Source organism: Mugil cephalus, chromosome 5 (genome assembly GCF_022458985.1).
Source record: "Mugil cephalus isolate CIBA_MC_2020 chromosome 5, CIBA_Mcephalus_1.1, whole genome shotgun sequence".
Classification (NCBI taxonomy): domain Eukaryota; kingdom Metazoa; phylum Chordata; class Actinopteri; order Mugiliformes; family Mugilidae; genus Mugil; species Mugil cephalus.
Window position 1 is genome coordinate 27,509,260 of NC_061774.1, and position 144,179 is coordinate 27,653,438.

At 39.3% G+C, this 144,179-nt stretch overlaps 5 protein-coding genes and 2 non-coding genes across 9 annotated transcripts; 2 read left to right on the forward strand and 5 right to left on the reverse strand.

Annotated features, from left to right (window-relative positions):
* Positions 1–5,169: 5,169 nt before the first annotated feature.
* trnat-cgu lies at positions 5,170–5,241 on the reverse strand. The gene has a single exon. It is a non-coding gene; the product is annotated as a tRNA-Thr (tRNA).
* A 3,078-nt stretch (positions 5,242–8,319) lies between these two features.
* Positions 8,320–8,391, reverse strand: trnat-cgu. The gene has a single exon. It is a non-coding gene; the product is annotated as a tRNA-Thr (tRNA).
* Positions 8,392–12,770: 4,379 nt separating this feature from the next.
* Positions 12,771–26,056, forward strand: slc25a48 (solute carrier family 25 member 48). Of its 3 annotated transcripts, XM_047585968.1 has the most exons (7): positions 12,780–12,943; positions 14,710–14,753; positions 15,528–15,599; positions 18,528–18,780; positions 20,459–20,749; positions 22,901–23,034; positions 25,108–26,056. In XM_047585968.1, exons 1-7 carry the CDS (start codon positions 12,889–12,891, stop codon positions 25,210–25,212), a joined length of 954 nt encoding a protein of 317 aa, XP_047441924.1. In that variant the 5' UTR covers positions 12,780–12,888; the 3' UTR covers positions 25,213–26,056. The 3 variants fall into 3 exon arrangements, with proteins under 3 accessions (XP_047441925.1, XP_047441924.1, XP_047441926.1); XM_047585969.1 differs by lacking the exon at positions 14,710–14,753 and having other exon boundaries at positions 12,771–12,943; XM_047585970.1 differs by lacking the exons at positions 12,780–12,943; positions 14,710–14,753; positions 15,528–15,599 and adding an exon at positions 16,200–16,363.
* A 9,233-nt stretch (positions 26,057–35,289) lies between these two features.
* On the reverse strand, positions 35,290–78,383 carry LOC125007687 (complexin-2). Its single transcript, XM_047584425.1, has 4 exons — positions 78,247–78,383; positions 53,794–53,939; positions 37,792–37,967; positions 35,290–36,683 (listed from the first exon to the last, which is right to left on the reverse strand). Exons 2-4 carry the CDS (start codon positions 53,822–53,824, stop codon positions 36,486–36,488), a joined length of 405 nt encoding a protein of 134 aa, XP_047440381.1. The 5' UTR covers positions 53,825–53,939; positions 78,247–78,383; the 3' UTR covers positions 35,290–36,485.
* Positions 78,384–91,072: 12,689 nt separating this feature from the next.
* thoc3 (THO complex 3) lies at positions 91,073–94,525 on the reverse strand. The gene is made up of 6 exons (XM_047585242.1): positions 94,305–94,525; positions 93,589–93,745; positions 93,258–93,462; positions 92,907–93,068; positions 92,684–92,784; positions 91,073–91,459 (listed from the first exon to the last, which is right to left on the reverse strand). The coding sequence occupies exons 1-6, from the start codon at positions 94,482–94,484 to the stop codon at positions 91,296–91,298; spliced, it is 969 nt and encodes a 322-aa protein (XP_047441198.1). The 5' UTR covers positions 94,485–94,525; the 3' UTR covers positions 91,073–91,295.
* A 794-nt stretch (positions 94,526–95,319) lies between these two features.
* Positions 95,320–108,156, reverse strand: shtn3 (shootin 3; the record flags this gene model as incomplete). The annotated part of the gene is made up of 14 exons (XM_047585888.1): positions 95,320–98,646; positions 99,021–99,288; positions 100,262–100,391; positions 100,500–100,565; positions 100,731–100,745; positions 101,058–101,161; positions 102,257–102,327; positions 102,418–102,595; positions 104,038–104,191; positions 105,073–105,219; positions 106,614–106,708; positions 107,534–107,615; positions 107,736–107,833; positions 107,937–108,156. Coding segments are annotated over 14 exons (1,764 nt in total), but the record flags the coding sequence as incomplete, so codon positions are not given.
* Positions 108,157–132,144: 23,988 nt separating this feature from the next.
* On the forward strand, positions 132,145–136,381 carry gm2a (GM2 ganglioside activator). The gene is made up of 4 exons (XM_047585243.1): positions 132,145–132,376; positions 133,011–133,163; positions 134,612–134,794; positions 134,880–136,381. Exons 1-4 carry the CDS (start codon positions 132,269–132,271, stop codon positions 135,033–135,035), a joined length of 600 nt encoding a protein of 199 aa, XP_047441199.1. The 5' UTR covers positions 132,145–132,268; the 3' UTR covers positions 135,036–136,381.
* Positions 136,382–144,179: the final 7,798 nt, after the last annotated feature.

Consider the following 144,179-nt stretch of genomic DNA (forward strand, 5'->3'; position numbering starts at 1 on the left):
GCAGTTTTTCCACAGTTCCTGAATTTTTGTCTATATGCCTCTGGTACCAATTCATAGGCTCTAAGGACAGTGGCTTTCACTGAGTCATAATTGAGGCTGTCTTCAATAGACAAAGAGTTGCACACTTCCTGTGCTTTCCCAACTAGCTTACACTGAAGTAGCAGAGGCCACACACTCTTTGGCCAATGTAGTGTAGCAGCGATGCGTTCAAATGCACTAAAATATGAATCGACTTCAGATTCCCTGAATGGAGGAACTAGTGCAATGTGCCTGCTCACATCAAAGCTGTCATGGGGACTAGGCGTGGTTGTCTGCGTGGGTACAGGGCTGGCAGTTACAGCAGTTCCCCGCTCTAACTCCAGAGCCCTTACTCTCAGGTGCATAGTCTCCACCTCCAGCTCCCGCTGTCTCAACTCAACCTCCTTTATACGCAGGGTGAGCCTCAGCTCCTCTGCATTCATGCCAGCTTGGGCCTGGGCGGTTGGGAGTGGGGCAGAAACACCTGCAAGATCACCTGGCTCAGCTCCGACCATGGGAGCTGGCCCGCCGATTAATCCCCTCTCACTCAGCTTCACATAGAGTAGATCATGTATCTCCTCTTTCTTTGCACCAGTTGGCACATGCACCTCAAACGAACTGGCAATAAGGCCCAAATCAGCCTTTTTACACCTTCTTAAAACCTCTGCGGTTGGATTAGCCACAAACTCCTCCAATTTGAACTCCATTCCACTTACACATCTGCCCCCACCACAAAAGAAAACTGCCAAACAGACAAGCAGAGACCACGAGAGAGAAAAGGTCAATTCACTTTACACAACGAAACAGAGAAAGAACGACGAGCCCCCATTCATGTTACGTCCGACCTAGGGGAACCGAATGTAACATGGAAAGGATGCCCCCCTCTCTCTCCCACTCCCAAGGAAGACCATACAACAGAGCTGCAGACCAACAAATAATTATTTATTTAATCAACAATGGTAGTGATAGGCTTCAGGGTGAGCATGGCCCAAAACAACAAACAAAAAAACACTGTGCCCCCAAGCTGACTTACCTAATCAAAAATAAAGGAAATCAAAATACAGGTTTCTAACCTGACTCCCTATAAAAATAAACAGGAGAAAAAGGTCCCAACAAAAAGAGCTACTCACCCTTACCACTACCTGGTCTGCTAACAAATACAAATTGCCAAATCACACACAAATGCCTGGTTCAGTTGGGAGGAGGGTCAAGAGGAGAGGAAGAACTCCAAAATGACGGCCATTTTATAGGGTTTCCTCCCGCCCATTCACCAATTGCCAGCCAGCACCTGGAGACCAACAGAGGTGGCACCACCCTCAGGCAGGGAGGAACAGCACATGGAAAAGGAAAAAAAAAAAAAAACAGCACAGACAAGTCATACATCCAAAAACAAATATTACACAATGACCCTGGGTCATAACAGCCTCAAATAAAAAATTTACTCTGTCGCTGTGGGACTCGGGCTCATTAAACCGTATTTCTATCCTTGTCATTAAAGGGGCCTCGGGTCCTGGTCTGCAGAGAGACAGGAAGGAGACGGCCGGTGCACGAAAGAGGCCACGCTGAAGTTCATTAGCATCAAAGAGGAGTTTAAAAAAAACAGAAAGCTGAAATTGGTCAAATTATTAACTCCAGGAGACGTGAAATGTTCCGTTTTTAGAGTTTAGCAAAGGGAACAATTAATTTGAGAGGAAGCTACCAGAATAATAGCCAGAGCATCTCTGTAGGAGCCACATGGAGGTCAAAAACAGGCAGAAGACATTAGGAAGAGACGTTTTTCTTGTAAGATTTTTTTTAAAAAATGAATTTGTCTTCCTTGTCTCCTCCTCTGTCTGTGCAAATAATCTTCCAGTCAGAGTTAATGCAGTGTGGAGAGAGGAGCTCGTACCTTGAGTTCTCTACTCCAGAAATGTTCCGATCCTCCAACGCTGCCATAAACTCCTGGAAACTGGAAGATTAGTCTCCAGTGTCCATATCTGGCATTAAAAACAAATGTGTCTCCACGTGTTTGCAAATAAAAGTCATTTAAAGCGCAATAGAACAGGAGCCTTCAACGTTTTTCAGACCAAGGACCCTCAAACTGATGAAGATATTAAGTAGGGACCCCCCATATGGGAATTTCCTGCAAGTTGTCTCCTAGACTGGATCGGTCGCCAGTATTTCATGAGCTGGAGGGTGTCACTCCTCTGTTTGTGTTCATTTATTTTGGCCTCGGTAGTTGTCTGATGGGAGCTAGCTGCACCGTTAGCTTCTCCTCTGCTAATATTGCAGCGAGCGTCTGAGATTTTGGGAACTGAAGAGGCTCTCGGCTAATTACAGGGAACCAGACAGAGTCAGAGAGTGTAATATGCAGCCTCGTGATTGGCCAGTCAGTGATAGGGGCGGGGCCTACTGTGTACAGGAGGTCCACCTACTGTTGGTTCAGAACCATGAACAGCTGGTTGTTGTGTGTGGGTCATGACTTGGGGACGTGATACATATTTTGAAACAAGCCGAAAATGCTAGTTATCAGAATCAGAATCAGAATCAGAATCAGCATCAGAATCAGAATCAGAATCAGCATCAGAATCAGAATCAGAATCAGAATCAGAATACTTCATTGATTCTTACAGGAAATTGTTTCGTTGCTGTTACTCTCATAAAGTTAAAGTTCGATGGTGACAGAGTCAAATACAAAAAGGATAATCTATCTATCTATCTATCTATCTATCTATCTATCTATCTATCTATCTATCTATCTATCTATCTATCTATCTATCTATCTATCTAAAATATGAAGAATAAAAAATAAGATGTAAGATGCCTTAAAACCATTTGTTGTTGATCTCTGAAAACTTCCACGTACACTGTTATTTATTTCACTGCTTTCCTGTTTGAAGTGACAGAAGAAAAAAAAATGGGACTGGGACTGAATCATGGTCCAGAAAAGATATTAGAGTTTCTGTGGAGAAAGAAAAAAAAAAAACAAGCAGTTGTTGAAAAGATGAACCAAAGCTGGAATCCATGAGGACAGAAACAATGGAGACACCTTGGTTCATCTTCTTTTACTCGAGACACCAGGACTGAAGATGAAGAACATTTCTTTCTCCTCCTCTTCTTCTTCTTCTTCTTCTTCTTCTTCTAGTCTTTTTGTTGTTGGTGGTATTGAATGATCTCCTATTAGCACTTCACCAAACATCCACATTAGTCACATGATGTCGGTTCCTCTTGGGTTTTTAGCTTCAGGGATGTGGTTTTGGTTCGTATCAGACCTTAAACTGAGGAAAAGCTGAGACTTGGCTGAAGTGTAGTTGGATCTGATAAAGCTTAAAACTGATCTCCTGTTACCAGACACTAATAAAACCTCATAAAAAGCAGAAATTAGACATTTTTATTTGCTTCTATATGTTAAAAAAGCAGCAAATTATCAGAGACATGAACACTGGTATCGTCTTCTACCCATAATCCCTGTGTTTTGATGGGACATTTTATTTTATTCAGGACGATCAGTTTATATGAAATACAAAAACCTTTTCTGCAGGTTTCTGTCTGTGAACAACATTAGAGGATGATTTTTGAATCTGCTCTTATTCTCCGGCCTCTGTGATATTTATTTATTTATTTATTTTTAAATCCGTGCTAAGGTCACGTTTATTTACTGGGCTGCTTTTCGGAATTCAGTCCGAATGGCGCGTTCCGTGACAGGAATGGAGCCACGCGAGGCGAAAAGGTCGCTCGTAATTGAAAGTGTGACATTGAAAGGGCAGGACGGAGGTATAATTAATGGCCCCCGCTGCTTGATCAAACATGAGCTTATTCTGCCCCCTAGTGGCGGCGGCCGGGTCGTGCTCTGAGCTTTTTTTTTTGAGCCGGTCTCGTCTTCTCCTGGTTTCTGGAGGAATTTCCCGGTGTCGGTTAAAGTTTTATTATAAATTAGAAGAGAGAGTTTTATGACCCGCTGGAGGTTTTAGTGTGTGAGGTCACGACCCTCGTGGCTCTGCAGCCTCTGAGTGGATTCAGGTTCTCGCTCCTCTCAGCTCCATGTCACCTTCTAATGGATTAAATTTACAGAGAACGACCTCTGCTCTAATTTATTTAACAGTCTGAGGGCAGGGGGTTTGTTTAAGTTCACATGTATCCAGCAGCTACATATATGCAAAGAGAAACGGATTCAACCTTAATAATATATGATTACTTTTTTTTTTTTTTTTTAACTATTAATTAATTATTTGCGACTTTTATATTCGCATTTTAACCTTCTCGATGTCCTGAGGGAGACGTTCCCAGATTATCATGTTTTTAATTTAATTATTTTTATTTTATTTTATTTATTTTTTTCTGGAATATTTCAGTTTTGGACAAATTTGACCTTAAATTTGATTTATTTGGAATCAAAGTGAATAAAATCCAGTTGTATAACATCTCACATGTTATTAATGTTAATGCATATTATTGCACCTTATTAATCTGTCCTCTGGATACAATATTCACTCCTGTCTCTATTTCTTATACATTTGTTCATACGCAATTTTTTAAAGTTTCTTGCTTATGCTGTTTTACTTTATTCTACTACATTTTTAATTATAATGTAGGTTTCTATTATTTTATTAGATTTTTACTTATATTTCATGTTTATTTTATTTAACTAGATTTTTACTTATATTTTAGGTTAATTTTACGACAATTTTTTATTTATATTTCAGGTTTATTTTATTAAATTTTTATTTATATTTTAGGTTTATTTTCTTATTATTTTTGTTATTATTCTATTTTATTTTTTATCTTATATTTAGTTCTCAGGACTGATTTTTCTGCAACTAAGCTACTGTGACCAAGCAATTTCCCTTTTGGGTGAATAAAGTCTAAGTCTAAAATGGAGGTTGTGATATCTGGACCCAGTGGTTCCTGCAAGTTTCCTTATCTCCATTAAAAAAGTTCAGAAAAGTTTTATAAGTTAAATTTCCTGCAGCGGAACTTGAATCAGGACTGATTGTGATCATTGGACCTAGAGGAGCTGACGTTTGACAGAAGAATCAGGCTAAAGCTTCACCTTTAATAATAATAGTTTAAGACATGATGCAGTTTTATTGTCATTTTTTCAGGAGGAAGTTTTTCTCCAAATGTAGCAGCATCATTAACATTTAAGATGCAAACTTAAAGGTTCCAGGTTGAAGGCGTGGATGGGGATCGAACCCATGCTCTTTGGTTTACGAGACCAACGCCTTCCCACTTGGCCACCACGCCCTTAGACACCTGTCCCTCTGTCCTCTGAGACTCCGTCTCAACATCTATCGATCTAATATCTGAATGTGTCTCCCTCTGTCGGTGTCTCTCTGTCCTTCTCTTTCTGTCCATTGATCTAATATATAGATCATGTGTCTCTCTGTCTGTCTCTGTCTCTCTTTAAATGAAGAGTCAGACTCGGTATCAGCTGTCCCTCAGACTCCTGAAGTTGGGACACAGTCCACGTCTGTCCACGTTGTCCCTGCTGCAGACAGGTCAGTAATCTTTACACCGGACGCAAACAAACCGCTCGACTCCGTGGCAAAAGTTTCTGAGAAATGTCCCCTCCTCTTCGTCCTCTTCGTCCTCTTCGTCCTCCTCGTCCTCCTTCCAGCTGTCACAAGACTCTTAGTGTCTCCATCAGAATAGCACGATATAAAATGTTAATGTTGATAAAAAGGAAGAGGTCAGATGCATCGTTGTGGGAGTTTACGCTGTTGTAATACATCACTGGGGTCAGGATACGAGTTGTGAAACGTTCCCACGAAGCTCAGTGTCACAGCAGCGTGTTTGTGTTTGTCCTAAAGAAATGACTCAGAGAGACACTCTGAGCTGAAGATAAAAACCTTTTCTGAACTCCAGACTCTCCCTAGATTTACCACATTCCTCCCCACTCCTCCTTCCCTCCTTCCCTCCTTCCCTCCTTCCCTCTGACTCTTCTTTCCACAAACCATTTGGTTTGATTTGTTTATTTGCACGTTGAAGAAATTAAAAATGATCAGTTGTTGTTGTGCAGGAGAAAAAACACATCTACCAATGTAAAGTGAAATGAAATGATTTGCCGTCATTCATCTTTCCTCTGCTTCATGGGTGTGAAGGTCTCAGTCATCTGGGTCATGATGGATCTAAAAAGTCTTTGTCTGTGTCTCTATTTGTTGTCGTTTGCCTGTTTTTCCTCTTTTGTATGTTTTTGTTCAGTTATTGTCATTATTTCATTTTGCACCTTCTCGTATTTACATGTAAACGTTCATTAATACGAACTGTCTCATTTTACAAATCAATCAGTCAAAAGCAGCAAAAAATAAAATAATTAAAAAAATGTTACTTTTTTATGTAACGTGTAAAGTCCCAAAGCTAAAATGTCTCTGAAGGTTCATTTATTTTGTCTCCATGTCTCAACTTTTAATCCACAGTTTAACCTCCTGAGACCTGAGCATATATTTGTAATTTATCTTAATTTCTTTAAAATGACATTAAGATCTTTAGGTATTTGGGATTTTACGGAACCTAAGAAATATAAGAAACAAGCATCACCTTCGAACTGGAAGTAATTGTTGAAATAAATTGTGTGGACACTGGGATTATTTCACTGTATGTTACAGTTTAAATATAAAACTGTTTATTTTAATGCAAAAGCAGAACTGGAAATGATGAGATCCCAACGTCCTCAAACAAGTACTTGTGAATTTGTTAAATTTTCATGTTAAATCAAACTAGAAAAATTAATAAGAATAAATAAGCAAGTCTATTGACCCTTCGCTACCAGGACTTGGGAGATAAAAGTGTCCCCTTATGAGGACAACAGGTCTAAATGAAGCAGAATAAGATGCAACAAACCTGAAACATAACGTCCCCGTACGAGGACACCGGGTCTCAGGAGGTTAAAAGTTGGAGCTTTTTATTTATTGTTATTTATTTTTCTTGTGTGTGTGTGTGTGTGTGTGTGTGTGTGTGTGTGTGTGTGTGTGTGTGTGTGTGTGTAATCTGAGGTTTATTTAACTCTGTTTGTGTCGTGTCCTCCTCAAACTCCCGTCTGTCAAACACACCTGCAGCCGTCGACCAATCGGCAGCCGGAATCAAGACACACACACAAAAACACACACTTTCATGAGTGAGGTTCAAGGAGAACATGTGCGTTTGTTGTGTGTCACGGTTCGACCTGTTGACGTGTGTCTCATGTTCATATGATCGTGTGTGGACTTTGAACATAAACATAAACAATCACTGTTGTGTTTGTCAGAGCTGTGTTCTCTTCTCATTGTTTGTCAAAGAATAATCAATAAGATATTACTGAAAAAAACAATGTGACAGAATTTCATTTAAATTTCAATAAATACTCTTTAAATCCTGTCTGCACTTGATGATTCAGCTATTTGTTATTATTTTTTTCCTGATAAATCTGAGATTATTTCAAGAATATTATATATTATCCTGCAAATTATGTTTAAAGCTCATTTAGAAACATTTGAAAAAAGCAAAACAAGTGTAACTTAAAAAGAACAAATAAAACTAAACTTCTGGAGCGTTGTTTTCTGTGTGAACTGAAATCAAAATTTACATTTAAAAGATCAATTAAAGCTTCTGTTTTATTTGAATTGTGTCCTGTATTTTATTATTGTCATTATTTGTGTTGTTGTTTCTTTTTATAAATTGGGGCAAATTATATCAGATTATTCTTTTTTCTGTTGCCTTTCATTCACACTTGTTTGTGTTTGTATTTTACTGTTTTATTTTAATCAATGAATGAAATAAAAGTGACTCTGTCTGTTTCTCGTTTCGTGCTCTGGTTTTATTCTTTAGATAAACTTTGCTGTTGGAGTCTTGACCTTTCTACACATTTATTTCCTCCTCCACCACAAATAAAACGTCTCGACACCTTCTAGGATGGAGATCTAAACGAGAATGAGATGGAAGAAGAGAAGGAGAAGGAGAAACTAAGATGATGAAGCAATGGAAGAAGGTGAATAAGGAGTAGAAGAAGAAGGAAGTGGAGGAGGAAGAAAGACAAGAATATAAGGGAGACGAATGACAAAGAAGAGAATGTGGGAGGATGTGGAGGAGGAAATGAAGAACAAATGGGAGACAAAGAAGGAGTGGAAGGAGGAGAAGCAGGAGGAGAAGCAGGAGGATGAAAAAAGAAGATGATGAAATTGAAAAACAGAAAAACAGTAGAAGGAGGTGGAGGAGGACGAGAGTCCTGAGTTGCTGGAGAGGAAGAAGATGGGGGAGTGGTTGTTAGATTATCAAAGATTTTCCCGCCAATTTAATCACACAGGACAAACCCAAGATACTATAATATAAAGTGACGTTAGAGCTTGAAGGCGTGGATGGGGATCGAACCCATGATCTTTGGTTTACGAGACCAACGCCTTACCACTTGGCCACCACGCCCCAGAACACATGACGAAGAAAAGAAAAAAAAGAGGAATAGAGGCGAATAGGAAGCAAAATTTAAAACAAATTATCACCTTAATCCAACTTTAACTGGACAACTTAAGTGCATGTAAACACGTTACTCCGACTAAAGTCAGAGTTCTTATCTGATTAAGAACAAAAAAGAAAGGCAGGAGCAGAAGAAGAAGGTAAACAGAGTCGGTAGAAGAACCACCTGAGGGATAGCACCATCTATCTGCGCACACATTAAAAACATGAACTATTATCCACCTGGTTGTTGTGTGAAATGCAGGTCTGACACATGAGCGACTCTAGTTTATTATAGGTAAGAGGTTGTAACAGGTCAACAGGAAAGGGGGCTGTAATAACCAGCTGACAAGACACATGTCGCCACCTAGTTCGGAGGAGGAGAACATGTTCCCGTCAGTTATTAGATTTTCTCTGTTGCATGTAAACTGGGACAAGGACCTGATTCAGAAAGTAGAATTTTGAGCAAAGCACCAATAAGATGTGCACGTAAACACACCGAGCGTCTTTTTTGCCAGTCGGGTTAATTTTTGTTTCTACTTCCTGCTTCACTTTGAGCGACTGAAACTTTGACCTTTCTCCCCCTCAGTTAAACCTTACCCCCCACGTGTTCCATCTTTATTTATCCAAAACAATCAATTGGAAAATTGTGGAGATGGAGAAGCAGCTGGAAAAAATGAGGCGGAAACAAGCTACTACCCAGTGGACCGATGACAACTGTTGTGGTTGGAGTCGCCACAACGTATAGTTACATTTCATTATGTTCGGGCATAAGAGGCATGAACCACCTGTTAGACTTTATTCATCCACACGGGGAATTTCTTGGTCTCAGTTGCACAAACACTTTTGACAAACACTAGTGTAAAAATAGAAATAAAATGAAACAAAATGGTAAAAATAATAATGAAATAAATAGAGTAAATATAGGAAAATACCAAAAGATAAAAAACGGAGTAGTAAATATAGACTCTATACGTGGGGAGGTGAAGTAATATGGAAGGAGAAATGAGAAACTGAGACACTTAATCAGACGTATGTATTTAAGATTCACCCTGAGTCACTGAAATGTGATACAGGAACACATGAGACACACACACACACACACACACACACACACACACACACACACACACTGTCTATGTATAGAAACCATCTGGAAACGATCACATCAACATGTTTGAGACACAGAAAGAAAAAAAACCCAGAAAGGATGAAGCTGAAAGCTGCCTCCTCTAACTCTGGGACACTTCCTGGATTACAACGACACTTTGTTGAGTAGTTTAAGTAGCTTTGTTGTTTTTTTTTGTGTGACAGCAGCTGTGATGTGATCGGCTGCACGGTCGGATCCTGGAAACCTGACAGCTCTAAGTTTAGCGCGTGGTGTGCGTTGCGTTTCTATAGGACAAGGAAACCCCACTAAACACGGAGTTTAGGATTTCAGCAGCGAGTATATTTTTATTTCCACTCCGGTCTCGTTACAGCAGCTTAGATTTTACCCTCTGACTCCCACCACCGACCTGCAGACCCCCACACACATCTTTAAAAACCTGTCTGAGACTCTGATCTGCTGTTTCTGGACAACTTCCTAAAGATACAATACAATTCTCATGGTCGTTATTTTAATTTCTCTGTCTATAGACACATGCAAAAGGTATAAGATAAGACAAGAGTTAAATTAAAATAAAGCTAAAGTAATAACCTGGAAATTACCTTAAATTAGCTTCTTTCTTTGTTTTTGTACTTTTGAACATAATGTTTATTTTATTTTCCATTTCCACAGAATATTATCCTCCAAATTTACTCAACAACAGAAGATACGATACACTTCATAAACGTATAAACACACGTTCAACACATATAAATAAATAAATAAATAACCATCCCAAATCAGATAAACAAACAAAACCTATTAACATTTTCAAGCAAAAATCTCAAACATAATCTGTGATTCATTGATAAAATTAATAAATAATAAGAATCAGCTGCTTGGATGATGTTCAGTGTTTACTGTTAAATAAATAATTAAAATTCTGAGATAATGTAAAATTATGCAAAGTCTGCAAAGGTGACGGTGAAACGGGACGTTTCATACAAGCAGCTTCTTTACATTTAAATAAACTTCGGATTAATGTTCAAATTTATCTGTTTGCACAAGAAAAAAAAAATGGTTATGTTGTGTTTCTTTCTGCAGCTCAGACTCGTAGCTCACTGTTGTTTTCTGGTAATTTTCCACAGTGTGTTAAGAAGTTGTGTGTTTCTGTTATCAGCGCCTCATGTCTGGGTGGAGCTGGAGGAGGGAGATTTTGTGCACGTCACAAAATACCTTAAATATAAAAAGGCACCGTTTTTGGACAAAGTTTGTGTGTTTTCATTCTTTAAACACTGGCACCATTTCAACAGAACCAGCTGTAGGTGCCAGAAATCTGCTCAGGGAGATGACGTCATTATAGAATTGGTTGGACAACAGAAAGAAGCAGAACAGACGTTGGCGGTTAGCAGTTAGCGGTTGTCATCGTGGCACCTGTATCGATGTTTATCAAAACTTTTATAAAACAAATCTCTTCAATTAGATGTGAATAGCTATGGACGTTGAGTAGTTTAAGTAGCTTTGTTGTTTTTTTTTGTGTGACATCAGCTGTGATGTGATCGGCTGCACGGTCGGATCCTGGAAACCTGACAGCTCTAAGTTTAGCGCGTGGTGTGCGTTGCGTTTCTATAGGACAAGGAAACCCCACTAAACACGGAGGGAGACTTCCCATGATGCACCTTTCATTTCACTCTCCATTTACATCCTTCTGCTCTGAAGCTACGTGGAAAATAACCCAGTTTTGCAGCCAGGCCTCTCAGTTCAAAAAGACTTCAACGTGTTTCAAAGTGAAGTTAAAGATTTCTTATTATTACGGCCTCTGGGGGAAATATTCCTCCGCTGTCGACCTTTTATTAACCAAGAGGAATCAGCTCCTTGTGCAAGGTCACCGCCTACAGCGCCTGAACCTTGGCGAAGACAAACAAACAGTGTCATAAAGCACGTGGCCCAGATTAGGACTCAGACTCTGTGATGAGCAGCTGAGCGGCAGACGACCGAGGAATTAACACAAACATAGGAAAACACAATGAAGTCAACTACAAGACGTCTTAACAAAGACGTCTGGACATTATTTGAGTTAAGTATTAAGTCTTACTCGAGTCCTCTTGACCCTAATAAGACGCCCTGAGCATTAAAGACATGAGAGGACTCTCCTGGCCACTTTATTAGGTACACTATGTCTGGGCAGCTCAACCTCTAGTCACCCCCCACTCAGACCGATCAATAAGTTAATATTTTGCTGCTGCAAAACAACCACACAAATGAAAACAAATACTCAGCTGCCACTTTATTAGGAACATGCATGAGCGAAAGCCTTCTGACTTGGATTGTGTTTAACTTATTTAGACCCAGGGTTATTTGAAACTAATGCTAAACACCAGAAACCTCCATGGAGATTAAGATTTAGTGCAGGACTCTTTATATCAGCATGTATTTACTGGTGTTCCTAATGAACTGGCACGCACAGTGTGTTCAAAGGGGAAAAATGAACAATTATGAATAAACCTGTTGCAGTTATGAAGCCGGATATTAAATAAGAAGTTGACAGAGGTAGAAAATGTCTGTTAATATCTGTTAAATGAAAACTGAAGCTTAACAATTCATCCCTTATAATAGATTATTCATGCAAATCAACAGTTCTTGTACATTGTTCACAGACTCATGGCCGCCTTAACTTATTTAATACCTGAAGAATCTATAATATAAAATATTCTGGTTAGTTTTTTGTTTATTTCTTCATACTTTTGATATCTTCAGTGTAAATCCACAATGTAGAAAAAATTAAAAATATTCATTTATATATATATGAATATTTAAAAGACGTCCACCATGAAACTGCATTTGTTCCAGTAAAACAAGGACATTAAAGATTAAAAGAGATTAAAAGTAGAGCACAAAGTAGAGCATGTGTATTAATAAACTAATCATAATGATATATTTATATACTTTATTGTTTCTGTTTATGGCTGCGGTTTAAATGCGGCTTTATTTTGTTGCGCACTCTCGCTTTGAGCGACAATAAAACTAAAGTCCTGATAAGATAAGATGAGACGATCCTCCTCTTAAACATCCAGTTACCGTCCAGAGTTTCTCTCTCAGGGCAGGTTCCAGGTTAAAGTTTCCTCCTCCATAGGCTGCACCGCTTTTAAGAGCTCGCAGCTGATTGGTCGCCTGCTCCGCCCCAAGCCTCGCTCTGATTGGCTGCCCGAGACAACCTGCTGCGCTCTGCTTTCTTATCAATGCCCACACTCTTCAAAATCTTTTTCTCTCCCCCTTCCCTTTCTGTGACCTCCTCCTTATCAATAAAAGCCCCCTCCCCGCTGCGCTGCTCCTCAGAGCATTTCACTGATGGTAGGAAGCGGGTTTTAGCAGTTTTAAAGATGCAGACCTCCAAGAGTTTTCGTTTGGATGATTTCATCGCGGGATGGATCGGCGGTGAGTGACTCCTCTAACTTTTACTTTGGAAGCCTGGATGGATTTTCCCTCTTTGCTGTTTGTTTGTTTGTTTGGGTTAAATCTGCAGGAATGTGTGGTTTTTAAAAGCAAACACGCGCTTATTTTAGGTTATTTTCCTACAGTATTTTTCCACAATGAAAAGCGTTTTGTAGAAATAAAAACGTCCTTCAGCCCGGCGTGCATCCACATCCAGAATAAACAATAGAGGGTCTGCAGAGGAAGCAACAATCCTCCTCTGTTCTCCCGCACTGATAAACAAACACTCTCACATCCAGTCTCTTCACACACTGCGGCCAGTGGTTTTAAATGACTTCCTAGACGCGCTTTCACCGGCTCAATCTGCGCATTTGATTGTGTAAAAAAATGTTATTTCTAAAGAGTTTTTCAAAAAAAAAGTGGAATGCGTGCACTAGCGGTATTTGGCCACTAGGGGCGCTGCTGCAACATCAAGTTGCATAAACAAACTGCAGGCCTCATATGATCTGAATCAAGAGATGCTCTTTGTTAAACACAGCGGAAATATGCATTTATTTGCACTGCGCGTCCACAACCTTTTATTAGTCCAAGTATTGCATATTAAAAACAAACAACATATAAAGCAGAAAATTAGGCACCAGAAGAAGAAGAATCCACCAATTATGAGCTGATGAAAGAACAAATTATACATTTTGCATTGCATTTTTCCAGATTTGAGCTTTTATTGGTTCCAAATTCACCTCAAAGACAAAAATCTATGTTCATTGTTGTTCAAAAAAGAAACTTTAAAACTGCTGTTAGAATAAAATAATTGTCGAGTTTATTTCAAACCCAAAGGCTTTTGGTTGACAAGTGGAAAAGAGAGAAAAACACAAGACGTGAGACTGAAGATGCACTAAAATCCAAACCCTTTAAAGCAGAAGAATCCACCGTTTAACCACAGACATAAAACCAAAGGCTAAATTCTACCTTGTTGTTTGTCGCCATCGTACAGATTTAAACCTTTTAGTGGTTCTGTTTTCACCACAAAGACAAAAGTTTAAGCTGCATTAATTAGAAAGTGGTTGTGGAAGATGAGAATGAGAAATCAGAAACATCAGGATATAATAATAAATTAAAAAAAAAAACATCTGAATGGTGAGTTCTGAGTTCCCTCTGGGAAGATCATCTTCTGAGCCCCTTTTGTTGTGTGGTCAGAACAACATGTTCCCGCTGTGTTAGAACATGTCTGTGTGTGTCTGTGTTTGTGTGTGTGTGAGCTGCATTTTAAATAAAGAAATAAAGAAAGAATGAAAGAGGCCTCACTTTTATCTTTTTTCTTCCCGGCCAAAGAAACAAACTGGTGAATTAGGAAACGTTTGCATTTCCTACTACGGTGCATATGTTGGAACACATCTGCATTCAGTGAGTTACTGACGTCCCACAGATGCACATGGACCTGGTTGTTGTCCATGTTCCTGGGTGATGACCTGGTTGTTGTCCATGTTCCTGGGTGATGACCTGGTTGCCATGTGCAGTGAAGGGCTTGTGAAGGGTGGAAGCCAGTGAGGCACACAAACTCTTAATAGGAGCACAATAGGTCGCGCTTTGCCCCCGGGGGCCTCATGATGTGAGTTTGCCCCGTTTGCAAAGATAGATCGGAGTGTGTTTGGCCCCCGCAACAAAGAGGAAATGAAACTGGATTAAAACTTTATTTTTCTACTTCACGTGACAGTCGAGGGCTGACACTATCCTTGCATTTCATTTTAACGTCTGTCTTTTCACTGCAGGAGCGTCCAGTGTGGTGGTGGGTCATCCTCTGGACACGGTCAAGGTATCACTCCTCTGTTTTATTGCTGATTGTGGTTATAATGTCACATAAAAGACAGAAAAACCTGCGATTCATCAAGTCTTGTTGTTTTGCTGCACATCCCGTGCGCTTTACAGGAGCAATTAAGACTCATTAGACACGCTGAACACATTTTCTTGGTGCTCGTTGTGGGAAGGGCGTCGTTAAATGTGCAGATGCATAACTGCACAGACATACTTCCAGATTTCCATTTGTTGCAGACACACATTAAAGTTGTGAAAAATGGGAGAGAGAAAAAGCCAGAGGAGATGTGTGCAGAGATACAGAGGAAGCTAAGCTGACTATGAAACATCAGAATATAGTAAATAAAAGTTCCTGTAAAAGCGTTTACTCCCTTTAGGACTTGTTGATCTTCTTCTTTATGCTTGTGCCACATTCTACTTAGTTGCTTGATTTCACTGTTGCCATTGTACAGATTTGACAAAAATCTGTGTTTCCCGTCATGAAGAAAGTTTCTTTTAGACTAAAACAGCAGTCGTGGTGGAGTTTGTCTCATAACCAAAGACTTTTGGGTTCAAGCTGCTTAAACTGGAAGCATCAAACGGAAAATGATGTCAGGCTTTGGAGAGAAAACCACGTTAGAAGCCAGATTAAAGATGCACAAATCCAAGATTATCTGGGGCAGAGGGTGACCGGGGTTATCTGTGATTGGTAGTTTGATAGTTTGTTTACGTTGCATATGGAGAATAAATATAATGCAGAATATAGAATTTTCTTTTATTTATTTTTTGCCTCCAGACGCGGCTGCAGGCGGGAAAAGGCTACAAGAACACGCTCCACTGTGTCCTCACCATCTACAGGAAGGAGACGGTAAACATCCATGCTTCTTCGAAATGCTGCATGAATGATTTAAAGACACTTTCCATGTTTAATTGAACTTTTATACGTTGTGCAGTAAAAACGCACCTAGAAGCGATGACGCAATCTAAAGTTTTTATTACTTAACCTTTGAACTGGAACCCAAATTCCAAGAAATACCACTGAGGATGACCTTTATAATAAAATTATGTAGGATAGTAGGATTATCTGCTTTTTTACACAGCCGTTCTTAGATTCTAAGGATTTTGCTGTGGAGACACTTCTAGAGTGGAATAGAGAAATGAACTACAGCACTTAAGTTGTATATTGTCATTATTTTATTTTTGATATTTTACATATATATATATATATATATATATATATATATATATATATTATTATATATATATATACTATAATATATATATATATATATATAATTTAAAAAGTCTATTTGTCATAAATTAAAACATCCTCAGTATATGTGGACGTTTCGGTGAATTGTGGTTGGTGGCGGTAATGCATCACTAAGCTGCTTTTTCAAACTACCATTTAAAAACAAGAGAAGAAGACTCATTGACAATTGCTGTCTGTGCGCATGCGTAGTTGTCACGGGGGCGGGGCTACAGTCTATGGGGCGGAAGAGGCAAAATGGCGGCAAATAAGATACGAGTAAATATATTTAGGTGAAGAAATCGCCATTAAAATATCGCCAGAGAACCAAAAAATATGAGTGAAAGGAGGCATTAAATGTTAACATCACTAATTATATGCCGGTAACAAGTTTTGCTTTTAATACCTGTATGATGTGTCGCTCGTTTTTACAGCTAACATTAGCAAACACAGTTTGTTTTAATGGCAAGCTAACATTTCGTGTTAGCTTGTTTTACCCAAAAATGTTTGTTGTTATAAGTTGTAGTTTTAAAAACGAAATAATTTATAGATTTTTATTACACACTGCAAGAAAACGAACGTGGTTCGTGTTTTTATTGTGCTGCTGTAGGTGTCTTAACATCAGAGACAAGCTAGTTCGTTAGCCTTCGTGTATTCCCCAATATTGAATTAAATGTGTTTTTCATTTATTCTCATACAGTGAATTAGTATTTAAAGCCCACTTAGAGCTTTGTGAGACTTGGACATACATAGAATAAATCTGAAATGTGTGCTCGAAATAATCTTTTTTAAATTCTCCACATGAAAGTTTTATTATCTTTATTTGACCTAGTTTTATCTGGGTGGAGAAAATAACGTGGATTTAGGTCTAATTGGTGTTTTCAGTAACAGTTTAACAGCCACTCAAAGGTGACTTCACTTCACCTTTTTAAACAAATCCAATTCTGCTTGTTATATCTGTAAAGTCTCCTCAGACGGTTGCTTCAACATCTTGTAGGTGGTTGAAGCAGATCGTGTTTTGATCTCTGTGGGTTGATCTTGTGTTTCGGCTCTGTGGGTTCCCTCCATCTGTTTTTAGGATTCTTTGTTCTTCTTGTGGTTGAAAGACGGCGGGTGTTTGGGCTCCTGCCACAGAGACACTTATGTGACAATTAGAAGTGTTTTGCTTGGTTTAAAAACAAGAATGACAGTAAAAACTGGATGGGATTCCAATTTAACATGGGGATTGAATTTGTTTAGAAACAACATCTCGTTTCTCATCGCTCATGTGGCTTTTGTTCAGCTTTTGTCGTACTCTTGTTGTACTTTAAAAATCCAAACCAGCTTTCAGTTCTGATGGTTTGTGAGAGTTGGAGCTTTGGTCTAAATCATGAGATTTCCAACGAGAGGATGTAGGAAATGGGAAACTTCCACAGAGTATTTTATGGATCGATATACGATCTCTCAAATAGGGTTTGTAGTTGTTTTTCATGTAGCTTGTTTTCCGTCTTTTTGTCCAGATGAATTATGTGACTCTTAATCCATACATTGCACTTGAACTATTCTTACTTTGTAATTGTTGGTTGCTGGTTTTTCTTCTTCTCCCCTTTGGTTCATCTTTGTTTTGTTGCTTCAGTGAAGCAGCTCCTCAGCCCGAGTGTTTAAAGCTCAGTGAGTTTAGGCAGAATTTAATTTAAATAATATGAACCGTTGCCACAAGGAAAAATAAAACAGAGCTTTATTGAATTGAGCAACAGGCCTGATTTAATGTAGTTGGTGAAAACTTAAGAAAAAAAGTTTGGAACTCGACAAAAGTTTGTTCAGTTTTAAATAGCTTTTGTTGGTTGTTGTTGTTGTTGTTGTTGTTGTTGCTGTTGTTCCAGATGTGAGGACAGAGGATTCAGTCAGACAATGTACAGCTGGGATTTATCTTAAACATACGTCTCCCTTAAACTCGCTGCTCAGCGAGAAAGTTTCCACGTGAGAAAAAAAGGCCCAAAATATTTGGCAGCGGTTTTGTCTCATTTTACATTCTGTGCATTGTTGGCACTGAGCTGTGGTTTTAGTTTAAAGCTTAGAACCTCTTCTCTCCAGGCCTTAGTCTTTCCTCAAACCTTTTCAGCCTGTTATGAAAAAAAAAACAAAAAACTATTTAGGACAAATCCAAAATAAACTGAATTTGCTGTTTTGGAGCTCGTTCATGGTCTCGGTCTCTTTTCAAATCCAAAACTAGCACAAAAGTCAGAATCACTTTAAGGGATAATGTTCTGGAGGAATCACAGTTAAAAACTAAGAAGTCACTGGGTTCACTGAACGGTTTTGTTTTGAAAACCTGTGTTGGTTGAATCCTTTAAAGACTTTTATCAATGAATTCAAAGGAAATAACATATTGCATCATGCAGGATTAATCAAACACAACTTGTTTACAGAGGCCTGACTGGTTCAGACAGATACTGCTGCCCCATAAACCACCAGGGGAATGTTAGAGGATTAACTCCTTCATGTGCTTGTGTTTGTTTCTGGATAATTGATAATTAAAAGAAGTTGTAATAAATGTGTGTCCCTCAGGTGGCAGGTTTCTTTAAAGGCATGTCGTTCCCGCTGGCCAGCATCACGCTCTACAACTCGGCCGTGTTCGGCTTCTTCAGTAACACGCAGAGACTCATAAGCAAACATCGCTATGGCGACGGGCGCCATCCCTGCAGCATGCTGGACCTGACCGTGGCCAGCATGCTGACCGGCCTGATGTCCGTGGGCCTGGGAGCGCCGGTCGATCTGGTCAAGATCAGACTGCAGATGCAGACGCAGATGGTTCTAGCAGGTAAATGTGGGTTTGTTGTTGTTGTTGTTTTTTTGTTTTTCTCGCCTCAACCCGGAAAATAAAAAACAAAGCTAAACCGTTAGCGTCTGGGATTCTGCCACGTAGCCGTCGCCGTTCCAGATAAACAGCGGCTTCGTTAACATGGCAACGTCTTTGTCCTCAGATGTGTTGTTTTGATCCGTCTTTTAGAAGCTTAAATAAAGGCGGCGTTTTTTTTTTTTTTTTTTTTGGAAGTCAGGTCTCTGACTCCTCTTCGTCATCGTCACCATCACTTTACGTGATCTAGGTCACGACAGGCGAATAACTGGACGTCATTAGGAAACAACAACCTTGTGCTGAAAAGAGTTGAGACCAGTGAGGATTTGGAAATGTTTCCTCTTATGAAACAGAACGTTCTCGTCTTGACCCAGATGCTTTATTTAATATTTAACTTGAGCAAATTGTTGCAGAGTTAGAGCAGGACTGACACCTGAACAAAAACAAATTACAACAAATTACGTCTCTGTCGTTATTATGTATCAAAGAGCGTTTAAAAAGGCAACTGGACTTTTAGAGTCTTAAAAAGACGTTTCATCTGAGTAACTTGTTCAGTTCCAGTCAAGGAACCAATGTGAAGTTTGAAGTTTCCCTTTTAAGCATAAATCCAACCAGTTGCTTAGAACTGAAGAAACTACTTGGATGCAAAACGTCATCTCAAAACTTTACTTAACTTATGTCTACTTGTCTTTTTAAACGCGTTTTTGGATCTGGAAAATTTCAACAATTTACAAAAAGTACAACAAATTACAGAAAATTTGAAAAATATAACCAACAAATTACAAAAAAATGCAAATTAATTACAAAAATATTACAACAAATTTTTAAAAAAGTACAGATTAATTACAAATAATACAAAATTAAGAATTAATTACAAATATTGACCAAAATATTACCAACAAATAACAAAAAATCCCTGGTGTGAATGGGGCAAACTGTTAAAGGTCATATAATCTTAGGAACTTGGTGTTTTATAGATGTAAATGCTGCTGGAAGTAAAATAAAAGCGTCCTGTGAAACGTCAGAAGAGTTGGAGCATCTGGAGTTTAAAGTCTTAGAATCTGTGCAGAGCAAAAATTAGTAAAATATGTGTAGAAGTAAAAGTCAATACTCAAAAGTGACGACTAGTATTTGAGTTTCCATGTTGATGATTTGAACAGGAGTATTTCTTTAAAGGACATGGTTACGTATCTTATTGTAGAGATCCACCTTTTCATTGATTTTATATTGTCACGTTTTAAATCGTCTTTCTTGCTTTGGATAATTTGTACTTTCTAGGGAGTTTTCTCCGTAAACTTGCTGATGTTGCATAGAGCGTTTATCTCCGTCTATCTGTCTCATGTCCTTATTTTATGGGCTCTGTCTTTCTCTTCAATCGTAAATCAGTAAAGCTGAGGTTGAATCAGGTCGTCTTGAAATGAAAATGACACATGAAACATTCATAGCTTTTTATTTGTTTACAGCGTCTGTCTTGCGTTCGTTTCCTCACAGACTGACCTTGGATAGATGTGAAGCTTTTTTTTTTTTTATGACGGCGCAAAGTGCATGAAACTTTAGACCGGAAACCTGTCGACTGTCAACTCAGCGATTAATATGTCCGACCGTCTGATACCAGTAATTAAAATATAACATATTTCCACAGAGAACCTGCACCTCGCTGGTAACGTATCGAGCGGCACTAACATCCCTCTGCGCTCGGTCGACCTCCCGGGACAGAGGGTTTACCGGGGCCCCATCCACTGCATCAGCAGCATCCTGCAGGCCGAGGGCCTCCAGGGCCTGTACAGAGGAGCCGGGGCCATGATCCTCAGGGACGTCCCCGGCTACACGCTCTACTTCATCCCTTACACCATCTTCTGTGACCTGCTGAAGCCCGACGCCGCCGCCTCAAGCCTCCATCCTTGTTCCATCTGGCTCGCGGGAGGATTGGCAGGTACAGAGTTTAGTCTTTTAAGAAGTGACAGTTATGTTTTTATGTAGACATACAAATTAGGAAAGAAGATGGAGCTAGTAAAAAACACAGACTTTAAGCATAATCTTACTGTAGATCTGTAAACAGTGTGATATGTTTTGGGGGCGGGGCTTAGCTGGAGGCAAAACATCTTAAACACCTGAAGGCACATAAATCGTTGGACGCGTAACGTAACGTTAAGCGTAACGTAGCAAATACAAATATTAAATAACGAGACCCCGGCTCAAAGGCACAACAATGAATAAACAAGCAGAGGAAATGGAAATATTGTAACAATCTACATGAAGTATGAACATATTTAAAGGGTAAACAGAGAAAAAGATGAGGATGAGTAATAATCACAAGGCCACAGAAAAGTGAGTGGACACAAAGGAACGTTCAGATCATGAGACCGATGGTACAAAATGAACTGGAGCAACACATTGTATAATATGTGAGTCAAGATTAGGTAATAAACATAAAAGTATCATTACAGCTGGTGTGAACCGAGGTTAAACGCAGCGTTGTGACACGATTTTATCGTTTACTCCCTGAATCAGAACAAAGTGAAGCTGTTGCACAAACTGTGAGTGGAATATTTTTATCTGGTTTTTGTTGGTTTTCTCTTCATGGTTCTTGGTGTCGTATTAAAGCATCATCTATACCAGAGTTACTCAAATACAAATCTGAAATAAAAGGAGTTTTTTCAATGAATCAAAGATTCATTTATTGAGGTCGGCCATAATATCATATAATATTTAAAACAATGTGTCCTTTTTATTCAAAACAACAACAAAAATGCAATTTCCAATTTGAAATAAATTCAAATAAATACTTGAATAAAACAAAATAAGACCCCAGTTATGAATCCAGACAATGTATCAGGAGGTTAAAGAACTTTAGTTTTTTAAATAAACACAAAGAACCACAAGAAAGAAGGAAAAATGTATCTATATTCTAACGTGAATTTTAAAACTAACATACATGGATGTTAAAATCAAACACTGTTAAACACTTTCATATATAAAATATATCAAGATCTCAGGAAACAAAGTGCAGTGACATTCAAAATGAACTAATGAACATTAGTTAATGAGAGAAACGGTGGAAACCCGATGAGAATTTACCATCTCATGATGAATGAAAGTTGATGATGTTCTCGACGTCCTCGCAGTTGTAATTCACGCTTAAACAAAGCTCCTGATCAATAATATGGAACATGGTTCAGATATCACAAGGTGGAGGTGGAACAAACGTGTCCCATATGCAAGGTTTGCAAAAAAAATAAAAGCCAATGACACCGTGTTGAGTTGGAGCTGATTTTGTGTGACACACACAGAGAAAAATGCAACATTAATGTCAGGTTGTTGGTTTGGATCTGAAGTGGTTGACGACACAAAATCTGGTGACGCGCGAAGTTCTAGGTGCACGTAAATGGTAACTGCAGATTATAATTTTAATTAAATTAAGACCTTTTTTTAATACGTGTCCTGAGAAAATGGAAAGATATATGTAATTAAATATCTTTTAAACCATATTTTTAACCATTATAGGTTGTAAAATAATGATTCTGCATAAATTCCGTACAGAAGAAAACTAGAAAACTATTCTTTAAAATACATTTTCAGATTAAATCAAGTGAATTTAAACATCCTGAAACACTAACTTTATCCTGCTGCCTTTTCATTGACCTGTTAATGTAAATCTCTCTTAGTTTAATGGTAGTTTTGTAGCAGAAGGCAGCACATGTAAGGATTGTATGTAAGGATTGTATAAGTGGGTCCTCTATGTAAACCAGACGTCTGAGCCCAGTGAACGTGAGCCGCGTGCTCCCGTGGATAAACATCCTGGAGGCCAGCGGGAGGTTTGTTCACGTGCATTTATTTCCAGATGTATGTTCAGCAGCCGTGACTCAACACGTGACACCAGAGTCAGAACCGAGTGGTTTCTCAGATCCTCCTGCACGACGTAAATCAGAGAGGCCCCAAACCGAGTCTGCCTTTTCTAACGTTCACGAGGAACACCTGAACGCATCATTTTAAAAGTTAGAAGTTAGATGAGCAGCGTTTGGTCGTATTTAAGAGGAAAAAGACCAGATGTTCTCGTATCTGACTGTGTCGTCCTCGTCCTCAGGCTCCATCTCCTGGGTCACGGCGACGCCGGCCGATGTGGTGAAGAGTCGGATGCAGGCGGACGCTCAGCTGCAGAGGAAGTACAGGGGGATCCTACACTGCATCGTCCACAGCTACAAGACAGAGGGAGCTCAGGTGAGATCAGTATTAAAACAAGACGCTGCAGGTGAACAGAAACAGGGTGAAAACGCCGTGATCACTGGTAACTGGCTCATTCTGTTATAAACTAATTCAAATCATTGTATTTATTAGCTCTTCTGATTGGTTTTTGTCGCATTAAATCAGACGTACAGACAGTTTTTTTCCACATACATGTGTTGAAATGCTGTTAAAAGTGTAATTTAAGTTTTTTATGTGTTATATAAGAACTAACAACGGCTAAAAACAACAACCTGGTAAAACCAAAACAAAGACAAACATTGTGGCAAAGTGGGATTTATACTAACTTTAAATTAAACAAATAAAACTTATAAATATTTTTATAAATTTCTGCCTCGTGGGGTTTCGTAGATTTAATCACTGTAAATAATTCTAGTAAAAGACTCATGAGTTGGTTCAAGTTACTGTTCCATTTACGATCTGTGTAACTTAAATAGACTAAATTTAGTTTAACATTATAGTAAAAATATTAGTTCATATCAGTTTCACTCAAAAAAAAAAAAACAGTAGTTGTCAAACACCAGGTTGTATTTGAAGGCGTGAGTTTTCATGGACGCGGTCGTCTGGTTTTCTGACTTCCTGTAACTGGAACGTCGATAACTCAGACGTGACGTCATCTCCAGCGCCAGTGACTTCCGCCCTCGGGGGTAAATAAAAGTAAAATAAACACCACGTCTGCTGCCGAGCGTCCGGGCGTCTGGGTTCACGCCGTTCGTGACGCCCTCACAGGTTTCAACACACAAACCGTCCCGACGTCCAAAGTGGAAAAGGCTCCAGCCAACGAGGTGGACGTGGTCAATAGCTGCAGATCGTTAGCGTTGGGAGAAAGTTCATGTGACCGCGAGGATCAATGAGTCGGGTTATTACAGGGCAACAGAGACACTGTCCTGGTTTTAGTCCCTCTGTAAGTTACACAACTTAAATAAAGCCTTTAATAAAAGAAGGCGAGTGAATGAAACAAGTCCAAAGTTCAGAGTTTTATGTTTGATTTTATGATTTTTTTTTTTATTATTTTTTAACTGGGATATGATGAAACCATGGACTGTATATAAATATGGACAATGTGTCTCCACTTCGTCCCAAACTGACGCTGGGGACAGTTTGTCTCCGTCCTCTTTCAGTCAAAAGACTTGAGACTGGAGCGTCTTTCTTTCTTGTTAGGATCCATTCATGGGGAGGAGGACGGGGCCTATATTTTAGTGTTTTAGTCCCGCCCACTGACATGGAGGAGGTGGAGCTTATGACCGATGCTGCAGCCTCCAGCCACCAGGGGGAGCTCTGCTTTTTTTATGGAAGAAGCCAATTAACTGTGACTTCCTGGAGACTTGATCAGCGGAGCCCGAGGAAAAGCACTCGACCAACCAAACGTTTTAATTTGAAATCTCACGTCCTGTCCTCACGCTACGTGCTACGCTAACCACTTCCTGTTTGAGCTCATTAGCAGGTTCTGGACATTTAGGGCCTGATTTACTAAAAGAGCTGCAAACATGGACACATGTGCAAACTGATGACGAAGCAACGAGGGTTGAACTAACGCACACAGTCCATTTAACATGTTTAGCTCAATAATTATGCAGATAATTGAAAATATTAGGTGGAGAAGATGCAAATAGATCATTTAGTGCCTTATTGTTGTGAGGAGGAGGCAACGAAAGGAAACAGAGAGAATAACCAATATTTCTGCTCAACATTTCTGGAACGAAAGAAGCAAAAATAAATGAGAAAAATCTTCTCTTCAGCTGTTTTGGAGCCACTTGTTTTATTTGCTGAGGTTTTATCAGGAGCCATTTTTTTCATTAATCTTCTAATTTATGTCATATGTAGCATATTTCATTTAATTTCATTCAGTTTCTCCTGGTTATGTTAATTATTGCTGCACAATTCATCAGATTTTAATTGTGACTCATGTGATTAAATGAACCTGATGGTGTGAATCAGTAAATCAGACATTTAACAGGTGAAGCTTTTTGGTTCTCAAATCTGGCACAAATCTGCAACTTTAATAGTGAAACTGAAACATTTCTTTCTTTCTTTTGTTTTTCCCTGCAGGTGTTTTTCCGCGGAGCGTCCGTTAACGCCATCCGTGGTTTCCCCATGAGCGCCACCATGTTCCTGACCTACGAGCTCTCGCTGCAGTTCTTCAGGAGCCTTTAGGACGAAGGAAACGAAGGAAACGAAGGAAACGAAGGAATCACACCGAGTTATTTGGTGAACGAGCTCAGCTGACGAATCTGAGCTGGTTTTAAAGAGGAGTTGAGACGCAGACTTGATTCTGACTTTTTAAGCAGATGGATTTTAAATGAATTAAGATGATTTTAGCGTCAGAAATTTTACCAAAGAACTCGGTGTGAAGTTCCTTTCGAGCCCTGAGACTCAGTTCGCTTTTAAAAAACTCCACAATTCAAAGAGGGAAAAAGAAGTTTAGTTAAACTTTCATCACAAATCGTTTTAAACCAATGAGTCTTTACGGAGTCGCACTTTAATCTCAGCACGAAGAAGAAGAAGAAACAACCTGAGGTCACAAAACAGAGCTTTTATATAAACGATGTGACATTTTCAACACGATTCGTTTTTCTTTTACAAGCTGATCAAAAAAAAAAGAATTAATTAAATATAATCTGCTTTCGTCTCTAACGTTAATGCAAAGTGTTGGAAATGACACGTCTTTCATTCGTAAAACGTTTGTTTCTTATATTAAGAAAAGAGAGAACAGTTACATTATTATTCCTCCTTTTTATTTTTATTTCTGCAGCGAACGTGTTTAATCATTAACAGTTAGCATTCACAGCTAATGATGCACAAATTTTATTTTAAAATCACTTATTTTAAGAGACTAAACGAGCAACAAATTAGATATTTCTCATTTTAGAGTGAATATCTGTGGCTGTTTTTAATAGTTTTCATGTCTCGTTGTAAATACCTGTAAATATATTGATGCTTTTAGCAGCGTCTGACTGTACATAAACAAATAAATGAATAAATGAAGCATTTAAACACATCCGCCTCCTTCTCTGAATCCTCTCTTCTCAGAATAAAGTGGGACTCATGTGACCACTCGTCACGTGGCGGTTTGTTCCTTCAGATAATCGCCGACGTCCAGATAAACCGAAGGAGTTGATTTTCTGTCGTGTTGAAGCTTCTCTGCAGACGCCTGATAAGAGGCTGAAGCTCTCGCTCTGTTTTCTCCACTGTTTACATTCACCTACTGTTGTGTTACCTGTGATGACGTCAGTGTCCACTAGAGGGCAGCACCACACAACACAAACACACACGGACACTGCTCATGTTTGAAACGACCGGAAATCCTCCAGAGCAGCAGAGAAATTAAATAAATTTCATCCTAATAAACCAAATAAGTGGCACCGGGGGAAACATTCAGTCTAATCTGATATCGAGTCAAACAGACCAGCAACACAACAGCGTAACAACCTGTAACTCCAGTTTGTTCCCCAATTGTTTTAGTGCAAAGAAGAGCAAATAAATTAGGAGAATGTTTGTATTTAATGAAATATCCTTCAAAACAAATTAAATTCCTGACGGAAAAATAAGTTCAGTCCTAACTCTCAGTGTTTTTTTCTGTCCATGTCTCTGAATAAAACAGTTTATATAAAAGTTACTGTCATTGAAAAATGAACATCTTCTATGTAAGTTTTACACTTTGCAAATTCATGCTATTCGTGGAACTGGTATTAATTAATTTATTTTAAAAGCAGTTATGTTTAATTGGGGGAAAACACACAACAAATTTCATTTTGTGTCATAAAGTTGCTTCTCTGTCCAGTTCCTGTTTCCTTTGTTTCAGCTTCAGCAACTTTACAGGACGAAGAGCAAAGAGTTGCTCTGGTTGGTTGGACGTCTTTCAAATATATATATTCCTCCTCTGTACTGTTTAAAACAAGCCTCAGTAATTAAAGCCAAACTGTTCCCAGACACTGAGCAGGAGTTAAGTCATTTATCAAACTCTACCGCCTCCTTGTGGACAAATGTGGAAAATACACATTGACGTTAAAATAGTTTTTTCATAGATAATAAACATTTTAAAGTGGCAACATAGAGGACAATGCAAATAAAGATAATTTATTTATTTTTTTCTGCAAAATATTTTAAATGCACTGAAAAAACAAGATTTTTTTTTTTAAATGAGATTTTACTTAAAATGATCCGAAAGAGGAAAACGTGACTTGTTAAAAGGAAGTAAATTTCTCCACACTAGTGTTTTTATACCCAAAGGTGTAAATTTATATTGATTCAAGGGAAAATGAACAGAACAGTTTGATCAGTAGTAACAGTTTATCAGTGTGTTAATAAAACAACCGACTGCTTTTGGTCGTCATCTGTTTTTTTTTTTTTTTTTATATGTTAAGAGATAAAATGAGAAGATTCTTCTCTGTGTTCATCTAAAACCATTTTAACCATCAGTTTACTACAAGTTATAATCACTTATAAGAGAATATAGAAACAAAACAACTTAAAGCAACTCGACTAGAAACAAGCATTTAGTTAAAACATTTATTTATTCAGATATTTTAAATATTAATCAATAAATCAAGCTCAAAATGCCTGAATCTTTAGTAGTTTGATTTTTATTGTTCACTCTTATCATAATAACTCTAGCAGCCATTCATAGTTTATTTTAGTTTATTTTTTAGTTCATTTTATCCCATTTAACTCTATTGTGAACTGTAATTAATCTACAGTCAGACTTTATTTGTTTTTACCTGATAATTTGCACAATTGCAAACGTGTAATGTCTCAAATTCAACATTTGTTTATTGTCAGTTTCCCGATATGTTCACGACATAAATGTTTCTCTCTCACACACATGAGAAAATACAGATTAAAAATGTAAATGAACAAAATGCAAAGAAAGGAAACAGACATTTTAGAAAGAATCTAGTAAAAAGATAAAATGAGTCCAGCTCTAATGAAGACGTTTGTTTCCTGAGTGAATTTACGTCCCTGAAAGTAAATCACACGTTCAGTGAGTTCAGTGATAACACACAGTATTTAAATAACACACATGGAGGAGGCTAACAGCTGTAGCTCCATGTGTCTCCTCATGTGTCTCCTCATGTGTCTCCTCATGTGTCTCCTCTGTCATCAGTCCGTCTCCGTCCTCAGTCCTGCACCGTTATTTATCTCCTCCCTCTCCTGCTTCCTGCCTTCGTTTTCCGTCTAAATGTCTGTGATTTTCCCTCCTGGCTCTGAACCAGAGCAGCTGAGACTCAAACCCGTCATCTGCTCACGGCCTGTAAACCTCTTTTACTTTCTGAAGTCATGAGGCTAAAGGTTTAGCAGGTTAACAATGTTACACAGTTAAGAATGTCCTGTTTCCCTCAGATCAAGATAAACTATAATATATTAGCTTAGCATCATTTAGCCTCTATAGCAACCAGGAACCACTGAACTGGTTTATTAGGAACCATGAAGAAGAACAAGTGTCTGAATCAGCTCTGATGTTCTAATGTACGGGAGCTCGATGCATTTAACACATATTATTTATGTGTTAATTTTGTCTGTTTTCTCGACGTCTTGTTAAATTTAATTAGAGAGTTCTGCTTTACTTGAGCTGCCATGACGACTGATGGACGCCCTTAACACTAAAGTAAGTAATAATCTTGAGATAATGAGATAAATAACTCGAGATCTCGAGAAAAGAGAGGAAATGAACTCGTTATCAGGGGGAAAACAAGCGTGAACCTCCAGGTCTGAACCATGAACAAAAACCTGCAGTTCATCGAGTGGCCGCTAGAGGCGCTAATCCCCATAGACCTCCATGTTAAAAAGACCTGCGTCCAAATCACATGACCAATTTAAACACGACGTAGCAGCAAGACGCAGCGTCATTGAATCTTCGTTTCAACTTTTGTAGAAAGTGCAAACTTCAGACTATATACTAGTTTTCAAACTGTGTTGATAGGCCGAGTAAAACTAGACTTATTAAAAATAATTTACCGCACACGGTGTACGGAGAAACGGTGAAATGCAAAGCGCTAGCGGAGATCACTAGCTAGCTTCAAATGCTCGAAAGCAAAAAAAAACCCAAAACAAATCAAAACACAACTCCAACCAACCCCTCCATGACACCTCCTTTCCTATTGGAAGAAAAATGCATCCGATTGACCGATCAGTAAATGAAGAGAAAAAAGCCAGAGATTTGGAACTTTTAGATATTATTACTTATTGTTACACCTGATGGTTTTGTCAATCGTAAATAGTTGTACAAAAATGCGTGATGCATGACCTTCATTTAAATGGAAATAGTTATAAATACATTAGTTGTTTGCTAAATTTGTACATAAGCTTTTGATATTTACGCTCTAGATTTACATTCTAAGTTATAAAAGAGGTTCGTTAAATAAGTTTGTGGTTTTCGCAGTGAAAAACCTAAACATTTTCCTACTCGGATTTTTATGGTTTTAGTCTGGTTTTAGCTCCAGTGTGTTAATACAGTTTGTCAAAATGAAAATATAATTGTAAAATGACACAGGTGAGGTTGTGCTGAAAAGAATGATACCAAAAAAGGTTAAGATGAAATATAATAATAATCTTTGTTCATCTTCATGTAGTGAAACAAAACGTAAAAGCTGAAAATCATTAGAAAAAGAAACTTTTTGGCTTTTGGTTTTAAATGTCAGTCATTTAAAAATCTGTAGTATTTTGATCCTGCTCTGTTAAAGTGACGTAATAAAGTTTAATTTCATGTTTCTTTTTCAGTAAATATTGTATTTGGAGCTGAGACTTTCCCTTCATTTCTTTCAGTTCACTTTGCAAAACTAAAAATGGAAAAACGAAGAATATGTGGAAAGAACAGACGCGATAATAAAACGTCTGTTCTTGACATTTCCAGACGTTTTCTCTGTTAAATGTGAGTCGCTCTTTATTTTCCCTCAGTCTCTGTGAAAATGCCTCATGTTTCCCTCAGACTTTTCTGCCCTTTAATGACAACGGTTTTCTGCCTCTGAGGAAATTACAAACAACACAAACACACACACGTTAATGTGTCTTAGAGTCTTTCATCCAGGATTAACGAGGACGTAAAAGAGCAAATCACTGCTGCTAGAAAACAGGGAGGAGGAGAAACGAGGGATGAGTGGACGAATAAATAAAAACAGAGACGTGAAGGTTGTTTCTCCTGAGAGTTAAATACTCAGAGAATCTATAGAGACATTAAAACGAGCTGTAATTTAATTTATTAATTAATTAATTTACTGTTTATTAATGAAAAATACTGAAGCAGGAGAAATTTAGGCTCAAATACTAAAGATATGAAGAAACATCGATTTTATACTAAAACTTTACTTTTATTACTATATTTTATAAACTTAAGAATAGAAATATTATTGGCTTCTACTGAAAAGTATAAAGAAAAGTTTAAGACCAAGTACATTAATACTCAGACTTACACTTTAATACTAGAGCTTAATTAGCTTAGTTTAGTTTTAGACTTTTTATTTATTTCTGCCACAAAGTAAAAATACTTAGTTCATCTTAATCCAAGTAAAGAATCATGTTCTCGTGCTTCATTTAATTTAGCCTGTTATAACCTTCCATGTTCAAGATCATATAGAGTAGTAGTAGTAGTAGTAGTAGTAACAGGTACTTGTAAACACACTGTCTGGTTTACTTACAGTACTTCAATTAATTAAAATGTGGACTAGAATTATGTAACTAGTAGAAATACTTGTGGTTTACTTTAAGTTTACTTCAGTACACTAAAATGTGGACTAGAAGTAACTTATACCTAATAAACTAGTACAAATAGTAGATAATTGTACTTGAAAGTGTAGTTTTATAAATTTAAAACAACCTTCTAAAATATACTTAAAGTATACGTTTATAAAAAGCATTAAATTAAAATACCTTCTAGTGCACTACAAACGCTATAAATTTAAATTTAAATGCGATTTTATTTTAATGACACATGAAAAGCAGCTGATAAAATAAATGAAATATTTATAAAAGTTGAAGAGTTAATCACATCGGATACAGGCAAATAAAAGGACACGTAGCTTTTTTTTATAAATATTTTTATTATCATTATTATCAGTGTTTAATTTCCAAAAAGAAAGTTTCAGTTCCATTGATAAGACAGTTTACAGTGATTGGGCTCCACACAGAGTATATGACATGCAATTAAGGAGAAAATAGTGTGAGAACTCATAATTTACATTCTTAACCTCTGCACCCTTAAAGAGTTTTCACCCTGAATTTAATCAATAAACGAAAAGAAAGACAAACTTAAATATATCTTCTGTTCGTTTCCACCAGCGTCAGTGAGCTGGGTTTAAATAAAGGGTTTTGCTGCTGCCAGGTAAACGCTCACCTGTCCAGAGAGATGTCAGAACAGTTACCGGTGGAACATTTCAACGTGCTCGTGTGCAAACGCCCAAAAAAGACTGGAATGTATTTAGATGAGTTCACCGACAACCTCAGCTCAACCACGAATAAAACAAAATAAAATGAAATAAAATAAGATAAAAAGACGCGGTTAAACTCTGACGTTTCTAAAGTCAGTGGCAGGATTCAGCAGGAAACGTTCACATGCTTGTGCAAAAAAAACAAGAAAAGAAAAATGTTACGCACAAGACAAAAGTCGTGACGTCTTTCCTTTAGAGTTAGAGGAAAGGTTTTGTCTTGATGTTTTATTTTATTTTACAGTCGTGAGAGGTTTCACTAACGAGGGGGGAGAGAAAAGGGGGGAGAAAGGGGGGAGGAAGTTGTTTTCAGTGGCAGTTTCCAGCTTGTTTCTGATCATTTGTGGGCTCCTGACAACAGAAGATGCTTTGATAATCCAGTTTTTCCCTAATAAATAAATAAATAAATAGAATAAAATAAAATAAAATAAACCACCACATGGCAGCGTTTCAGAGGATTCCTTCATTCATACAGTTTAAATCCCTACTCTCTATATTCACTTTTTACCGTCCATCTAAACGGACACACAGAAGAACCTCATGCAGCCGGAACGAATCAGGACGAGCACAGGAGACAGGTGAGTTACCACGGACCTCACGTACAGGTGACATGGTTTTAGCCCTTTTCAGAGGCGCTTCACACGCGGCGACGCCTCGACACGAGTCTCCGACGGAGACGACCTCACGCACACACAGACGACGTATGGCTGTAGTTTCCATGAAGGGCCCAGGAAATAAGCCGAGTCCGGGATCTGATCTCCCGCCGGGGAAAACAGCTCTCGATTAAACTTATTCCACTCGACCTCAAGTACAAGACAATAAATCGAGCTGATTCTCCTAAAAGTCACAAATAAAAAGCGCTAAACGTATAATCTCTGCACGCGTCCTCCAACAGGAGTGATTCAAATGAATCTCTCTGCAGGTTGCATGAAATATTTCACACTGAAACTACTCATCTGTTCACTTTTAATTGCACGTCTCTCGTTTTTTTCCACGTATTCTCAAATTAACCTCAACGGTTGGTTTTAGTTTTTAAGGCCGAGATCACAGAGGACGGATTTAGTTCTGCAGTTTAACCTCCTGAGACCCTGCGTCCTCATACGGGGACGTGAAGTTTTAGGTTTTAATCTGCTTCATTTAAACCTGTCGTCCTCATTAGTGGACGTTTTAGTCTGCCCTCTAGTGGTAGCAAAGGTTAATACTTATTTATTTATGCTTCTTAACGTTTCTAGTTTCATATGATGTGCAAATTTAACAAATTAGCAAGTGTCTCTGTTCAGGTATTAAAATAAACAGTTTTCTTCACAACATAAATAATGAAATACTTGGAGAAATAAAAGCTCAGGTCTCAGGAGGTTAAAACAGTACAAATGGTGTCAACTTTCTGACAATAAACCGTTTTTCGTAAACAGATCTTGCTCCTTAATTAAAGCCCTTAATGATTTAGTTTTAATTTAGAGTCTCATTAACCCACGTCGGTACCAGGGGTCTGGAAAGAGCTCGTCTGAATGGAAGTTGACCAGTGTTTCTGTTTTCTACTCAACCAAAATCACAAAACTGTTTGCATGGATGTCGAAGGTCTGTGCATTTATTTCTGGTATTTCAAGTCTGATTTTAAAACCAGAATTTAAAAAATGCTTAATTTTTTTAAGGATGTCATTTTAGATGATGAACGATAACGTGTCATGTTTTTGGTTTTATGTATTTTAGTTCGTTATTTGACACTACAGAAACAGGATGTGACATAATAACGACCACTAGTTACCATGCCAACAGCTCCGTAAAGGTGAGAGTTGTAAAGACAAATGTTAAAAGTTAAGTAGAGTGTATAATCCAACATTTCCTTTTAAGTGGTGGAAACGTGAGTGAGTCTGGAGGAAGTGGAGGCGGGGCTTCGACACCATGGCTCCGCCCTCAGACCACCCACATAGCCTCAGTTTGGCCAATGAGAGGAAGTGGTTCCATATTTATATACAGTCTATGCTCTGGACTAACAGAAGATTTTAAATCACTGACTCATGGAAACAACTTCTTCTTCTGGTTTTATACGAATCAAATAACCTTTGTTTTCTCCTTTAGTTTCCTTCCTGGTTTCTTTTTTAGGTAAATTTACTTGTTATGTGGTTCTGAAGCGTCTAAATCCAAACCTGAAATGGCAGAAAATACACAAACCTTCGTAGCCTCGATCTAAACCCTGACTCAGTCCTGGGAATGTTCGACAGACTAAAGTGATCTCGGCCTCCACTCACACGACATCCAACAAAAATCTTTCTGGATCCAATGCACTCGTTCTGTTGCCTGGAGACTCCCACAGAAACAGGAAATTGTCTTTTTTTTTAATTTTTTTTTTTTTAATCTTTTGGCATTTGGTGTCTTCTCTCTCCTACCAAAACATTTTGCATGCTCAACATTTGAAAGGAATGTGTTAAGTATTTTTTTTTGTTTTGTTTTAATATATATATTTTTCTTTCTTGTCGACATGGCACCAGTGGGAGGCCGCCTCAGCGTCCGCCTGTGCAGGAAATGGTTCAAGGACACGTTTAAAGAGTATAAACCCTATAAACTACATGAGCCGGCGACGTGGTCTCACAGCACAGACACGTAGAAAGACACACACACACACATAGAAACACACACGGTAACACATGTAGCACACGGAAACACTTAGAACAATGGCTTCTTCTTCTTCTTCTTCTTCTTTTTGTTTCTACATGTTTAAAGATACAAGAATGGTGAGGATCTACAAACAAGTATATTTTTCTTGTCTTTTCTATTTTTTTTTCTTTTTCCAGATAAAACAAACGATGAGACGATTAACGACGCTGAAATATTCTCTTTTTTTTCTCTTTTAAATAATTTTAATTATTGCAATCTAAACGATATGGCTTTGTCTAGTGGAAAGTCCTATCTGAGCTAGAAAATAAAAATGAAAATAAAAAAACAAACAAGAGGAAAATGTGTTTTCTTTCTTTTTTTTTTTTTAGTTTTTATATATTTATATAATCCCTACTGTTATTCTAAATCACAGACTCGAGGAACAAATGTGTTAATCGGAGATCGTTGCATAACTAGCCACTGAAAAGCCACCGGTTCATTTAGAGAAGTGACCAACATGCTCATGTTTTTAAATCTAGAAACGTTTACGTATTAATTCACTACGTAGAGATCCATTTACAGCACGTCTAGTTAAACGCTAGAGGACAAATCACGTGACGGTTTCGTGGGATTATATACATATATATGTATATATATTCAGCCCACAACCATTTTCCTCAGTTATCTAGACTTTGTTTTTTTTTCTTTTTTGTTGTTTTTTTAACCTTCCTGAGACCCTGCGTCCTCATATGGGGACGTTTTAGGTTTTATTGCAGCTTATTCTGCTTCATTTAAACCCTTCGTCCTCATTAGTGGACGCTTTAGTCTGCCATCTAGTGGTAGCAAAGGTTAAAACTTCTTTATTTATGCTTATTAATGTTTCTAATTTGATATAATGAGCAAATTTAACACATTTTATCAATAGCAACGAGCTACAACGTCACTAATTAGCATGTACTCGTTTAAGGACGTTAATTGTTCGTAATTCTGTGTTTGCTTCAGGTATTAAACTTCTTTCTAATATAAATAATGAAATAATACCAGTGTCCACTTATGAGGACATGTTTTTTTTTTTTGATGCTTTGCAAATAAAAGCTCGGGTCTCAGGAGGGTAAATTCTTCTTCGGTGGTTTTTGGGATGCATGCACACGCTGATCGGTTCTGCTGCATGTTTTTGTTTTGGGGCCTTGGACAAAAAGAAATGTCACGTTCTCACCAGTGTTTCTTTGGTCTTGATGAGTTTCCGTCGAGGTGCGACGTTGAGAGGTGAAGGGGGATGAAGACAGCTGGAATAAATTAAAACGAGGCACCAAGACGCTGCCTGGATTTTGCATTCGAAAGAAAAAAGAGACGATGTGGAATCTAGCTTTAACCTTTAACCATAGACGACGTAGGTGACGTGTGATGGCATCATGTACGGCAGCGTTTAGCCCCAGTTTCCCAGCGGTTGATGCGTTGATTGTCGATGAGGATCACGAAAAATAAAAAAATCAGAAAAGACGCGATTTGACCTGAACGTGGAGCTAAGTGTCCGTCTGAAGTGATTTCATCCTGTAAATAAGGTACAAATAAAAGCTATTCATGCAATCCGTGTGTCTGTGAAGGTTCTTCAGGTCAAAAAACTAACAGCGTGAAGACGTTTCATCCAAGAAGCTTTTTCGGTTCTAAATAAAGAAAAAAAAACTGAACCGATAAAAGCTGCTTGGATTGTGTTTTTAAATCTTTTACCACCTTCCTCCCACACGTCCTAATATCAAACATATTCTTCCAAAAGTGTCCAGTCTTGTATCTTTGAACCACAACCGACCACCTGTTTGACTCTAAATGAAACCCTCATTTACAATTCCTCTGTCCAGAGGAGATGACATGAAGGCACATGTTCTAAAAACTCAAATGTTTAGACTTTTTTCTTGTTTTTTTTGTTTTTTTCAGATATATAAAGACCAACACCAGGTTCAAAAAAGTAGAAAACACCCATTGGAATGAAGAAAACATGCTCCATCTACTGGAAACACGGTGGCAGTGGCGTCTCAAAAAACCAAAACAAAAAAAAAGACATTAAGGGGACAAGCGTCCACTGTCCGTCCTTTAAGGGAAAACCGTTGTCAAAATGTCCGTGTAAGAAATGTGCTAAGTGGCAGTGGAAAGGTTGGACAACGATCGTGGCAAATAAAAAGAATCATCGAGGAGTAGAAAAGAAGAAAGATTTCTAGAAAGGCAGTGTGTAGCCTCTAACAGTTTGACAAGGACCCCCCTCCCAAATCTATTTGTCTCCCTGCAACACAACCCGTCTCGTCTCACCCCAAACGTCCCCCCGCGTCCCCCCGCATCCCTCCGCCCTGCAGCCCGGCCCAGGCCCGACGCCGGACCCCGACGTTAGGGTTCGCTTGACGTCGCGTCGGACGCTCTCTTTTTTTACTTCTTGAGCATGTCCTGGAGCGGCCCGGGCAGGAACTTGAGGACGGTGTCGAAGATGCTCTCCTCGTCCTCCTCGTCGTCGTCCCCGCAGCCTCGCGGGATGGCCTTCTTCGGACGGGTCAGGGACCCCTCGCAGGCCTGCTCCATGGCCGCCTTCTCCTCCGCCTCCTTCTCCTCCTTCTTCTTCAACCCGTACTGGACCCAGAGGAGACAGAGACGAGACAGAGATGAGACAGAGATGAGACAGAGACGAGACAGAGAGGAGACAGAGAGGAGACAGAGAGGAGACAGAGATGAGACAGAGATGAGACAGATGAGACAGAGATGAGACTCAGAGGAGACAGAGAGGAGACAGAGATGAGACAGAGATGAGACAACCGAGAGCACCAGGACATTATCAGCCTCTCATCATTCCAGCATATTTAGGACAAATTAAACTGAATCCTGTTAATAAACATGTTGCAGCTCATTCATGGTCTTTGTCTCTTTTTAAAGACAAAACTCTGAAGTTTCTATCACAAAAGTCAGAATCTCTCTAAGTGGTTTAGTTCTGGAGGAATCAAAGATGACACACGGCTAAAAAAAATAAGAAGCTGACGTATCACTTTCTTTGGCCAAAACGTCAAAACAGCTGTTTGTGTAATTTTTATGGGACTAAAAGTAGTTTTTGGATTGAAAATACAGCTGAAATGGACAGTTTGATTGTAGATACCAGCTCTTTATTTACTCGGTATCAGATCGATACCAAACTTCCCAGTATTGCTCAGAGCTGCTGGACTGTTTGTTTGTACAGTTTGTGCTGCTCCACCCTTGTTTTTTTTGTGTGTGTTGTTTTTTTGGCTGAGGTTTCTATCAGAAACAGCGCCACACATGGGTCTGGGATAAGTACTACAGCCTTTCTACAACTAGATGCGGTTTTTCAACAGATTGACATTTACAGACTTTTACATTTGTGAGTCAGGACTTTGCAGCTGCGTGATTCACGCTTCAAATTAGATTTACACTTCTCAGTCAAAGAGCGCTGACGGGAACTGAGCTAATAAACGTTTAACAGCAGATACTTTTACTGAAATCCCTCCAACAGAAGAAGAAGAAGACAGAGGAGTAGATGGTGAGTAGGAGGCAATTCCAAAAATTGGTTTCGTTGCAATAAAGCTCTAAGTTGCACAACGTTTAATTAAATGAACAGTGTCTGAACCCAGAGCTGTAACAAACTAATGAATCTCAGCTCTGCAGCAGAAACAACAGGACACGTGATCGTCCACAGATCCGTCCGTCCGTCCGTCCTGAGGGGACGTCTCACCTTGTCCCTGATGGTCTGCCGTACTTTTTCCCTCTCCGCCTCCATGCGGGCGTGTTTGGCCTTCCTCTCCTCCTCCTGCTGCCTCAGCGCCTCCTGTCGCTCCTCCTCCTTCTTGGCTGCGTCCGGGTCCTTCTCCTCCTCCCCCCCCAGCATCTTCCCCATGTCTTTGGTGGCTCCTGGACAGAGGACGGAAAAAACAGAGCAGGAGGTTTTTCATTGGCCAAAGAAACAAGACGCGGTCAAGATCTGGGTTTGGATCCAGCTGAGTCAGTTCCCAACGAAGAGATCATCAGATTTACTGCCCCCTGCTGGACTGGAGGGGAGCAGGGTGTTCAGAAGATTAATTTGTCTAAACTGTTTTTTATTTCCATGAAAAACTTTCCTTCCATCTCTTGATGATGAACGTTTTTAAAAAGTACAATGTTCGTGTTTTTGTTCAACTGGTTATCGTTAACGTTCCATGAATCCATTACTGTGAATATAATAATATGTAAAATAAATATATATTTTGTATTTTTATTTTCAGACTACAGACAGAAATTAGCTTCCTGCTAAATCTTATGCACACGTCTATTGATGTCTTTGACACTGATTAATGCATGTGCACATAAAACTATTTAAAAAAAGAAATTCTGAATTAGTTTCTTTTAGAAAATTTTGGTTTTTTTGACCAACAGAAATTTTTGAAAGCATCTTGAGAAAGAAAAAATGTGCTGATCCAGAATCTAAACTACTGATTGGACCAGAAGCTATTTGCAGGAACTGAATCAACTTTGCACTAAAAACTATATTGTAGTTGGTGAAACTGGCTCCAAGGCCAAGAAGCTGCATTAATAAGAAAACACAGAACGAGCTTCCTGCTCCCGCTGATATTATTCAGAGGAAACTGTGTGCGTTTGCAGTCCTGAGGATTATGTGGCGACACTCGGGGTCCTCGAGAAAGAAGAAGATGAACAGCCAGCTGGAAACATGACAAAGAACCACGGAGACGGAGGAAGACGTGTTCTTCGGCCACATGTCAGCACAGACATGCAGGAGACACGCTTCACTTTGTATAGGAGAAAATTTTGAAGATTTACAGTGTTTATGTCATTATTGATTGTTAGATAAGATAAGATGGATAATGGATAAGATTTACAGAGAAAAGCATTTTTAGACATTACACAAACTCTCAGAACTTCATTTCAGACTTGTTTTTTTAAATTATCTCAAGCTTCTCAGACACTTTTGTCCCATTAATCACTGGGGTAATAAATTCAAACCAACATTTTCCACTGACTCTTAATCTTTCTCCTACTGTGGCTGTTATATCCTTCAACGTCGTCCTCTGCAGTTTGTATTTATTTGGGATGTGCAACAAAAAGGCCGAAAGCTCGGAGACGGAGGCGCCTCTGCAGCGGTTCAATCTCCTCTTTCAGCAAAAACAATCTCACCCCTTGATCTGTCACTGGAGCCGCTTTGCAGACGTGAAAGGAAACTCCCTCAGGCTTATCAATCCTGCTGTTGTTACCAGCGTCTGATCGATAGTAAATACAGGGACCGCCTGAGAGAGTATGAATTATGGATTCCTGCAGCGGAGAGAAAACTTCATCTGAGTATTGATCTTGTGCTCTGGAGAAGCCTTCGGGCTCCGGCTTCACCAGCTCGTACGTTTCTTTCACCAGAACCAAACTAGAGGAAATAAACAGCTGTGTGTTTCCTGCATTAAATTTAAATGAGACCTGGAAACACTGGAAACCTGCAGACGTTAGAGCTGCACACAAAGACGGGTCATGATGCATCCAAACAACTGGACTTCTCTGGTTTCTGACGTTTCTTTTAAGTCTTCAGTTCTAAAAAAGTGTTGATGTTTTAATATGAACATCTGGGTTTCGTCTATTTTTTGATTCCTGGACGACAGAGAACAAGTTATTTATCTGATAGCGGTTGTGTTGAGTGCACAATCCTGCCCAGTCTGTAGAATTCACACTTTACTTCTGCTCTTCTCGGTTAATACTTCGCCCTCATCAAAGAAATGTACTTATTTATTTTAAAGCAAGTATCATTATGGATTCAGACTTTGTAAATGCTATTTACTGATCCGTCCACCAACAGAGCTAAAGTTGTGTGTTAGCAAGCTGATTAATTACATTAATTCATTTAAATTCTCACAAAGTAAAAGTTTACTGCAAAAGGTCTTTGAGTTCGGTTTGCACTAATGATGCAACTAACGATTATTCTTTTGATTAATCAATGAATCGATTCATTATTCAAAAATAAAATAAAAATTGAGGTTGGTTTATTTCTAACATTCAAAAAATAAAGAAAGAAATACATCAAATGCAAAAGAAACAGATAAAAACAGAAAAATAAGTAACTTAAATTACTGGTGATGTTCAAAAATGTGTCATTATTCAGTGTTTTCTTCCTCCTCTGCTAAAAATTTAACAGCAAAAATTTGCAGGTTGCTGCTTAAATAACTTGTTAAAATAACATAAATAAAAATAAAATATTTTTTAAATAAATGCTTCAATAACTGACAATAAATTCACACAAAAATGTTTTTCCAGCTTTCGTCAATAACAACTGTCAATCATCATGATGTCACATCCTGTTTTAACAGCCTCACATAATAAAATGTCGGACTGACAACTATACTAACAACATGAAAAGACAGAAAACATTCTTGAAATAAATTCATTTTAGTGTTTTAGTCCCAAGTCCCGCCTACAAACACGGAGGAGGTGGAGCTTATGATTTATACTGCAGCCTCCAGCCACCAGGTGGAGCTCTACTTCTCTCCATCTTTATTGATGCAAAGCAGTTTGAACATTGCAGAGATGGAGAAGCAGGACATAGTAAAGCGTTAGTGTCTGGACTTTTAGCTAAAGCTCCTGTTGTTTCAGGAACATGTGAGAAAATAAAACCCAAATCAGCTTCATGAGTTTGAATCTGTTTCCACATTTTTTCCTCCCAAACCGGCCGTTAGCTTCGAGTGTAGAAATGAAGCCTCTATAATCTGCACACTGAAGCTTCTGAGAGATGATTTTTAGTTGTTGTTTTTTCCTGCTTCCTGCTGCGTTAACAGACCGGCCTCGTTCTAGTGAACCCTGGGGTTCTTTTAATTAATTACACGTATAAGAAATAAATAAAAAAACACCAAGGACACGTTACTAACTCAGCTGATCACACACAGCTCCTGAGCATATGTTGTGTGTTTGAGTGTGTTAACACAGCGAAGGGTCCACAGCGGACAGTCTGACCTTAACCCGACTCCCCAGTGAGTCCCGGGGAACATTTCTAAGCCTCCACCCACCCCCCCCACCCACCGCCCACCCACCACTCCACCAGCTGAGTGCTAATTTGTCAACCTCAGGTTTGCTGCCACCGTGCAGCGCCGCAGGGCAATTAGAGGCGCTGCATGAGTGCACGGCTGCAGAGCGTCGGCCCCCGGGTCGACAAACCTCAGAGAGGAACCACAGCGTCGCTGCAGCCACATTTATTCTCCTCTAGTGTTTAAAGAGGTAGTAATTCACCTCTTTACAGCCACACTGCAATAAATAACCGCAATATGCAGCATATCTGGAAGGAGGAGAAAAGAGTCGGTGATTGATAATGATGGAGGAATCAATATTTAATGACCCACGTGGCTTTAAAAGGAATCTACAGCCGGTCGGGCCCAGAACAAGAAATGACTCAGTAATGAGTCAATTACAATTTGAGCAACTTGGAAACCAATCGACTATGTGTCATACGCCACCTAGTGTCTACAGAGTGACTAACATGTTTAATGCTCCTATATTAGCAGCTTGGAAACTGGATAGAAGAAGAACATGTCTGTGGTTCTTTGAGGCATTTCCTGGACGCATTAAAGATCTTCAGCGTCGCCAGATAATCCACTAAATTATTAACTATTGAGGCTAAAACAGCTGGAGATTCACTGCCCGACTACACTTAACTATGTTTAAAGTTAAAACGTGAATCTGTCAACATATAGGTTTGTTTATGTCAGGTATGTTTACGACAGTTCCACGGCCACACGACTGTTACACATGTTTGACATAATAATAATATAAAAATGCAAAATGATAATAATCACAATCAATCAATCAATCAAATCAATCACATCATATTATCAGGATTTGTGCAAAGACAGCGGGAAATTATTTAAATTTTCTCTTTGAGTTACAGAAACTAGTGGTGTCCAAATGGATCCAAATAGCAATAATATCGATACTAACATAATGAGATCGATACTTTAGTTTGGGTTTGCCTTTGGTGCGACTGCAGCTGTTTCATTAAAAAGGCAACTTGACTTTAATTACACTTTGAAAGAAATAAAGGCAGAGATTTAGCTTTACAAAAGCCTTACCATGATGATAATGTGTTTTATATTTATAATTCTGAACTGGATTAATAAGCCAAATAATCCAAAAGGAAAATCACAAAAATACTTAAAGGTCATGAAAATTCATTAGGATTGGGATCCACCTTAATTATTAAAAATGGATGAAAATCTGACATGGAAGTCACATGAATTTCTTTATTTTTGAACAAAGTCAAGTATGTTTTAGATAAAAGACAATGAGACTGTTGCACTGTTCACTTTTCAATATTCATCGAAAATGTAAAAAAAATGTATAAATGCAAAAAACAATTGTCAATATGCACTAGAAACTTGTACTAACTGTATGTTCATGATTAATTAATTAAAGTACAGATACATTAATACACAGGACGAGATGTTACGATGCCTTGTGCCATGAACTAAGGCAAAACTCCTTTAGATTTTTCTGCAGTTATGTACAAATTATGTTGTCCACTTTTATGTACGGAAGGAATAAATAAATTAATAAATAAATAAAAAGTATGGGTATCAGCGATACTGGCCCTGTATTTACTTGGTATCGGATCGATATCAAATCCAGCAGTATCACACGCCACTAAAGGAAAGAGATCCAGTAAAGATCAGCTGCATTAATCTAATCTCTGCAAAGTTCAGATAAATCAGGCAGTTGAATCATCCAGTTTCATGATTTAAATTTCCTCACCAGGTAGTTCATGAATTCTCCCCCAGGATCAATTTACTCTCATCATGTTTTATTTAAATTCCAAACCAAAATCTACGAAGTAACGTGGCTAAAAAAGAAACAGAGTCAGTGAATTTAAAGTAAACTACAGAGGAGGAGGAGGATTCGCTGCACGTGTTTGATATAATGGGATCATAATTATAACTCTTCTCTGGAGACATGAAGCACTTTGCTCTGACCCTTCAGCGTCTTTACCCTTCACATGTTCCTCTCTACACATTCATCCATTCATCCTTTCATCCATTCATCCTCCGTCCTTCTGTTTGTCCTCTGCTGTTCCTCCCTCCCTCCCCCTGTTTCTGGTTCCTTCTCTTAAAGGACGGATTTGATCGTCTACAGACAGTTTACAGCCTATTTTTAATCTTTCTAACTGTGTGTTTGATTCTTCTGTCCCATAAATAAAACCTCCTCCTGTTTCTCTGCTCATAGAGCTGATGGTTAAGTGCTCAAACAGCCTCAGTCCTCACGTTATGTGCATTCAGTCGATTCATTCATTCAGTTTTTCCCCCGAACCTCAAACTCTGAACCGCCGGCGTTTTCATGCACAAACATGAAGGAGATACAAGAAACAGTTAAACAGCAGCAGAGAGACTCATTAAAGATCAGCTGCAGCAGTGAAACTCATTTTAAATTTAGATTATTTTACTTATTTCTTTTTTTAAGTGCTTGAAATAGCATTTGCGTATATTTTGTATGTATTAGTTTAAATGAGTTTAAAATAAATAAATTACTCTGATGTCTTGTATTCTTTATGAAGCTAAAAAAAATCACTTATTTTAAGTTTACCAGACACATCAGGGTGTATTTACACAAAGTATCATTATCGGATCAGTATCGCAGATACCAGCCTGAATTTTACTCGGTATCGGCTCAGAAAGAAAACCTGTGGTATCGAACATCACGAACTGAAGCTTCTTCCAAACAGCAGATCTTTTTGTTCTGGTTGTTCTTCTGGTTTGAGGTTTGGCAGCTTTGACTCAAGTCAACACGGTGAAATCTCAAGGATGTTTAGGTCTAAAAGGCTTAAAGCAGCAGGAGTCGTCTTCTGCTGCCGTTAATAGTTTGACCTTATTTCTGTGTCAATATCTTTAATCGATTCGTGCGTCAGATCGTTGCAGGAACGTGATCAGTTCCCGACAGAGAGACTCAGATTCACCTGGTTTCAAGGCTCGAAGGTTGAAAACAATTTATCACAGTATGAAAGAAAAAAAATAGAAAATATTAATATTGTACCTGCTGAATATGGAGCCTTTGTAAGTATCATTTATAAAGCGCATCATTATATTTAGAACGTATGTTTTCAGCAGCGGTTTATGTCTATGTTCATGCCAGTTGCACGTCCACTTTACTGTGCACATGTTAGAAATAAAAACATAATATCTGTACCTGTGTATTACTTGAACAGCTTAATAAAACTGGATGAGATGATAATAATAATGTGTATTTATAGCACTGGGCAGAGTTTAATATAGAAGGTTTCTCTCAGCAGTAAGATCAGAAGATCAGATCAGATAAAGCAGGATATGAAAATACTAAAAACGATCCAAAAATGATACGATCGATTCACTATTTGAAGAAAATGTCAATTCATTCTGTCACTATATCAGATTTTCACTTAATAACATCAAAATCCAGGAAATGCATCTTTAACTTTATGTTGTTTTCTCTGTTTTCGGAGAAAAATGACACTAAAAAGAAATAAAAATGAGAGCAGATATAAAACACACTGTGTTCAAGTGGCACTGGATCATCTACATGATATTATATATATATTATACAGTAGATTATACTGAGACAGTCCTAATGTCAGTGTGAAATAAGGTGGAATTTAATGAAATAACTCTTTATCTTTGTTGTTTGCAGACAGAGAGACGACGATGAAGCTGGAACCGGGTGAGAAAAGGTTAAATAACCGATATCATCTCGACCTGAGTCGTATAATATTTATCTTCTAACATAATCTGTGGCTCTGAGGACGATCTCTGCTGAACGGAGAGAGAAATTTAAAACGGAGACCGAGAGGATGAAAGAGAAAAACTGTCAGAAATTATAGGTTCTGATGAAAAACTGCGACGAACTACAGCGAGAAGCAAAAATCCATCGGGGACAGGATTTCTTTGTTTGTCTGACAGATACATTGTGTTATTCAACAGTGACATTAATCTGTTGCACACAGTCTGTACAAAAGGCTTCGATTTGTTTCTGATGCATCACATTCTGAAAAAACAAAAAAACATTTTATTCTAATTAATTCCTGGACAAAATCTGTAAAACAATGACTTTACTTGAGCTTTTGAAAAATAATGAACGGGGCTGAGTTTTTAGAAAAAAAAGATTTTCAGATTCAAATCAATTTTTTTTTTAAATCATTTCCTGCATCTTCTGGTTAGTTATTTAGCTCCGACTGGTCTTAAAGTTCATCCACGAACATGGAAAACATGACGTAGTAAAACAATATACAACGAGATGCTTTGTCTTTGTCTGTCTATTCGATCAGTAAACACAAACAAAAGGCAGCGCGCATCCTGTCAATAGAAGTCAATAGACCACAAGAAAGGTCAATAAATTAGTGTAATAATTAAATAAAATATGGTATTTAAGACACAGAAGAGCTGCACAAAAAGCAAACGTTAAAACAAGAATGTTTTAACCTTTTTTGAAAGGGAAGATTGTTCCAAAACTAAAATATCTCAGGGGATTAGTAGCGAAACTCAGCCAACAAACAATAAAATATTCACCATTACCAGAGCATAGGTGATACAGGTGCCGTATATTAGAGAGAGTCTGATCTGTCCCTCTATGCTGATTGGTTCTGAGCTGGTCACATGGTTCATGGGCGCCATGTTAGATCCATCTAACCAATATTCACCCATAGAGACGAAGTGGCAATAACAGAGAATAAAGTTGGATTAAAAGGTAAAATATGCCACAGGATCAGTAAAACACGGAGGAAACTCCACCGTTTCCCCAGTGAACAAAAACAGAGAAAGTTATGGAGCAGAAGATTAAAAGGAAGAACTGGACGTCAGCTGGTTTCTCTCTATTATATGATGATGTAAATGTCAATGTCTCTCTTTGACGTTTGTTAAGATTTTATATAGAAAAATAAAGTCAAACCATCATTAATGTGAACCTTGATCTCAAAAAACCCCAACACCGCTTTACACATGAATGAGGTTAGCCTAGCCTTATGCTAGCCTCATGCTAGCCTTATGCTAGCTAGTTATCTAGACTAAAGGCTTAGAAAAATAGCAGCTAGCGTCATATATACCGTGAAACGCTGAGTAATTTCCACCTTTTAACGGTGAAGGATAAACACGGAGACTGAGGAGAAGGTAAACACAGCTCCATGACCGATGAGGTGATTGGACTACAAAGCATTTTACAGCTCATTTAAGATATTTTCAAGCTAAATAATAATTCAATGAGCAATTTCTCCATTTAGTTCAATTTCAACAAAAACTCGTACACTGTATAATGACAATAAAGGGCAATCTATTCTAATTATAGATCATATTCTAACTAAGGCTGAGATGATGCGTTCACTAAAAGAACTCCGATACCTTGCGTCACAGGTTACATGCACAGCGCCTGGAAACTTTAAGCCCTGCACATTGTACATGTAGTGAGAGACACATAATACTGGTTGAAAACAGGTGAGAACTGAGCTCAGATCAGACGAGTTTAAGGCTCATCCCCTGTGATCTCTGCTGATCTCAGTAACCAGGCTGAGACGTGCGTCCACAAATGTTTACGAGCGTCCTAACGAGGCCGAGATCGAGTTCATCTTGTAAATCCTCCCTGGGACAAACTGTAAACGGGTTCAGAAGAAAAACGAGAGGAGGGAGGAGACAGGAAGCAGAGGAGCGATGCAGAAAGTGAGAACGATTAGTTGAGTTGAACAGGAGATGAAATCAGCAAGATGAGCCATGCACCATTGACTCCTCCTCCTCCTCCTCCTCCAGCCAGATGGATGGTGGAGCTGCAGAACAACATGTCAGGGTTGGAGGGGTTTGAAAAATGGAGCTCATTTAAATAACGGATCACCTCCTTCGCCAAATTACGCCTCATAAACCCCGTGAGTCTGGACCTCCAGAGGAACCTGCTGCATCCATGCGATTATTTATTTTTTCCGATCAACCTGTGGCTTCGAGTTATTGCAGCATCCTCGCCTCCTCATCTCCATCGCGGCGCCACAGGAAATGAAACGGCCGCCCAGATTTTATCTCTTTTATCTGATGGAGCTTCTTTATGAGACCCTGAGAAGCAGGAAGTTCATTCTGGGAACAAACTTCTCAGAAGAGAAGATCACATCTTATCACCACAGTTAATGACAAATTTCAAATATCCTCAAATATTCACCTTGAAAATCTTTTTTTTTTTTCCATTCGAAGCGTCTTTGACATGTTGGACACTTTGGAAAAGAAATCTGCTGCTTATCTCCCAGAAAATACAAATATACTGACTCCAAATACACAAACAGCAGAACTGATGTTCTTTTTAATTGTTCTTTCTACTCTTGCACTTGTTTTCTGGTCTGTTTTTAATTGTTGTGTGACCCCCTTTGGTTTAACTGTGTGTTGATGTAAAGTGTTACATGAATAAAATACATTTACATTGACAATGACCAATGAGATATCGCCTATATATGTAGCTAGCTAGACGTAGCGTAACAAAACAAAATGGTAAAACTTAAATTTGTAGCCTAATAATAATCTTCTGTCTTAATGATGAGAAAATGCAAACAGCATTAGTTGGAAATTTTGATGATAGCAAGAGTTGAACTGGCTAAACTGCAGCTGTTACTATATTCCACTTCACATTAATGTGTTTAAATAAAGCGTAATTGGCCTTTAAGGTTAAATTATTAGCTCGCTAAATGTTTCATTAAAATACATTTGTAGATTTTATTAGCATAGTGTCCCTGGACTGAAGCATTAGAGAGAATGAACATCTGTACAAACACTTGATTGTTGTTTCGATGGTTTAACGTCTCCATCGCTGAAGCTACACGTTTGTAGAGAATAACCTGCTGCATCAGTCGGAGTCGATCAGCTCTGATTAATCTAACACAACGTGGAGAATCCGATTAATCTGGTTTCTAATTAAACAACCGGCAAATAGGAACTGAGGCCTGAGGCTGAAATCTATAGCTCAGTCTGAACCAATGAGGCGTCCACAAGGATCCAGGGTCTAATCAGTGTGTGTTGTTTTTATGAAGTTATTGGGATAAAAACATTTTGGGTCCGTTTCCTCTTTTTTTTTTTTTTTTTTTTTTTGAAGGTTAGAACTTGTTAAAACGTGGGTTTTAGAATAAAGGTTAAAATAAGATCTGGGGTTAAAGTAAAGTCTGAGCGCAGATAAATAACAGTTTAATTAAAAGGTCAGAGCAGCAGCCTCCAGTTTGTCTGTGTCTGGATGGAAAAGCTGCATCACAAAGAAGATTAGAAACCTAATTTCTATTCATCTATACAACAAAATACATCTCCAAATACATCTAAAGTCGGGTCGAAGTCCATCTACACCTAAAGGACAAAGGGACTTTAACCCATGAGCTGGTTTGTGATGAACTGGAAGAACTTTCAGAAAAATATTTTATTTCTATTTTAGAAAGAAACAAAGTCACAAGTGTGTTCACATGTTAAATCAGACACAGATGATGAGTCTGAACTTTAGAACAGATTTTGGGTTATATATTGATTCAGATTTTTTTTAACTTATTTATTTGGTCTATGCTTTCATTTCAGTGTAAAATTAGACATTTTGTTCTAAAACTTTTGGCCGGTGGTGTATATATATATATTTATCCTGTTTTTTAAATCTTGTTGGTGTTAGAAAAATACAGCAGTTAAACTGTTACACAAGATCTTCTCTCTTCACCAAATAGTAGGAGGAAGGTCCCACAGATCATCCAACCTACAGCTCCTCTGTTCTGGTTTTCTAGGATCTACTGTATAAAAGTAAACGCAGCATCACTGTCCTCAGTCTTTTTTCTACGTCCTGTAGTTCGTGTTATCGGCTCCAGTGACTCTGTCATGTTTGCACAGTTTTTTGTATAGTTGCTGCACCGTAGCCTTCGAGGAAGGTAACTTCAATCCTGTACATGTGTCAGAACTGAGTTGACTTTGACTTTTATCCTTATTTTTTAGATGGTTGACTGAGAATATTCACGGTTTCTCTGGTTCTTTGCGTTTATTTGCAATGAAAGTTATTCAAGGTTTTCGTTTGGATAAATAAAATTGAAGCTAACTTCCCTCTGGTTTGGTGTCTGATCATTTAAATGTTCATTTATCAGGAGTGTTCATTAACGTCACTTCAGTTCAATCTGCAGCTTGTCTGGTGTTTGTCAGAGAATAATTTTGGGGCTGATGAAGCTGCTCACGTGATCTCGTCTTTTCTTGTTTGTTTTTTTCTCGAGGGAAATCGAGACTTTTTTTTCTCCCTCATTCATTAAAACAAAGAGCTGCAAAGAACAAATGCATAAAATCTCTCAGGGCGTCTGAAAATCAATCCGGTTGCGTCGTCAAAGTCGTTTCTATTCATGAGAAACACCGCGGGCTTGTTGTTAGATGGATGATCCTGACACGCCCACGTTAACAGCAGCGACCGACCGGCCGGCCGCGCTGCAACTTCATCTCCAAATGATCTGGATGCCCCTCGGGACTGAACCCACGACCCAAACCTCATCTGGGGGGGGTTTATCCTCAGTGTCGATTCCTGCACCTTGTATATATTCATGGGCGTCCAGCTGTGGCCCAATAAAATAAACGGCGGCTTCGGTCCCAGAGAAAAGGTCAGTGCACTGACAGCACCTCTACAGGAGGTAAATTACACTAAGCTATAGCTCAGGATGGATGGATGGATGGAGCGGGAGGAGAAGGAACGAAGATCAAGGAATGGGGCAGCTATAGGAAGAAAGAAAAACCTGGACATAAGTAATAGAGAAAAGGAAGGAGGGATGGATGGAGGTAAATTATTAATAAGTAAATTGGAGAAGAGAGCTGGGATCTCAGAGGAAGATGGATGAAGAGATGGAGTCGGTCCGAGTGGATTTTCACCTCATTTTATTTTAAATTTGGCTTATTGGGTGAACACTAATAATACTCGATTTTTAAACCGTTTCCACTCCAGTGATTTGTTTTGTTCATGAGGTCCTGACCTGGACGACACGGAGGTGGAAATAAGAGGTCGACCTCCTCCTGGGACCACATGCCATCAGCTGCATCAACCAGAAATTCATGGATCAATTTAAGCCGAACAGCGACAAAACAATCTATCTATCTATCTATCTATCTATCTATCTATCTATCTATCTATCTATCTAATTTAAATCTTTATTTATGTCATTTTCTCTCTTTTGGGAAATGAATTCCACTTAAAATAACAGTAGACAAAGTGGCACTGGATCATTTACACCAGATTCTTCCCATGGAAGAACCAAGATTGAATCTGGGGGGAGGGTAAATTTTGCAGTACATTGAGTTAAATGTGGGTACATATATAACGTGCATGTATAAAATGAACACTGCTTCACGTTTATGTTAAAAAAAATGAAGATTAATCTGACTTATTTAAATGAGAAAAAATATTTGTAGGTTTTCCAATAAATATGGAAATGTGGCTGACGCGTGTTTCAAAAAGATGCGTCCACTCAAATGTTTGTCTTCTCAGTCTCACTGAGCAAAAGTACAAAAGAATATACATGTTTACGTAAAAGAATCCAGTTTTCTGCTTAAAAGGATCTAAACACGGTCAGAAAAAAGTTCTTTCTATCCCTCAACGAAAACATCTTCGCAAATTCTTAAAGAAAAAAAAAGCTAAATTTTTTTATTTTGTTTCAGCATTTAAACATGAAATAACTTAAATACTATGACTGTGTAAATAATATTGCAAACATTAGTTAAATTATAATCATGTAAGACGTTAATATTTTTTAAATACAATTAAATAATGAAATTACTGATCACTAATTAAAGCCGGAACTGAAACTGCCACCAATTACACAACTTCCTCATTTAGCACCTATAATATTATTTATATCTTTAGGCTTTGGACCTATATCAATAAATACTCGATCTATATCTTCAAATACAAAGACGTTTAGACGTTTAGGACCAAACATGCCCCCATTAATCATACAGACTTCAATCATACCACACACACTGCAGTGGAATCGACCTCGGTAAAAAGATAATCCTTTTTTTATTTACTAATTTTTAATTTTCTCTGTGTGCTGCTGTCTAACCTAACACGCTCCGTCTGCATCCTCTCACCCGCTGCTGCTCTTCTTCTTCACCTCACAGGATTTGAACTGGCAGGAGCTCAACAGCGCCCCCCACCATCAATGTACCACAACGGTATTATGTGGTCAGGAGTGGAACTGCACCAATAAATAGTATTTAATGAGAGGAAGAGCAGCGGGCGCTGACGATGTGGGGAACCAAATTATACAATATAATTGGAGACCCACATTTGGCAGCCAGGCTCGAGACCAACTTTTTGTGGGACGCTGGTCTGGATTCTAGGCTAAAGAAGAAAAACTTATTTATAGATTTGGTGTAATTGGTGAATGAGAAATGACTGGAGCCTTTGGACCCTTTAAATCTTTCTGTAATAACAACAGTGAACTCTCATCTCATCGTGTAACACCAACAACTAAAATCTGGTCTGAAACGTGAGAAACTGAATCAATAAAAGTGAATTCTGGAAAGGAAATTTAAAAGGAGTCAGATTCAGATGTATCAAGAGAAAAGACCAATCTATGTCTGAATACATGAGACGAAGAGAAGAAGAAGGAGAAACGAGGAGGAATAAAGGAGCGAGGGAAGGCTGAGCTGTAAAGGAAGAAATCTCGTTTCATTCTGGCTGCTGGTCACTGAGCTGATGAAACTAGATGAGAGGGCTGATTTAAGGAGGCAGGACCTTCGGGCCCCCGGGGGCCCCTCACTTACAAGAACATCCAGAGAGGCTTTTTTTTATTATTTTATGTTGCTCTCATTGAATGAGTCCATAAAGTCAGAGTGGTAGAAATGTGAGGGAGGGAGGAGGTTTGATTATAGAAGAAATGCAACTGTTAGAATAAAACATCCATTTTCCTTAATGTCATGTGAGTTAATTTTTTATTTTTATAAAGAAAAAAGCAGAGGTCACGTTAACATTATAACACCTAAGCCTCAAAATGTCCCCCTGGATTTATTTATTTTTTTATTGTTTTTGTTGCTTATACAGAGGCACAAGTGAAATTACTATAAACTGTTACCATAATTTTAAATGTATTTAATTTATTTTTTAATATATTTATTACCCACACTGCCTCTGCAACAGCATGTAAATACAGAGTTCATCCAATTCCTGTTTACATTTGCACACTATTCACTTTACTCTTGTTGTATGATGTAAATACAACTTCATGGCTACATCCTCCATGGACAGTTAATACATTTATGGCATCCTACATAAAACAAACCCTGTAATAAAATCCAGGTGGTGCATGATACCAGACTCCTATTCTAATAAGAACTGAGTCTCTCTACAACAGGCTCGATGGAAAGTTCATTGTATAAGTAGAAATATATACATGTTTGGCTGCAGGGTGAATGTAGGGTTGAAGAAAAGTGAAAGAACATTGCTCGTCCTCCCTCATTGACTCTAGAAAAGCCCTTAAGGCTGATTCATGCTTCATTTTACACGATTCCAACGGTTCAAACTATTTATTTATTTATTTTTCTTTTGTGCATTGCATGCATATTGTGCATGTTTGGTTCTATATTCTTGTTAAATAGTCCGGCACAACAAACAAAGAGGCTCTTCTTGTTGTTTTCAGTCAGTACGTTTACATCTATGTGAAAAACAAAAACAAATGACTGCCTTAATCCAACTTTAACTGGACAACTTAAGTGCATGTAAACATGTTACTCTGACTGAAATCAGAACCTTAGTCAGACTTTAACTAGACGTGTGACAACTTTAACTCCACAACCGCTGCGCTGGCGTATGACCCCAGAACAAAAACATCCGAGAAAGCTGGGTGCACAAGAAGAAGAAGGTAAACAGAGGCAGTAGAAGAACCACCTGAGAGACAGCGCCATCTATCTGCACCACACGTAGCACACACATTACGTACAGGATTAAAAAGCTGAACTATAATCAGTAGCATAAGTGACTCCAGTTGTTTATTACATGACATAATGGGTCAAAAGGAAAGGGGGTCGTATTAACCTGCTGAAAAGACACATATCGCCACCTAGTGTGGAGGAGGAGGAGCACATGGTCCCATCAGTTATTCAATTTTTCTCTGTTACATGTAAACTGGGACAATGACCTCATTCAGGAAATCGAATTTCAAGCATAGCTGTAAATGCACTGAGTGTCTATAGTACGTATAGGGGTATGAGCTGGACCAAACAACAACACAGTGTTATGTACAGACCACACCACTGCTGTGTTTCCATTCCCCCCTAAAAATGCGCAAAATCCAAATATTGCAATAAAAACTGGTAACGGAAACCTACATTTTGAAAAAAAAACCCTCAAATATCTAGAGCTGAAACACTGAGGTGTTTTTTTCAGACGAATCAATATGAAAGTTTATCTCTAAAGTGCAATGGAAACACTTTTTTTGGCGTTTTCCCGTCACTAGTGACTAGTTAACTTTAAGTCCTCAAAGTAAAGTCTCTCTGGTGTGATGAGAGTTTAAGAGATTTACCAGATGAGACTTTACTTCATGAGTTAAAGCTTATTCGCAGAACATTTGTACGTGTTTCAATGGAAACACGTACAAAGCACTTTATCAACATTTCAGAAATGCTGCTTTTATTTTGAGAGTAAAAGTGTAATGGAAACGCAGCTCATGTCATTTCCAGTGCAACAGTGACGTGGGTGTGAGTTTTAATGTGTCCGTGCATGAAGAACGTTCTTACAACCGAGCACTTACCACCTAAAGCTTGCTTCATTACAAAATCCATGTTTCCTGCCGATTAGTTCTGTTGTTCCTCTTAAAGCCAAAGACAGCTGAGCATGTAGCCACCGAGCCTGGGATCCTTCTCACTTCTTCTCGTCGTGATGCCTTCAAGCGACTCTCTGCAGGACACGAGAAAGACGGGAAAAGATGAGACAAACACATATTAAGATATTTTCACTCCCTCCTGTGCAGAGACCGTGCAATTTTATCTCCTGTGCATCAATAGAGACACTAAATACAGCGATAGATCTCCGATATGTCCAGCGTCGGACAGCGCGAGACAGCGAATCGGGCTCATGTTAAAACAACAGATAATGGGATCTTCTTAACAGTCTTTACCCCTGTGACAGGAATCCCATTCTGGGAGGAGTGCGGATCAATAGCGAGGCCTTTTCACTCCGACTCACTTATCTGTCTGTAACTCAATACCAACGGATCAGTCATCTGCTGCCGCTGCTAACTGCTCATAAATATTTCATGGCAAATGAAACGATGCGGTTGTTTTCTGTTTAGATCCGTGTACAGATGACACACTTTCTTAATGTATGAGGGAATCAGCTTATAGCTTCCAATGCTGCTGCATGTGGGCAGAAGAAGGAGTCACTTTAAAGAGCCGCCAACAGATGCTTGTAGTTGTGAGTGTGTGCACTTTAAAAAGTTAGTCCATATTTAATTATAAAAGGGGACAAACACAATGACTTTAAGCTTCTTTTACTATTTTAACACAGCAAACACCAACAATATTTTGCTTGACAGCCTCAAAATGTTTGTTTTTTAGCCTTCTATAAAAAAAAAATGGAGGAAACCATTTTTCACATTTCAACAACTACTTTTCAAGCACATTATTAGTGGGTGAAAATAAAATCAGGCTGATGATTCAATAAAAACCTGAGTTGCTCTCGCCTCATGTGTGGATAAACCAGGTGACAGGAACAGAAACATGGACGTAGCAAACGAACACATTTGAAAGTGAAATCTTCTCTGCAACAACAATAAAAAAATCCATATTTCCTCATTAATATTTCATAAATAAAGACAATCCCAGTGTCTCACTTTCAGGAGGCTCTTCCCGTATCTCCGGCCGCACTCTTCACATCGTACTCTGTTGAGTGGATTTGAATTTTATTTACTGTTCAGTGTCCTCGGGTTTATAAAAGGCATTAGAAAACCACCGATATGCAAGAATGACGAGATTCAACTTCAGAAACTCACTATCCATCAGTCTGCGAGCTTAGTTGAATTCTATTTATTCTGCTTGCAATTTGTATTATTTGTTCAGTGACTCAAAGAAAAAAACACATGGATTGTGCTGTACAGTTTTTACCTTTGATGTGGACGTGACAGAGTTGGTAAAAAATATATTTCCTTTGAGCCAGATGTGTCTGGATGGACACTAGTGTTCCTCTAATAATAAATAAATAAATAAAAACGCCTCAGTCAGAACAAACTGGCCTGATCCGAAGGAAGGAGTGGTGTAAACCTTTAAAAATCTGTTCAATAGATTGTGTAGAATAGTGACTGATCCAAAAAGAGGGAGAAATGACCAATTTTATATGAATTACGCTCCAAATACAAGTAGAATACAAGTAATTTTCAACATAATAATGACACAAAAATACTGGTTTTGGCCAAACTCAAGAATTCAAACACTATTAACTGTTAAGTTACATATGAATGTTCAATAAAATGTCATAAACATCGTGACATTTTATATCCAAAATTTTTCACTCACTTCTTTTGAGCTGTTGAAATGCACGCTACACCACCTTTACTATGACGTAGACAACAGTGTGTGTGTTTCTTTTAACATGTCCAGCTAGTATTTACTATATTTAATTTAATTGTCTCTTTTACATATGAATAGACACTATAAAAAACCTAAAAGATTACAGGGTAAAATCCTCCGTTTACTTGAGATGAAAGGTAAAATCAGAGCTGTATAGTAACTGTACTTAAGTACTGAAATACTGTATCTGTGTCTCTACTGGAGTATTTTATTTTTTCTTCTACTTCCACGTTTGCTTCATCACATATTGTCGATGAGTTTAATAGACAATATGTCTCCTGTGGAGCCTTAAAGTGGATCAAACAGTGTGAAAGGACCCAAGATAAAACGACTACACACGTCTGCTCCGAGGTAAGGCTAGAACGGGCTAAAGCTATAGCGATAGCTAGCTAGCTAACGTCCAGCTAGCAAGGCTATATTAGCAAGGGCCACGCCCCCTCAGTGGTACAAACATGGTGAAACGTGTCAGTAAACACAGTGAGACCGGAAAAAATGTGGATTATCAGATCAAATTAAGGCTATTTGAACTCGACAGTGATCCACACGAACTAGTATGGATTTGGAAAAGTGGATTAGCCTCATTTTCACTTAGTTTTAGTTCATTTCTGTAGCTAAATAAAAGATGCTAACGCTAAGAGCTTTACTGAGAAGTAGCGTTAGCCAAGCAATACTGTAGCGTTAAAAGGATGACGAGGAGTGATCACAAATATTCTGTTTATTGCTTTATTGTTGTTTATTGTTGGAACTGAAATAGTTACTGTCGACAAAACAGCAACATAAACAAACTTATGTGACAGCCCTCCAGACCGCAAATTTAAGGTCTGACTGAGCATAAATCAACATTACCTGACACTAAATGAACCATAACACCAGTTTTCGGTGCCTGGATTCCAGTTGTTTCTTCTAATGCTAATGATCCATTTACTTCTCTGTTCTTTGGCAGATATCTGTAAAAATATAAAAATATATCTCTGACTGCCACTCTGGGGCGTAACCATGGAGACCTCCGCTTGCTGTGACGTCACGTGCATTGGTGAATATTAGAATCTGTAACTAGCGTTAGTAAACTTAATGTGCACGTTAGCTAGCTAACTTTAGTTGTTGTGTTTTGTCTCGACGCTGGGAGCTTTCTCTAACGTTATGTCCTGTCAGTTTACATCAAAGTGGAACACAGCAGGTAATTTAAAATAGTTTTGTTTTCATCTTTCGTGTAGTATTTTGTGAATGGACAGCCTGCTCCTGAGGCTAGTACCTGAACATGTACCTGTACATGTACATGTACTCTATCTTGTACATTCGTGTCTTTGTTCTGCTGCTACAGCCAAAGGAATCGTGAGTTTCCTTTACGCTTAACATTTGAAATAATATAAACAATGATATTCAAACTTTTTACCACTTTCTTTAACAACTACATAACACAATACTTGTACTTTTACTTTCAGTATTCGAGTAGTAAATATTAAAATAAACTAAACAAAAAATGTTGAATACTTCCACTTAAGTGTGGTGTTTAAAGAACTCAAATCACCTTTTGAGTTCTAGTAATTTTATTTAAATCTGGGTCTCTAGTACTTTATACGTGTCTGGGTAAAACAATGTGTGTTCGGAGAGGAGAAAAAAAAACTGGCATTGATTTATGGTGGTAAAGACCTGCTGCCTTCCTGACAACAGCCACTAACCTGTATCCAGCTCATCGACCTGTGTAAAATATGTTGTCTGTATACACTCACTGTTGCCCCTGTGTCTATTCGATTAACTGCACCAGCGTCGCCCGAGATGAAATCCTCCACATTTATTGCACCCGGTGAACCAGAACAGCATTTCCATTCTGGAGCAGATCCCTCCTGCTCTTCTCTTCTCCCCCGTCGAGCGCCCGGTGTCATTTCGCCGCGCCGATATTTGCCCCGGAGCTGAACGGAGTTGGGATGAAATGGGACGGGACGGCAGATTGAGCCGCACAGCTTTATTCTGGGAGGCGACGGGGGAGACGACGGAGGCCGAGTGGGAACCGCAATCCATTTGCAAGTGTGACCGAGCGCTTCAGGGGCCGGAGCGCCTCATTTCCATGGACACACATACAGGCAAAAATTACAAAATGAGTGGTACACCCACTCTCAGGGTTTGATTCAAAGGACTGAATGAATGAATGCGGATCCAAAATAAGAAATATGAGACGCTTAACTGTGTTATGGAAATATGTGCATAAAGAAATGTGTGGGTCCTTAATCTTTATGTCAAGCTGAGAAGAAGAATTAATCATTTTAAACCGATGTATGTGTGTGTGTGCGCGCATGGGATTGTTCATGTTTAATCTGCATGTAATTCCAAAAGGAGGCAGTTTAAGGAAAGATTGAACATTTAGGTTCTTTCATTGACTGATCATGTTGAGTAAAATGTGAAACGTGGCCTAAAGATGAACCAGGTGATGTGACAAGTTTCCAGGACACGTTTTTAGGAGGGAAAGTAAACATAGGTGATAAATAGAAAATGTTTACATGCCCCCACATCATGCAACACTATGGTTTTTAATGCCATGGAGTCAAATCTGTTTGTAGAAGAAGAGAAAAGTGTCTCTACGTCTGCAACATCGCTGCACACAGATTCCAGCTTTGTTTCAAACACTTGTTTCAACCCTAACCTCCACATTTCTGCCTTCAATTCAAAAATAATCTCAAAATTTCCCCCAAAAAATCGTCTCATCTTTGGCTGAGGAGGAAAAGTTGCTCAATCGATGAAATCTACAAAGCTCTAAGCTTCCACGCGTTCATACATATTAGTTCCTCTGTTTTCCCGTCATAACAAGTTAATTTCCTCGAGATCTCAAGCTAATTATCCGTTATCTCCGGAAAACAAGCTCCGTTTTCTCAAGATAACAAGATATTTATCTGGTTATAAACGGAGCGTAAACAAAGCTTTGTTTTCTCAAGATCTCCAGAAACTTAATCATTATCTAGCGAACATTAAAGCACGAAACAAAGCTCATAGTAGACTTATTACATTAGGCCATTATTTTACTACGTTACAGTGTTAAGGGCGTCCATCAGTCGACATGATGAACTCTCAAAGTAAGTATATTGAGATAAGGAGATCTCACTATATAAATAAGTTGTTATCCTGAGAAAACGGAGCTCATTTTCCTGAGACAACGAGTTAATTTCCTCTGTTTTTCAGAGATAATGAGATAAATAACTCGAGATCTCAAGATAACAGAGGAAATAAACTTGTTATCACGGGAAACAAATCAAACAAACAAAACTAAATATGTGAACGCACGGCTGCATAAAGCTTCTGTAAAAACTGCATGTTTTAACTTAAAAATATTATTCACTGCTTTCATATATGCTTGTATGAATATAAAATACTAGTATAAGCGAATACAAACCGAATGGGGGATGTTTAGATACATGGAGTCTGTTTGTTGTGTGGCCTGTGAAGAATCTTTCTCTTATCGTTAGAGAAACAGACTCAAGGACACTAATGGCATAAAAGAAAGATGCTGCCCTCTGACAAGGACATCTAGAAGAAAGAGACACACAAAAACACATGCAGTATATATATATATATATACATACACCATGTGTGTATATGTATGTACTGAGGCCATTCACCTCCCGACCTTGGCAGAAATAATCCGTGACAGTCAACGTTCGATTCTGTGTTTGTTCCTGCAGCGATAAAGCTCGTATTGTTCTGCCTTTAGTTTCTAGTTTCCATAGAAGAAGAACTGCACGGCAACGGCCTTCAACATCTGGATTTAATATTAGAAAATACAGAAGACGTCACTCGTTCCTACATCTTCATGGCGACCGAGTGGATTGTATTTTATCAGCGGTATCATTTTTTTTTCTCCCAACAATCTCTCTACAAACTCCGATACCGATCATTGCTTTGATCTGCTCATATCTATTGGGACATCCCTACAAAACTAAAACTCCAAAATAAACCAGCTGTTTTTTGGCTTGTAATGAGACTTCACTGACTTTATGAAGGAACACAAACAGCCTCTGCTGCTAATCTCCCTGCTTCTTCAACACAACAGAAAATTCTTCACGTGAGAACAAGTCATGGCGGCGTTATCACGTGTCACTGAGGAGCATCACTCTACCTGCCACCATTTACATCCTCCTCAGACACCAGAGACCTGAGCGGCAGCTCCTTATGTAAGCGCTTATCAGTGGGCGGTTGGACTGGAAGCCGAAGCTGGAGCCGCTCTCTGAACGTCTCCGCTATGGTTGATAGTGGAGGAGCTTTAAAAACCTTACATAACCCTCCCTTTCACAAAAGACCAAATATACCATTCAATCACCGACGACGGCACCCAAGGGCAACCCCTCGCTTCATCTCCCACGCCAGCACCCGACCATTTCCCCCCCGCATCCTCCACCACCCTTTCTTCTCTTCCTCCACCTCCTCCTCCTTTTAATTTCATAATCCAGGCGCTGGCAGCGGTGCGTGACGCGGGATAATGTTATCAGGGCCGAGCAGGACGGCTCGCTGATCCTATCCAGTTAATTGGAAGTTGTTTCCGAGTTTCATGGGCGGAGACGGGGATGGGAGCGGCTCGGGAAACGCAGAAACATGTTTGTGACAGGCGACGGAAATGTGTTTTAAGACAAGGAGCAAAACGGAGAGAAAAGGCTTTAAGTGTGTGTGTGTTTTCAGTCCAAAGATGACACTCAAAAACAACATATTGTTGTTATGCAGAAACAAATGACTCCAGATCTGATGAGTTCCATTTTCATTGGTCTGAGTCTAAATAAACTACAGGGTTCATTACGGCTCACTGATGTGTTTTTGATTACATGTGCACAACAATGTGTCTCAAAGGGCTTTTTAACAGAACAGAGATTCGGTTTTGATCCAAACAGCAGCAACAACCCTCCGGCTAAAACGGGCCTTCAAAGAGTCCTGGATTTCAAACTTCTGCTGAAATGCAGCTTTGTCCACACTGACATTAGAAGTCGAGTTTCTACAGCTACACATCTCAGCTTATCTAGTTTATTGATGTGATTTCATGCATTTAGTTCTGGAAAGAGGAGTTCAGATTCTGAATCAGCACGTTTTTCCTTTCTCAAAATGCTCTCAAAATTTTCTGTTGGTCAAAAAATCCAATTTGTGGAACTGATTTGTGTTTTCTTTGTTTCTAATATGAACTTATTCATAAATCATATTCACAGTAATGGATTCATGGACAGTTATCGATAAGGTGTTGAATGAAAACATGAACATTGCACTTTTTAAAAATGCTCAACATGAAGAGAGTGGAAGGAAAGAAAAAAAAAGATTTGTTGAGCGTTGATTGTTTCCATCGTGTGGTTAAGGCATGTTAGTCTTAAAACAACCTGCTGCCCTCCAGTCCAGTAGGGGGCAGTAAATCAGAAGGTTGGAAGCCAGTTCACCTTTGGGGATTTTTAGGAAAGTTGGTCTAGAGTCTCTCCGTTGGGAACTGATGATGCTCCTGTAAAGATCTGCAGGGTCGATCTAATTAATGTGGTGATAGATATAAGAGATGTGGATTTGAAAATGTTTGCAAAAAAAAAACTTTCTGATTCGTTGTAGGGGTGGGAAACAATATCGATATGGTAATATATCATGATACTTTTTCTTCCAATACAATATCAGTTTTGAATGTCTTAACATCGATTTTAAAAGAAAAACCATTTTTCCATACAAATACAATAAATTGGAAATTAATAATTTTGATTAATATTGTTTTTTGACTCAATGACTGTCTTCTGATGTACATATGTACAACATGTATTTTTAGCTGGATTTAAAATGTCTCATTGAACTATGTAGAATATTGCAGTAATGTATCGTATCGTGACTCAAGTATCGTGATAGAAGTTCCACCCCTAATTGGTTATAGGACTGTCCTATAGCATGCAAAAGTATATTATTACATTTTTTATTTATTTTTTTTGTATTGAAACACACCAATGAAATCCAAATGCTGTGCTACCAAACTGTGCTAAGAATCTGGCTACGACAACGTACTCCAATAATGTGAAGAGCCCAGATTTGTATCTAAGATGCTAAAATCTGACAACATGGATAAAGTTCTCCATCGACTGTTCGACCATAAATCTGTTCTGTGGTCACGACCGACCCACATCCTGCATCTGAGCTGCATTAGTGGTGTTCTCATTATTGTTTAACCACCTTATCTATACTTCATGCATCCACATCCACATCCACTCTGCTCCTTTCAGCTTCCGCAAACGTCAAACCTCTGCAGAAGGTCCTCATCTGGACGATCAGTTAGTTACCGAAGATAAATCTCAGATGAACTGGTCCTGTCCCCTTTAACCAAAAAAAAAAAGAAAAAAGCTCGTATACACATCTGCCCCCAGCTTCCCTTTCACCCTGTGCTTGATGAGCTGACCCCGGGGACACTCAGCCGGACCCAAAATGGAAAATCAATATTGGCAGCTAGACAAATGGACCAAGATGGATTCCTGACAGGATTTTCTTCTCTTTTTTTTCCAGCCGGTTAGCATGACTCCACCACAACACTCCGTCATCATCTGTCAAGGAACTCAGAGCTATGGGGATGACGAAAATATAATATCCTGTCAGCTGGATTGAAATGAATCAGCTGCTCTTAATGAGACTGGGCCGACATTTTAGGTATTTTAGGTTTTGGCTGCAGCATTTGTTGGACTTTGTTTCTGTTGCATTCAGATTTTTATACGAACAGAGTGAATAATATCAGCTTGGTGTGTGGCTGCTATTCACATCCTCTGATCGAGAGTTTGGATTCAGTGGCAGTCGGTCTGGTCTGTTCAAAGAGATTGGTTGTAACTCTCTGATGCACAAAGCTCAGTGAAGCTAACTTACTTTACAGATTCAGAGGAAAAACTGGAGATGATTGTCAGAGGCATAGGAACAAAACATGCTACAGAGGATGAAAATCCACCAGTGGATGAACCTTTTTCATCATCAGGTTAAGACTTCTCTTAGTTTATCACCAACCTACAAATTCAATGACAGGGTCCCCAAATACTAAGCGACAATAACAACACTTAATCATGGACCTTCTTTTGTTTTGTTTTTTTGTTGTTGTTGAAAGGACTAAACCAAATACACCAACCAGGAGTAGTGAATAACATGGATCATCTTTATGACAATTCAGTGTTCTGCTGGGAAACTTTTGGACCTGACAATCATTCATGTGGACGTTACTTAGACATGTAGCCTCCACCTAGACCAGACCAGACCAGGCATCACCAGCAGGATGCAGCCAAAAAACATTTAGGAACAACTCAAAAAAACATGAAGAACAGCATAAGGTGTTGACCTGGCCTCCAGATTCACTAGATCCCAAACTGATCCAGTATCTGTGGGATGATCCACAGATGATCCTCCCCTCAAAGGCCCCCATTAACAACAGGACACAATCTGAAAGCTCATTCTCTGACAAATTATAAAAAACTGAAAAAATGTCTAATCAACCAAAGAGTTTGCGACCCCCCTGCAGTACCTCTGTGGAGGTCGCAAACCTCCTGTTCTAGACTCATGAACTAAAAAGTGAGAGAAAGTTGAATTTCTTAGTTCTGGTTAAAAGAAACTTCTGAACTCAGCTACATAACATTTTTTTCCTTTAGGCCATTGAACGAAGCCTCAACCTCAGAGAGAGAACAAACATTTTTTCATTCTGTTTACCCTGAATAAAATATTGCCATTCAAAATACTACAGTCCTGATGTAAAAGTCACCAAAGACAGAAAATAAATGTTGCAGACGTGGGTAAATGAATAAATGATGAGCTGCTAACGCCGAGCCGCCGCTCTCAGACCTGCCAGGCAGCGAATTCAGCGCTCGACAACGTTATTTATTCATGCAGCGCCTTTGTGACAAATTGTTCCCTCCGCATGGACTGGAAGGAGGAAGCCTGCATGACTACATTTCATTTTTCTTCCTTAAAAGTCACAGACCCACCTCAGAACTTAAAAAAAAGATTCAGTTTAAACCAGGCTGCACTGTGGAGGCTAATTTTAACTTGCATATATTATATTTTAAAAAAAAGCTATGGTAGCTTATTATAGAACCGGTGAGAGATGATAGATTAAATACAATTCTGTTCCTTCACATACTATTTCCAGATCTGTGATTAAATATTTAATGCATGCCAGCTCCTTCAATCCGTTGGAAGTTGAGAATTTTTCATCCTTGATTTATTTCATGCTCGCTGACAACCTATTTTTCATATTTCAAAACAAGAAGGACAAATTAGCTACTGCTTTAATGCAGTGGCCTGTAGCGTCTGCAGCTATTGGTCAATGCTAATGCTAGGTGAGCAGCCGTTTTTTCCAGAACTCTTTAGTCCCAGGAACTTTTTCCAAGAAACTAAAAGATTCCCTGAGAGTAATCCAAAAAGGCAACTGCACTTGTAGAACTTTTTCAACGTATTTTTGGACAAACCATGACCTGGATGACTGAGAACCTTCACAGACATTTCCCTCAGAGTAATGATCAGACAACAACCTTCTCCCCTCCGATCCACTAGGTGGCAGTAAATAGACGGACAGTCATAGATCCAAGCTGCGATTTGTGTTGTGAAGTTGTTCTGAACTGATTCTGCTCCTCAAATTACTTGACGTATTGTAAATTTTGGGGGTTTGAATTATAATCTGAGTGTTGTGCAGGTTTTTAGACCAGAGATAAATAAAGAGACTTTACAGCTTGTTCCAAAATATATATATCAACTCCCCAAGTCATGACGCAGCAGGTCAGCTGCAGGTTTGATCTTCATTTCCGCTCATTTAAAGCAAACGAAAGGAGAATTATTGCGTTTGTTCACACGCTCTGTTACTTATTCGTCTCTCCATCTGTTTTCATCCTACATAGTTTTTGCTCCTGTCGTCTTTTCCTTTCTCTCAGTTGGAAATTTAACTTGGTGTTGAGACAGTTTCTCGGCCACCAAACATCTGCTCTGTCTTTTTTTTTATTTTTCTTAAATAACACGACTTTCTTTGTAGGAATAATTTAACCCTCTGATTATTTATTGTTGGGGTCAGTTTGACCCTGTTCAGTTTAACAGATTAACATATTTTTTTGGACTTTTCCTAATTGAATTGGGACATTGGTCATAATGTTCATTACAGGCCAAGAGTCTGGAAGCAACTTCAAGTGTCTGTTCACGATGTCTTTCTTAAAAACCAGCATGAGTTCTTTGTATTCTGGGATGTATTTACTGCATGATCACACTTTGCTTTTATTGATATGAACCATTTTCCTCAGTTTACCTTCAGCTGTACATTAGTGTTGCCAGACCATTGGTGAATAAATGTCAGCAAAAGCACAGTTTGTTTTTTTACTTTCTGAGAGTCTGCTTATAAATATCCCTCATATATTTCATGCTGCTGTTAAAAACCGAGAAAGAAAAACTCAAATACCTGATAATTATAGTAAGAACATCTTCTGATAAGTTACTCTTTATATAATAATCATGTTTATTTTGTTGCAAAGTAAACCAATGAAACTATTTATGTACAAATCTGATCTTGCTTCCAAACATTTGACCTGTCGTGGATGTTGTTATTCCTGATAATAGTACTGATTTACCAAATGTTATAGAGACCATGAAAATGTACTTAGAAATGATATAAAGTCACTTAAATACACCTAGTGGTTTTACAGGTATTATGGATTTTATTTAAAGAGCTATTTAGGTCAAAAAACAAAGTACCTGACACATAAACTCTTATTATTTTTTTAATTCCACTAATATTTTGAAGGTTTAATTGTTGGGATCAAATTGATGGTAAACTGAAGGTAATAAGAGGGTTAAACACAGTTGATTATTTTCTTCTTTCTCACTACATTGTTGTAATTAACCACTAACAGAGATGAGAGCAGGATTATCAGAGAGAGAGAACCTGAGTCAGACGTCACAGAGAAAACTTTCAGTGTGTTGATTATTATGTCACGTGTCGCGTGGTGCTGCAGATTTATCCAGAGGCACATCTCACAGCTGGACAAGCTGGTGGTGAGGAAGACTGGAGTCCTCTAAACAAACTGAGACATGAAGGATAAACCACGTCCATCATTCTCTGCACAGACAGACAGACAAGCTGCTGACTCCATGGACAGATCGTCCCTTTGAGACAGAACCAGACGCAATTTAATTTTGCATGTGACAGTTCAATCAGGTCAATTATATTTTATTTAAAGAGCAACTGCAACAATTTAAACTGGATCCAGAGTTTTTTTTTTATTTGTTCTATGTTCTTGTACTTCCAAACACTTTGGATTTAATTATGAGACAAATATTGAAAAAATATCTCCCAACCACTTAGAGCAACTTCATTATAAATAAATTCAACTCCACTAAACTCAGATGACATGTGCGACTACTTTTAGTCGTCTGTCCATCACCACATTAAGCCACGCCCAAACGATTTGCATATTTTTGCAAAGGGGAGACTCCAGACAACCATTGTGCTGGTGGAGTAAACACAGCTCAGATCTTTTGATTTACTGCCATCTACTGGACTGGAGGGGAACAGGTTGTTCAGATTAGTTTGAACAGACAATCGATGCTCTCAAGGAATCAATTAGTTCCTTGAAAAACATTCCTGGGAGTAAATACTTCGTGGGCTTCCAAGTTCTTGAGGTTGAACATTTAAACAACAACAACAAAAAAAAACAATGTCAATTTCCCATACATCCATTAATAAATTAGTTTGTACTAGAAAAAATATGAATCTGTTCCTTGAATTTTGTTTTTCAGCCAAAAGAAAACAGGTTTGTTTGTTGTTCACAGACAAATTTCTGAGCATTTTGAGAAAGAAAATACGTTGGTTCAGAGTCTAAACTACTGTTTCCAGAACTAAATGTCATGAAATCATAACAATGTGTCTGAAGAATCTGGACGTATAAGGTCAAAATGGACAAAACTGCATTTTGCTGGAAAACTAATCGCATGCAGAACTGTTTGTAGGGTGACAAGCTGCCTGGATCAAAACCGGTTCAGATTGGGTTAAGCTTCAAAAACAGCATCTTAAAGCTTGTGTTGTTGTATCGTTGCCTCTTAATGATGTCGCCTTGTTGCAACTTCTTCAGTAACAACGAGCATTCTTTACAAATAAATACAACCTGGAAACAGTTTTGGAGAAGCTCAGTTTTTAGGTTAGAAGCTCAGTCTTTCTCTGGATGGTCTCAAATGAAAAGATGCTCTTATAAATCTAACTGTAATATTTCTTCATCGTTCCTTAACTCTGAACATTTCTTTTTATCACATGCATCATCATTTCCAGACACTGACAGATGATGTGCTGTTCTGTGTTTTTGCAAAGTTTGCAAAGAGAAACCAACGCTGCAGCAGCTCCACATAAAGATGATGTATGCGTCTGACATTTTTTTGCAGCGTAACAACACACATTCATCAGGCCCTGATCTCTTTAGCAATCAGCCTGGATATAAACGAGATAAAGAGGCGTTTCAATCATCTTCATTCAAACAAGGACCGTGAAAATGCAACTCTAGATGCGCCTGATTTATAGAAAGTGGAAAATAATCCACATAATAAAAGCCAGATGTAGAGATACTTGTAGAAGTTAAAGAGAAGATGAAACCATTTCACATTTACCATCTGCAACAGCAGCATAATGAGCCTGTGTGTTTGGTCATTGGATTTTCCATTTAAAAATGGACATTAAAAAAAAAAAGTTAAAATTGAGTCAAATATAGTACTTTGAAATAAGTGTAAAAACCAGTGTTTGAGAAGATGAACCAAGATGGAGTCCACGTGGACAGCAGTGTTGGAGACATCTTGGTTCATCTTCTTCTACTCTGGACGTTCAGGACTGGAAGGAAACATGGAGGAAAACTGCCTCTTCTCCTCCTTTATTGTTCGTCTACTGTTTTATTTCCAGTAGATTTCATTGCTCCTCAGCAACAGAACCAAAAATGAGACATTCAGAAACTTTCACCAAAGCTTTTGTAACAAAAGCAAAATAAAAGAAGCTCATATTATAGCTGAGAGAGACTCAAACTGGAGTGGGGAACGTCAAACTAGACAAATAACTTGTGGAATGTTTTACTTCGAGCCGATGAATGAGAATCGTGACAACAATGATCAGAAGCGTGATTTGCATGAAGCATGTAGAAGCTAAGAAGTCAAACAAACAAACAAACAAATAAACGTTCGTCAAAGGCAGAGAGAAAAAAGGCGAAGTGGTAACGAAGCGGATCCAAACAGCCGGTGACATTTTCCCGACTCATTCAGCCCGAAGACAAAAGAGTCAGAAAGACAAAAGATGCAAAAAAAAGACGCTGCGTTCACCCCTGACAGACACGCACGGCTTTTAATCATCCGCTGATATTTCACTACATTCATTTATCCGTCCTCCGTGGACTCATCCAGGGAGCGAGGAGCTTGACAAGTTACTCTCAATGTGTGATTGAGGAGCTGCAGACTAAGGATGTGCTGCCACTGAAAATCTGAACATTTGCGTGTAGAGACGGAGCTAATGGTGTCACATACTCCAGTGACTTCTTCCCTTTGCTGTGTATCGTACAGTATATGATGCTGCCTCCTCCCCTCAGGCCACTGAGGTCCAACGAGGAAGCTATACATCACCAACGAGGCATTCGTCCATTTGTCTTGCGGTCGGTTGGCGACTGAAAGGATGGGGATGGATGCGAGCGGGGGGGGGGGGCATGAAGACAGAAATGAGGACAGAGGAAGGAGGGAAGTGGGGGAAGAAAAGAAGGAAGGAAATGAATCGTAGAAAGAACGAAGGATGAGTAAGACCAAGAGGAAGGACATGGAAGGAAAGAGACAGAAAGGCGAAGAAAAAAAAGACTTAAATTTGTCACAAGCTCGTCCACTTTCTTTTTTCTGATTGTGAACTTTCCAAAAACGAAAGAATCAAGATGCATTTTTTCCTCCAAACTGACCAAACACTAAAAATCTGGACGACCTGGTAAAGATTAGAAGACTTTAGACAAATAAGGACGGAAAAGGCTGAGCAACTGTTTGGTTTTTCAAATTCAGGCAGAACCTGGTTTATTAAGACCTGGAAACTCCAGATGTTCCCTGTTCCTGTTCCAAATCAAACTCTGAACCAGACCTGAAACCTGTCCCACATCTAGAGTCCGGATTCTTCTTTAAACACATCCACCAACCGGAGGAGAAGCACAACCACACACGGCTGAATTAGTAACATAGAAAGCTGTGCAGCACAGAGCGAGTTCTTCTGTCTGTCCGTTACAGGAGAGACGTCCTCAAGAGACAAATGCTGCATAATGCATGGACAGCTGAGTGGTTGGTCTTCAGTGAGACGTCTGCTCCTCTGTGCAGGACAGATGTGGGTTAAAGACAACAGCAAATCGGCCCCAATTAAAAGACAAAGTATTTATGAAACTGGTTCCAGAAGTTTTTAACTTTGTCTTTGTGGGAGTGAAGTGTCTCTTATTCCAGCTGGAAACAAGAATTAACGTGGAATAAGAATAAGAATAAAAATAAGGCCAGAATGTAAAAGACTGAGAGACCGAACATGGATTATTTTACACCTTTAAGCTCTTTGGGGGTTCGTCCCTCAACAACATCGACAATGAAACACACAATAACTGCTACACAATAACCTTAACATAATATATACACACATATATATGCGATGCCGAGCGTCTCCCACACAGAAACAACCTTGAGACCAGGAGACGTTTATTATTTACCATTTTTCAAAGGAGCAGAATTTAAAAGAGACACTGAAAAGATGACAGATTATTGGTGCATATGAACGCTGTTTGCTATGTTTCCTATCAATAAGAGCCCCCCCCCCCCCATCACCATCCCTCCATCAGGGTTAAGGGCGCCGTGGTAAGTGGCCGGCAGCGAGCAGGGGAGCTGCTGCTGCTGCTGCTGTGTGGGTGGGAGGTTTGTTGCGCCTGCCAACCGCTCCACCACAGTGATGAATGTTGCTGGGAGATGTAGAGCTGGAGAAAAACTGAACAGCTCCATTTATTCTTCGTCTGTCATCAGCAGAGTCGCAACTATTGATTACAGTCGTTTTTCTAATTCACAAAAAGGTAAAAAAAAAATAAAAATTTCCATGCAAACCGAGCAGAAACAACATTAAACTTGGCGATCGAACGATATATCAGGCGGATATTTGCATATATTACTAGTACAGATACATATATACATACTGTTTACTGCATAACAGCATTAAATATTCTTTGAGTTCAATAAATGATAAATTGTTTTAGTTAAATTGAGTCTTTAAATATTTGTTACTCTGTGGATTCTGTCCTGGGATCGTTTTGAAGCTTTAGAATCGAACCAGAGCTTCTCCACGTGCATCTGCTCCGTTGTCTCGTCCACATTTAGCTTCTGATTCGAGCTCGTGACCCGTTTCCTGTCTCAGGCCTCGTTCCGGTGAAATGAGACGCGACCCAAACATCGGGCGAACAGCGTCACCGGGGCCACGATTTGACCCGTTTTTAAAGGAGCTCCGTGATAAACGCTCTGACAGCCGAGTGTTTAAACAAGACTTCAGACAGACTTCGACTCCCCGTGCGACACAACGAGAGCTGAGGACAATTAAAAGAGAAAAATGGAAGAGCCCAGCACACCGTGAATACCGGACCGGGTATTTCTGAGGGTGTTTAGCTGGAATTAACAGCTTTCGCTTGTGGGGTCGGCCACAAGTTATTTAACTTAACGCTGGAACCTGCTGTGCAGTTAATTAGCTGGGGGATTGTGGACGGCAGGACTCATTACACGGCTGAGTGAACAATAAATCCGTGGGCTTTCTGAGGGGGGACGTGAGGGGCTCAGGGAGGACGAACCTCGGACAGAACCGAGTCTGGAACCTCTGATCTGCTTCTGAGGAAATGTATGAAAGGGCTGATTTAAAGGAACGTGACGTCTCTCTCAGTGGGAAGCGGCTCATCACCAGTATCTGTATGTTGCAGGAATTAGTTTTCTCACATTTTTATAGGAAAATGTCATTATTTCAATTCACAAGATGAAGAAATCTTTAAATACGTGTTTCTACACTTCTTCAGAGTCTCTCCGTTGGGAACTGGTGATGTTTCTCCAATCAAATCGTTTGGGTGGAGCTTAATGTGGTGAAATAAATGTCTCTGATTGGTTGGAGGATGATCCAGATTCTGGTTTACATCAAAGAAAACTGAAAAAAATAAAATAAATAAAGCATTTCAGAACTCAAACACAGATTTAAGTTCAAGTCAAACTGTGGTATTTAGTAAAATACTGAACTTCTAATTAAAGTATTTCTTTTTTTAATTCACCACAAGTATCTGACGGCTTTAATTGCCTCTTTATAGATTTACACGTACACATGATAAAAGGTAAAAAGCTGCCTCCGCACTGATTCATTAGGAGACTTTTTTACTTCTTCTTTCTGAATCTGAATTCTTTCTCCATCACTTAGCAACACACGTCTCTAATTTTATGTCTGTTTCTTCTCGTCTCTCTGCAGATTTGTCTCTTTAACTCACGCATCATTTAACTTTTAACAGCTGTTTTATTTTCTTGTAAAATAAAGTAGTTTTTTTTTTTATCTAAATGTGCAGCCAATGCTTCTCTAAACAAATTCTCTGCACAACACAATTCAGAAACAAAAACCTGAGGAAATGATCTTTTTATTTTAGGTCAGACATGAACCGTTTAGTGTCACAACGTCTTCATCTTAGTTTTTATTTAGATTTCTGCTTTTTTAGTTAGCGAACGTCAAAGCTGCTCAGTTAATAAACATGTCGGCCTTACTCTGGAAAACAGAGACAGAAATTTGGAAATTAAGCCAAAGTCACTGTTTGGTGACGTGGTAGTGACAATAAGACGACTGAACAGGATCCACGGAGTTCACACAGACTAATTTCTTTTTGTAATTTAGGTATTTGCACCATCATACAGAGACAATAACAGAAAAAAAATGCATGCATAAAATACCGGGGAGGTTAAAAAAAGTAACTACCCCACCAAAAAAAAAATATATATACTAAAAACAAATAACAACAACATCAACAACAAAGATAAAAGATAAAATGACTCAAAAACTTAGTGTAAAAGTAAGAGTAAGAGCTATTGTGAGTCTTTGTGTGTTAAAGGACGTCAGTCTGGACATAACGTTCATTAATGAAGTGGATGTTTTTGTTGAATGACAAGTTTAATTCCAAGTTTAATTCCAAACGTCTGTGAGCAAAAGGAAAATGACTTTCTGGATGAATTCATTAAAGGATTTAGAAAGAAAGCAGATGTGGAGAGTAAATATATTTGTAAATAAACGGGCAGGACTGAATTAGTGTATTAATGTAATAAATTGACAGTTTTTTAAATAGATGGGCAGATGGAGACGGTGGATTAGTTGAGGAGGCTAAACTCACACATTTCTTTTAGTTGGTCTGGTACCAAGACAACGTTACAGTAACTAACATGTGGATAAATTAAATTATAACTATAACTGAAGAGCATCCTGGGATATGAAGCCACTAATTCTTCTAATGATGCCAATAGACTTCATAATTAGCTTATTTTGCTCTGTCCATGACAACCTCTCACCAACCAAAACCAAAACCAAAAGCTAAAAAGGCTAAAAGGCTAAAAGGGTAAAACGCTGCAGCCAAACAACAGGAAGAGAAACCTGCAGCAGGTTTAATTTTAACTGTTCAGGTTGGAGGAAGGTCTTTCAGAACCGTTTGCTGACATGAAACTAATTTTGGAACATGATGAGGAATTATTTATCATTTCTACGTCTCATTAGTGTTTAATTTAAATGTCTGTGTGTTATATTCGTGCACCTTCTAAGCCCCTTAAAGACTCTCTGCAAAATCCTGTGATGTTCTCATAAGGACAATAAAGACTCTTGACTGGTTCTAAAGAAAGAAAGAAAATGTCACTTCTTAACATTCACCGATCAGCATAACATTATGACCACCTTCTTCACTCTCTGGGGGAATGATACGGATTCAGGAAAGTGATGTTATTGTCTCCACCCTGATGTTATAACTTTATAACTTGTAACCTGGAAGCCTCCATATGCACATCTCTGCAAATAAAGATGATCATTAAATCTATTTATGTTCCTACATGAATGAGAAAAGCTCTGCCCACACAAAGGGATGTGAACTGAGTAGGTGAACCGTCATTGTGGCCAGGACACATTGTGCGTTCACACGAGGGAACTGAACGATTTTTAGGATCCGTATGAATTGTTTGCCACCAAAGTTTGGTTGATCTAATCATTGAACGTCCCCGGTTCACACACAGGTTCTGTCCAGTCCAAATCTCCAAATCTCCAACTCAATCAACTTCATTGTTCCTTTCTTTTTCTTTTGATTATCAGTCAATTGGTCGGTACAGTAAATTAAATTAGAGACAGAGAAACTAAAGTTAACATTCTGATTAAGCATTTTAAATGAATCTAAAGATCCACAAGGGTCTGTGTGTTTTTGGTCACTGGATTTTCCATTCAGGAAAAATCACATTAAAAAACTAAATAAAACCAGTTAAAATTAAAGGCATTTTTTTTTTTTTTTATCAGGGTCGGACAAAACAAAACGTTAAAAATAAAATCGTTATAAGACAGAAACAAAGAAACGCACGATTTTTTTCCCATATTTTGCGGCCGGAAGTTGTTGTTTTCAAAGTAAGAGCATGTATGAGGACGGTATTATGTTTCTGCCCAAATATGACTTCTATCCGTGGTTTCCCTCGCTAGCCCAGACTAAAATGTCTTTACAACCTTACTCTGACGTGACTTTTGACGTGATAGCAAAACTAATTCTTGTCATCTGCAGAAATCAGCGTCTTAGAGTAACGTTAGCTAGTAGCTAACTACTCCCTGATTACATGTCGTTACTTTTTTACGTACGTTGTTTTTACCTGAAATATGCGGCTTGGTTGTTGTTGTTGTCCTCTTCACTGAGACTCTTTTACTGTTTTTAAAACAAGGTAATGATCCATGTCCATCAACTTCTGTTTCACGACGCCGTCCTCATACGTGCTCTTACTTTGAAACGACAACTTCCGGTTGCGGAAGTCGTCGTCTACTAGTTTAAATTAAAATAAAATAATTAAATTTTATCTTTATATTAATTATTAGTTTTATCCATTCTCGACCCTGATGAAGACAAAATGCTGCCACACTCGAATTTGAATTTTTGAATTTTAAAATGAAAATCAAATAACCAATGAAAATCAATCAAAGTCATTGCCGCCATGTTTTCCTTACACAATCTACACAGCAGTTAAATATGAACTCGAACGCAGCACAAGTAAATAAAAAAATTTCACTGAACTCGTAAGTTTCTATTATCTGAAGTTTGCTGGAATAACTGAGGAGCTCCATGTATTTCTATGTCTGAGTAGTTGAAAATATGGAAAAGCTCCTTTGCTTCACTCCTGAACTCTGATGGATCCAACAACCCGGTTCTCTGAGGAAAATCTTTTAGTGTTTGGTTTTATTTGAGCTTAAAGTGAAGGCGTTCTGTTGGCGTTATAGTGACCTTCAGGTCAACAATAGTCCATTAAACATCCGAGTGGTCATTAAAAAGCAATAAATGTCCAAATGTTTTACCGTGAGTCACCTAAAGAGACACAAAAAGTGAAATCTATGTCAGGTACGAGCCAGAGAGGCGTCAGTGACTCATGTTTGTTTAGCGTGAGTCATCGATTCTGAGCTGATCAGCAGGAAGACAACAGATAAACGGACGTGGAGTCAGACGGACGGACGGACAGAAGAGTAATTAAACAAACAGACAGAGATAACGGGATAAAAGAGCAGAGGATGAAGCAGAGACAGACGCTGTTTGATGGGTGGTTAAATGATGCGTTCACAGACAGCTCCTGAAAGCAGGAAAAAAAACACTCCCCTTAGTGTTCAGCCATTTTTAGCATCAAACCAAAAGAATCAAACATAAACATGTGGATAAAGTCTCGTTGTGATGTTTACTTTGCAGCAGATCTTCCACAAAGACACAAAGATCCTGTAAAATATTTCTTTTCCAAATCAGATTTACAAAAGCACAAAAAACTGCAGCTTTAACCTCCTGAGAGTCTGCGTCCTCATACGGGGACATTAGGTTTTAGGTTCGTGGCAACTTCTTCATTTAGAGATAAGAGCAATAAAAAGAATAATAAAAAATAAAGACATAAAACTAAAACCAGAAAAGTGAGTTTTGTGCCTTTTATAGTTTGCATTGATCTTATTTGCATTTGCACATTTAAACCATAGTTTTAAGAAACTTTGTCTAATTCTGTTTGGAGTCAGGAAAACGAACGACGACTCCACTCGTCTCATCGTTTGTAGATAACAGACCAGAGTTTTAATCTTTCGTGTTTTAAAAGTGTGAAATCTGTCGACAAACGTAGACGCGTCCTTCTCCGTGTTTCCAGGCTGCAAAGAGAAAAACCACCTGCATGTAGTCGAGCAGGAGATCGCGGCGAGAGGCGTCGCAGCATGAGGCTCAGGCTAAATAAAGAACTCTAAGTGAAGGCGTTTCACTCGGTTAGAAACTATGCATCTTTTATGAATTTCCTCCGACACGGTCGGTGCTGCTGCAGAGAGGCTGGAGGAGCGCGACCGAACCTACGCTGACATTATCTGCATGAAGATACAGAATATCAGCACTTTTAATTTTATTTTCTGCAAATAACTAAATGTTTTGCTTCACTTGTGAAAATTTTAAGCTCAGCAGAAGGAACATTTATGCAGAAATATACTTATTTTAAAGCTAGAACTATGAGAACATTTTATTATTATTATTCTGTTGAAGTTGAACGAAAACAATCGTTGTTTAATAAATTAAAATTTGACGGAATAAGTGAAAAACACTTGAGTTTTATCTTGCATGGTCCATTACAGCTCGTTGGTCGTCCACTTACTTTAGGACTCGTTTCTGTTGCAGAGAAATGTTAATAACTGTAAATATAAATGGAAAATCCAATGTGCAAAAGTTATTTGGTGTCACTTTAAATAGGAATGGTTTCTAATTTCTTGCAGAAATTCAAAGTGTTGTTTCACTCCAAGTCTACAACTAGAAATTGATTCACATGTGCTAGAACTAACTCTGATAAACTGATATAAATCCTGTGGAGGAAACTAATAGTGTCGACACTATTTCAACCTTTTCACCAAAACCTGAACCTTAGAGTTGACTTTAAAGACATTTTGGTGACAGATTTACTCATTTTGTGGAAGTTTATATCCAGGTTTCTGGTCTGAATCTTATGTTGGATGCAGTGTCTGTGAAGTACAAACACAGAAACTCCTCCTTCGCTGCCTCCACCTCCTACAAACCATCTACTCTGACGTCTGCTGCGGTGATTTCAGTCAAAGGAGAAACTCAACGTGGAAAGATGGTGACATCACCGTATTAGAAATATAAATCTAAAGCATTTCTACGCTCTGGTTCCATGAATCATCATCAGAAACCAACCTGAAAGCTGAATAAAAACTATTAATGCACATCCCTCTATAAATACATCTCTACGTAGATTTCCGCATCAAAGTGCACAGGATCATATAGTTCAAAGTCCAAAATGTAGAAACTGACAGGATTGAAACGAAATCTTGTTGCTAATCAGAGAAGTTTCAGCCGTGAGTGATTCACATCAGAACCTCCGAGCACAGGAAGCTCTTCTCTGCACTCGGCTGATTTTCTTTTCTAACAGCCTGCAGCAGCGATAAAGGGCACTTTACTGGACATTATCATGTCTGTGATTGTGTTACCGTTATTTTTATGGCCGCTGACTATTGGATGATTTTTAAAAGACTCTACTGTATTTAACGGAGAAGAAACACTGGCCTGGGTTCACTAAATAAATAATAATACCTCCTGGTTATTAGTCAGAACCTGAACTCATCAGAGACGGCTGAAGAGCCTCCCTTTTATTCCCCTTTCTCTGGATAAAATGTGAACGCTGTTGTGTCCTTTGTCCTTCAGGTGGAGGTGGACGGTTGAATCAATATGCAAGAGGCGAAAAAGATTCCATCTATGTCAAATAGGAAAACTAGTCCCTGAACAGAGGAGGTGGATTCAGTTTACAACAGAACATCTGTCCCGACACCATCTGAACTTTATTGGAAGAAGGATCAAAACATTTTCTTCCAGCTACAGGTGAGAACTGCACCGCACAAACTCATTAAAACAACAACAACAAAAACAAACAAACTAAACGAAACAAGAAATAATGGGATGTATTACTTGAAACTTACAAAAAGAAAAAAAAAGAATTTATCTCCAAACTACTGTTTCAAGACTAAAAACAAGTTGATTCAAGGAAAATATGAAGAGAAAAGTTTAACCTGTAGCAACAGTTGAGACTTTACAGTCAGTATTAGCAATAAAACATTGAAAGTAGTTTAAGTAGTTGTTGCACTTCTTCTAGTTCTAGTGCATTAACTCACTAAGAAAACCTAAACAATAACAGTTATAATTTAAGAGTAGCTTATTGGGAGCAGACAAATGCTTTAAAACATAAAAACTGCCTCGAAAGAATTATCCTGCTGGTAGAAAAACACACACACACATATTTAAGAAGATTCATCTTAGTTAAATTTCAGTTTTTGCAGCGTGGCTGGATGAATGAATGAATGACTGACTGACTGACTGACTTCACAGACATTTAAAACAGGCACTTAAATGAGGAATTAACACCTTGTTTTGTTCAGCTGTGCAGTAAAACTGTTCTATGGCTCACACCTCTTTATTATAACAGTATAGAGCTCATTTACACACACACACACACCTATGATACACTATGAGACAGGCTCGTGCAGGGCGTGCACGAGGAAACACAAACACACAGCACTGATTCCAAACTGTATTTCCTTGATGCTCAAACTGCGCCTTCCGTGACAGCTCCGGAGTGAATTACATAAAGCTAATCAATGCGCTGGCTGCTATAAATAATTCAGCCTCTCCACCACCATCCATCACCAGACGAGATGCTGCTGCTGCTCGGTGCTCGGTGCTCGGTGACGGCACTGCAGAGGACCGGAGCCGGCCAGCACCCCCCTGTCTCCTCCTCCTCCTCCTCCCTGTCTCATCATTCACACCTTCAACGGCGAGATATGGCGGTGAAAGAGGAGAGAAGATCCGCCTTCACCTGGGTGTAAGGAGAGAGCAGGAGGAGGAGGAGGAGGAGGAGGAGGAAGAGGAAGAGGAGGGACGTGGAGGGGGAGTATTATCCGCAGCAGCCCGGGTACCGGAGCTCGGCTCTGCAGAGAGAGAGCGCGTCTCTCCGCATGTTGCACTAAAGCGGAGAGCCAGGTGAAGCTGACTGATACCTGCAGCCTGCAGCGCGTCCACCTGCCAAACCCGCCGCCCGCCTGCACGGACGCACGGACGCACGGAAGGAAGGAAGGACGGACGCGCGTTTATATATGTGCACAAACACAAACACACCAGAACCAGCAGCAGAACCAGCAGCTCACGCCTAAAGACCCGTGCGCACCCTCTCACTCCTTCCTCATATCTCCATCCTCGCCCTGCTGAAAGCATCCACACGAAAACCCAGTCACAGCCTGAAAAACAGACACGCACCGCCGCTTCCTCCTTCCTTCCTTCATTCCTTCTTTCCTTCCCTCCTTCCCTCCTTCCCCGCCACGGCTTCTCTGACATATTGTTGTTTTTTTGCGCACGGTGCGTTTGGTTTTTACTGACCTGATGCGTCTGGAGCGACCGAGGCGAGCGGAAGGGATCCCGAGCAGTCTGCAGCCGAAGCTCCGTTTGATGCCTGTACTTTATGCCGCCTCTCTCTCTATCTATCTCCACCTCTCTCCCTCTCTTTACCCCCTCCCCTCAACTCCACCACCTCCTCCCTCCTGCGCACTATTACCTCACAGCCTCCACTCTGCTCCTCCAAGACAGGAGACAGGGAGAGGCGAAGCATATGGCGACGGATTCTCAACACGGAGAAAACGATTCAGAGCAACACAACCCTCCATGCATGGTTTATTCTGATTTATTTTATTTGTAATAATGTTAAGAGATTTACAAAACAGATACTGAAGTAAAAAGCTGGAAAAAAAACAATGTGTGAGGATATTTAAATTTGCCACATTAAAAACAAAAAGTGACCTTCCATCTACAGCCCGGGGCCCCAGACTGACCCCAGAACCGGGGCCTCCATGGGTTCGCTTCCCTTTGGGTCCAGACTTTTGAACTTGGTTGGATTCTGAGGTACAGACTTAAATGCATTCTCAAGTGCTCTTAATAAAAAGTTTGGTTCTGCCCATTAAATCCTGTTACATATCATCTGCATGACTCTTTAAACTACGGTCAGATTCATGCTAACCTAAGCTAAGCTAAGCTAGCTGTCTCACACAGGATTTAATCTACACAGAAATATTCAATTATACAACAATCAGCAGAAAAGTAGCAAGGAAAAGGAGAAATTATCATACTTTTAGTTGCATTTCATGCTAAGCTACGCTAACCACCTCACACAAACGTTACCTTGTATCAACTTTCTAAACACTTAAGTCTGAAGATAGAAAGGTAGAAACAGAGATAAGATAATATTTTAATTGTTTTTTTGTTTTGTTTTTTAACTTTGAAAAGATTTACCTGCTTCCAATCATCATGCTAGGCTAGGCTAGGCCACCTCACACATTTAAGAGTTACTTTCAAAATATACGGGACCATTAAATCGTAGAAACAGCAGAATAGTAGCACAAAAGAAGAAATATGTAGCTACCAGTCTATATGCTAAGCTAGCTAGCCACCTCACACTGACATGACTACATTAACCACCTAAACAACCCATAAATCTATTTCTGAATACACAGAACTATTAAATTACACAAACATCAGCTGAAAAGTGTCAACCAAAAGTGCAAATGATGATTTTTGTTGCAGTTCATGCTAAGCTAAGCTAAGCTAGTCACCTCACACAACATTAAGAGTTATTTTCAAAATATACAGAACCATTAAAATGCAAATCAGCAGAAAAGCAGCAAAAAAAGCAATTATTATTTGATTTGTTGCCTTTTCTGCTACCATGCTACATGCTAAGCTAGCTAATCGAATCACACCGACATGACTGCTGAATCCACCTCCTCAACATAAGTCTGTTTCTGAAAACACAAACATCAGCTGAAAAGTATCAACAAAAAGTGCAAATCATTCTAATCTTGGTTGCATTTCATGCTAAGCTAAGCTAGCCACAGCATAAGCCTGTTTTTGAACGTACATAATTTTAAATTTATAGGCAGGAAGTCCACCCAGAGACAGGAGACAGGACACCGTGGCGTCCAAATAACGTGGAGCCAAACGCCGCGACACGTGAACCAGGTGGAAACACGAGCAGATGGTGTTTCTGCTGCTTTTACATGAAAACAACAACACTGAGGCACCGTCAGCTTTCAGAGCAGCCGGCTGCCGAGGCTGCAGGCTGCTGATGTTTAGCCTGGTGTAACGCTAATGCACTCATTGTTAAAGTGTCATTACCAGCCTCATTTATCCCAGAGCAAACACACACACACACACACACACACACACACACACACACACACATTGACAGAGGCGCTGTGCAAACACACAGGACAGGTGCTGCCGGCTGCATGCGACACGCCAACGACAACACGGCTCGAAGACACAAACGCTTCACACCAGTGAGTGGATTAACATGGAGTTTATGATATATTAGCACTTTACACAGAGTCTGGTTTTAGTTTATTGTTTGAAGACGGTTTTAAACCAATAATAAAACCAGTTTAAAGTCAAATGGACTAAAAACCTTCTGCTTCTAAACGTCATGTGTCCGTAGGCTAGAACTCGTCGACTTCACTCCTCCTGCACCGCGACGCTTTAAGCAGGAAGTCGACTAGTCGCCGGTCACATGACAATAACAACACAGACGCCACCTGGCAGACAGGTGAGGAGTCCAGTAGGTTATTGGTTCATCAAGCGTTGGGAAATACTTCACTTAAAGGCAGGACAGTAGTTATAAAAAAAACAAACAAACAAGGACGTAGCCAAAGTAACTGAATCCGTGAACATGTTGGAGCTCATTCATGGTCTTTGTCTCTTTTTAAAGCCAAGACTCTGAAGTTTCTATCACAAAAGTCAGAATCTCTCTAAGTGGTTTTGTTCTGGAGGAATCAAAGTTGGCACACAGTTAAAACCAGGAGAAAATATTATTGCATCATGCAGCATTTACTCAAACACAACTCATGTCCTGAGCTGTGATTGGTTCAGAAAGATGCTGCTGTTCCATAAACCACCAGATTAATGATAGAGGGTTAATAAACTTGTAGAAAAGCCTCCGTAGCTTCTTTTGTGTGAGATGCTACAACATGTATTCAGGAATTTAAGAATACAGATTGATTGTTGCAAAGCAAAACTGTGTTTTTACGTAAACGTTCATCACGTTTTAGTCGACTTTAAAGAATTCTGCTACAGGCCTATTCCTCTACTTTCTGCTTTTTCTTTTTCAGTCACTGCTACGACTGTAAATCTTTTAATTAGCTGCGTGTCCCGTCTTCTTGAATGTGTCCCGTCTGAAGCTGCATGTTTCTAATCTGCAGACCCCGTCCTCTTATTTATCCCTGTAACAGTAACTCTGTGAGCTCTCAGTGCGTCGACTAAACCTTTCTACATCTAGTTTTCTTTATTCATCATTAGTCTCTCGTGTTTTCTGCATCGGCTCAATCTAGAACTCTAGTTTGCATCATGTTCAAATGCTTTAGTCAGATATGTACGATCTGTTTTTCTGTTTCTAAACCCTGGTCAAACTCCTCCTCTTCTATCTCCTCCTCTCGGGGTCGGGAGCCTTTTACTTTGTCTGAAGACACAAATCTTCTTCACGGCGGCCGTGTCCTCGCTCCCGTCCTCGCCACAGAATCCGTCCTTTGAGGTCGGAGGGAGGTTACTCACACTGTTAAGAGCAGAGGCCTCTCAGCTGATGAAATATGTCGGCAGGTCTGAATTACTGGCTGGATTAAAAGGCTTAATGTCGCCACTGTGTGAGATCATCGTAAATATGATGAAGAAGCTCCTAATGGCCTCTCTGTCTGCTTCCTGACTCACTTACGCTTATTTCCTTCTTATTATTCTTCTCCGTACTTAGAATTTAATATTTTATTAGCCTCTCGTTACTATCGCGGTAGTTAAAGTCAACATTGTGTTGAGATATAGGTCTGGTCTCCGGTGTGAGTGGATGGTGAGTCCACAGTTTGGGACCTGGGGGCTTCCATAGGTGAAACCCTCCATTTAAAAATCAGTGGGATAATGGTCGACCACTTTAGATCGGATAAAGAGATAAATCCCGGTCAGACTGTCAGATAAGGTCAAGTCTTTAAAGGGTATAGAACCCGTCCCCTCTCGACTATTTCTGTGCCGTGTATCCTGGTATTTGTTCAACCTGCGAACGCTGCAGCTCGTCTTTTAGAAAGACTCCCAGGACATTTCGGGATTGATTTTAGGATTTTAGTGTCTGGATGCAAATCACTAAACCAGAGGTCTTCAATGTCTTGTATTTACAAATTTAAATAATCATCATCATTTTGCATTCAATATCAAGCTGTTCAAGTAATACATAGGTTAAAGTATTTTTTGAATGTGCAACAGTAGAGTCACGCCAAGTGACTACCACAAACATAAACATACCTAACTGACTTTGATGTATATATACACATATGTGTGTATGTATGTATGTACATGTGTGTATATACACACACACACACACATATATACACACATGTACATACATACACACACACACACGAGGCCACACATTAATTTATATTAGAAATATGAATTCATGGGGAAAATTTAAAATTAAACAAATATATAAAATGTCTAATCAACCAAAGATGTTGATGAAGATCTAAGCCTTAAATAATGTAGCCCTCAAACTCTGGAACAGTTTTCCTCCAAAACAACAAACAACAACAAGGGAACAAACTTCTCATCCCACAGTTTATTTGGTCTGGAGTCATTTAGCAGCTTCCAATTTAATTTACCTCAACAAATCGGGGTTGACAAATCTTTGATTGATTAGACATTTTTTTTAGACATTTTTTATATATTTCTTTAATTATCCCCCATAAATATAAATTTCTTGAAATGCACATTAAAACGAATCCAACATATTTTAGTAAAGAGATAAACAGACGTTACTGCCACCCTAAATGAATATTTGAACCTGTGTATTATTTGAATAGTTTAATACTGTATGCAGATATAATAATAATAATAATACTGTATATTTAGCACTGAGCTGAGTTTAATATAGAACACATACAGGACTCAGTGGTTCCTAATTAATCTCTAAATCAGTTTGGCCTGAAAAACTAGAAAAGTCTTGATGTGAAAAGCTGCTCACAGCAACAATGCTAACATGCTACGGTATTAGCATATTCGATATATATATATACTGTGGTCTCTGTATTAGCAGCTTAAAGAAGAGCAAATCTTCTTCCTCTGTCTCTGTGGTTCTTTGAGTTTCTCCATAAAATCTGCAAACGCACATTATTTTATCTGAACAGTTTCAGCTCAAAACGTTTTATGTAGCGATGGACAGAAGAGAAACAGAAGTCAAACACATGATCTTCGTTAAACGCAGTGTGAGATTAGCTTCATATCACGGACTCAGTCACTGAGCACGTGCAGGAAAATCAAGAAATCAGCTGGAAACGAACTCTGAATCTCAAACATCGCTGATGTCATGAATAACTCAGCACCTGGTTCCTCTGGTCCAGATTTATTTCTTCAGGTCATAAAAAGCTCCTGTGCTTAGACCGATCAGGCATAACATTATGACCACCTTCCTAATATTGTGTAGGTCATCAGAGGATGGACACAGACCTGAGGGCGTCAACACTGTGCTGTTTCTATAGCGTCATAATGTTGTGGCTGATCGGTTTATGTATTACTATCATATGTGACATTAAATATTATTGTTTTTAATGATTTATCAGATCTTATCGCAGCCTGAACGTCACAAAAAACAAAGTCTCTCTAAACATTCACACTCTAGTAAGAATTCACTGAAGCGTCAGATGAAGTCACCACAAATAATGTCACAGGATAAATAACGAAACGCTGCAGCGAACATCGCGCCGTACGTCTGAGTATCGACACGCATGAGGCGGCTGGAGGCGGCTCCGCGACAGAAACAGAAACCACGGTGTAATTGCATTAAAGCCACGATGCCTTTCAAACAGCAGAATCCTGCCAGGGGAAAAATAAATAATTAAAAAAATAAAATAAAAAAAGAGGAAAGAGGCTAATTAATGTGATTTAGATCTGTGGGCGTCCAGACCGTCTGCAGCCTCCGCCACAGACTCAGGAACATGTTGGAAAAACCAGAGAAGCAGATTCAGATCACGATGTTACTGCTCAGACTGTATCACAGCTCCAGTCTTATCTTTAATTACATAATAACACATAATATCACTGCTTCCTAGTATCTTACTGGACTCAATTTACACTTTCTTTTATTATTTGAAGGAGCTTTTTCTTTAAAAACTTGACTTTTTCAAATAAGAAAATGATCATTTTTATTTCTAACCAGTTAAGTTTTATTGTATATGTCGTCCTCCTGAGACCCTGCGTCCTCACATGGGGACACATACTCTGGTTCAGAAGCTGCCAGTTGTGGCGCAGACGACAGGTCTTGTTAAAAGAACCTCTTAGTGTTGTAAATCTAAGATGTTTCATCACCTCCTCCATCAAATCTTTTGTGAGATGGTGCTGTTGCCTTTATCCGGTTGAATAAAATCAACCTCCTGACCAACAATGAAGAGAATCCTGTTGCTTTCCTTTGATCCGTCCTTAGTTGTGCCTCCTCTGGTGCCACATCAAAGATGGCCGCCGGAGGGCCGGGCTCTATATTTTTGTTATAAATGGACGAGTAAGTTTTAAAAGTTTCAGTCGGCTCAGCCCCCTGGTGAATTCTGGTCCCTTGAAAAGTGAAGTCCGTGTAAAATCCTAAAGTGGATCAATCCGTGTCTCACACATACAGAACAGGAGTGTGTTAGTTCTACTGCCTCTGATATGTCCAACTCCAACTCCTCCTCTAATTTCCTTTTTATGTGATCAAGGGGGAAAACACAGACAGTTGCCATAGATGGGAGCAGACAGGAGGGCATGTGTTCTGAGCCGGACACATACTTTGATGGAGTCATGTACAACAGGGTAAAGGGGAAGGGATTTGAACCGGTGACCTTATGGTGCCCGTCACCTCCTCTAACTATGGACACGCTGTAGTTTATTTAGTTCTGGTATGTTTAAACTGTTTTTATAAAGTTATATGTGTCTAGTTGGAAGATCTTCTCCTGGTGAGATGCACCACGTCCTCTGAAATGTTTGTGCTTCTTCATGTGTTCGTTATCTACAGAGCGGAAACGAAGCGACGCCACTAGAACAGATTGATAAAAATCAGACGGGAGAGCTGCAAATAAAATCCCTCGGACAGAAGAACAGCAGCAGCAGTTTGAACACGTGAAGTTCGATCGCGGTGAATAATTCATGGCGCGTAAACAGGGTTTGTGTTCGAGCTCCGTCTGCTCACACGACATCATTTAAATCAAACAGTGGCTCATATTTAATCTGCTGCTTCATGACATCAGAGGGGAACAAATAAATCATCACATTTTAACCCTTAGATGTATATGAACAATACCTGCACTCCACCATAATCACAGCCACAACATGATAACAGCACAATAAAAAAGTGTTGATTTAAAAAAATATAACACAGTGAACTAACTGCAGGACAACGAGGAGAAAAACCTTCACATCCTCCTACCTTCCCTCCAGTTTTTCAGAGCTGCTTCTGTATTTGTTTCCACTGTTTTCTGTTTGTCTCCTCCTCCTCCTCCTCCTCCTCCTCCTCCGATCAGTCCATTAGTCACAGAGAAGAGTCCAGTTCATCATCAGAGAACAAGCCATCGCTCCTGCTTCACTAAACGATCCATCAGCACCGACGGTCGCCTCCTTCGTTGGAAATGGTTCAGAGAAAAAAAACAAAACAAACATAAGATTAATTAGAGCAGCAGAGGAAGAAGAAGAAGAGGAGGAAGAGAAGGGAGCGGATGTTGTAAACAACTTGTAAATCAGTTTGTTTCTAAAGGGAAACACAGTGAGCGGTCGTCAGGTAGAAACTTTTCTTCTCTTTCTCATCTTCCTCCATTTTATTCTTCACTCATTTTCTGGTCTCCTCTTCCTCCTCCACCTTCTTTGTTTTCTCCTTCTCTTTTCTTCCTCATCTTTTCCTCCCATATCCTTCTCATCCTCCTCTTCCTGTCCTGTCTTTTTTAACCTGAATCGATCATCGAGACCTGCAACTTATTTATGGTGTAGAAGATAAAATAAGGAACGAGGCAACTTTTAAATTTTATCGTAGGTGAAGCAAAGCCAGACATCTACACCTCAAATAAAATAAAGAAATAAAACAGACCTGTCATGTAGCGATGCAGCCTCCATGTGGCGCTGGAGTTTCATTTTTAGAAGTTGATGAAAGATCTAAGAAGCTTCTGCGAAGTCACTAAAAAATACTGTGAGCAGCTCGAAATAATGAGGTCATTTCTACAAACTACAAGACTAAATGTTTGTTTTTACTTCTTCAGATTTTTATGTGAATAAATAAATCTGGTTCTTCCTCAACCTCTTCCTCCTTTCACCTTCTTCTCTTTGTCCTTTCTCTTTATTCCTCATCTTCTCCTCATTTTTATTCTCCTTTTCTTGCTTCATCCTGCTCCTCTTCCTCCCTTTTCTTCTTATTCTTCTCTTTCGTTCTTTCTCATCATTCATCTTCTCCTCTTCCTCCTTCTCCTCCTGATTCTCCTCCTCCTTTCCATTTAATTTGTTCCCCAACAATGGATGTTTCTAATCAGCAAAACGAAAAGAAGAAAAAGAAGAAGAAAACTGTCAGGAAGACGGATGCTGCTCTGCTGTTTTTTACCTCCGTCTCCATTTTCACTCATGCATGTCCTCCTCCTTATTCTCCTCCTCCTTATTCTCCTCCTCCTCTTTATCTGGGGAGTCAGCAGTTCACCTCCTCCACACAAAGAAAAGTCCTGACTCCTGCGCTAAAGCAAGAATCTGTGTCCAAGGTCAAAACGGCGACTCTGATCCCTGAACGCATCGTAGCCCTGAACGCATCGTAGCCCTGAACGCATCGTAGCCCTGAACGCATCGTAGCCCTGAACAAAATCGTAGCCCTGAATGCATCGTAGCCCTGAACGCCTCGTAGCTCAGATTCCGTTTATTCACGGGACGAACAAACATTCACAAAAACACGTGTTCACTCGTCCAGAACCACGTTTTCACCTGGTCCTGGTCCTGAGTGAAGCCTGGGAGGATTATTAAACACAATTTCTGATAAATTTACTGGAATTAGTAAAGACATTTTAATGTTAATTAGCATACACATAACTGTTGTTTGCATTCCACACATGTGCTACTAATACTTTTAAAAGAGACAAATAACGGCCTGGTTAATGTAGAAAGAGAAATCAGCTTTAACCTCCTGAGACATGAGCTTTTATTTGGTCCGTGTTTAATTTCTCCAGGGTTTTTGGGATCAGTGGAACCTAAGACGTATAAAAACTGAGCATCGTCTTTGAACAGGAAGTAAAAACAATGTCCTCATATGTGGACACTGGAATTATTTCATTTATATTATAATAAAGTCACCAATGTTTGACAAAATATAAAACTGAGCAGAGCAATAAAGTCCCCACGTCCTCAAATGAGTACTTGCTAATTAGCGATGTTGTAGCTCGTTGCTATTGATAAAAATTTGCGTCATATCAAACTAGAAACATAATAAATAAGATCTAACTAAAGTTCAATGAAGTTTTCTACCTTTTGTCCCGTCATCGTCTGTAGAATGAATCATGTTTTTACACCTGCTAGTGTATTGACTAAAGCGTCCACTAATGAGGACAACGGGTTTAAAATGAAGCAGAATAAGCTGCAATAAAACCTAAAACTTTACGTCCCCGTATGAGGACGCAGGGTCTCAGGAGGTTAAACTTTAATCCCGTTTCACATTTAGAGACAAATAATAAGTTTAGCTCAGAAATCTGAGGATGAGGCTGCAACAAACGATGCTTTTATCATTTAGTTGATTCATTTGTCAAAGATTATTGTGACTGAGTGAATAAAGAACAGAACTGCCTCTAATTCAGGTTTAAGATGATTTTTACTCATATTTTCTCATTAATTATTGAACATATATTTATACAGTGCCTTGAAAAAATATTCATTCCCCTTGAACTTTTTCACATTTTGTGACCTTGCAATCACAAACATGAATGTATTAAGTTAAGATTTTCTTCTTTCTTAAGTTGAGCGCTTTGCATTTTGGCCAAAAAGTTCAGTTGCACGACTTGTAATCGTCCTGTGGACAGATTCTCCCACCTGAGTAGTGGATTTGTGCAGCTCCTCCACAGTGACCGTGGGCGTCTCCTCGCTCTGTCAGTTCAGGTGGACGTTCATGTCTCGGGAGGTTTGCAGTTGTGCCGTACTTTTTCTTTTTTGGATGATGGATTGAACAGTTTGAACATGTTCAAAGCTTGGGATATTTTTTTTATAACCTAAAAAAAGCTTTAAACTGTCTGGTTAGTTCCTTCTTCTTCATGACGCTGTTGTTCACTAATCTTCTCTAACAAACCAGAGGCCTAACTAGAACAGGTGCATTTATACTACGAGTAAATTACTCACAGGTGGAGCTGATTTACTGATTAGGTGACTTTTAAAAGCAGCTGATTGCTCTGGATTCTGTTTAGAGGCTGAATATAAACGCACACTTTTCACATTTATATTGGTTTAAAATTTTGAAAGTGAAAGTCATTTTTGTTCCATTTCACAACTATGTGCTTCTTTTGGTTGGTCTATCAAATAAAATCTCAACTAAATACATTCATGTTTGTGATTGTAAAGTCACAAAATGTGAAAAAGTTCAAGGGGAATAAATAAAAGCTTTATTTAAAATGAAGGTTAAGCTTTAATCCTGTTTCATATTTACATGATGCAAATCAACAGTTTAGTGCAGAAAGATTTAGATTTAGTTTTTAGTAGTTTTATAAATTTGTAGAATTTATATTTTCCATTTTCTTTATTATTTGCTACAACTACAGTTTGTTTGCTTGTGTAATAGTCTTATTTGCATTTTCTATTATTTCTTGATGAACGTTTATTTTCCTTATTTACATATTTGAAATAAACTTTTTTATCTATTGAATAAAGCTTCAATAATAAACAGAACTATCTTTAATTCACGTTTATTCAAACTTTATTCAACTTTTACAAAATGATTCATAAAAATGTCAGATTGATTGAGTTGTACAGATGTTTTCTGCTGTAAATGATTGTCCATATATTTCCTGTTTGTGTTTGCTGCACATGAGCTGTTGGTGCTTCACTGAAATTAGAAACGTGGCCACTCGTATAAATTGTGCAGAAATCCACCTGGGAAATCAGGTTTAAGCTTTAATCCCGTCCTCTGATTATTTTAACTGCATTTGCACCTCAGAGTAAATCAGTTTAGTGCAGCGCGCTGCCTGTGAGATGATTACTGCTGCATGTTATGATCCTGATTGACAGGATTGTTGTAATTTAAATATCTGAAACCACCTCCACCTATCGGGGGGGAAACCGAGGTTGATTCTCATCTCGCCACAACCCCAGAAATCGATGGCGAAGCCTCCGGGTTGAATGCAAGCGCGGCAATTATCGGGAGCGGCGGCGGAAGTTGCCCTTTAACGGATCTGGAGACTAATTGGTTTTGACTGGAGCAAATGGGCGCGAGGGTCTGATTATCTCTGTGCACGCAGCTGGTCTTTCCTCAGCAACACAGCTAACGCGCTAACACGCTAACACCACACACACCCTGTCTCAAATAATTAGCAGGAGAATGGATTGATCTGAGGAGCTTCACCTCCTCCTCCTCCTCCTCCTCCTCCTCCTCCTCCTTCAGGCTCTGGAGTTCAGGGAAGGAGGATGTTATTGATCAGAGCTTCTACAGGTTTTCAGGTGTCGAACACGTCAAAGAAACGAAATAGAAGAAGAGGTGGCATGAAGACGAGTGGGATGAGGAGGAAGAAGAAGAAGAAGAAATGTTTTCCTCCATGTTTCTCTGCTGAACATCCAGAGAAGAAGAAGAACCAAGACGAACTCCATCTTGGTTCATCTTTATTTTTATTAGATAAATTATTAATGAATTCCCTCCAGCAGCGTCGCCTCGTTACCGGTTTCCTGGTCCGAGTTAGATCCGGTCTTCCCTGGTCCCCCTCCAGCCCCGACATACGAGCTCAGCGTGACCCCAGGTCCAGGTCTTCGTCCCAGGCCGGTGGCAGCTGGTGTCTCCCCCCGGAGCTGGACCCGTCTGTCTCCTCCGCCCCGCTGGTCTCACTTTAATTTATTTTAATTTGCTTCAACCCGGCATGAGAGAAGCAGCGTCCAAGAGAAATAGAAGAGCAGCCGAGCTCCGGTCTGACTCACCTGTTAGTCTGAACGAAGCCAACCAGGATTATTCGTCCTTTTAAAAACGGATTTTAATGTTCTTGTTAAAGCTTGTGTCCCTGTTTTAAAAATCTAAGCTAATCTAAACTCTGGACCTGGAGTTTCTCTGTCTCTGGGAACTGATGCTCGTGTTTAAACAGTATCAGAAGCTCAGCAGCCTGATAAAACCACAACAGAGACAAACTGGGATTAATGGTGGATTTTTTCTACAATAAAAACTTTTGAATATTTGTTTCTTGCAGATTTCATCACTGTAACATGTTTTTGTTTGTTTTGTTTGTTTTTGTTGGGTCTCCTTCATCAGGTCTGATCATTTTATCCGACTTTTAATCGTCTGATTTAAAGCTCAGAGTTTAACCTCAGAGAAGAGACTGAGTCCATGTGGAGACACGTTGGTTCATCTTCTTCTACTCCACATATTCAGGACTTTTCTTCTTCTTCGTCTTCTTCATCCTCCATCATTACCTCTTCTACTCTTTCCCTTTCTCTAATTTTTTCTTCTCTTCCTACATTTGTCCTAATTATCCCTCCTCCTCCTCCTCTTCCTTCCTTTTCTCTTCTTTGGTCTCATCCTTCTTCTTTCTTCCTAATCTATTTCTCTTCCTTTATTTCTCCCCCTCCCACTCCTTCGATGTCCATCTCCTCCTCCTCCCTTCTTGTTTTTCTCCTTTCATCCGCTCCTTCTTCTTCTGTTTTATTTCCAGTAGTTGTGATTCTCCTCCTCCTCATTAGAATCTCTTCAATATTATAAGTTTTACATTAATTAACATTTATTTCATTCCTCTGATCGATCATGTGACTCGGGACAGAATAAAGAACGTTTTCTTTTTTTCTGTGTGTGTTGGCTTCATGTACATATTTATCCAGCGTCCTTCATCTTCCTTTTATTACCGAGCAAACACACAAACACCCGCAGGAAAACAGCGACGATGGTTCAAGGTCCAGAGGAATTAAATCTCTTTTCCCTCCATCTGTGGATGCATTTAATGAACCAGAGCTGAAGATGAAAAGATTTATAAAGACAACATTTTATTATTTATCAAAAACACTGTATTTTACATTAAAAGGAAACAATATGTTACAGCAAAGAGTTTTTTTCTTATCTGTGTTTTTAAGAATGTTTTGGAGAGTTGCACCATCTGCTGGCGGGAAAACGTTACTGCAGCTTTATAGAAAAGATCCGATGTCTGGGCTCCGAGAAAATAAATATTGCAGCTCGAGCTGATTTAATGATCTCAGGAGTCGTTGGGGAGGCCGAAGAGTTTGACGGTTCCCGCCTCTCGGTTGTTGTCGTACTTTCCCTCCTTGTCGTCGCAGGCGTAGGCGAGCAGAGGCCTCTTAGGATGCCAGGCCACGGTGAAGGTCGGCGAGTCGCACTGAACCTCCCACAGCTTGTCTCCTGCAAGTGACGAGGAAAGAGGCAAACGCTTTAAAAGAAGTGAAATACATAAATAATTACAGTTTCAAATTTAAGGGACTTTTTTGTCCATTTGAGCAAAATCTTCCTCTTCATTTGGTGCCATTTTAGTTGTGTTACTGCATTTGGCACAGTTTTTTATCTCTACACAAATTTTGAATTAAAAAAGAAAATAACTCTAATAGGTCAAGAAAACACTGTAAAAAATGTTTTTTACCGCCCTCTTGTAAACTTAGTGGACAAAAACGTCCACGTCCAAAAACTGCTGTAAAAACTTAACGGATTAATATTTTTTTTATTTTTTTTCCTGATTTTTTTCTACTTAAAAATCTCTTAAACCACTTGAATACTTTACAAAACTTTGCACAGACAAATTTGGCCATTTTTCTCATAAATGAAACTCTAATGTTGCAGAATGAATGATTTTTTTGTGCCGTGGCGGAGAGATAAAAAAATGTCAATGGGACATTTTTGCTGCACAAAAACTAATAATGAAATCAAGTCAATATTTTAAATAATCTTGATCAGACCCAAGACTGATCTGAAAAAATATGCCTCAGCCGCTCAACATTAGTTTCAGGGAAAATAGCTCATTTTTCTTTCTTTCTTTTTTTTTTCCGTAAAAACAAGTGACTTCACGTAATCAAACTGGCATCTAAAGGGTTAAAATTCCTCAAAATTATTTAAAGTCTTTTGTAGTTTTGTAAAGTTATGAAGTGGTTCAAGAGATTTATACAGAAAAAAAAAAAGTTTTTACAGCAGTTTTCGGACACAGATGATTTTGTCCACTACAGGTCACATGACGGCTGTAAATTAAAAGGAGCCTGAGGGTTAAGTTTTGCACAGACAAGCTCTTTGTGCAAACAGTTTTGGCTTTAATATTGAATTTATTAATAAACGTTTTCTTTAAATCAGCAGCTAAGATAAAATGTACTAATGATTTATTACTAATCGCTTCAAATTGAACTAATAACTATTTTCTGAGATTAATCTTTTGGTTAATTACTAAAATATGACACAACTATTTAACATGATATCTATGAATGAAGAAACCAGAATTACTGAGTGTAAATACAGTAAATTCTGTCATTAATCAGCAAAAATTCTTGAAGCACATTTGTTTAGTGAAAGATTCTGTGAATCAGAATGTAAATGATTCTTTAGTGACGTCCCAACACTACTCATGTTGCCGTTTGTCGTACTGACCCGTCTCCACTTCTGCGATATCGATGAAATGATCCTCGGAGGCCGAAGCCAACATCTTCCCATCGTGGCTGAAGCTCAGCGTCCTCACCGGCCAGTCCAGTCTGCAGAGACAGGAACCAGAGAAACATAAAAGTTAAATCCTACAGGACGCGGTCAAAGAGCTGAATCTACTTCCAATAACAAACACTTTAATAAAGACTTCTTTAAAGTGAAGCAGACGGACCTGGAGAAGCAGCGGACGCAGACCAGCTCGTCCACGTCCCACAGGCTGACGAGGGCGTCGGCGCTTCCTGTGGCGAAGTATTTCCCCGTCGGGTCGAACTTGATGCAGATGCAGTTGGACGGGTGAGCGTTGATGGACTGGATGGGCTTCAGTTCTGGATAACTGTGGACAAAGCTGCCAGTTTATTTCAGCTCTGAGTCACCACATACTTTTATATTCAGACACACAAAGAAACAAAACATTGTGGTTTATATTTTCAAAATCTAAATGCTCAAACCTGTGACAGTTGCTGCAAAGAAACAGCGGTTCACGGATACGTACGGAAGCGTTAAATGAAGCTTTGGTTCATACCTCAGGATGTTGATGCAACCGTTTCCGTTTGTGAGGAAGAACATGTCGTTGTCGTTGTTCCACGAGATCTCGTTCACCTCGAACTTGAACTGCTCCTCCGCCCTGGAGCGATGCGTCTTGGCGTCGATGAAGGTCACCACGTCGTCTTTGTTCCCGACAGCGATGGTCTGACCGTCGGGGCTCCAGCAGATGTTGATGTTCTCACCTGAAACAGGGTTTGAAGTTAAATATATTTACTCGCTTCCACATATAAAAGAAACTAGAAATGTCTTTGACAGAAACTTCCTAGAGCCCCTGTGGATCAGACTCCAAACACGTGAACTGATTGTACCTTTTGTGTTGACGGTGGCGATGCATTTTGTGGTGCGTACGTCCCATATGCGGATGGTCTTGTCTCCGGATGCGGTGACGAACAGATCCGGGTTGGTCGGATGCCAGCAGAGCTGATCCACGCTGTCGCCGTGGCCTCTGTAGTTGTTCTCTTTCACCTGAAGCAAATTTAACAAATGCAACATTCACCACAGAGCTAATTAACCAGCAGCACAGTGAGAAAATGATTCGTGTACTATTTAATGTGATTAATCTGATTCTGAAATACAAAGGATCCAGCTGTGTAAGATATTTTCTTGCAAACAAACATAAACTCTGTTAATTGAGGTGAAGTGTGCAAACTGTTTATGTTTAACATATTGTATAAAGACACAGTATAACAAATAAATATGTATCAATTAATTAAATCAGTCAACATAGTGTCCTAACAAACTGTCTTATGCATCATAGGGACTTTAGTCTAAATTAGACGATTTTTGAATTGAATTCGGCGTGACACTTAAATATTAACACAATAAAACCCCAACGTTTATTTTTAATTTATAAACTGAAATGTCTATGGCGTGTTTGAGATTTTCTACACGCTGGCACAACATTATAGCCAGTAGAAAATCATTTTGTAAGTTAGACTTCACCCGCTAACGTGTTTAGCTTCCATTCATTCACTGAAAAGAAGCTAAGGCTATGATGCTAACAGAGCGCCGCACCGCGACTCACCAAACGGTCCTTTTCCAGGACAAACACGCTGGCTGTTTTGTCAAAAGACCCGGAGGCGAGTCTCCTGCCGTCGCAGCTCCACGCCACCGAGTGGACCTTGGCTGTGTGAGCCGGGAATTCCCGACTTTTGCTGTTATTCTTAAAGCTCTCCTGCATCTCTTGGTAGTACTGCGACGCCATCTTGAAACACTACGTCATATCCCCGCGGCGGTTGCTTGGCAGCAGGCGGCGAACGCGCGACATCCTCTGGTTCGGAGTACGAACCAAATCCTACTTTTAAATCAAATTAATATCACATTATTTCAGCTTTGAGCTGATTTTAAAGCATGCCATTGTTAAAGTAGATGGACAACACATTTGCGCGTTAATCGGCAATATTAATATGCTACTGAGTTGGTTGTGCCTCTTTTAGTTTGTGTTTCTGTAAGCAGTTTTTGGAGGTGACAGGCTGGACTGAATCTAAATTTTCTTGCTTGTTTCGGTGGATATTTGGATGAGGAAAGGTGGAGCAAGTTAGAGTTATTTGAATTAACGAAATAAGGATCGTGGGTGGTATTTAAATTACATTTCATTTGATTTTATCGTTTATTTAATTTCAGTTCATTTTTACTTTACAACTGCTAATTTCAACAGAAAACGACTTATCTTAGTAAAAATAATAATCAAGTAAAATATGATTATTATATCATACATTATGTTTATTACATATATAATATAATATAATATAATATAATATAATATAATAATATATAATGAAAATTAATGAAAAATAAAGCAAAATGTAAACAAGCACATGCTTTTATTGTTGTAAAAATAGATATTTAATTGTGTGCGCTGCCTTTTTTAATGTATTTTCAAATGTACAATTACTCATGTATGTCTAGAAATCAACGCTCTGTCTGTGATGTGTGTAATGTTTGATTAATTCCCAGAGTGCATCTTGTTCATTATTATCACTGCCCTCAAGTGGCAAAAACCAGTTGCTACAATTCCTTGAAATGAAGACAAACACCACTTTTTTAGTTTATTTTTTAACTGCAATTTATTTCAAGTGATGCTAAAAGGAAATCGGTGTTTTAAAAAACTTTAAACACTCCATTTACAGTATATCCCAAACACACACAATATCTAGTCACCCAAACTCTGTCAGATACAGCAATTCGCTTCGTTAAGGAGCCACTTGGTTAATTAACAAACCACTGAATACGTGATTCATTGATGCGAGGACCTGGGAGCTGGACCACCAGCAGGTCTGGATATGCATAATGATCAGCTTTTAAACTCCTTCACATCCTTTGCATTAGAATAAAACACACCTAAACGAGAGAACGAAATGCAATTTCAAAAGTGAGATTCAGTGTTTTTAAGAAAGAATGACAAGGTCGTGAAAGCGTCGTACAAATGTGCCGTATGTAATTGCATACTCTTAGAAATGGTTCAGTTGCATCACATGTCAGGAACAGCAGGCCCTACATGTCAGGAACAGCAGGCCCTACATGTCAGGAACAGCAGGTCCTACATGTCAGGAACAGCAGGTCCTACATGTAAGGAACAGCAGACCCTACATGTAAGGAACAGCAGGCCCTACATGTCAGGAACAGCAGGCCCTACATGTCAGGAACAGCAGACCCTATATGTAAGGAACAGCAGGCCCTACATGTAAGGAACAGCAGGTCCTACATGTCAGGAACAGCAGGCCCTACGTGTCAGGAAAAGCAGGCCCTACATGTCAGGAACAGCAGACCCTATATGTAAGGAACAGCAGGCCCTACATGTAAGGAACAGCAGGTCCTACATGTCAGGAACAGCAGGCCCTACGTGTCAGGAACAGCAGGCCCTACATGTCAGGAACAGCAGGCCCTACATGTCAGGAACAGCAGGCCCTATATGTCAGGAACAGCAGGCCCTACATGTCAGGAACAGCCAGGCCCTACGAGTCGAAGCCGAGGAATGCACGGTGAGTTGTGACGGTGAGAAACTACGAGGGCGGACAGCGAGATCTCTGGTGCTGATTCAGTGGAGGAAGACATCTTTGACAGCATCAAAACGTAACTCGGGACGTTTAGGATTAGAGGCAGGTGTCTGTGGAGAGGTAGAGAACGTTCACCTCATTCCTCCAAATGCTTATTTAAACAGAAATAAAATGAATTTAAAAAAAAAAAAAAGAAGAAGGCTTTCTCATCGAGGCCCCTGAGAACATTTCTGTTAGATGTGCTACCGTCGCGCTCCTCTAAACCCCGAAACAACGCTCCTTCTTTTCTTTCCCACCTCCCGAGCCCTTAGGACGCGCTGATAGTCGACACGCTGGAACCTGGACCTGCAGCCTCAGCAGCAACAGTGGAAGAAAAGGAAGGAAACACGCGGATTCCTTACTTTATTTTGAAAACCCTGGTTGGAAAAGTAGTTCCTGGATGTTTTTAACTGAGCCTCCGTTTAGACTTAAGAAGATAAAACAGCAGGACACTACAGTCAGGGCTGCACAGTCATCAGCCGATATCCAAGGAAAAAAACATAAAAAAGTTCCACTCGTTTATCTGGAACTTTCTTTAAGCTGCAGGTTATTTTATACATGTTTTTTCTCATGCAAAAAGTAGCTCTTATTAGCATCGTTAGCATATGAATCTTTAAAATGAATTTAAGCAGCTGAACTCGAGTCTGAAGTCTGTTTGCTTTTCTGTTTGTTTTTTAATTAAAAGTGCAGGATATAAATAAAGTAAATCAGCTGTGCAGCCCCCACTGCAACTAGGAGTAAAGAAGAAGAAGAAGAAGAAGAAGAAGAAGAAGAAGAAGAAGAAGAAGAAGAAGAAGTATTTAAGGAGCAGGTTTACAGTGCATTCCTCCTGATGACACAAAGTGACCCGGAGCAGATCCTTTGTGCATCAAATAATAATAGTTGTAAAAAGACCTAAAGCTTTGCAGTCACTGTTCACGTGTCTGTGCAAAAATAAAATAAAATAAAATAAAAAGAGAATAAGTTGAGTCCTCTCAGATCCACAGGTTTGAGTCCAGTGAAGCTTCTGCACCGACAGGAAGCTGCGAAGCTGTGAAGGTTGTTTCAGTCGACTGAAGGAAAACGGGTGAAGTATTCAAAGTGTCCGGCTCTGATGTTTTTATCTGAGGGTCTGAGTCCAACATCGATTTAAATAAGTAAAACTATCCAGTGTTTAACTATGTCAAAAGCAACTACTTTGCAGCCTCGGATCCCGTTTAGAAGTTGGTGCATCCACCGATTTTATAACGTTATAGGTTATAAGTTTACATTCAGTTCTGCTCTGGATCGACGCACTGAGGCGAGAACCAGGCACCGAGCAGGACGTCGTTCAGTTCATCTAAAACCGTTTCACTGCAAACATTTTCCTCAGTGCTCAAGTTTTTTTTTATTTTTCTCACGGTTCGTATCAAAGTTTGCTTGAACTTTCCCTTTTCTTCTACTCTATCAGCTTTCACACACACACACACTAGAACCTTTACTGGCTGCACGTTGCATCTGATTCAATACAATAAATGAACTTTATTTAAAAGGTTTAAATGTTACATGAAGCTCCTCCCACAGTGGGCGGAGTCTCGGGAAGTCGGTGCATTCAGTGATTAGGGACTTTATCTGCTTTTACAGCTGGTTCTGGTCTGGTTCTGGTCTGGTTCTGTAGGATCTGGGGAACAAACCATCCTGCATTTCCACTCTAGCCACTGATCTTCCTTCATCCTTCATCTACAACATTTTACTGCAAAGATTTTCTTCGGTGCTAAAAGCTACTTACGGATGTTTTACGTGCAGGAATAAACGGTGAGTTTTTATTTTTTTTATTTTTGTCTTTGAAATAAAGTTCACTGGCTGCAGGTTTTGATTTAATTCACTAGAATAAATTAACAAAAGACTCACGTGCACCAAACGACTGGATAGTTTGAGCTGAGGAGAAACGAAGCTGTGGTCGTCATAGAGACGGATGCGGGTCGGGTTGGTGCAGGTTTCTACATTATTTTAGTTTTTCTTCATGTGTGTAGTTGAAAGTTTCAGGAAGTCCATTAAATCAGCTACTACTGTGATAGTTGTACGTCTCGGTTGCAGGCTCTACGGTTAGTGTAAAAATCTTGAGAAACGTAAAATACAAAAGTAACAAAGTCAACTTCCCGTTTCTGGTTCGGACCCAGTGAACAAAAAGGCAAAGGCGTCGTCGTCGTCGCTCCGCTAATGATCGGAGTCGGCCCCTAACACTCGGAGTCTGTGCTGCCGTTCACCGGCTCGGGACAGACGGTGGCGAGGGGCGGGGCCTGAGGGGGCGGAGCCTGGGGGGGCGCCACGTGGTCGACTCCGTTGGACTTGATCTGATTCTCCTCCTGGACGCTGTGGAGACAAAACCACATCAACACCTCGTCCTTTTTTCAGCTGTTTTTCTTGTGTGTGTTATTTTTGCACATTTGCACTTGTCTGGTTATTTGTTCTTTTTTTAAATTTTATTTTTAATTATTTTTTTTGTAATAGGTTTTTATTTTAGTTTTTTTATTACAGGCCTATACATTATACTTAGTTTTGAATAAATAAATCTACATATCCCACTGGATTCCGTGTGCACCAATAATCCCAATAACCAGCCAGAGGAAAAAAAAAATGTTTATGAATTAATACCAGGTCTAAAAGTTTCCCAGAAGAACTTTTACGGTGTAAATGTTATTGACCCCTCCCGTCAGTTGGTCATAATGTTGTGGCGGACGCTCTACCTGTTGATGCAGCCGTTGACCGGAGACTCGGCCGTTTCCTTCTCCGTCAGGGAGGTGATGGACCTCCTCTCTCTGCCCGTGTCCGAGCTCTTCCTCCTGGCCACGACCGGCGGTCCCGACCCCCGTCTCTCTGGACTCGGCCTGGTCCCCGCCGGCTCCGGGGGGACGCTCAGCGCCCCCGGTCCCTCCGCCTCCTTCCCCGACTCGCTGCTGGTGCGTCCTCCGTTCAGGCTGTCGGAGGACGAGACGTGGCTCATCTGGCCTTCGTCTGGAGACAAGAGAGAGACACAGACTCCTCAGATCACATCAGCAGGACGCACGCAGGAGGTCGGTCTGTGGTTCATTACGTGGAGCAGCGCCCCCTGCTGGACACAAACGGGACTGGAGGCATTCGGCCTCGAAGCACGAAATCATTTAAAAGCTGCAGCAGGTTTGTTTCTGACTTCTGCTTCTTTAGATTCAACATTTAAACCCACAACTCAAATAACTACTGTGTCTTCACATTTTATTTAATGAGGGCGCTGGTGAGATAATTATTTAAACCTGTGAACCGACAGTTTCCTGTGAGATAATTAATATTCAGTATTTAAACAAGCAAATGTGACAGAGGAAGGCGACAATAAATATGTTTTCATTTTATCACTTGAAAATTATTATATGATGTAGTTATTTAACAAAGTGCAAAGAATAAAACAAAAGGCTCAAGATATCATTTTTATAGTGTTTAAAATATATTTCTCAATGTTTATCTGGTAAAATAAAATACAACAAAAATAAAATAAAACAAAACAAACTAAAATAAAATGAAATAAGACTAAATAAACTCAAAATAAAATAAAATCTATTAAAATCAACAAAAAAATTAAATAAATTAAATAAATAAATTAAATAAATTAAAATAAAGAAAATTAAACTAAAACCATATCAACTAAAACCAAAAATAAAATAATAAATTAAATTAAATTAAACTGCTATATGTACAAGAAATTAAAGCATTTTACCACTTGTATTTAATTCACTATTATTTTCTGCTACTTTAAATACTTTTAAATAAAAATTTACTGATTATTTATAACTACATACTTTAGTATCTGTGTAGATGCAGAACCTTTTTAGGCTGAAGTATATTAATGCTCATATATATATTTAAACTCATCAGAGTCTAAATGTCTGAGGTGGTTGTTAACTTGAAGCAGTTAAACGCTCTGATAACGCGTCGTTGACCCTCAGGTGTTTGTTACCTCCAGATCCAGCCTCTCCGGCCTTGTTGCGTCTTCGTCTCAGGATGACCTCCAGCTCGCTGTCCTTCTTCCCTGGGGGGGACGGGCCCGACTCCTGGGACCCTCGGCTGGGGCTCCTCTTCACCGTCTCCTGGAGGAGGACACACACGTCCATTACCAACACAGTGTGAACTGTAACATCTGGACGTCGGCCATGTTTACACAAACACATCACAAAGCTGGTGAAAACTCGTTTTACCAGGATTCCTTTCAGCTCCTCCATGGCGCTTTCCTGTGGTTTCTCCTCAACCACAACAGGAGGAGGCTGAGAACAACACAAAAAAAAAGACACAAAAACAACAATTATCTTTATCTTTTTCTTTCCACATAAATGTCAGCGGTTAAAGGCGCCGTGCGTTTAACTGATTAAAGCCTGAACGAGGTCGACGACGTCACGTCACAAGATTGATGCAAACGTCAATATACTCACTTTTACTGCGACTCTCTGAGGCGGCACAAAGAGAGCGAGAGGAGACAATCAGGCAGAGAGCACAGAGACAGGAGACATGAGACATGGAGGACGCACACATTAACACACAACTCCACGTCACTTCAAAGGTCACAGGACATCAGAGACACACAACATACAAAATGAACCCTACTATGAAGTGTTTCTCTTCTCTTCTCCGTCCTGTTTTAAAAATCCGTCTGTTTAACTTTACTAAAACCAACCCCCCGTCCCGTCCCGCCCCCCCCCATCCTGTCCCATCCCGTCCCGTCCCATCCTGTCCCCGTCCCGTCCCCGTCCCGTCCTCACCTTAGTGTCCTGACTCTTCACGGGCCGCAGGACGACGCCATGTTTGATCCGCTCCATCATCTCGTTCACCGCCTTCACCTTCACGTCGTCCACGCCCTCGGCAGCTGAGGTCAAAAGTAAGCGGACACCTGAGCCAATGTGGGACATCTGGTTCTGTCCATATACTTTTAGACACGTCCAGCCTGGACGCACATGGCTTCATGCTTAAACCAAACTGTTCTACTTTGGTCTCATCTGTCCACTAGACATCGTCCCATCGTCCATCACGTCGTGGTTGTTGAGTGGACCCATTAACATCAGCTTAATCCATTAATCCATTAATTAATTATCCATTAATCCAGTTGTTTTAATTTTGTTTCTTCTCTTCGTGGGTTGAAGCACGAATCCAAATAGAAACTGAGACAAATCCAGAACTAATAGAAAAACCCCTCAGACCTTTAACCTCTCACCATACGCATACTCCTTTATTTATATTTATTTATTTATCTTATTATTTAAATTTATTCCTCAGTCTATTTACCTCAACAGGCACATTTGTAATATCATTTAAAAGTTTACTTTCTTTTTATTTCCAGGCTTCTGTGTGATTCTATTGTATTTATTGTGTAAAGCTGCTACAGTTTTTATTTTATCATTATTTTTTATTGCTCCTGAAGGAGCCACCAAACTGTCGTTGTTTTTCACCAACAATAAACAGACAGATTTTATTTGTTTTTTGTTTCACATCCATTTTCTCATACGCACATTATAGAATAAATACACAACTACATGAAAACAAGGATGACGCTGCAATCAAACCACCTAATGTGGATAAACTCCTACATGATTTATAAATACAATAACATCCCAAGATAATTTACTACGTTTATCTACAACCTTTATCTATAATAAGGATTTATATTTATTAATTTCATTAAGTTTAACCATCTGTTTGGATCTAGAGACAAAAGTTCTTGATTTTTCACAGGTTTTAGTCCTTTAACTGTGAAAACTGGTCTTTTCTTGGCTCAACAATAACAATACATTTTATTTTATTTAATTAATAAAGATTATTAATCTTTTGAATGGTTTATAATTCTTATTATTTCTTTTGTAGTTATTATATTGATGTTTGTTGTATCAGTGTCACATCTCCACATATTATAAGTGAACAGTAAATTATATATAATAACAAACTATATGAACATGTGAGGACTCACCTGGCGGCTGCTCCGACTTCACCGAGACTTTGGATCCTTTGGAGGATTTTCTCATGATGGCGATGAGAGAACTGAGACACGGACGCACGTTATATTAATTATTATTATATTATTATATATTATTATAATAAGAACAGACACTAAATCCTCCTCGTCCTCACCTGAGGGGGTTGCATCTGGAGGGGGGAGGCGGCGGAGGAGGGGGAGGCGGCGGAGGAGGAGGGGGAGGCGGCTGCGGGGGAGGGGCCGGGGGCGGGGCGACCCCCGGTGCAGGAGGAGGAGGGGGGCTGGTGCTGGTCGTCACGGCGACCGTTTTCTGGGTCTCCTGCAGCTCGGAGACTAGAGAGGATGAAAAAAAAACAAACAATGGAGACGGTTAAAGGCGCGACGCTACCACACCTGGACACCGACCCAAACTTTTATTTGAACCTGACTTTTGTGTCATCGTGTTTCCGTTCTCTTCACTATGAAACAAACCGAGTCTCGATCTAATCACTTTCCATTTAGCTCCGTTTTCATGTGGTTGCAGCTCAGTCGCTGTGAGGGAACGAGGTCAATCGACATGTGTCACGCTGGGTGTAACAGTATCGGCAGTAATTGTGTATATATCTGATGTATCTGTCCATGTGTGCGTGAGGATGACACACGTGTAGAGTCGAGTGTAAATGATGAGTCCAGAGTATAAGAATAATAACTGGCCTGTAATATTTGATTACTTCTCCTTTTATATTTCATCATGTTTAGTTTCATTCTTTCCAGATCAACATTACATGTGACTTCACACTTATTTATTACAACACATTGGAGCTAAAACCAGACGAAAACCATCAAATCCCAGTAAAAATAAACAAAAAAACAAACATTTTTAGAATGTAAATCTAAACTGGGCATTTTTAAAATCTTATGAACAGATTTAGCAAACTATTTCTATTGAAAGGCATTTTTTTTGTTCTACTATTTAGGACCAATCCCAAGGTCCCAATCAGTAATAATGTCTAAATGTCTCTAAACTGTCGCTCCATAGACTGAATACAGCTTCACTCCCACAGCTTTTCCCTCTTCCACATCATTTCCTGATTGATTGTTGACGGATTCATTTTTCCCCCAATAGGAGAGGGGCCGTCATCCCTTCTTTCTTTTGTCTTTCTATCATTTGAAGCTCGCTCTCTCCTCTTGCCGGCGTTTTCCACCAACATGACGACAATATTCAGGAAAAAGTGTGGCATAAATTATTTTATAACAAGTGTAGTTTTACTTGGCCTCCAAAACCTGGTGCATAGTTTGAAGTTAGCACTTTCTACTAAGAAGCGACGCTGCATCTTGCTGCTACGTCGTCGTCTTAAATTGGTCGACTCCAGAGGGTTAAGATGCGTGTAGATATTCAGTTATTGCACATTTGCTTCTAAGAACCACCTCAACTCCCCCCAGTTGCTCGGCGTATTTCTAAATCTGGGTTTATATTCCTGCAACCAGGGGCTACGCCGATAAAAGTCTTTCTACCTGTGCTCTGCTGTGTCTACACAGCTCTTTAAATACATCTATAAATGTTCGTGACCATAGCTGAAAGCTGGAGTGTAGTAAGTGGGAGATTGAAGCTTCTTCTTTACCACGATGGTTCAATAAAACGTCTGAATTATTGCTGCCATCTTTCTCTCTTTACCTCTAGATACTTAAACTCTTTCCCCTGGTTCAGGAGCTCCAACCACGGAGCCGTCAGGGGTCAGTGATGGTGTTTTACATTCATTTAATCAGAACGATGTATCCTCTGGTCTGTTTCCCACCTCTGTTCTCCAGCTCCTCGTTCTTCTTCTCCGCCCGCTCCAGTCGTCCCTCCACCTCCTTCTTCTCCACCTCCAGCAGCTCCAGCTGCCTCTGCAGAGCCTCCAGCTGCTTCTTCAGGCAGCTCTGCTCCAGCTGAGCCTCCAGACTCTGAACCTTCACCCACAGACACGGACACGGACACGGACGAGGACACGGGATTAACAACGGGACGGAAAGTCCCACCAGTCAATGAAACTCAAACACTAGCGGCCTGGAATTTATGATGCAGACAAACAGGTCACAAGTTTGGAGGCAAGATCAGGATCAGTGGTTTATACTTTGCATCAGAATAAACATGATTATTACATAAAGAGCAACTTATCAGAGGACATTTTTACTATAGTTATTAGGTATTTGAGTTTTCCTTTCTTCACAGGAACCTCCTCTGGCTTTAACAGTAGCGTGACATATACCAGCGATGTTTGTTTGCAGACTCTCAAAGGTCAAAGAGTTAAAGTGAATAATGCAAACTGTGATTTGTTGCTTTTTACTTTTGCACGGAAGTTTTGACTCTTTCAAATCTTCTCAACCCTAAACTAAGCCCTTCTTCTTTTCTTTTGCTGACATTTATTCACCAATAGTCTGGTAACACTAATGTACAGCTAAAGGTAATTTGAGGAAAATGGTTCATATCAATAAAAGCAAAGTGTGATCCTGCAAGTTGCAGCATCCATGGATTGGACTTTGGATTGAGAGCTAGAGAATTTGGAGGGTTGGCTGTAAGAGGCCTCTACCATCAGGAAATTCAGTTTACATGAAAGGGTGAAGATGATCTGCATCATTAGTCGGTGTCCACATGAATCACAGATCTCCCAGGAGAACAATCCCTCCACCTCATACTGCATCTTGGTGCACGTTGGACAGTTTTAATTGTTTTAGTTTGTAGCAGACTGGAATCAAACAGTGAAGACTATGGTCTCTGTTTATGAGGCACAGTATCAGAACTTTAAACTTTCTGTCCAGAAACAAACGTCACCATCTTGCCTCGGTTTTACCTTCTGCTGATGCTGCAGACGTTCCTCCTCCAGGGTCTTGGTGATGGAGGCGACGTCCTCCAGAGCTTTGAGGAGCTGAATGCTGGGCTCAGCGCTCTGCAGCAGCAGCATGCTCTGCCTGTTCGCTTCCTTCTGCTTCACCAGCATCTGCAGGAGGAAAAACATGTCTTTTACATTTCTGATTTCAACACAACATCTTCCCAGGTCGTCCCTCACATACGGCGTCGGCTTTAATCCTGGAGGCTTTTTCCACTTTTCAGGTCAGTAAACAACCAGATTCAGGACATTTCATTAATCAGCCACGAGGTTATTAACGCACACGTCAATTACAGCACAACACAGAAATGCAGGTCACTGCTTATCAGCCGAACTAACAGCAGCAGATTTCAGTTCGATGGGAAAACATTTGGTGTTGACGTCAGACTGGATGTGTTCAGAGAGGTGAGGAGGGACAGATATTTCCAGGAGGTTTCATTTACTAATCATCTGCACACGTTTCCCTCATGAGTCAGAATAAAACCAAAAAACAAAGAGTAGAAATCAGGTGGACACGAACATTAGTCCAGTACGAGGATATTAAGTCTGTTGTTTTATTATATATTAGTAGTTTAAGTTTGCTCACGTTTCTCTACTAAGGCTGTTAAATTTAACACATTAAAGAGCAAATTTCTCCTCAATCCAAACTCTAGTTTGGGAAACCAGGAGGTAATTGAAGCTCCTGCAGAAAGAAATGAGCAGAAATGGTAGAAAAGAGTCTTCTACATTATAAAAGAAAAGAAAGAAACTAAGGTTGTATCAAGAATCTACAATGTTTAAATCTGCTCTGGATATAAAAGGGAACTGGGAGTTAGAAATGAAGGTACATGCTGGAAAGATAAAATAAATAATCCTCCAATGTGGAAAGAGTTTGATTGGACATTAAAGATGAGATATTTTAGGATCCCCTATCCCCTATAACCTATAACACATTTAACAGCACTAAAACAAACAGACACCAAACACATCTGGGACAAAGTTTATAAAGTTACTGGGAGGGAATTCAGAACAAATTATTCTTGACACTGAGCATTGATTTACCTCTGACCCGTCATTTTATTTTACTGGAGAAACTCCCTCAGGGAAGAATGGAAAAAAAAAAAAAAAGGAAGCTGAATCTATCGCATGTCCTAGTTCTGATAACCAGGAAGGTGATAACTCTGCCATGGTTGAAACCGTTTCCTCCTTCTATACCTCAGTGACATGAGAGAGTGAAGAAGGTCTAAGATAAAAGCACATCTTCATATTAACACCTTTATCTTAAGGTGGACTTTTTCCAGACAGATTACGTGTGTAAATACACATGAATACCAATAAATATTTGGTTAAAAAAAGGAAAGAATCCTGAGAGTTGCTTCTCTCGACAGGAACAAATTATCTGCGTTTACAGTTCGAAGTCTCTGAGCAGCTCAGACGTTGGAAAGAGTTTGATATCATGCACAGACATCACACTGGTCTCATCATGCATGAATGACCTACTATTCTTCTTTTCTTTTTAACTTTACCTCATGTGCGTACGTCTCAGCTTTGACTCTGAGGTTCTGCTCCAGATCCAGCTGCTCCTTCATGCCGTCGTACTCCTGAGCCGCCATCATGGAAACTTCACGGAAAGAAAAGAAAAGAGAAGAAACCGGTTTCAATTCAGAATCAGACTGACATAACTTTTTTACTCCCTTTTACTCACAACTTACAACATCTAGTCACCAGCCTGTTTGCCATGAGTGTGCTGAGCATCAGTGGGAGCTCGGTGAGTCTGTTACGTCTTTATCTTGATTTCATTATGAGACGTGTTTCAACTGATACTGAGACAAAAAAAAAGTTCCTCTATATGTAAATGAGTCGTCCTTCTACCAATCAGAGCCATTGTGTTGTAAACGAAGTCGTCCTCATGGAGCTGAGACGACGGTTTCCACATTAAAACACCCAGAATATTAGACTGACGTTTAGTTTTTAAGTTTGCAGAAATAACGCAGTCAAAGCACAGAAACCATTCAGTCACTGTTTAGAAGAATCTGTGGAGTCACGTCTACGGGAAGAAACTTACCCCAGTGAACATGTGGATAAGTCGGTAGAAACCAACTTAATTACGTAGGAGAAGGAGCAGTTTTAAATTTTAGATGCTTTTTTGGCTTTTTTTCTACTTGGAGAAAGTGGCATTGAGGCTTAATAATATATAATATATAATATATAATACATGACTAAGTCGGAGGAACTTTGTGGACACTAATTTCCTTCACACTTCCTCTTTTTATATTTGCATCTAATCAGTGCAGTTATTTTTTAATTATGATTATTAATATATAATTATATTATTTAACCAGGTAAAAAAGATGCATATTTTTTTTATATTTAACTCATCAAAGCTCTCGTCTAAACTCTTTCATGTCTTATTTTTCTGGATCTCTGCGGTGACGTTGCGACTCACCTCTGTTAAATCTCTTGATGGTTTTATTTTGCTCCTCGACCGTTTCGTGAAGCTGCTTCATCTCCGTCTGATCCTTCTCTGACTGCGGAAACAGAATCAGCATCACACCAGGAAATTAGTTGTTTCTTCTCTTTTTAATTAACTGAAACATTGGATACGAAGCGGAGGAATTACTCCTCCTCCTCCTCCACCTCCTCCTCACCTGAGCCGTCAGCTCTTCTATCCGTCGCTGCTGTTCGTGAATCTGACAGACGAAGTTTTTCTTCTCCTCCAACAAACTGTTCACTGTCTCTCTCAGCTCTGAGAAAACGCAACAACATCAGCGTTTCATCCTGAGGTTTATTAGTAAAGAAAACGTGCACCCGTGAATGCAGTGAAGTGAATGTAATTCCACTTCTTGTACCTTTAACCTGCTGCTGGTACTGTGTGAAAGTGTCCGGGCTCCTGTCGGCAGCGTCCGGAGCATCCGGAGCATCCGGAGCGTCCGGAGCGTCCGGACCGTCCACGTCGGCCTCCAGCACGATGCAGTCAGAGATGCTGGGAAGCAGCTCGTCCAGACAAGGCCGAGACGACAGGCTCAGGTACTTCAGCTTCCTGTTCTCACTGTTCAGCTGGAAGGTCAAAGGTCACAACGTTGGAAGGAAGTGAAGCCACACACATCCTGAGCGCTGAATTTATGAGTTCTGAGTCTGAATTTTCAACTGGAAAAACCCCAGAAGTCAGATTTTCTACTCATAAAGTCGTAGAATCATCACTTCCCCCGAGTCGAGTTTCCAAGATGGCCGCCCCGTGTGTAAACAGTAATTAGAAGCTCCTGTAATATTCAGTTTATTAGCTCTTCTGATCAGTTTTTGTTGCATTAAATCAGTCGTACAGGCAGGATTTATCCACATACATATGTTGAAATGCTGTAATATACGTTTTAATGTGTTATATTGGAACTATAAGAACATGTCATGCTAACAACTAAAAACATTAACCTGGCAAAACCAAAACAGAGACAAACACCATCGTGATGAACTGGGATTAATAGTGGATTTTTTTCTACAATTAAACTTTTGAATATTTTGATAAATTTTGCCTCGTGTCATCTTTGTGGAACTTTAATAGCCTAAATTTAGTTTAACATTATAGTAATAATATTAGTTAATATCGACTTTACAAGAAGACAAAAGCTTTGATGGAGGCGGCCATCTTGTTTTTAGACTTCTGGACCTGGAACGCTGATATTTTCCCGGCTCCAGAGGCCTGACCTGGCTGACCTGCTACAAACACAGCCTTCAATCACAAATTACACATCTTTTCTTCTTTCTTTCCCTTTTTCTTTTAATTTGGTCATTATTTTCACTTTCCACGGTTTAATTCACATCATAACATCTCAATCATTGACCGAGGCTTAAAGTACACGTCTGTCCTAGATAATCAATCCAACTAAATATCTACAGAAAAATATAAAACTTAAATAAACTTTGAACTCTCCTTATAATCTTACGCATAGTCCATTCCATCATTTCACACTGAAAACTGAAACACATCTGTATTCTTTTGTTTTTGCTCTTACATTACGTCTTCCCTCTCTTAATTTGAAAAAACACCATCAGAGGCTTTTTCTCGTCAGAAATTGTGACATGAGCATCAACATAAAGCATCTGTGAACCACTAATATCTTTTTATCTGAAAAATGACAGCGGCTTCACTCTGATATTTGTAGATTAAAGTAGGAGGTGTTCAGTCTGACCTCAGACAACCACAGAGCCGTGATGAGTCCTGAGACCAGTATTTGTTCTTCTTCATTCAACATCATTAAAGTTTGATGAACGTAAACGACTCTTGTTGTGGAGATAATGCAGTGAAATGGTCTGTGTGCAGAGTCATCCTGACTCAACTCAGACCTCCTGCTAACGCCAGCTGGACGCTGCTAATGCTAATTTATAGCATTGATTGTCAGGAGTGTGTGTGTGTGTGTGTGTGTGTGTGTGTGTGTGTGTGTGTGTGTGTGTGTGTGTGTGTGTGTGTGTGTGTTTGTGTTGTGGTTGATTCTCGAACCTCTCTTGTGAGTCCAGAGCTCCTCTGCATTCTCACGGGACAACACTTCCTCAACCACACATCAGAGAACGCACACTCCTAGACACCACAGAGACACACACACACACACACACACACACACACACACACACACAAAAACACAACACACACACACACAAACAACAGCCACAGCACACACACACAGCAACCACACAGCACACACAAAAACCACACACACACGACACACACCACACGCACGAAACACACACACACACAAACACACACCACCACACAGAAACACACACACTTAAACACACACACACACACACACACACACACACACACACACACACACACACACACACACAGAAACACACACAGAGAGAAACACACAAACACACACAGAGAAACACACACATAGAGAAACACACACACAGAGAAACACACACACACCACACAAAACACACACACAACACACCAACACACACACCACACACACACACACACACACACGAAACACACAAAACACACACACACACACAACACAACACACAACACACACACACACACACACAAACACACACACACCACACACACACACACAAAACACACAACACACACACACACACACACACACACACCACACACACACACACACAGAAACACACACAAACACACACACACACAACACACACACACACACAGACAACACACACAAAACACACACACACACACACACACACACACACACAACAACACACAACACACACACACACACACACACACAGAAACACACACACACACACACAACACACACACACACACACACACACACACAAACACACACACACACACACACACACACACACACACACACAGATTAGTTGAGTTTCCATCATTTCAGAGACACTACATCCACTGACATTAATTTCCATGACACTTAAAGCTGTGAATGAGTTTTCAGGTGTGAATGAACCAATGAGCTGAATTAATTAAAGGCATTTTTTTCATTATTGTGATTTTTCTCTATTTATTTGTGTACAATGAATGTTTGTTTCACAGTCACACAACTGGTGAAGATAGTTAGTTAGTTACTTGACACAAACAATAAATATTATACTCAATAAATCCAGCAAAACAATTTTAAGATAATCAAAGAAACTAATAATAATGTTTTTTCTTTGGGACAATACAACATAATCAGAGTTCTTTGTTTTGTTTCAGCTGAATCAGGGTTTTGTTTTTCATCTTGTAAACCACAGAAACTCCACCGTCCCGTGAGTTTTATATCTCGTTCCTTCTTTTTAATCATTTCCCTGCCACTGTTTCCGGTTTAGTTTTGTCTGTATAATCTCAGAGCGGCACGAGTACGTAACGTACTTCTCCTGTTTTCTCCTTATTTCACAAACGAGCCACAAGGTGTCATCAAGCTCCATTAGAAACTAGTGTCCAACTAATGAACGTAGCATCTCATCTGTCCCTCTGTGCTGATTGGTTCTGAGCTGGTCACATGGTTCATGGGCGCCATGTTGGATCCATCTAACCAATATTCACCCATAGAGACGAAGTGGCAACAACAGAGAATAAAGTGAAAACACAGAGACATTTAAGATATTTAAAGGAAGTAGACGCTGGGATATTTAAGTGACATATTGACAGACGTTGGTAATAACATTTATAAACCTGTTAATGGTGAAAATAAGACATTTATTTAAACATAGCACATCCGTCCCATAGAGTTACACTGTAGAATCTAAACTCTGATGTAGCAAACATGGCGCCAAACTCTCTCTAATATATAAAACTCTACTATATATTGGTTTTATTGAGTCTCTCTGTTGGGAACTGATTATGCTCTGAGCCAAACACATTCATCACTCTGGTGGTGAAAGAAACGTGTAACATATTTGTCGTCTTATTAACGTCTATATCTGCATAACTACGTTCTCAACTGAGATTTAATTAAGTGTTTTATTGTTTTGTTTCTGTTTAAACACTTTGTAATGTTGATTTGAAAGGCTTCATTAAATGTCACTCAGTTCTGAAAGGATTAAATGTGAAACATTTAAATTAAAAAAACTTGGTGTCTTGACAGGATCCTCATTGTCTGCAGAGATAAATCGTAAGCAATTTAATAAACTGTATTTCACAGATTGTATCTAACCTTAGTGAGTAGAAATAGTTATGAGATGATGTCTAAAATAAACAGGTTTGGCTGCAGGTGTTTTGATCTGATCCTGACGTCGTGATCAGACGCCTGCAGCTGTCGAACGTGTCACCAGAGCTCAGCTACAGCTCGGTTATTTTAAAATGACCCAGATATGGAGAGAAAATCTAGTTAAAATAAAGATCCGCTCATTTTCCTTTCTCCTTTCTCTTCCTCTGCTGCAATTTAACTTTGATTTCAGGCTGATTCTAATAATCTAAATCCCTTTTAAACAGACTCACCTTGTTGTTTAAATCTGCAGCGTGAATCAAAACAAACCGGGCTGTTAAAGAGAATCTGAGCTCTGATCCTCTTCGTCTTCATTCATTGTTTCAGTGTCATCGTGGCAACACTAGACTCTTTGATGCAGCTGAGGCTGGATTGTGTTACAGCCGACAGGAAGCTGCAGCTTCCAACCATTAATAAAGTCCTTCTCCCGGTCGATGCACGAGCCCCAAATCTGATTAGAACGTGGCCGAGGGCAGAAGGAAACCTGGACCAGAGACTCTGGGGCGATATGGATTGATATCATCGCATAATTTAATACCTCTCAGTCATCCAGGTCTCAGTATATGCAGAAAACAAAGGCTTGTAAAGTTTCCTGAAGGACTAGTGGACATGAGACCTGTTTCTGTGTCGCTGACCCTGATTTTACGTCACCTGTGATGCAGGTGAAGCTCGCGGGCAAACAGGACTAATGCTACTAATGCTTTTAGAGAACAGACTCTCAGCCCCAAAACTGAACAAAAGTGTATTATTTCAGTTTCTACAAGCAATGCATTTGAGATTCTGTATTTTTTGCCATTTTTATAGCAAGTGTGAGCATTTTTCTTTACCAAAAAGAGATGATCTCAACCACTCAGTTACCAGTTTATCGGGTACATTAGTAAGAACATTGTAATGAAACATTCCTGCACTAAATCTTGATATCCAGCTTTAGTTTCAAATAACCCAGAGAGCTGACACCTGACACATTTTCCTATAGTTGTGACATTTATCTGACACAAAAGAGACCGAAACTGAACATTAGAAGAGTCATGAAGGAGGATTTAGTGCATTAAAAAGCTAAATTGCAATGCATTGGCCTTCCCTGCTGTACCTAATGTTCTGGCGAGTGAATGTATGTGGGTCTCGTATAGTCTCATCATCTTAAAGCTGAGCTACCGTCCATTTAGAGGAAGCTGGGAGGAGACGCTGCAGTCACCAGATCAGTGCGTCTCATTTTATAGTTGGGTGAAAGAATCTGTCTCCAGTGTGTGTCTGTGTGTGTCAGTGTGTGTCAGTGTGTGTCAGTGTGTGTCTGTGTGTGTCTGTGTGTGTCTGTGTGTGTCTGTGTGCGTCCTACGATCAATACCTGCGTAGCTGCAGTCTGGACGGTTACAGAGATCAGTAAAGGTCTGAATGAACACGTGGAGTAACATGAGCGCGGCTAAGCTAGCGGCTCCGTGAGGACGTAGCATAGACACAGCTAAGCGCTAACATCAGCTAAGCGCTAACATCAGCTAAGCGCTAACATCAGGAAGCTAGCGTAGCTCTCATCTCATCCTATCACATTGTTTCGTATCATATATCATCTCATTGTATCATATAGTATCATATGGTATCATATAGTATCATATGGTATCATGTGGTATCATATAGTATCATATGGTATCAAATAGTATCATATGGTATCATATAGTATCATATGGTATCATATAGTATCATATAGTATCATATGGTATCATGTGGTATCATATAGTATCATATGGTATCAAATAGTATCATATGGTATCATATGGTATCATATAGTATCATATAGTATCATATGGTATCATATAGTATCATATAGTATCATATGGTATCATATAGTATCATATGGTACCATATGGTATCATATGGTACCATATGGTATCATATAGTATCATATGGTATCATATGGTATCATATCGCTTATTAGCTTCATAGCATCTCCTCACATCGTATTGTCTCTCAAACATCTCATCTTAACATTTGTATCTTATTGTATCTCTTCCATCTCATTGTATCTCATGTAAGTGTATGTCACTGTATCTCATTGTATCTCATCATATATCATCTCATTGTATCTTTTCTTATCTCATCGTGTCACATTTTATATAATTTTCATCATTACTCATTGCATCTTACTCACTGTATCTCATTTCTTATCATGTCCCCTCTTATTATTATTATCTCTTTGTATCTTATCTCATCTCATGTATCTTCTCATATCATCTCACCGTTTGTCATTGCATCTCATCACATCGTATCGTTTCTCATCATATCTCATCTCAGCTCACTGTGTTGTACCACATGCCAATAGGTAAAAAAAAGCCCGATATAAATACGAAAGGAGTCGCATTAAAAGGTAATATCCCGGCCTGAAGTGTTTGCTCAACACTGCCCAACTTCTGCAAACAGATGAAAAGCTTAAGCTGCATCAGACATTAAACCAAGTGACATTTGAGAGACTTGACGGAGTTAATCTAATAGAGGCAGTGGGTTCAAGTGAGGAGGAGGAGGAGGAGGAGGAGGAGGAAGGTCTCTGGATCTATTTTAATCCCTCATTCAATGTTTAATGCCGGTGGATGGGCCTTGGTGGTGTGATTCCCTCCCAGCTGCAGACTCCGTTAAACCCTGGTCCTCTCAGTGCTGCATTAACCATCCCATCAACCCACATGCCACCGCGATCTCCCTCTGCACCGATGCACAACGGTTCATCTGCAGCTCTGTGGGTCAGCGGCAACACGGGAGGATGAGACGTCGGAGGGGAGGCCTCTCTCTGCTATTTATAGCTCCCTCTTTATTTGACTCTGTTTTTACTGGAGAAACCAACAGCTGGTGCATCTCTGGGGAAAAGACTTAGATGATGATGATGAGTCTTTACCAATAAATGTTATTCTGATTATTTGGGCGGATTTTAATTCAAACTTATCCTAAAATTATATGTAAAAATGAATTAAACTCTACACACAACTAGACCCTTGGTGCTGCTGCCCCAGTTTATCTGAATGTCAGTTCATGGTTCCCACGTGTCCCCGAGGCTCCGAGCTCTTTCATTGGATTCTCCCCATCAAGTCTCTTTAAATATTGGTTCATATCGTCTGTGCAGATGCTTGTTGGAGTCATATTCTTACAATAGTTCACTACATCCTTTTCTTCATCCTCATCCTTCAGCAACTCGCTTCTCCAATGGCGCCATTTTGTTGTAAACAAATGTAACTTTAACCACATTGAGCCTCATCCAAACCATTTAACTGGTCCAGCAGATCTTTGCCGAGACTCCACATAAACTTTCCGGTCAGTTTTTTGGTTTAAATCATCTTCTTCATGTGTCCTTGATTCCCCACAGAAAACTCTCAGGTCAGAGTTTAAACTTGTCCCATTATTTCTGTTTATTTCCATTTTAACCAGCACAAGTAAACGTTAGCGTTATCACTGGGTGTGTTAGCATACCGACATTAGCTCACATGCTAGCAGCTCATTCTCACTTGTTTTTATCATTTTTATCTGTGATTCTTCCTCATAACTTTAAAATCCCAGAGCTCAAATCCACATATTTAAATTGTGCGTTTTGTCCAGTTTGCATCCCAAAGCAACTCAGTTTAAAACAGATTATATATATTTTGTCTTTTTATTCTTTCTTCTCTCTGAGATACTTCATCCCTCAGGCCTCTATCTGTCCGTCTCCCTGTCAGAAACTGTTCTGGCCTCGTGAGATAAATGACAATGCCCTTAAATCCTGCGATGATCCGACAGGATGAAACCAGAACTTTTGTTTTCCGGCTGCTGCAGAAAAGCCTCTTTAGCGACGATGTGTGTCATTAACAGATGATTCGGAGGATTAGCCAACGGTAGCGGCCGAAATCCCTCCGCAGAGAGAGTTAACACAGAATTAGACGGGGAATTATAACAAGACGAGGGATGAACTGATAGTTCAGCCGCTGGAAAAGGATAATATGTAAAGTTCTGGGGAACTCTGTGACACTTTAAAGATGGAGGCGAAGGATTTACATTTAAAAAGACGATGATGTTAAAGCTGCAACACTTTAAGCTGTGGGCAATCAGATGACTAATGCCTTCAAGTGGGGGCTATTTCTAGCCTCCTAGCATCCCAGCTAATAGCAGCTCTTTCTAACTGTTTTGCCTCCCAACTACAAGTGGCTCTTCTTAGCTTCCTAGCCTCCCAGCTAGCTCTTCCTCGCTTCCTAGCCTCCCAGCTAATAGTAGCTCTTCTTAGCTTCCTGCCTCCCAGCTGACTCTTCTTAGCTTCCTAGCCTCCCAGCCAATAGTAGCTCTTTTTACCCCCCCCAGCTAATAGTAGCTCTTCTTAGCTTCCTAGCCTCCCAGCCTACCCTTCTTAGCATCCTAGCCTCCCAGCTAGCTCTTCCTCGCTTTATAGCCTCCCAGCTAACAGTAGCTCTTCTTAGCTTCCTAGCTTCTCAGCTGACTCTTCTTAGCTTCCTAGCCTCCCAGCTGACTCTTCTTAGCTTCCTAGCCTCCCAGCTGACTCTTCTTAGCTTCCTAGCCCCCCAGCTAACAGTAGCTCTTCTTAGCTTCCTAGCCTCCCAGCCAATAGTAACGCTTTTTAGTCTCCCAGCTAACAGTAGCTCTTCTTAGCTTCCTAGCCTCCCAGCTGACTCTTATAAGCTTCATAGCCTCCCAACTAATAGTAGCTCTTCTTAGCTTCCTAGCCTCCCAGCTGACTCTTATTAGCTTCGTAGCCTCCCAGCTAATAGTAGCTCGTCCTAAGACAATGCTAACCACTGCACCACCACTTTGACCAAAACAAAACTCCCCAAACTAATTCCAAAAACCTGCAGCTTCAGGATTACAAGCAAGTTTGTTGCCTCTTAATTGATTCATCTGCTTAGTTCTTTCCGTCTTTAGAGCAGAAGTTGGTCTGGGTCGCTTCGTGTCGACGTTACGCCCGTCAGGGACAAACTACACGAACAAGATTGTTAGTCCAACAACACTTGAGTGCAGGGAAAGTGCAGCCACAGGCTTTTATCTGCGTACAGTAGACTGAATAACTGGGCTGTGTGAGGAGACGGCACTACAGGGCATCACTTTGTGAAGCCGAGTGATATCACCGCTCGCCTCCAGCTACATGCAGCATTAGACGATGTGCAGCACGGATGTAAAATGTGGACACTTCACTCCAGGGAACAACTAATTCACTTTCTGGCTTTTTGTCCATCTCGCTGTGGTCTGTTTCCTTTTTTTTTTGCATATGTTCTGTCTCTCTGATCTGAAACTGTCTGAGAGGAACGTTTGTTTGACACTCGGCTCCTTTGCAAATAACTTGTTCTGCTCTGGCTTCATGCAAAGTGCAAATTACAGAGACATCGGCTCCGCCTGCTTCCTACCAGCTGGAAACCTCTTGAACATCAGGCCGAGAGACGGTTTCCACTTTAACACGGACGAAAAAAGTATGCAAAGCACTTTCACTCCGAGGCAGGATCAGGCTTCATCAGTATCTCCCCGTTATCTCCACAATATGTTTGCATATGTCAGGTCTATCAATAAATGCATGGAAATAATCCTCCACTTGAATACTATCTTGAAATCTCTCTGTATGTACTGGAGGCAGATGAAATCACCATGTTACTGGAACTGGGATGATTCAATCCAGGTAGAAACGACTCAGCTGCTGCTTCTCTGCATTTTGGTTCTCAACATATTTTGTCTTTTTGGAAAATTATGCTCCTCGAAAGAGAAAACTGTGACTCAACAGCACAAAAAACGAGGTTGAGTGGCACAGAAAGTAGGCCTGCTTATAATCGCCTGAGCTGAAACTAGACCATGGAATTTAAATAGCACGACGCTTAAAGCACCACTAGCTACAGATGTATTAGCGTAAATGACTCAAAACACCAGTGGATTTTCACACAAGTCCTACAAGTAGAACCAGGTTGAACAAATAAAACAGAAATATTCCGCTTTCTATGCAGGAAAATGAGCCATTATTAGTATAGTAAGTGGACCTTTAGGATTATATGTTCAGTGTCATATTTGAGTCCATCTGTTCAGAGGTTCTGAGATGTTCTGTTCTGATGAATGGGATCAAATTCCTCTAAAAAAAATTCCTCTTATCAGAAGTTACTGAAAACATTTAGTTGTTGTTATTGTTGCACAAGGCCCTCGTTATGAAGCTGCCCCAACCATTAAAAATTACTTATACAGTAAATGGTACTTTATCGATCAAATAATAATAATAATAATCGAATAAGATCAAGCGTTTTGGATCAGTCTCTATTTGCTATAACATAACAAGGTTAAGATTAACAATAACACACAGCAGCAGCCTGTGTCGTTAATATACATAAAAACATAATGATGGACTCATTATTTTATATATCATTTATCATTCAGAACCTGATTTATGAAACATTTTACCCACTAAAAACACGGCAGATTTTTATTTATCCACAATTTCCTCAGTAAATACCTGGAAATCTAATATGTTAACCAAAGAAAACAAGAATTTTGAACCTCACTGAAGCCATTATTCAGATTAGTGCATACTTAAGCAGATAACTCCTCATTTGCATATTTAAATATAAATTCACAGAAAACTTGTAATACAAAAAACTATTGCTATTTATGGAAGTAATCAACTGGAGAAGTTTCCTGGTGATACCTGTTAGTTAGAAATAAACCCTATTCACCTGTAGTGTCTTGTCTTTAATGTAAACACTTTCATAATGTACATATCTGGACTAAAACAAAGGAAAAATCAGGCGTTGTTGTTATTTCGGTAATTTATTTAGGTTATTATGCTATAATGTTACTTGAGATACGAACCACTTGAGATCAAATGTGGGCCCTGAACGGAGTTTGATTCACCATCAAGGAAACTTTTAAGTACAAAATTCATAGATTTTTCCTATTTACTTCCCTCTTTCTGTCAGTCTCCTGTGGAGTATATTTATCTCGGGTCAGGTCATGTTTTTTATCCTCAGTCGTTAATCTGGGCTGAACTCACCTCCTCTAACCAGCCTGATATCACGTTCCTCCCTCATTAAAGTCATTAACACGTGGCCATCAGATGTGGAGAAGCAGGTACCACGGCCCTTTAAAGAAAATCCCTCCCACTCACACACATTCATCCTTCCCCCATTTTCTGCTGCTGAATAATTCACACCAGGACGCTTTAATAATTCATGGGAATAACATGACCGGAGCGACTGTCGGCTGTCCTCTCTGGGGGGAAGGCGGTGAATGAATAAATGAGTGAATGAATGAGCGGCGGAGCATTTTTCCAAGTGACGAAAGCCCAGAAAGAAAAGAAGAAGAAGAGGAGGAGGAGGAGGAGGATCAGTGTTTCTGCTGAGTGCGCAAAGGATTTTAGGTCCAGTTCTGACGTTATCGAGTGAAATTATAAACTATAACCAATAAAAGGTCAAAATAATGTTACATCTTGTTGTCATCTCAGATGAGACAGGACTTTATTCATCCACGTGGAGAAATTAAGCCATCAACAATTCAAGTAATTTGGTCATTTATGTGGTTTTATGTGATCAAAATAACATTTGGTTGCACCTGTACAGACGCAGGACGATGGATTAATATGTTGTTACTTATTCTAGTGACTGTAATTCATTTAATTTAACTGCAATTAGACATAAATGTAATATTGTAATCATTTGCATATAGATCTATCTATCTATCTATCTATCTATCTATCTATCTATCTATCTATCTATCTATCTAGTTTTCCTTATATTAACTCAATGATGCATAAGCGAGTTAGTTTAATATAAACTGAAACATGTCTCCCTTCTTTTTTTCTTCTACAAAGGAAGTTAATATTTAATGTCAGTGGCACAAATATTCAGCAGCATTGCAGCAAAATGAAGCATTAGATACTTCAACATAGGTGGTGTTATGTTTAGTAAAAGTAAGAAATAGATAGTTCATCTCTATAATAAACTACACGTTGTTTTTTTTTTTATGAAAGCAGCCAGATCATCACACTGAGGTGAAGCTCCAGATGGAGAACGCCCGGTTCTCCTGTTACCTTCAGAACAATGAGAACGCGCTCATGCGGAGATGAACAGGTGACCTGACTCTACTGACGTCACCGCTCTGTGACAGAAAAGGGTTTTATGCAACTGTGAAGGAAATAAAAATCATTATCTGAAGCAAAACGGCTGCAACGTAAATGACCCTTTACTGCAGTTTGCTTTGATTTTTTATAGTTTTACTCATTAGGCTGAATTACATTAGTTACATGCAAGTACACAACTATACGGAGACGTTTAACCTCTAAATGAGAACACGTGGAGCAGGAAGTAGTTTCAGTTTGAGACGTTTTCTCAGCTGCTTCTTAAAAGCTGTAACTTCAAAAAAAAAAAAAAATCCTGAGTAAAGAGACGATTAAATGAGGCGCCTGCAGATCCTGCAGCTGCCAGCTCCTACTATTACAAAGAACCTGTTGATCATGTCCAAACACTCGACGTCCAGCAGCTTCTATTATGTGATAATTACTGATTAGAATCGGTTCTCTTACCTCTGTGAATAGTCATAGCGGAAGCAGCAGCAGCTTCAACCGTATCAGCTTCTAACTGCTCAAAGTCGGGAGGTTAAACTGCCCAAGAAACTTAAAACTCCCTCACGCTATTGGCCCGGCCGACAAGGCGGGTCGTCACGGCAACGGGGACGCCGCTATCAAACACCACACAGCCCCCCAATCAAAAGGACGGGGCCGTGGGTGATGTCATGCCGATGCAAGGTGAGGAGGAAAGGTGTGAAAGGTGAGAGGGAGGAAGTGAAGATGTGTCTGGAGGAGGTGGACTGATCTCTGATATCTGAGCGCGGTGCAGAGGCTTCGTTTTAAAATATAAGGTCATTTATAAAGCGTAAAAATTACATATCTTCAGTATTTACAGTATTTATATGTCCTTTACTTATATCACAACACCTATATCTTATATGACCTCATATCTTGATAAACATATATATATATATATCACAGTATTTTGTATATTTTATTTTATACATGTTTATATTTTTTTAATATTTATTTGTATTTATTTATAATTGAAATATGTATCACAGTAGTTGAGATTTTTTTATCTATTTATTTATTTATATATTTATTCATTATATGTTTATTTATGTACCTTGTATATCTTTATGGACTTTTTTATTTTACATGATATTGACCCCTTCACTGTTTGTAAACAATGTGATGTTTTCTGAGGGGCGGGGCTTAACTGGAGGCAAAACATCTCAAACTCTATAGCCTGTAAACGCTGGTTAGCATATTTCAATGGTTTTGGCAAGAGAATATATGAATAGACTCACCCCCTGAGACCGTGAGTGGTATTTTATAAAGTTGACTGACTGATGGGACTATATTCACCGACTCCGACACTCTCACTCACTGGATGGACAATTCGACCAAATGAGGACACAGAGGGGACGTAGTCCGATCTGTTTTTATCAGGTGAAGCCTCTCCAACAAAGATATTACAAGAAGTTAGTGGAACCACTGTGGAGGGTAACGTAGTAAATGCAACATTTGTTTGGACACCTATGAAACGTACAACTAACATTGCGTTAGCTAGTGGTTAGCATTAGCATTAGCATGTAACAAGAATCCCCTGAGAATTTCCCTCAGCCTGTTATTCAGACTGAAACTGATGATGTATTACATATTAATCTTATCTGATATGAAGCGTGGCCATTGTTGATTGTCTCATTCCAGTCCTTTCTTTTAATCACCAAAGTCGTCTATGACTATCAGTGGCTGGTATGTGATAAAACTTCAAGTTAGTGTTTTTGATTTTTCAGTTTTGGCACCAAAAAATAAAACAAGACGACATGTTCATGGTTGACAGTGACAGTGTTCGCCTCCAGCTTCCCTCTGTTTAGCCTCCAGCTAACGTTGTGACGTCACAGTGACGTAGACCATGAAGGGGTCTGTACTCTTTTATTTGATTTGATTTATACTTCTTATACATTCTACCTCACTATACTTTTACATTTTTCCAGTACAGAGTCTGGTTATTAATGCGTCTCTCGTGTCTTTATGGATGTCGGTAACTGTTTTTTGCACCTTTTAGGATTTTTCCGTAGACATATGAAGGTAAACACGGTTATTTTGCATTAGAGGCGGTTTCACATCAGCAAAATGACCAGGAATGATGGAATGATGTTCCAGGAAGCTCATTTAAATTTCATTACGGTCCATCCCACATATCAGAAGCTTAAAACACCCGCCCGGCCCATGAGAGCGACTGATGACCCCAACGTTTACCTGAAGGAAGCACCGTCCACCATGTTGGTTCCCAACACCAGACTCACAGTGGTGGTATTTTATTTAGAGACTAGAAGAAGCTACGTTCATACATTAGAAATAGTTTTATGTTCCGTTTGTTTCCCTCGGGAACATTTGGGGTTGGGAAATATAGAAGAGGGTTACCTAGGCAACCAGAATCAGGAGGTTAAGTGGGTTAAGAGAAGGGTCTAGTCTGGACCGGGGGATGAATGTGCAAGGTGCAAAGATGATATTGATGTCATTAACTGCAGTTTTTCCAATAAAGGTCCCGGCTACTCTGAGGTGTCACACAGTTTCACTGAGAGTTGTGGACATAAGACAACACTGGGATCGAGACCTAAACAGAAATTACACACTTTTTCTTAAGAAATGTCTAGTTGTATGTAAACAATTTCATAATGCACTAAAACAAAGGGAAACATTTGGAGCTGTCGTTATTTATAGCTTGATACTTTATCGTGAAAGTGGTCCGGCCTCCTTGAGGTCCTCCTGTGTGTGCCCCCTGAACTAAAACCAGTTTGACATCCTGGTTTAGACAGTTGCCATCTTTGTAGTCCACAGGATTGGTTCCTGGACAATGTGTTGGTGATGTCAAGTATTGACATTCACCCTAAACTACAACAGCCATACGAGGACGCCAGTAGAAATTAAATCCTCTGGGGAATTTCACAGCAATCAACACATTCGTCTTTTAATCTGCTTCTAAAATCAATCACACACCTTCGTCCTGAACCACACTCTTAAAATATGGGATGATGAAAATGCAGGACTCACCTCTCTTGATGTGTTTGAGTTGTCTCTCGGCCTCGTCTCTCTCCTCCGTCAGTCTGTGGCACTGCAGGATCAGACGGCAACATCAATCCGTTAGATCCAGTTCCACAACAGACTGAATAAACCGGTCATCGACACCAGCAGAGTTCAGTTACACCGACACGCTGAGACACTAAAGACTAAATCTACACACTGTCACAGTAAACCAAAATGTAAACGTTCCTCATTCCTTTACGGGCTTAAAATCTACCAAACTTATCGTAGAGATTTGATATATTTTCCTTAAACGGTTTTTGATAAGGACGAATTAACTTCTTCCAAGTGAAGAACACTAAGGATGTGTTCATACCAAGGTTGTTGATCTTAAACTGGGAACTGTCCTGGTCCATAGACTGTATAAAGATGGACGGCTGCTCTAGAGTGAAGCCAAAGCTAGTAGAGCTCCCCCTGGTGGCTGGAGGCTGCAGTATAGGTCATAAGCTCCACCCCCACCATGTAAAACACTAAAATATACTTCTAATCATTTATTTTCATGGGTGTTTTCTGTCATTTCAGGTGGTTAAGGTAATACAGATTCACGTTAAAGTTTACATTTTTTGTTTAAGTTTCGTTTTAGTACGTTATCCAGTCGCCATGACAACTGCTCCGTAAAAGCGGCCGCATGTATAATCCAACATTTCCTTGTAAGTGGTGGAGGCAGAGCAGAGCATCTATGGTGTGAACACAGAAATCTCACTCTCACTCTGTTCTGGAACAAACGAGCCGAGTTTAGCCCAGTTAGAAGAGGGTGGTCTCAGTGAGAGACGCTCCACATTTGATTTATTTCCTTCTTTATTTCATTTAGTTCCTGTTTTCCTGCAAAATTGTGACCAATCACAAAACTGTTTGCAAGGTCGCAGTGTTCAGGGCAGAACATCAGAACTCGACTGCAAACCGAAGCAAAGTTAAATGCAATGTTGTGACAATTAGATGCAAAAACATCCTAGAATATCTTGTAAATATAATAGTATGCTGCCATCTTGCAGCCAATGCAACGCAACCACCGTGTCTGGCCTCGCCTCCTGGCTGAAACCTGATACCAGGCAAAGGGACAACATCCAGTCTTAGGAGGAAAAAAGCACATAAATAGTCAAAGGATTCAGGAACATTTATTTGCTTAAAAATTAAGTCAAGGAACACTGGAAACATTTTCATCGTTCACTTGTCCTGTACCTGAATGTCAGAAAGCTGCAGGATTTAGAAACATTAGCAGCGAACACTAGACAGTTTCTCTGAGGTCTAATTTTTCCTGATTCCTATCCGTGCTGAAGGCTGCAATGCCCTTTTCCGTCGTCTCAAAATGCCGCCTGGCCTTTTGCAATAACACTGCCAGCCCATCACCTCTGATCACCGTCTGATTCGCTCTGCTCCCGCTGACCTGATGGCGGCACAGCTACAAAAAAAAAGTTTTCACGTACGAATGACCAGATCTAAATATCCCTGTTCGTTGTCCTATACTTAGGTTGAACAGCTGTCGAGAAGCTACGTTTTTAGATGTTGGAGACATGAAACAGCTCAAACACCAAGAACAAACATTTAAGCATAAAGTTTCCTTTTTCCTGGCTGCATGTCATGCAGCTTCAAGATTCAAGATTCAATTTAAGGTGTTTAGTGTCATATGCAAACTAAAAAACATCAGTTTAGACTAAGTCTCCCTTACAAACAACACTTAATACAAAATAAATATAAAAAAACAAAACATAAACTGAGGAACTTTTGCTCTGCTCTGACAGAGGGAACATAACTGATAACCTTTCATGCTCTGATGAAGGCCACCAGGCAGAAATGTGAGGTGACATGACCAAGTAAACTGGTGAAACTTGAGATTTGTCTTCGATGATTGGTTTTTTGCTACCTTCCTATGAATGGACACTGAATTGATACAGATGATTTTGGTTCAGCACCATAATACAAAGCACTGGGAAGTCACATCCTCTTTAAGAACAAACATTTTCTATCATTCTTTCCTCTCCCATCCAACCTCAGCTGAACAATGGCGTCATCTTATTTTTGTCCAGAATTCGGGTTAAACCGTCTTTTCTTTGCAGGACAGATGCACCGTGGCTCTGAAAGACCACAGTCAATAATAATGTATCTGCAGTGCTGCACGCGCTTCGGTTAAAATGGTAATTGGGGCTCGTAAAGTATTCAGTGACCTCCTGCGTAGTTAAAACACAACAGTGAACAGATAAAGAAGTCTGTCCCTTCGGGTTTAAACAACCTCCAGAGGACGGACGCTCTGAACGCACAGTCTTTGTTTGCACACACAGCGTAGCTTCTACTGAGCAGCTCCGAGCTCATGAGCAACGCACTGCAGTGAAATAAACACAGAGGAGGATATAGGAATGATAAAGACTGGAAACAGTTAACCGTTCAATGCTTATTAAATTCATACTGCTCGATTTGACAAGACAAGAGGCTATTAACTCAGAGTTCAGTTTGTAAGGAGCTAATGTCACGATTTTAAGATTAAAAGTTGGTCAGATCACATGAAACTTAAATCGACTTAAATATTGGCCGTAAAAAATAAAGATTTGGAGGAAACAAATAACCCAAGAAGATTTAAATGAGACTGAGCAGCCGGTCCAGGTGAGGTGAATCTCCAGCTCCACATGTCTGGACTAACACACAAATGAGTTGTGTTCTGTTGTAAAAGCTGCAAGACGTCGTGTTCTTTGTGACCTTTATTATCCGACGGCCCATCGGCTGTTTATTAATTCGTTCAGACAGACTTTATCTGCCTTTAAAGCCAAGGAAAACATCCCGCAGTGACCATTTATCTGGTTTGTCCATTTATACCAAGTATGAACCAAGGTCAGAGAGTTTTCACCATTTTCACCTCGGTTTGATTGGTCTTAACCTCCTGAGACCCAAGCATCTGTTTGGAATGCATCTTATTTTTTATTTTTTTTAAATAAGATTAAGATTTTTAGGTATTTGGGATTAGTATAAAAATAGGCATCATCTTTGAACATGAAACAAATTAAGTGGAAACAGGGATTATTTCACTGTATATTACAGTTTAAGTCCCCAATGTGTAAAAAAATATAAAACTGTTTAACGCAAAAGCAGAATTGGAAACGATGAAATCCCAATTTCCTCAAACCAGTACTTTAAGTTAATAAGCATAAATTAACGAGTGTATTGACTCTTCGCTACCAGTACACGGCAAATAAAAGTGTTTCCTTATGAGGACAACAGGTCTAAATGAGGCAGAATAAGAAGCTGCAACAAACCTAAAACATAACGTCCCCATATGAGGACGCCGGGTCTGAGGAGGTTAACATGTTTATTAGTGAGGCAAGGATGTTGGATATTCACAGATCCACTGCTTCAGATGAAAGTAGGAATCTCTCAATCGGCGTCTGGACCGAACCAGGTATTTTCCAAATGATCGGATCAGATTGGGCTTGAGCCAAGCCTGATCGTTTGTATTTATTTATTTCAGGTCTGCCATAACCAAAACCATGTCCCTGTAGTGTCAAAATTTCTTCTCCCTCTTCTGTTTTAAGGTGGTTGGCTAGCATCAAAGCTACCAAAAAAATCCAAGAAGAACAAGAACAAGAAGAAGCATATGACTGAAAATGTCTGTGTGGAAGAACTCAAGTCTGTAAACTGAAGTCAGTCAGACAGCAGTTAGTAACTGGTGTAATGTGAGGTGATGTGGTACTAGTTGATCATCATTCAATGCAACCATCAATAAAATTACTAAACAGAATCCATGGAGTCCACTCATGTCAAACACTGAACCCCAACAACAACCAACACCGAACATTTAAAAGGAAAGTTTCCTGGAGACTAATCTTCCAGAGAGGGTGAGGGAGTTTATGGCAGCGCTGCAGGACCAGAACATTTCTGGAGCAGAGAACACAAGGTACGAGCTCCCGTCTCCACATTACATTAACGCAGACTTAAATAAAGATTTATTGGACTGAATCCAGTCGACTCATAGATGAAAAGACTCTAGGAATCTACAGGGGGCCAACTTTAGGACATTTAGGATCCGATCAGGATTCGGATACTTAATATTAAAAGCTTAATAAGTTGATTTTAACTCCTGACACGCAGGAATGGGACAAAATAAAAATAATAGTGTTTTTTCTGGACTTTTAAAGGTAAAGAGGGTCAATAAATGACTAAAGACGACACAGGAACTGGCTCAAAGTGTGAGATTTCTATCTTTACTGATTATTTGAAGTGCAAGTGTAAAATTAAATTGATTTAATTTATAATTTGATTTCTGCTCAACATCAATGAGACAGAAGATACAACAAAGAATGTTGTGTGTTTGGAGCAGCTCAGTTCTTTTTTAGGCTGCCGTCAGTAAATGAGTGTTTGAGATATTACCACTTCATGACAGACGTGTCAAGGGATTTTATTAATATTTAAGTCTCTGAACTGCGACAAAACCGAGCCGATGTTCACAGACAAGAAGGACGAAGAGGACGTTCAGCATCCAGCACATCTTGGCCCACTTTTTTTTTTTTTTATCCCGACTATACCTGCAGTCTCACACACTGTCAGCTCATATTTCCTTGAGGAGTACAGGGAGGCCAGCGGGTTCACCGGCACTCTGCAAGGCACCGACGCTGCCAGGGTGTGCGGTTTAATTCCCTGTGCTGCTTTGTTAGTACTACACTTTGTTCTTTTACCTATAAGACGCATAATTCACCGCCCCACTTATCAGATCTGAGGGCTCAGGCTGGCACACGATGCTGAACGCTTTGCAAACTACGAAATCAATGTGTCGACAGCATGAATTTTTAATAACAATATCAACTGTAATTTGAAATTATCTTCATTCACATATGCCAGCATGCATGCTAACACTAAGTTTCTACTTCAGCTGTGAGCGCTTAGACCACCTAATTAAAAAGTGCAGGCACATTAATTGTACTGCACAGCAGAAATTGATGAACATGACAACATTAACCAGTCAGGCAATATTTATTTATTTATTTTCCTTTTCACAGAGCTGAGAACATCAGGTTAAATATATTTACGGTTTGTTCTATAGCATGTCTGTGTAAATAAGACCAACAAAAAGCAAAAGACGCTCAGGTGGATCATCATGTGACCCAATTAAAGTGTGGAGGTGTGATCACGTGATATCACCTGACTGTGATGGTCAGCTGTTATGTGTGACCACCTGAGCCACTTCCAATGCTGAATGAAGACCATGAAATGCAACTGAAAGCCATCAAGGCTGCAATAACCTTTGTGCTTTTTCTTTGTATTCAGGGTTTTCAGCAACCATCAGTGTCGGTTGCTAGGCTGGTTAGCATTCACTAGAACTGTGGTGTTCCCTTTAATCTCAACTAATTTTTAGAATTTAGCTAATAAACAATCAAAGCTGATGAAGCTGATTGAAAACAGGAAAAAAAAAGGATTTTTAAATTCCTAGAAACAGCTAAATTAACAGGATGCTTAACTAGCTAGCTTTAACAAGTCACAGCACAGTAACTGCAGTTTATTTTAGAGTTAATATACATCTAGGCCTTTTACCTCAACAATTAAAATTAATGTATGTTATGCCACCTAGGCTAGTTAGCAATTAGCTGATATTTTTCTGTCCTAAGAAATAGAGAAAAGGTCAGCCAGTTAGCTCTGGCTAGGGCTAGCTCTCCAGCTAACTTTAATTAGCCATTATTTATTTTAGCTGATTTGTGTTTTAAGAAATATATAGTTACGCCATCTGGGCTAGTTAGCAATTATCAGATAAGAAATAGAGAAAAGTAGGTTAGCTAAATTAGCTCTGGCTAGGGCTAGCTCTCCCGCTAGCTTTAATTAGCCAAATTACAGTCACTGCTGCTTGTTTTTTCAGCTGTAATTTATCGTTATGGTGAAAATATGTTTTTAATGTGGCACCTTATATTTTGGACACTCAAAAGGAAAAACTACGTACAAATGCTTGTATAATAAACACAACGTTATTCTGCTAATCAGTTGGCTAAAGTAGCTTTAGCTAAAGCTGTCCTAGCAGCTAGCATTAATTAGAGCCCCTCGTTACAAGACTTGACATGACATTTGAGCTGTTTTTTTACCTCCAGAAAAATAAATTTGATGGTAATTTATCTGTTGATTAAGGATTCAAAACGATTCTGGTCTTTTAACATCTTTGATCCACATAGTTTAATGTATGTTAATGGTTAATAATTCAGTTCTCTAAAGAAAGGCACTACCCATGACAGAGCATTCACTTCCTTCTGAATCACATTTTCTATGTAAAATCTCTGGTTAAAATGTCAGTTCAAATATGAGGCGAGGCTTTTATTCCTCTTTTTTTAATTAGATGCATTCAGACATTACAGCCTCACACCGTTGTCTCCATAAAAATGACTGAAATTATTTTTAAAAAAATCCTGCAAATCCCCCGTGAAACTGGCAGAAAATTGTAGCTGCAATTCAAATTAAAACAGATAAATTTCCTCTGTACGGCGAGAGGATCGACAGATTTTAGGGAGGGGTCCGGCTCTTTCATGTCTACAATAACCTCCAGGAGAAGCCGGCCGGCGAATTATTCCTCATAAGATGAGCCGGCAAATATGAGCCCACATGAGCCGAGAAAAAGACGCACACAGACCTTTTTTTTGACACATTTACACGGTTTTCATGCAGGTTAGTTTGTTTTTATAAGATATAATACGAGATGTTATATGCTTTTCTTTTATCGTTACCTCTGTTTGCATGTGTGCGTCTCTCTCCTCCTCGCATCCCTCCATCTGTGCGGATGATGAGCAGGGAAGCATCTCACGAAAAATAAAAAATAAAAAATAGAGGCGTGATCAGATATTCCCACGTGAGGTCTTATCGCCAGATTATTTGACTGAAATGAAAAGAAGGCTACAGGGTTGATATTCTAGCAGCACATGTCTGAATCCATGGGATGGAGAGCAGCTCGCTGCTGCTGCTGCTGCTGCTGCCGGCGGATAAGATCCTCCTCTTCCTCTTCCTCCTCCTCCTCCTCCTCCTCTTCCTTTCACTGACAGCAGCATCATCTGGTTTCCCTGAACACTCCTCTTCCTCCTTCCTCATCTTCCTCTCTTCATGTCCATTTATCTGTAACGGCAAGGATAATAGTCCTCTTATGTCCTTGCAAATTAAAAGCCAGTATTATGGTCTCTAATACTAATAATAATAATAATAATAATAATAATAATAATAATAATAATAATAATAATAATAATAAATTGGTTCAATCATATTGTTGAACAGTGAAGCTTTCGTTTGGAACCTAGGATGCGTTCAAGTGCTCAGGGAAGACTCAGGTATCCTAACCTCAGGTTTGTTGAGCTTATATATATGTGTAAGGGTCTTTTTTTTGTGTCTTTTTGATGTCTGGTATTGTTGTGCAATATATCCCAACCTGTAATTTATACATGAATGGATGAATGAGTGTCATTTCTTGCACATTTGACTGAGGCAAATTACTGATTATTTATTTATTTTAACTAAATGGGGCACCAAGTTGCATCTGAGTCTCATTACACTGATTGAAAACTCTTCAAAATTAAATTGTAATCCTACAGCTACGCCTACTTTTGCACCTCACCTACATGTAATATTGGCAAATTTATAAATAAACATGACCTAATTCATACACTCAGAAAAATAACTAGTAGAAGATGTGTGGGCTGTTAGAAATAGAAACTATGAGTAATTTCATTGTTATATTTTATTTTAATGTTAACATAGCTGGACTTATAACCATCACTATTTCGGTTGGGTTCTCTTAGTCTATTTTCAGGACTAAATATTAAAAAATTCAATCCAGATGGTTCAAATACTTATAGGTTGAATTGTGTATGCTTTAACTCCATTCCTGTTTCATACCATCAAAAACAAACAAACAAACAAACATGGGTTTCACTGGATAGTGGTCTGGACCCCCAGATGTTGTGGTACATGAATGTGAAATGTTACAGTGACACTTCTACACAAACACGCAAGCATGCATTATAATAGTTTAAGTTGTTATAGATTCAACAAAAAAAGAAAAAGAAACACACAGATGAATAAAATATTATACTGTTATATTTAAATAGCTAAATGTATAGTCAACATTAGTTGAATTATGGTTTCAAACAGAACAGAACAGCTGTATTACACCACCATCTACAGGCACTACACTGTGACTACAGGACATTTTAAATGAATGTCATATTCTTATTCTCCCTATACCGAGCAAAATCTTCACAACAAAATAACCAGCTTCAAAAATATAAATATAGCCAAATGTCTCTCCCAGATGAGCAACATTAAAAAACAATAAGCACAATATAAAACCTTTAAAATGTCCAAATTTCTGTGTTTCCCAGCACAACTATCACAGTCAGACCGCCTTATTTTTCTCTTTTATCGCATTGTCTTCATTTTGTGGCTTTTTATTAACAGTTCTGTGTAACTATGTAACTCTGTCTTGCTATATAATTAAATGAAATTATTTATGAACAAAAATATTCTGGCTAGCTAGACTATGGGTTTACTATATGTAAAAGTGTGAAATATGATCACCTTATACTTTACTGAGTCTTTAGTGTTTCAGTATTATTAAAAAATAATAATTTAATAAAACAGTAATTTTTTATGTGTCATTTTTTGAAAGAATTCAGGGAAATATTCCAAGGATCCCATAATTTGCTGTTTACTATATGTACAGAATGTGTGTCAACGTCTTCAAGCTAGCGAATTTCAAAAATATTGATACGAGGGCAAATAAACATACTGATGCCAAAAAAGTACTTACCTAAAGCAGTGAATGTCTCAGTCTGGATATATGGTATGATAAACATGACCTTTAAACCCCCGTTTGCAGCTATTTGCCACACCGAAGTTGTACAGCTTATCATTGAATTTTCTGAAAGTTTTAAAATTGACAACGTTAGAAAACTTCAAATCATCGTTGACGGTGGCTAAAAAAATACTTCCAGAATCCTCCAAGACTTTTCTAAACATCGGGGTGAATAATTAATTCATCAGTTGAAAGACAGATACGTTAATCAACGTTTCTGAAATTGTAGTTGATTGTTTTTTGGGGGGAGGGTGTGCGGCTGGCCGCCATCTTTGTTTTAGACCGGAAACAGAGGAGCCGCTTATTTTTTAAAATAGATTAAAAGTATATATAATTTTAATGATATAACTTGCCGAATATTTTTAATCTATGTCACTACTAAATGCTTTGGCGATTCAGAAAATATGATTATTTATACGTGTGTTTTTAAATGACGTTTCATCACGTAAACAAACCGTCATATGACTCAGCTGTCACGTGACTACCTCGGCGCCGTTCGTAAACACGGAAGTGTTACATCAGCCGCATAAATATCTTCGATTTCTCTTCGCCAGGGGTCATTTTAACACTTCTGTGCCGCGGTGAGTTTCTCCTCCGGTATTTCGAGGGAACAAGATGGACAAATATTTGACTGTAGCGGTCACCGTGAGTTTGGTGGTGTTTGCACTGATAACTCAGGTAAACTGCAGCTCCTCCAGGATGAGGAAAGTCACTAAAGCACAGGTGAGTTGTTATTACTGCTTATATGCTACACACAACACCAAGATCTGATCCTGTCTAAATAACATGTTTAAGATGAAGATTTTTTGCGTGTTTATGTGTTTTTAAAGGGTTTAAAAGCAAGTTTATAACAGGAAGTTAAAACTAAGTGAATATAAAAACATGTAAAAGGACATGCACTGTTTCTGCAGGATGTTGTTAAACTAATCAGGGCTTTAAGATAATACACAACTAATTAGCTGTACCTTTGAAACAGACAGATATGTAGATCAAAGTCCTTCATTTAAGTCTGTTTGCTGAATGCAGACTGAACAAAAGAGATGAGGCGATTACTTTTTAAATTCACAGATAATTAACATATAGTGTTAATAGCAGAATTTTATTTTTAGTCCTTTTAAATGTCTTTTATTGTGTCTTTATCTCTAAAGATAGTTTTTAAATCAGGTCGTTTTATAAAAGCAAACGTCTGTGCTCCGTGTGAAAGGGAAACATGTGATAGATTCCTTCTCTGTGGTTTCAAGTTCACACAAGTTTGACTTTCATAGCGAGTGGAAATGAGCTCAAACCAGTAACTGACAGAAGATTCAAAGAGAACGTGGCCGGTTTATAAGTGAACACTGATTTGTGGTCTTTTCAGATTCTGGGGTTCGACTGGGAGAACTGTGGACAGTCTGACGATCCAGCCGTGCTGAAGTCGCTGTCTTTGTCTCCAGACCCGATCAACATCCCCGGAGACTTGACGGCCTCGGCCTCTGGATCCACCTCAGTCGAGCTCGAGTCCCCTCTGGCTGTGAGTACATGTACCGTCCTGTCCCACCGCTCCTCTGTGTGGTACAAGCCATCGTCCCACAGAGGAAGGAAATACGGTGTAATGATTTTCACTGTTTAGCTCCCGCAACACTAAATAATAAGCAGATAAGCAGAAGTGAAAACATCTGCCTCCAAAGAACACAAATGAGCCACGTAACTTTCAGTTTTACTCGTATACTGAGCACAAAATAATGTTAATAATAATTTAAATTACATGGAAAATGTCTAAACTAAAATGTTTTTCTGTTTATTCAATTGGAAAACTGGTCAAATTTTACAAACCGAAGCCAAAAGTGTCCCAGAAACACGCTTCAGTTCATTTAATTCTTTATTAGTGAAGCGTATCTGTCTTCATGTTCTCAGCACTGAGGTTGTTTAAGCTGCTGCATATGAGACGTGTGTCATGTGAGCTTCCGTGTGATCAGATCAGTTCACGGAAATTTTTATGCCCTTTTATTTCATTTTATGGGCAAAAGAAAACCGAGCAACTCAATCACAGGAAGAATCGAAATAAATAACACGTCCTGACTTAGTCTATGTTGATGTTTGAATCTAAGAGTTAACTCAGCTTCTTGTGTCTTTAAACGGGTTTTAATTCTTTTATAAATCTGAATTTGGTTCAGTGTTTTTGTTTCAAATCAGTTAAAAACAAATCAGTTTTGTTCCCCATGTCAGTACAGAAGTCACTGAATGAGTAACTTCTCATTTATACAAATATACACTGACAGAAAAGGTCATCAGTTGTGTCTCTTTGGAAAGAGACACAACTGATTCTTCTGAGTCCAGATTCAACTGAGTCCAGTTTCTTTCTCTGGACATGTAACGATGAGTTAAACTGTGTCATGTTTCGTTTCTTTCCTCACGCAGCAGCAGGTTTATTGGTCGGTGTTTAGCTGTAAAGCTCCGACCATGTGAGAGGGAAAAGAAAGTAGAGCAGTGAGTTTTCTATGACCACAATAAAAGATGAACTTTTAAAAAAGCATCTTCCTCCAATTTGAAGACTTCGCTTTGTTTGAACGTATAAATGCACAAATCAAACTTTGTGTTTTAAAAGCTGGATGAGTTTTGTTCTGCTTTAACTTGAACTCGGCTGCATTTCAGAGAGAAATGTTGAACTTTGTGAGACCTGGAAATAATTAAAGAGACAAAACTAAGAGTCTAAAACTTTTTTTTTTTTACTTTCTGCAGACATTTCTTGCCGCTGTTGGTCTCCTTAATGTGTCGAATCCATGTTCTCAGTTTCACAGAAATCTGCTGCAGGAATAAAGTGACAGTAAAGATGAATGAAAGCTTGTGAACCTGCTGCCTCAGATAGAGAAGCTGTTTTACTTCCTGGTAGCTGCTAAGAGAATAAAACCTCGGCTTCATCGTCCTGGTTTTACATTTTTAACTGAATATCTCACAGCATCTCTTCCTCCTCTTCGCCAGGTGAGCTTGACTGTGAAAAAGGAGGTGGCCGGTTTCTGGGTGAAGGTTCCCTGTGTGGAGGACTTCGGCAGCTGCAACTACAAGGACATCTGTGATATTCTGAGCCAGCTGATCCCTCCCGGGCAGGACTGTCCCGAGCCGCTGCACACGTACGGCCTCCCCTGCCACTGCCCCTTCAAAGCCGTGAGTCTTTCTTTTTCAATCAACTCAATAAATGTCACGTTCTACTGAATAAAGTCTGTCTTTTTTTTATTCTTTGCGTCCCCAGGGTTCGTACTCGCTGCCTCAGTCAGACTTCTCCCTGCCCAGAGTGGACCTCCCGTACTGGCTGACGAACGGGAAGTACCAGGTTCAGGGAGTCCTGGGCGGTGGCGGCAAAGAGCTGGCCTGCCTCAAAGTGGAGCTCGCCATCCAGTCCGACTGAAAACACGAAGCAGCGAGCAGCGAGGTTATTTGATTATTTGCACAAACAAAGTCAGCGAAATGGGGAAGAGAAGAGCAGGCGTCGCACACACGGTTTCACTTCAGTGGGAGAAGGAAACTGTTCTGGGGAAATAACACAAACAGTGAAAATATATTTTGTTAGAAAAATCGCAAACATGAGCCGCTGAAGTCAGGTTTTTGTACTGTTTCACTTTTTCTACATCAGGATCTAGCTTCGTCTTTTCTATAGTTTAATTTTCCATCTGCAGCCGTTCATGTGTCATTTAAGGACTGATTTAAAAATCAATGCATTGCAGAAAAAAAGCGATCTGAAGATGAATTTTCTTTTTTGATGCTTTTGCACTTTTCTGTTTTGTGTTCTGGATCTTTTCTCTCTCTCATTTCATTTATTCTGAGCCGAGTGTCACAGGTTGAACTTTAAAAGGTACGACAGAGACAATCATTAGAAACAAGAAGCTAAAGAAGAACTGGGGACGTTTGGGATCAGGTTTCAGTTTTGATCTCTCCACCAGTGAACAGTTAATATCCTCTTTAATATACGGTAAATTCACCAGGACAATGTCAACAAAGTGAAAACACAGTCAAATCTACAGCTATTTGAAACTAATGACAACAAGACTTAGTGCAGAGCTGCTATAATAGAACATAATGGTTTTATTTATTCAAACACAAAAAGAAAAAATGAGACTTTAAATCTCATAATAAAAAGGGAAAGAGCTTCTTAGACATTAACATTTTTTCATTTAAGCCAAAACAAGACAAAGTAATGAGGAAAAATCCGGATAAAGACGTTTGGCTTCGTAATAAAACACAGAACAGTCCGTTCGTCTGTTAGAGACGATGCCTGAAGCTCCGGAGACGTTTGTGCCAAAATAACTAAAGTGGAAAACATCTACTGAACCAGGCCTCAACTAGAAGCTTCTCTCCTCATTTACTCTGAACTAGTATTAAAAAGTATTATCTTTAACCGAAAGGCAAAAATTATCTTAAAAAAAATTTATTAAAATTTATTTTCATTTTTAAATAATAATTTTGTGATAAGTTTGTGATTTTAATCTGTGCAACTTTTTGTTTTGCTTTGTCTCATTTTTCTTGTAAAAGTTCTATAAGTATAAAAGAATATGAGGTTAAATTAGTTTTGCATTCGATTGATTTATTAATTTCACATTTTTTCTAAGTGCCTGATTAAATCTTCTGGAGTAAAGATGAAAATTAATCCAGAAGTCATGTTTTTAAGTGATGATTTGTTGTTGTTGATTTTTTTTTTATAGCAATGATCCGACACTGTGTATGTTTTGGTTTTTAATAAACATCTCATGATTCGTATTCTTGTCTTTTTCATTTCTGTGGCTTCAACATGCAGCGGATTCCTCTTTGGTGTGATTTAACTTTGTGTAAAAAAAAAAAAGAAAATGTTTTGTTTCAATTAAACCCTAATTTCATTTATGAATGAATGAATAAATTATTTATTATATTATTTTATTATAGAAACAAGGGAAACAGGTCAAACGCAAACGGGACAGAATCATGTTTCACCACAAGATGGCAGCATTTCACATCTAAACCTCTGGTGACGCTTTAAAACTAAATTTATTACGAGCTACTTCTGCAGATAAAAGCTTCAGAGATGATTCAGACGTCAGAAAAATCCTCTGTTTCCATGTGCAGAGCTAAACTAAAAGACTCTTCAGTGGAGTCGTGTGATTTCAGGGTCAGTGCAGCGGTTTAATGTTAACAGGAAGCAGCAAAAAAAAAAGGAAACAAAAGGAGGAAAGTGAGGAATTACACTGAGGCGGATGTGACTGAGCTTAACGCTGCAAAACTGCATCGAATTCTACCACAAAATGGAATAAATAGATTCTGTGGAAGGCGACAGTCGTCCAGGTCATGGTTTATAAAAAGAAAACACTGGTGGAGTCTCTGGAAGATGTTAGTCTGACGAGGGGTTCGGTTTTCAATCTTTAAGTTAGGATTTAACACGTCCAACGTCCACATTTCACCTGAAGAAGACGGGTAGTTAGAAAGAACAGTAAAGGAACATAAACTCCTCATTAGTAAAGCTCAGGTTTCAGTCACATTCAGAGGTTTTAAGTTAATGACTCAGTAAAAACTGTTTTAAAAACTGTTTTAAAAGATGTTTTAAAGATCATTTACCTACTGGTTTGTAACGTGTTTTCTATGTATCTGCTCATTGGTAAACATACTGTACATCTTTAATACAGATCATTATCATTACCTGCACTGCTTAGTAATGTTTTATCTGTATTTTTAAACCTTTGTTTCTGGATATTTATTTTATACCAGGAGAATAATTAATGTAATTAATCATGTGAGTGGACAAGTTTGAAAACTTTGAAAAACTTCCTGAAAACAAATTCAGTTGCACAATTTTTTATATGGCTAAAGAGGAATAAAAATCTCGATTGAGGTTCTTATAATTCATGCATGAAAGGGTTAAAAATAAAAAATAAAAACACTGGGAACTGAAAACCTCTGGTGGACAGAGACTAACTCAGTTTGAACATCTGTCCACAAAATGTTTTACCTCTAATTAACAGAACGTGAACAGATTCCTCCGGTCACAGGTGAGTATCTGCTCGTTAATGGATTTTAATAAAAAAACACTCATCAAACTGAAGAAGCTCCTCGGATGAAAATGTCCTGGAAAAACTAAACATTTTTAGGGAGAAATGTGAGAGAATGATTCAGTTCACGTGTGATCTGACTACGAGGAAATGAAAACGATGAACGAGCCCTCGCGGTTTGGGAACGTTCGTTTTCTGGTTTGTTCTTTGGTTTCAGAGACTGAAAACTTGACCTTTCTATCAGGTTTTTACTCCACGAAGACTCATCTCTGCCTCCACTGTGAGGAAACGTTACAGTTTCAGTTCAGCTGATCTATACCAAAACGCAACCAGTTCCAAAACAGAGGGACCCTCATCCAGACCAGACCAGACCAGACCAGACCAGACCACGTTCCACCAAAGCTACTGTTGTGGTTGAAGCCTCCTCTAAAGATGTGGGCTGAAGGAGCAGCTGTAGACCCCTGGTCCTCGGTCTAATCTCTGACAGGAAGTTTGTTCTCATAACCAGAGCGAAGGCTCCAATTAAAGAAGAACCGCAGCATGAGGACGCCAGACGCAGACACATGAACTCTGCTTCACTTTAGCTAAACGTGGCCACTAGGGGGCAGAAAAAACACTGAAAATGCCCCTCTAGACTAGCTTAGCTTAGCTTAGCCACACTAGAGCCACGATCAAGTTAAACTCGATCAGCCACAACATTATGACCACTGAAAGGAGAAATAAATAACATTTACACCGTCTTCAGTGTTTGGACCTGGTTTCAGCAGCTTTATCCTTCTGATATATGAATAAATAGATAATAAAGTGCACAGACAGTGAATATCTTCTAGCACTGCCCTCTTAGAAACCTTCAACCTCTACAATCTGACGCAGAGTTAAGACCTTTCTTTGCAAAATCCTGGTGGAAACTTGAGGCAGCAGCTGAGCGTCGGCTGCAGGTTGATTCGATCCAACGAGCGTCTGATGAGTCGATCAGATCCATATGAGTCGTCTGCTTTGGAGAAAAATGTTGGATCTGATCCTGGAAACAGGATCTTCTTCATTTTAATGTAAAATGAATCTAAAGTCTGATTTTTTTGTTGTTGTTGTTGTGCATGAAAATAACATGACACACATTTTGAGCGTTGACCTCATGCATCAGCGCAGAGATAAAAGCAAAGAAGCTTTTATTTTCAGAGCAGTTTAATCTCATTGGAGACGACCGACATTCTTTGAGAGAATTTGTGTGTCGGCTTTTCACAGTGAGACATTTTAATCTGAGAAATTCCTCCAGAATCTAATAAGGACACAATAATTATACTCATATGATGAAACGTTAAAGGTGTGAATTCCTTTCTAAATGTCATAGAAAACATCCTCAGACACAACGAAGAGACTTGAGCTGGAAATTAAATCTGGGGTTTTTTTTATTTTTAAAGATTCAGACTTTGACGACATCGTCCTCACGTTCATCTCATTTCTGCACATTTGACTTTAACCCAGTTCCAGAGCGAGAGTCTGAACACGTGGACGATTCTCTCAGATTCATCGAGTGAAAGTAGCTCTGTCGAAAATAACGGAGATATATGTATATATATTGTTTATATTTTTTTTTTGTGAAATGAAGGAAGCAACATTAAAAGAGAGTTTGCTCGTTCAGCCTCATTCAGTTTTTCAGGACGTTTCCAGGACTTTGCAAATAATTACTCTTTTCCTCTCTCCACTTATTTTATTACATTTCTCTTCTCTTTTGCTCTTTCATCCTTTCATTGGCTCCTTCCTTCATTGGTTTATTTATTGGTTTATTTTGTTGGGACAGTGAAGATTAATGAACATACATGATTTATTGTCAATATGCCGAAGTTCATCCACAGTGACCAGACAACAAACATGGAAAAAAACAAAAAAAATCAACACAGAACAATAAAAAAGATCAATATGAAACAATGAACAGACATTACGATACAAATTACGAAATATATATAAACAATGTACAAACATTATGAGCCGATGAAGAACGATCACAGGTTTGGTTGAGTTGGATCCAGTGTTTAATGTGTTTAATATCCAACAATCCCTCAGTAAATACCTGGAAATCTAATTTAGTCATTATTCAGATTTCTGTTCTGGAAATAAATGCAAATTAGTTCATATTTAAGTAGATAACTCCTCATTTGCATATTTAAATACTAATTCACAGAAAACTTGTAATACAAAAACATATTGTATTTATGTGAGTAATCAACTGGAGAAGTTTCGTGGTGAAATCTACTAATTAATTTTTTTACCCTATTCACCTGTAGTGTAGTTAAAATACCTAAAGTCGGACGTTCTTTCATCTTGACTCGTGTTTCTACACCAACTAGTGTCTAGTTATGAGGATAAAAGTCTAAATGAAGCAGAGTAAACTGCTACAAAGCTAAAACTTTAACGTCCCCATATGAGGACGCTGGGTCTCAGGAGGTTAAAATTTTGCAGATTCAAATTGTTGGTATTTACGAATTTCTTCATACGGATTTTAAACGTGAGTGTCGAGTTTAATAGGAGCTTAAACTGTGTCACCAGTTCAAGTTCCTCACCCCCTGAAAACACATTCGAAAGGAGCCGTTTCATCCTCTCCTAGTTTTGCCTCCTCTCTTCGTCCCCTTCTCATCCTTTTCTTTTTTCCTACTCTGTCCTCTCGTATCCTTTCCTTTCATCTCTCCTCGCTCCCTCCATCCTCTGCAGGACATCCTGTGTCTGACCTTCGCCATCGGCCTGTTCCTGCCACAGGAAACTCGTCCACAGAGGCAGGAGAGAGAGAGAGAGGGTGGACAAAGAGGAGGAGGAGGAGGAGGAGGAAGGAGCAGAGAGGTCAGAGGGCAACGTGTAAACAAAACGAAGGAGCAGAACAATAGAGGAAGAGGTGAACGGGTTCAGCCTTGTCACTGATTGGGCGTCGACAGACTCGTGTCATCACCTGTTGTCGTGTGGGATCGGCCAATAAGACGTTAGGAGGATTTTTATTTTTTATTTTATCTTTCTTCTTCTTCTTTGTTCTCACATGTTTCCCATCGACGGATTCATCTTTCACCTAACGATGCAAATGATGATTGTGATGATTAGACTGAACAGCAAAGAAACAGGGTTCGGTTGATGTAGAAAATAGAATTATTGATACCAGCAGGTGGCGGTAGTCAATGTTCATCCTTCTAAAGGGGAAACAGGAAGAGCTACAATTAGCTTGGAGGCTAGGAAACTAGTAAGAGCTGCTATTAGTTAGGAAGCTAGTAAGAGCTACTATTAGTTGGGAGAATAGGAAGCTAAGAAAAGCTACTATTAGATTGAGAGCTAGGAAGAGCTACCGTTAGCTAGGATGCTCGGAAGAGTTGCTATTAGCCAGGAGCTAACGTTAGCTAGGAGACTGGGAAGCTAGGAAGAGCTACTATTAGCCAGGAGCTAACGATGGCTAGCAGACTGGGCAGCTAGGAAGAGCTACTATTAGCTAGGATGCTAGAAAGAGTTACTATTAGCCAGGAGCTAACGTTAGCTAGGAAGAGCTACTATTAGCTAGGATGCTAGGAAGCGTTACTATTAGCCAGGAGCTAACGTTAGCTAGGAGACTGGGCAGCTAGGAAGAGCTACTATTAGCTAGGATGCTAGGAAGCGTTACTATTAGCCAGGAGCTAACGTTAGCTAGGAGACTGGGCAGCTAGGAAGAGCTACTATTAGCTAGGATGCTAGGAAGCGTTACTATTAGCATGCCAACAATTTTCTGTTTGAGGCAGAACGTTGGAGTCTGTCTGTTGGGAAGACTGAAGGACGTAAACGTCTCTCAGATCGTCCTCTAGTCTCGCTGAGTAGGACACTTCACTGCGCTCTAACGGATGTTAAGTGAATATAATCAACATATATAAAAACCTGTTAATTCAAATATATATATATATTATTATTAAATAATAATTTAGTATGTTGAGCATAAAGCTTTAGAAATCCACTGTCTTCTCTCAGTGCGTGTTGACTTTACTGTTCAGCTTCTGGACACTTTGACTCTGCAGGTTGGAAGTTTTTACTGTAAATAAACACAGAAGATCTTCAGACTGGCGACAGCAGCCGAGGAAAAAACATTCAGCTGTAAATTAGATTTGGTGAAAACATTTCGTTCAGTTCAAATAAAGCACGCACACACACACACACACAGCTTATCTGGAGTGGAGAGTGTGGTATTTGTCTTCTTCCACTCCGATCCTTATCTGGCACATGTGGGTCAGCAGATCAGCTACATCCTGCTTTTAAACACAAACACACTTGGCTGAGGAGAAGCTTTCAGCTTCAGGCCAAACAAAAGGTGGATTTACTGTGGACTAATGGGCTGCTAATGGGGTCGCACACAGGCGCACAACATCAACACAACGTCAGGGGAAGCTCTGAAACTGCGTCTACACAACAAACTTGCGTGTGAATCGTTATGCTAATTTTGGTACGTCTGTAGATTTCATACTGATATGTGGAAGAAATTAATATTTGTGTCATGCAAATTCGACCCCTCGCTCTCAACAAGGAGGTTTAAAACAAACAGAAGTCGCATTTAAACTTTTGTTAAGAACGAAACTGAACCTTACAAATAAAAGAGAAGCCACAGAGGCCAGAAGGACCTGGCGTCTCCTCTCTAGGTTGTTTCTGTGTTAACGGCAATAACCACCACAGTGATAGTTTTGGATTATTAAAGACGTGATGAGGTAAACGGAGGAGATCTGAAGATACAGACATTTGAAATTTGAGGCAGTGAAGCAGGAAATAACTTAACTAGGTTCCTTTTAGCCGCTGATTGTGTAGATTATGGACAAACTCAGTGTGATGTCACCGAAGTGGGCGGAGTCCACAGTCGCCATGTTGGATGAGCTTTACTCCGCCCACACCTGGATACTTCAAATGTGTAAACACGTTTAATAATGCTGTAAAGTTGGGCTTTTTAACATGGGCGTCTATGGAGCTTATCTCCCTTTTGGAGCCTCTAGTGGCCACTCGATGAACTGCAGTTTTCTGCACTTCCTCGTGGGCTTCATGGCTCAGAGTTCGTTTTTGTTTCCACTTCCTGCTTCACTTTCAACAGTGGCGACTCAACCTGTAAATTGTCTGAATTTCACTAAGAGTTTGAAACTGATCAAGAGTCACAGCAACAAATGTGTGTGTGTTGCTGCACAGGGATCCCAGAATGCACTTTGCTGCGTCCTCCCGTCCTCACTCTCATGTTAAGTTTGTGATTTTCTTCTTCTTCACATTTTACTCTGAGTTTAAGAAAACAATAAAGACGTCACAAGAAGATCAGAAGATCAGACACATTCAGAGAGACCGAGGGAATTAACAGTGTTTTGCTTTTCCTTCCTGTAGAGAAAACTTCCAATCAGGGACGTGACTCCAGCGGCTCCACATTATCTGCATCTGGGAGGGAATGATGGTGAATGAACGCTGGAAGAGGTACAGTAATGTGAAACAGATTAAACCGAGTAGAAAACGTGCACACAGGAAGACACACACACACACACACACACACACGTCCATACTACTACAGGTGGTGGATGAATTGGAAGCAGACGTGTTTCTGCTTCTGCAAAAAAAAAACAAAAAAAACTTTTACTGCAACTTATTGGCCGGGGAATGCGGTCACACACACACACACACACACACACACACACACACACACACACACACACACACACACACACACACACGCGGTGTGAGCTGATTTGCTAAGGACAGATGGCCGACGCTGTTTGTTTTGGAGATAAGAAGCTCTGATTGGACGACCTCTGCTCTGCCTGGATGAACTCAGGCTCACGACTGCAGACGTCACACGGTGAAAGGTCAGTTCAGGTGTTCGGTTTCATTTAGGTTTGACATCGTGATGATTTCTCTCATTAATCTGTGTCTCACTACTTTTTCATCTGTGTTTTATGGTTGTACATTTGTTTCTTGACATTTGAATCTGTTTTTTTATTTGTTTGTAGATTTTTGACACCACAGAGTCAATAACAAAGATCTCAAGACACAGAACAAGCTCCACAGAGAAAACACTCTACATAATTGTTTTTGAGTCAGTCTGTTTTCAGGCCTAAAATCAACATGGCCGCCTACAACCAATCACCACTTGGCATTTTACAGCAAGATTCTTCTAAATGTTAAATATACAACTGAGTAAATTGAAAGTTATTTATAAATATATTATAGTGATGACGTGATAAATTCACTCTATGTTAAATAACCAATAAAGACCTTGGAGCAGGTCACGTGACGTGGACTTAACTCACTTCCTGGAGAGATGTGATGTGTTTGTAATGGTTTAACTCAGCTGAAAGAGATTTCTCAAAGATACAATTTCTTATTTTCCACATAAAAGTTGATATATTGCAAAAAAAAAAAAAATGCCTGTCACGATTATCTCAACGTTTAGCTAATTAGAAGGTGGTTGTTATTTGTTTAGTGTCAGAGGTTCGTGATTGTATTGATGAGGCAGGAACTCCAAACAAAAAGGTATTTGATAATTAACAAAAGGTGCTGCACATGGCGGGTAAATACAAAAC

What these genes read in the sequence shown, in the direction of transcription:
- thoc3 (XM_047585242.1), bottom strand. Translation starts at nt 94,484, where the DNA reads ATGGCGTCGCAGTACTACCAAGAGATGCAGGAGAGCTTTAAGAATAAC. An exon ending in CGCCACCGTCAACACAAAAG is followed by an intron (nt 93,463 to 93,588) that starts GTACAATCAGTT and finishes ACCCTGTTTCAG; the next exon opens with GTGAGAACATCAACATCTGC. An exon ending in TGCGTCCGCTGCTTCTCCAG is followed by an intron (nt 92,785 to 92,906) that starts GTCCGTCTGCTT and finishes CTGTCTCTGCAG; the next exon opens with ACTGGACTGGCCGGTGAGGA.
- gm2a (XM_047585243.1), top strand. Translation starts at nt 132,269, where the DNA reads ATGGACAAATATTTGACTGTAGCGGTCACCGTGAGTTTGGTGGTGTTT. An exon ending in GGAAAGTCACTAAAGCACAG is followed by an intron (nt 132,377 to 133,010) that starts GTGAGTTGTTAT and finishes TGGTCTTTTCAG; the next exon opens with ATTCTGGGGTTCGACTGGGA. An exon ending in GCCACTGCCCCTTCAAAGCC is followed by an intron (nt 134,795 to 134,879) that starts GTGAGTCTTTCT and finishes TTGCGTCCCCAG; the next exon opens with GGTTCGTACTCGCTGCCTCA.
- LOC125007687 (XM_047584425.1), bottom strand. Translation starts at nt 53,824, where the DNA reads ATGGATTTTGTAATGAAGCAAGCTTTAGGTG. An exon ending in AATGAAGCAAGCTTTAGGTG is followed by an intron (nt 37,968 to 53,793) that starts GTAAGTGCTCGG and finishes TCCTCTGTCCAG; the next exon opens with GAGCCACCAAAGACATGGGG. An exon ending in GGCAGACCATCAGGGACAAG is followed by an intron (nt 36,684 to 37,791) that starts GTGAGACGTCCC and finishes CTCTGGGTCCAG; the next exon opens with TACGGGTTGAAGAAGAAGGA.
- slc25a48 (XM_047585968.1), top strand. Translation starts at nt 12,889, where the DNA reads ATGCAGACCTCCAAGAGTTTTCGTTTGGATGATTTCATCGCGGGATGG. An exon ending in GCTCGCGGGAGGATTGGCAG is followed by an intron (nt 20,750 to 22,900) that starts GTACAGAGTTTA and finishes CCTCGTCCTCAG; the next exon opens with GCTCCATCTCCTGGGTCACG. An exon ending in ACAAGACAGAGGGAGCTCAG is followed by an intron (nt 23,035 to 25,107) that starts GTGAGATCAGTA and finishes TTTTCCCTGCAG; the next exon opens with GTGTTTTTCCGCGGAGCGTC.